General features: G+C 33.6%; 4 protein-coding genes and 1 long non-coding RNA gene across 6 annotated transcripts; 4 read left to right on the top strand and 1 right to left on the bottom strand.

Moving 5' to 3' along the window:
* Nucleotides 1–18,778: 18,778 nt before the first annotated feature.
* LOC139519452 (NFX1-type zinc finger-containing protein 1-like) lies at nucleotides 18,779–33,267 on the top strand. Its single transcript, XM_071311554.1, has 4 exons — nucleotides 18,779–18,878; nucleotides 21,876–28,308; nucleotides 29,113–29,852; nucleotides 30,547–33,267. The coding sequence occupies exons 2-3, from the start codon at nucleotides 21,903–21,905 to the stop codon at nucleotides 29,835–29,837; spliced, it is 7,131 nt and encodes a 2,376-aa protein (XP_071167655.1). The 5' UTR covers nucleotides 18,779–18,878; nucleotides 21,876–21,902; the 3' UTR covers nucleotides 29,838–29,852; nucleotides 30,547–33,267.
* A 4,770-nt stretch (nucleotides 33,268–38,037) lies between these two features.
* On the top strand, nucleotides 38,038–71,011 carry LOC139519450 (NFX1-type zinc finger-containing protein 1-like). 2 transcript variants are annotated; one of them, XM_071311552.1, is made up of 3 exons: nucleotides 38,038–38,148; nucleotides 57,277–63,798; nucleotides 68,056–71,011. In XM_071311552.1, exons 2-3 carry the CDS (start codon nucleotides 57,306–57,308, stop codon nucleotides 69,108–69,110), a joined length of 7,548 nt encoding a protein of 2,515 aa, XP_071167653.1. In that variant the 5' UTR covers nucleotides 38,038–38,148; nucleotides 57,277–57,305; the 3' UTR covers nucleotides 69,111–71,011. The 2 variants fall into 2 exon arrangements, with proteins under 2 accessions (XP_071167653.1, XP_071167654.1); XM_071311553.1 differs by having other exon boundaries at nucleotides 38,066–38,240.
* Nucleotides 71,012–80,299: 9,288 nt separating this feature from the next.
* LOC139519449 (NFX1-type zinc finger-containing protein 1-like) lies at nucleotides 80,300–96,264 on the top strand. The gene is made up of 3 exons (XM_071311551.1): nucleotides 80,300–80,478; nucleotides 87,371–93,786; nucleotides 95,181–96,264. The coding sequence occupies exons 2-3, from the start codon at nucleotides 87,396–87,398 to the stop codon at nucleotides 96,119–96,121; spliced, it is 7,332 nt and encodes a 2,443-aa protein (XP_071167652.1). The 5' UTR covers nucleotides 80,300–80,478; nucleotides 87,371–87,395; the 3' UTR covers nucleotides 96,122–96,264.
* A 14,044-nt stretch (nucleotides 96,265–110,308) lies between these two features.
* LOC139519448 (hillarin-like) lies at nucleotides 110,309–121,988 on the top strand. Its single transcript, XM_071311550.1, has 9 exons — nucleotides 110,309–110,365; nucleotides 113,780–113,842; nucleotides 114,385–114,570; nucleotides 115,360–115,595; nucleotides 117,210–118,332; nucleotides 118,790–118,967; nucleotides 119,496–119,773; nucleotides 120,003–120,182; nucleotides 121,785–121,988. The coding sequence occupies exons 2-7, from the start codon at nucleotides 113,780–113,782 to the stop codon at nucleotides 119,651–119,653; spliced, it is 1,944 nt and encodes a 647-aa protein (XP_071167651.1). The 5' UTR covers nucleotides 110,309–110,365; the 3' UTR covers nucleotides 119,654–119,773; nucleotides 120,003–120,182; nucleotides 121,785–121,988.
* A 4,304-nt stretch (nucleotides 121,989–126,292) lies between these two features.
* LOC139519447 (uncharacterized) lies at nucleotides 126,293–131,456 on the bottom strand. The gene is made up of 3 exons (XR_011663591.1): nucleotides 131,151–131,456; nucleotides 127,861–128,059; nucleotides 126,293–126,456 (listed from the first exon to the last, which is right to left on the bottom strand). It is a non-coding gene; the product is annotated as an uncharacterized lncRNA (long non-coding RNA).
* Nucleotides 131,457–131,656: the final 200 nt, after the last annotated feature.

The following is a 131,656-nucleotide window of genomic DNA, read 5'->3' as shown; positions in this document are numbered from 1 at the left end:
CGGCAGTTTTGTGCTATTTCGTAACAGTCAGTTTTTATTGGTGGAAGAAAGACAGAGAGCCTAAAGAGAACCATATACCATTGGTAAAAAACACATACAATCCCAAGTCATTTAAGATTGGAGTCGCACGGAAGCCGGTTATAGTGTCAGGGTGGAGTTTTATTTTTAAGTCGTTATAACGATTAAGCTAAGTTGTTATAACGACTTAGCTTTGTTATAAGCATATTTATCTTTTTTCATATGAAAATATATCAATTATAAACAAAGGGATACATACTTCTCGGGGTAATGAACTTCAGGTTGTATGAATATTCTTCTTTCATCAGAATACAAGGGTTGCATGACTGGAGTATATAAATACAATCACCTTCAAGAGGCGGATTACGGGGGCTATGAAGACGGGATTCGAGCTTCCCTTGAGGGGCTTCATATGTGGTTAATGCACAAACTTTCCATGTTGTACCCTTACTAAGGGACCTCCTCTTTCAAAATCCTGAGTTTGCACGTGTCTGCCTATCCGTTTTGCCTATGTTGGGGTTTGTAAACATATGTCATAAATATTAATCTGATTCCTCGTACTTGGAGCGGACATTATATTTTTTTTATGAAAAGAAAACTATCTGTTTTTGTCCTGAATTGGCATAAAATGTATTGCAATTCGACGTGGAGCAAGCAAAATAGTCAGTCAAACACACTGATTTGTACCACACCATCACATTCCAACTTCATCATGACCTGTGCTGGATGATTAGCTAGTATAGTTTGGTCCTCTTTAGTCAAAGTGCTCTTCTCGTGTGTTTTACTTATACGTCCGTGGCTTCAAAATATTTGGCTTTGAGCGTTCATGAAGGCAATCATAGAAAAGCGTTTCGGACACACAATTGGTAAAGTGTAGTCTTTATTCATTTCCAATAAATACAAATTTTTAACATACTAGTTCACAAGTTAACAATTTACATGAACGTAATGTTCTACCCGAGCACGTAGTTGCTTCGACTCCTTTTTTCAGTCGTTTACTCCTAATGCAAAATACAGCCTGCTTAGCGGAGAAGAAGACATGCTTATTTTTCTATTCTTCAAACTGAGAATTTCAATACATACATGTATATATCTATATTTCTTTCCATAAAGCAAATATAGCACAAATACCAGTTAAGGTAATGCGTTGAAATTTGGGCGAAATCTTTTCCCTATTAAAGTGCTGCGGAAGATCATGATGAACAGAAATTAACATCATTTTAAAAACGGAATTAACCGTTAAAGAAAGCAATCAAAGAGGGATAAATCTATATTTCAATGCAGATAGTTTTTGTGAACGAAAGCATGCGAGGTTAAGTAGGACTTGACAATAGTTTCAAGCAAGCGATAACACATGATTCAATAAATTTTAAACGGGGAACACATAATACGTATGGGGTACAATCATTTTACATTCTTGATAAGTTGGGCGACAGATTTTGAAAATGAATATTATGGCTTAGAAAAAAAATGCCCTGAGGTTTCTTTCCCCCCCCCCCTTTTCCATGATGTTCATAGTACAATGTACGAAGAAGTGAAAATTTGTAGTAATTCCAAAATATTAAAGCTGGTATATAGACAGGATCCAAAAGTACGATTTGAGAGTATCCACAGTTACTGACAGCTAGTTAAAAGCCAGAACAATTAATAATAAAAAAAATCATGCATCAGAAACTAAAATCAACTAAAACACATCCTAGGGATTTAGTATTTTAACGTCATGAACAGTCAAAGAAGACATGACTTGTCTTCTTTGACTGTTTGGCAGAAATTAGATGACATTGACCTCATTTTCATGGTTTATCGGTCAATTTTGAGTTTTCATGTACAAGTTTGTTTTTTGATAAATTATGTAATAAGTCACCTTATATAATCGATCGATCGATTGTTATGTGTACATGTCTGTATGGCAGGGTTCATCTGACCTTGACCTTATTTTCATGTTTCATTGATGTGTATACAGTTTCTATGGCTTGGTCTGTTCCTAGTATATTATAAGCAATTTGTCAACTGCATACAGTGTATGGAATGATTATAATGTGAACATGTATTTCTTGGTTGGTTTATCTGAACTAGACCTCATTTTCTTGGATCATGTTATTAAGTAAATGTGATACTTGTAGTAAAACTTTATATCTAGGACTATCAACATAAAATCAATGGTCAATAAAGCAAGTTAGATATTTCAGCGTGTACACTCTAGTTTTAACCTTAACTTATATTCACATTAAAGATTTATGTATGAATGGAAAATGTTTTCCAATTTATCAAATGTGCATCTTCATTGTAGCTGTTCGAATAGACGCGTTTTCGGGTTAAGTGTTCTTCAACGCACTTATTAATAATTAAAGTGTGCAATGTTTTATCTAATATTAATCATGCAACAAAACATATCAGAAAACAATGTAAATATGTTATTTATTACTTATATTCAATTTCACTATGTATGTTTTTTGTACATTAATTTTAAAAGATGTATGATGTTAAAAGTTATTTTGATCATGCAAGAACAAATTACTCAATCCAAATTCAGCTACTATTGTGACACGCGTTTTCCTAAAAAAATCTTTTCTTTTAAATTAGAGTTGTACAAATGTAGTTGTTATGCAATGGAGAGATTCGTAAATCTTCAACTGATCAGTCAATAGAAACATTATTATAGAATGGACTTTTATTTACATGTAATGAAAACTTGAGATGACAATGTCTGGCAAATTTGACCGATGCGGTGTTGGTTTTGAAAATAGAGTTCCATTTTCAAATCATATACACCAATTTGATTGAGAAAAATCACAGGAATCATTTCTGAAATTCATCAAATTAGATATTTCTCAATGTGTGTTAGAATATTATTTCATTTTGTAATCACATTTTAGATATATTTATGATTACGATTTATGATTATGAATTTAATGATATGGTAATTAGTGAAATTCGTGCGAAAAAAGAAAATGATATACATGTATGTTTTGCACATGGAGATAATAATTAATCAATTAGATGAAAAATGCATTTCAATAAACAACAACGTATAATATTTCAATACAAGTGAACACATCAATTAAATCCTCATGTATTAAAACGAAGATGCTGCAATGGTAACGTCCTCTCCACCGTTTCTATATTTGTCCGCTGACGACATTGGTAAATCGTCCGATTCTTTGTTTCTATGGCGACACTTATGTATTCCGAAAATAACAATGACAACAAACATTAGTCCTAACATAACACCGAATATAATAACTAGTTCTCTGTCGTACGACTTAGATTTACTCTTACTTCCATTTTGTGCTTCAGTAGTCCCTTTAGTAGGCATTGTCGGTTGAGGTGGCGTTACTGTGAGTGTCGACTTTTGTGTTGTTTTTGTTGTTTTGGACGTTGTTGTATTGGTACTTATAGTTGTGGTGATCACTGCCTCTGTGCTATTTGTTTTTTCTTCTGTAATGTTTCCTCCCAACATTGTACCATCTGTTGTTTGGGTATTATTTGACCGAGCGGTCGGAATTGGCCCTGGTGTTGGTGCTGGAGTTAGAGATTTTGTTGTAGCACTTGAATGACCCTATATTGAAATAAATGTTATCAGTAAACATAAACAAAATAAAGCATTGTTTCGTCATGTTTTATTTTTTTTTTAAATATTGTATATAATCATTTGATTAGGACAATTCTCCTTTTTGCGTATCATGTTTCCTTACACATAATTTCATCGAATCATACTAAATCTTAAGTAACAGTTGTCGAAAAATTGCATCAAAATGAACTGATCTTATTCAAATTTGACTTATTGATGTTGAAAGTGAATAAAAAATGTTGTTTACTGACCAGTAACAGATTCATGTCTACGTAACTGTAAAGGAATACATTTTATTATTATCTTTAAATAGTTAGACCATCTTTAGACATGCTTTTTTGTTATATCATTGCATTTACATTTTAGGATGCATCCTAACTTAAGACACCTTCTAAACATCACTTATGAGACACATTCGTAACCAGGAGCCAAGCTTTACTTTTCATTTGAAAGAATGAACAAATCATTTTTCGATATTCAAGTACACTTCAAAGGGCTCTTATTAGATGCATTCTAAATTTCATTTAAAAACAACACGAAATATCACTCAATTGTGTATACTTAGTAGTCTAGTACTTCGCTTTAACTGATTTAAACAATTAGAAGTTTTAAAAGATGATTACAAAACTGTCTTTTCATATTTGTAAAATTGAACATGTAGTACTTAGTCTATTATTGTATAACTTGAGATTTTATAAATGACACATGAAGTGACAAAACATGCATTAGTTCCGTAATTTACGATTCCAATTGGATCAAATGAGGTTAGGGTAAACCTAAATTTGTGGAACAGCAAATACACAATAGACTTCATATAGTCAACTTACGGGTATCTTCAAAAATCACCAAGTGTGGATATATTAATTTAGATAGATTGTTAATATGTAAATTTGTGGACATTCGAAAAGCAACGACAAAGACGGACAAAAGGTGATATGACGCGAGTGAATACCGAAACAATTGCTACATGCATGGAGGCTTACATGTTAAATTTAGAAAAGAAAAAATAAATAAATATCACAATTTATTTTTCAAAAACTTTCTATTTTCTGTTATCTTACAGTTGTTATAGTTTGTAGTTTGTATTTTCACAGCTAAATAGACAGTTTAAATATATAAGTATAGCTGCAGATGGATTAGTGGTGGGGTTTGAGTACTATTTTCATCTCTCGATTCTTTTTTATGCCCCGCCGTAGGCAACGGGGGCTTTAAGTGTTAGCTTTGGGCGTCCGTCCGTCCGTCTGTCTGTCCTTCTTTCCGTCCGTCCCCATTTCGTTTCCACAATCTAGCTTTATGTTGCTTCATGCAAATTTAATGAAACTCATACATAATGCTTAGATCCTCACCACGCAGACAGATTTAGGTTGTAAATCATTTTCCGTTCTAGAGTTAAGCCCCTTTTTAAATTTGAAATCGCAAAGCTTGAGTTTGGGCATTAGTGTTCTCAAACACATTATTCTTTTATTATTTTGCATGCTTCATACTTAACATAGCATTATATAAAGGTGTACATATGATAGATAAATTTTTATAATTTTTTTTTTTTTTTTTTTTTTTAACTTACAGTAGATTTTGTTTACCTACTAAACATACTGCCTGAACAGTTTCACTTTTTAATTACAACTATTTGGAAAAACACCTCAATTGTGCAGTTTACAGAATTTTGTTTTGATTTTTTCGAAAAAAATATATGTCTTGTTTATCGTAATTGGCTTAAGAGTCACCGATGATCATATGCAACTATTCCAGTCATAATTAGGTTCGATAACTCTGTATGTGACTGGTTTAATTATGGTTATGTAAAATGTACTGGTTACCCAAGTAATAATTTCAATATATATATATATAGATATTGCATCTTTGTTTCAACCCATCCGTGGTTTCCTTTCGTTGATATAAAATATTATCATAAAATGATTTCATAAACAATCGTATAATACTAATATATATATTAAGTCTTGTCAAAATTTACATCGTGATTAGGTCACGTTGCCATGTTTGTTTTGTTTGATCACGTTGATGACTTAATTAATATCTCCACAATCTGGCTTTATCCTTAATTATCATAGACAAGACAAGACAAGACAATATTTTATTTGAGTCTCACCTCTTCTAAAACATTTACATAATATTACAATTTAAATATTACAATATAAAACAAGAGCCACTCTAAAAAGAGTTATGAGAGACTATAAAAAAGGTATATACATTTACATATATATATTTACATACATAAAACATAAAACAAATTAAAAATGTTAAGAATAACATAAAACAGTTTAAAAGTAAACAAATTTTAAGAATATAATAAACATTTTCTTTTCAGTAAAATATCATAGCAGATTTTGGCAGTGTAAAAATAAACATTTTCATCACTAAATAAAAATACAAATTTATCATCATCTGACATACTATTAAAATCATGACAAAAAGAATTAGCATGACTAAACAACACAGCACGAAAATCTGCATATAGTGGACATTTCAAAATTACATGTTTCTCATCTTCTATGGTTTCATTACAACTAAAACATATTCGTTCATTAATAGTTAAGTTTTGATACCGGCCCGTTTCAATTTTTAGGGGCGCAACACCACAACGAAATTTTGCAAAAGCACTTCTATATTTCCCTGCAATAGTTTTACAAATGTAATTTTCTACCTTAAATTCTGTTTTAAATAATTTATAAGTACGAAGTTTGGCATATTCATTCGAAACCAACTTATTATGCCATTCAGTTTTATATAAATCAATAGCTAAGCATTCTATATCCTTAATTACATTTTTAGTTAACAATATATCACAGTTACAATATGGTTCAAGATTATACTCTTTAAACTTAGTCATCACTCTGAAGCACCAGTTTTTAATTGGCTTATTTCCATACTTATATGACCATATAAATACTCTTTTGTTCAATCTATCATTGTCCATTTTACAAAATCTGGACCATAATCTAAAAACAGCTGTCCATTGCTTTACATTGCATGGAATCCAGCCCATATCACCATACAGAGATAAGTTTGGTGTATACTTTCCTACACCCATAAAAAATCTCATCGCTCTGTTTTTAACAGCATTTATGCAAATGAATTCTCTTGTTCCCCATATTGAAGCACCATAATCGATCACTGACCATACAAGTGTGTCAAAAAGCTTTGTATAAGTAGAGTAACAAAAACCACCATTTGATTTACATTTTGCGATCAATAACCCAAGAGCTCTACTTGCCGACTTGGCAATAGCTTTTGCCATTAAATCATAATTTAAAAATTCTGTAAGATGTAAACCAAGGTAAGTATATTGTATTACAATTTCAATATTATCATTACCCAGCATAAATGTATAAATAGACCTTGGAAAAGAAGGTGGTCTAAAATGAATAATCTTAGATTTACTCAAATTAACACTAATATCATTTGTATGACACCACATATGTAAAACATTTAAGAGCATCTGTAAGTCTGATTCATTTTCAGCAAGTAAAACAATATCATCAGCATAGAGCAAAATACATATTTTCTCTTCCTCTATCGGAATACCAACATTTAAACTTTTAACCTCATTTACTAAATTATTAATAAAAATATTGAATAAAATGGGCGATAACACACACCCTTGTTTTAAACCACATTGAACATCAAACCATTGGGTTAAATTCCCATTAACTTTAACACATGACTGTACTTTATGATATAAAGATTTTAAAGCATTCAACATTTTACTACTAATTCCTATTGACTCAAGTTTACAAAATAATAAAAATCTGTTTACAGTATCATATGCTTTTTTGAAATCAATAAAAGCTGCAAAAGTTGACATTTTACACATTTTTCTTGTTTCAATAATAGTTGTAATTGTTGACAAATGATCAATAGTATTACGATTAGATCTAAAACCATTTTGTTCATCATGTATAAAATTTAGATCATCAAGCTTTACAGTTAATCTTGAATTCAGTACTCCGCAATACAGTTTATATGAAGTTGGCGCCAATGTTATTCCTCTGTAAGACATCGGGTCCCGAGGGTCGGAAGTCGAACTCTTCGGTATCGGGGTGATTATTCCTCTACTCCATAGCTCCGGTATCATTCCTGTATTATAACAAATGTTGAACACTTGAGTAAGGGCGTTTATAGCTGTCTGATTCTTATACATCTCCATCGGAATTTCATCACAACCAGGAGATTTTCCCGCTTTTGACAATTTTAAAATTTTGACAACTTCTTCATTGGTTATTTCACTATCAAGAATATCATCGGTTATTATGCAACTGTTAACATCTTTTTCGGTAGTTTCATATAAATTTCCAGAATTCAACATATTTGAAAAATCACATTTCCATTTATCTAAAACAATTTTCGGATCGGTACATATTGAATTATCTTCCATTTTCACTTCCATTGGAATACTTTGCCTGTTGTTTCCTACTCCAATTTTCCCGATTTTCCTCCAAAATTCTTTTGGGTTATCTTCTAAATTCTTTAATTCATCTTGCATACTATACCAGTATTGGCGTTTGGCACGTTGACACGCTTTATCGAAATGTTTCCTCTTTTGGACATAATTATGACGTAACGTACTTTTATTACAGGTTGCTTTAATCCATATTTTTTCTGCACTACAAACACAATTCCATAAAACGGTTAGTTCTTCATTCCACCATGGTTTTTTGCATCTACGGCGTTTGTTATTAAATCCATCCGTTATATATGTTTTACATGAAAGTTTACTTGACATCTCTGATTTTACCACTTTAACAAATTCACAATACATCTGGTCTAAATCGACTTGTGACTTATTTGAGTTTTCAAGGTCTAAAATACGAGTTACAATAACGTGTCATATTTAATTGCAATACAAACAGTTAAATCTTATTGAATTATTTGCATGTGTAAACTAAGTGTCGAACATCCTCTACGTTTGAAATTATTTGGTCGCCATTTTGTTATATGTAACTTCGAAATTTTATCAAAACAAATAGCATGTATCCACTTTCACAGAGGGAAATAGTGTTTAAATATATGCTGCATTAAGGTAAGACAATTATTGAAAAGACATGCATCTAACAATTTTACGATTTTCATCGTACAAATTTTCAAAAATATATATGTCCATGTCGCCCCACGCTATCAATGTTCTAAACTGCATGGTCGGTGCATGTAAATCTTTATTTTTAGGGTGAGAGACTGTTTCTAATAAATATATTGAAGAACATGTGAAAAAAGAAATTTCTTAAGTACAAAAAGACACACTTTGATAAATATTTGAAATATTACTTTTTGATTTATAACTAAATGAATACCGGCATGTCGTGTCGTTATGAACCTTCAACAGTGTCCGCCATTTTGAAAATATTGCTGAAGACTGCCAAAATATGAACTTTTCAAACAAATTTCGAAGCAAAAAGTTTAATACCTGAACTGATATTGTTTGCCATTTACTTTAAATAAATATGTTGTCGATCTTTTTAGAGGTTGGAAGGATATAAGTAACAATAAATTAATTGAGAAAATTGATTTTACAAAAAGGTCCCATTGCAATTTTGTCGAGTTTTAACGAAGATGTCAACGGAGGCTGTGTGGCTATGTCACCTCAATTTTCAAACTTATTTCGAAGCACGAAATCATATTTCTGAACTGAAACTTAAAACATATTTAATTGTAAAAATTTATAAACTGTAAAACGCGGGGTTGGAAGGAAAAATATACTTTATAACAAAAAAGTTATGACCGTTTTATCTATGTAAGTAAGTAAGTAATTTGTTTATTATAGTGACTTGTGAACATAAATATAATACAATTACAAAGTTTATAGTCAAAGTTACACCCGGCCCATTGGACCTATAAGTCACCTTTTTAAAATATCAGTAAGGTTAAACATAATCACGTTATACATGTATATATACACAATTTCTCAAATCATTTGAAATTAAAGTTCAAAAAGTTAGAATAAATATACACAAAAATTAAATGTTCATAGATTATATAGCACCTGACGTCGGATATGAAATGCACGAACGATATATTTTGCTAATTTTCTTGTGTGAAGAGACATTAAAATGTTCAGTTTTTGTTCATGATTCAGATCTAAGAAGAGTTCTGTAGTTAAAAGTTCACCAAAAATGTTATTTCGACAATTCAAATAAAGCGGACAATTAAAGATAAAGTGTAGTTCAGTTTCGGCTTCTTGAAGATTACAAAAAATACAAAGTCTTTCTTCAGGTTTTTCACTTGAATATCTGCCTGTTTCAACTCTTAATGGTAAAATTCCACATCTTAACTGTGCCAAGTACGACCGTTCAATTTTACTTAAATTTAATTCAATATAGTGTTCAGTTTCGAAAATAGTTTTGAATGTCTTATAGGTACGTAATTTTGAGACGCTTTCGATAGAATTACTCCAAATGTCTGAATAAAAACGAGAAATGTTAAGTTCCACCAATGACATATCAACCTGTAATTTCAGTTCGTAATAATGTCCTAATTCAAGCTTGTAGAAAATATCCTTTAAATCGCTACACCAATTATTTTCACATCGTTCATAATCAAAGTCGAATGCTATTCTTGTAATGCGGTTTCTGTCAAATCGAATTAGTCTATTCCAATATCTAACCATATTTTTCCAGTGTCTATATTGACTCGGGATCCAACCAATATCTCCGTGTATAGCAAGATTTGGTGCGTACCTATGAACTCCCAAATAGTACCGAATAGCTCGATTCTGAATGTTGTCTATTGATTGATATTTCCGATACCCCCATACACCAGACGAGTAATCAAGTATAGGAACAATGCAAGAATTAAACAATTTCTCATACGATTTATATCCAAAGTCTTTGAATCCGTGTATTTTACCAATTATGTGTCCAAGTCCTCGGCCAGCACTTTTAGCAAGTATTTCCGCATTTAATAAAAAACTGCCATTATAGCTAAATGTTACACCTAAGTACTTATACTGATTCACTATTTCTAAAGAATTTCTACCAACACTAAAATTATATTCTGTTCACTTTCATTGATAATCTATCGGCCATTAATGATATACAACAGAAGTGTAAAAGTCACGTGATGACGGAGATAGTTGGATATGTATCACCAGCCAAGTAGCCAGTGCTGCTGTTCTGGCATGAACATACAGATTTTGTACTTTCAAAATTTGTTGTTACAAAATTTTTAAAATAATTTCAAATTAGGGAAATATCTCCCTCGTGCAGAGCTCTGAATTCTTACCCACCTTTGACTACTAGTATATGTTTTATCTTTATCAATTTTTGAATAACATCTTTTTAATCAGCTTTGGGCTTTTAAATATTTAAGACTAGAGCATCACTGACAAGACATTTATTGTGAAATTCGCCTCTAGTGCAGAAATATTGGGACCGTATTCAGGTTATTTTACGGTAATGCAAAACGCTTTATATTAGAATCATTTTAATGTTATGATGGTAAACTATTTTGACTACTAGTATATTAGTAAATCGGATTAATTTGTTTTTAAATGAAACAAAAAGAATTAAATTTATTTTGGAAATGTTTCTTTGCTTGGTACATGTTGGTTTTATTTCTAAAAAGAATGTAGTTCAAGATGCTAAAAATAATGCCTATTTCGAAAGATTCTGCGAAATAATTATCTATTTTAATCAATTATAATTAATCATTGTACAGTAACTTACCTTTGACATATTCATTGACTGTGTTGTCTTTGATGGTATCGTTGTTGCTGTAGTATCAGTTGTAGTTAACTCAGGTGGTGTAGATGTTATAGGTGCTTTAGTTGACACCAGTGATGCATCTTTTGTTGATAATATAATTGTCGTTTGTACAGTTGTTTGTATTGGTGGTGTTGTTGGCAGTGAAGTTGTCGATTGTTTAGTAGCTGCCTTTAGTGTTGTCGGAAATGAAGTTGTCGATTGTTTTAATGTTGTTGTTGGCGTTGTTTTCGTTGTCGGCGTAGTTATTGTTGTCGGCATTGGTTTGGTTGTCGGCGTAGTTTTTGTTGTCGGCGTATTTTTTGTTGTCAGCGTAGTTTTTGTAGTTTTTGTTGTTAGCGTGGTTGTTGGCCTTGGTGTAGTTGTTGTCGGTGGTGTCGTGAATAACTTTGTTAGTGTTGTTGGATTTGCTGATAATTTTGCTGTGGTTTGTGTATCCGTCTTTGTTGTTGATGTTCTCCCAGTATTCTAAAAAAAGTATTGTATTAGGTGGAGTCTTAATATAAAAATCTTAGTCTTTCATTTCAGATGGTTTTTTTTTTTTTAAATAATTCTATTAGTGCCACATACAGAAAAGTATCTTCGTCGTCTTTATTTTTAACTTTTGTCAACACAGTACATTATCATTTTGTTTGAAACCCTAAAAATATACGATCAAGCACAACTGTTGTCTTGTAGCACATAGATGCAAACCTCTTGGGTGAATCATGTGGTTAAATGATTATGTTTAATGACAATTATTGAAACAACTCAATTTTAATCATACATTTTGTTTTATGTAGTACTTAAAAAACATTTCCAATGTTCTATATACTGATTAATTCGGGTTACAAAAGTAATGTCTATGTATTTCCCTTTGCAATCCTCAACGAGGTTTTGCTATGACAACTTATTTGATAATATATAGTAACGAAAAAATCATTAAATATTTTTTGTTACAATTTTTAATACAAAATTTAAGCAGTTCAGTTTGTGACATCAAATTTTACGACCTTTCTTTTTAACTAACAATGATATTATACCACGCGTAAATACAGCGTTCTAGGAAATGATTAAACTGAAACGCAACGCGTGTCGGTCGTGTAATAAAAAAAAACCGCTCCTTAATAGGACGAAACATACATGTATTATTATATTTAGAAAGAAAGAAAATAACATAGCATAATTTCCTAACACAATTACATGTCATTTAAAGATTAAAAACAAGAAAAATTGTTACATTGACTCGCTACACCTTAGAGATTGAGATAAAAAAAAAAAAAAAAAAAAAGTCAATTCAAGAAATTTTAATTAGGAGCAACAAAATGAAAAACATACTAAATTTCTTACACGATCTCCAATTATGAAGCAGTGCATAAAGGTCGGTTGTGCGGTGTGGGCCATTGTATTTTTGACATTGAATTATATTAATTTGGATTGAACATTTGATGTCATCTCCATGTTTGTATGCTACGTCATGGTTGCTGATTTCAAGACACAATGTGTTATAATTGACTTTTTCAAATTTGTAAGAAAATATAAACAAATACGATGACCACTTGAAGCAAAAATAAAACATGATGCCATTGTTAAAGTCGTTTAACAAAATGTGTTTTAGTCAACAGCAACTCGTTCGGGGTGGTTCAAACACTCCTTATAAATCTGGGGCCAGTTTCACGAAGCTGTCTTAGGACTAAGACATGTCTTAGGATGGTCTTACGACATACCTTAGTCCTAAGTGGGTTTCACAAAGCGGTCCCAAATTAGGACATCTCTTAAAGTTGGTCATAAAGTTAGGACAACGCGAGAGGTGTCTTATGATGGTCTTAGGATAGTTATAAGTTTATTTATATAAATTACACTCATTTTTTATATTAATTTTGAAAAAAAATATCTTATTATTATCTAATTTTCTATTCTCCTGTTCCTGCTTAAAACATATATACATTGACGGATTATCAGGATTTGTCAACAATGAAAATTCTATGTATTGATATAAAAATTGCACGATTTTATCTCTTTACCTTTTATAACCAATAAAGTCGAAATTGAATTCAACTCACTTGTACCATGGAAGTATTATATTGACATACTTCCATGCTTGTACCAAAACAATGTCATAATTTTATATTCTTTTTTCTTAATTTTGCATTGAAAATTTCATATTTATATTGATGTATGGTTTAAAGATAATTTATATATAAATTACTTTTATTTTTTTTTATTTATTTTGCAAATTATGTCATTATATTAATCAATACGTTTAGAATAATTTATGGTAAGACATACTACATTTACATGATTTTTTTCCGTAGATCATATTTATATTAGAAAATTTAAAGAACTTGCGACAGGTTTAGGATGTCTTAGCTAAGATGATCCTAAGACAGCTTCGAGACGAGGTCTGAGATATGTCCTAGGATAGTCATAAGAGGATCATAAGACATGTCCTAAGATATGTCTTATGACATGTCTTAGGATAGCTTCGTGAAACCGGCCCCTGTGTCTTACTGATTATGCACTTTAATCATGGTACAAATGTACTTGTATACATGTAAACATTCAATGAAACTTATAGAATAACACGTGGTATATGTTAATGATAATGAAATACTTTGACTTATGTTATTTTAAAACTTTACCGCAGAATGCACACTCTTCATAACAAGAAGAATCCATAATATTCGAAGAAACATTGTTTTGAAATCAGCCATTTTCCTTGTATGAATTATGACGAACACGCCATTGTTCAATATTTAGAGATTGAATATTATCAAATTTGAAGATAAACTACTACAAAGTTCACTTAAGGTACGATAACACTGTGTTCACATAAAACTTTTTCTGTAAATTGATTGATAAAGCGGTCAGAATAATCTAGTATGGAATTTTTCTACTTCCACATGTAATTAATCTTTGGGAACAAACAAAACACTAATTTAAATGCATTTGCCATTTCCATAACACGTGAATGTGTACTGGTATAAAGGAAGTATCACATAAAATGATAAACCAAATTGAATAAAAATTAAAGTTGTAGTAAAATAGAATATATCTGTTACAATTAAACAAATCATAGCTGGACCAGAAAAAGCCATGATGGCTTAAAGAAAAAATGACGACAAAACTATTATAAAAATTATAGACTTTGACGAAGCCTAATACTATGTAAATATATTATATTATATTTACACGTGTACTGGTGGTATGGTCGTAATTATCCTTAAAATTCTAAATGGAAATTTAAACAAAAGATATAAGGAAGTCTTATACAAAACAAGTATTGAACCGGCAAGGTTTTGCTAATATTATGGAAAATCCAAATAAGAATTCAAAAAAGGTTACACCTCCTTAGTACCGAATAGAATAGTATTCTAGACCCGAAAATGCATGCACTATTCATGTAGTGTGTCTCCGCTGGAGAGGACGACGTCTCTAATGTTGTTATAACTTGTGTCCAATCCCCTTTGCTACTTTTGCAAATAAAATATGTTTATTCAAACTAATCTCAACTGTCATGGAAAAAGGTATTTACTAGTATTGTATTAAGAGAGCATTTTTGAAAATGGTTTATTCCAATGAGTTACTCTCTTTAGATAAATATTAAAATTTTGATAATTATAATAAATTAAATTGTCTTTCTGCGACCAAATCAAATGATCAATAAATCTATCAAATTATGAATTAAATATATTCGCATTAAATCTATTTTCATTATCCAAAGCAGAGCTTTTGTCCAATTTCTTCATAACTCAATCTAACAATGTGGCTTTATTCTAAATTTATATTCATTATTCAAATTAATTGTGCAGTTATATTCCACAATTTCATATATAATCCAGTTAACAACTATATCACTGGTGATCCTAGCATATTGTCAACAACACTTTTCTAGGAAATGTGTTTGACAAATACTTGAAAGACTACTTAAGTTAAGGTTTGTTCCGAACGGGCGGATTTTCCACACGTCCAACGATAAATAAGTACTACGTTTGGATTTCTTAACTTAAATTAACTCATCATAGATACAGATGTACCAGGACTAAATTTAGTATATACCCCACACGCGTGTTTCATCTGCAAAAGACTCATCAGTGACGCTCAAATCCCAAAAAAAATCAAAAGGCCAAATAAAGTACGAAGTTGAAGAGCATTGAGGACCAAAATTCCTAAAATTTTGCCAAATACAGCTAAGGTAATCTATGCCTGAGGTAGAAAATCCTTAGTATTTATATAAATTTAGTATATATGCCAGACGCGCGTTTCGTCTACAAAAGACTCATCAGTGACGCTCGAATCCTAAAAAGTTAAAAATGCCAAATTAAGTACGAAGTTGAAAAGCATCGAGAACCAAAGTTCCTAAAAGTTTTGCCAAAATACAGCTAAGGTAATCTATGCCTGAGGTAGAAAAGCCTAAGTATTTAAAAAAAAAATCAAAAATTTGTAATCAGTAAATTTATAAATATAACAATATCAATGGCAATTCATGTCAGCACAAAAAGTGCCCAGTGGTTGAAAATTAACTCATCTTGGATACCAGGACTAAATTTAGTATATACGCCAGACGCGCGTTTCGTCTACAAAAGACTCATCAGTGATGCTCGAAAACAAAAAAGTTCAAAAAGCCAAATAAAGTACGACGTTGAAGAGCATTGAGGGCCAAAATTCCTAAAAATTTGCAGCTGAGGTAATCTATGCCTGAGGTAGAAAAGCCTAAGTATTTCAAAAAATTGGTTTTGTGCTTACAGAACCATGGTTCATAAACTCAAACGCAAGTTAAGAAAATTTATGAATTCAGTCGAGCAATACGCTGTTCAATCATTATGGACAAACATGAATCAAATCTTATAATTTAAAGTTTTCGAGTAGATTAAGGCTGTAAAGTCATTAAAACATATGATAAAAAAAACTACCTCCTAAGACTAGTTTTAGAGATTTAAATGTTGCTTAGCACTTGCCTGCATGACAAATATGTGATTACTCTTGCAGTCAAAACCCTCAAACAATTCGTTTATTCCATGATATCAAATACATGTACTTGATAAAAGTTAAAGGTGTTTTAGTCCACTTGGAAACCCAACTCGTACATGTACAACCATGACACTTATAAAAGAGAACAAATATAGGTCGGTCATATAAACCTTCGCAGTTTTTGTTCGTGTGTTGAAAACTATAACAGAAAAAAAAGAAGCTATAAACAGTAAAAACAACCAAAAGAGTAAAATCTACTGATGAACTGATATAGACGAATTGTCAATTGACCCCTTATAAGATTTATTGACCATGAAAGACAAATTATGTTTTTATTTTAAAGGAACTGTAAATTATTTTAATAGCAAGAAGGCGAAATGTTAACAAGAGGCTTTCAGTAAAATGAGATCTACAAATAAATCAACTTAACCGAAGATTTTTTTTTTTATCTTTATTCAATTATTTAAAATTTATCTAAGGAATGATAGTTATCTTTTTTCTGTCTATGAATAAATAACATAAAAAATGTGGTACACACTGAATAACCGGCGTAGTGGGTTTTTCTAGGTTGCATTTCTGTAAATATTGACAATTTCGAATGAAAGGTTACCACAGATTTCAATGTAAACAATATGCACATGTAAATTTACTGATAACATTCCCAAGTTATGTCTCTGTGAGATGGAACACAGAGAGCATAACTGGTAACCAGTATGTAAACCAAATTAATTTATCTGTGAAATCAATATTAAAGATCCTCCCCAAAAGAGGCGTGTTTTGAGAAACAGCTGTATTTACAAAGTGCAACCTTTATAGTGTGTAACACATTTTTTTTATGTTATTTCGAATAGACAGATAAAATATTACAGTTATTTCTTATAATTTTTAATTCTAAATTCCATTTTAAACCGAAATAAATCATGAAAAAACGTTGAAGTCACGGTCACGGTCACATGACTTAATTATGTCTATGAGCTGATAAAAAAAAACCGTCAACCAATCAGAAGACGCGTTACAACCAAAATTAAATAATATACAATTATAGATATATTATGTATTACACAAAAATATCAAAAGAAAATGTTTTAAAGTATTATACTTTAAGACATCTCGGATGAATAAAAAATGTATAACCTCAGGAAGATGTTTTTTTATCCATATTTTTTTTTGTGCAGAACTCATTACAGATAAAGCGATATTGTAACGAACAAAGACATTTAGCACAATGATATCTACAAATAAAAAACTAACTCCTTTTATGATTATTGCCATAGCTGATATTTTTCATTTTTTTGTAGATTTTGCAAAACTGTTCAGGACATTAAGATTTGCAAATCAGTCGTAATGACCTTATGGAGATTATTTCCCCTGAATGATAGTTTTCTTTCCATTGTGTCGAAAACCAGTGAATTGGAAAAAACATAATTTGTCAATTAAAACACATATTATCCTCGAAGACAAAAGGACAAAAGCTGAACGATTGCGGTTCCATATACGGCTCTTCAAAAATTAGCAATATCACTACTGTATAATACCAGTCTTTATAAAGAACACGGTCTGATATACACGGTCTGATATAATCTGATACATTTTAAAGTTGAAAACCAGCGGCCTGATTTTTACTTCAACAATGAACAAACAAATGTTAGACACATCAAGATTGTTGCAGGTTTTTCATATTTTTGCATCCCCACCCTTAAATAAGAACACATTATAAACATCAGCGGGAAAACGCTTGTCTCACCATGCAGAATAACAATAAGCACATAAACAAATAACAAAAAGACAAAAGACACAGAGCACTGAAGTACGAGTACTCGCAGTTCCTTAAGGAAAAACATAATTTCAACTCATGAATATATCATGTTCTATAAGACTATTATTCAAATTGAAGGTTAAAGTAATTCAAGATCTAGTTATAAAGTAGAAAAATTAGAACTTGGCACATTGTATAGACACCGTCCTGTCTATGGTCGAATATAAAAAAAAAAGAAGAGAATAAGACATGGTTTGAATGCTAAGGTTGAAGACTACATATTATACATATTGCACTAAAGATATATTTTTGTTTTTTTGGTTTCGTGTGGTTATTGTCTCTTTGATGTAAAGCCACATTTGTAGACCCTTTCACAAAATCAAAAAATAATTAATTAATGAATGATAGACAATTATATATACTATAAATATCAAAAAATCAAAAGATATTTTGACATATTGATTCATACAAAATAAATTAAAGTTTTGAGGACAAAAATAGGTTCTTGGTTCACAGTTCAGGAATCGTTTACAAAATTACAAAATCAAAAACATCGTCTCAACTCGATATTTTTGATATCAAAGTCTAAAAATGCACACGAACAAGCGGTGTGTTTCATGTCATGATATTATGACTCTCTTGGTTACTTTTGTATATTCAGTACATTTTGATTTCGGTGACGTTGTTTTCTAAAAATCAAAAACATCCACTTTCACTTTCTTTTTTGAGTAAAATCTCAAATATATATTCAAAGATTTCTAACAAATCGTTAAAGATTTAAATGTGGCCAGAGTGTGCACGTCCCGGATAGTTAACTAAACATAACTTATCTTGGAGTTAGAGTATTCAGTATCTATTTCAGGACCAACTGGTAAGAATATTATAGTTGTATGCACGTACTGAAGTACATTGTAGATGCATATAAAAATAAAATAAAACATTAACTATTGAATAAACATATTGTATTTCCAATTCTGAGTTCTTGTTGGCCATATAAAATATATAAATAATTGGAAAATACCACAATAGAAAACTTTGCAGAAACCAATTGCGTGCTGTTATTTTTTAGTCTAAAGCAGAAATGATCATTAGATTTTCGGAAAAGAGTGGGAGAGGTGTTAAGAAATCTTTTTAACCTGTTGCTAGGCCGGCTGTATTTATACTTTAATATTTTTTTACACACAAATATACAGGTTTTTGAGTATAATGTATATTTTCAACCCGTCTTGGGCAAACATAGTATGTTGGTTCTTATACCTGGCTATGACATTCATTTCCCAAATCCCCCTTCCCCTAAGAATATCAAATAATGGTACCGTTAATGAACAACCAATTCTAAATTTTATGTTTTTTTAAGAGATACAGGGGCGGATTCAGACATTTTCATAAGACGGACCACTATCTTGTTTTGGAAGGGTATAGGGATTTCTCCATTGTTTGCTTCAAAATACTTTTAAAAACCCAATTTGTTTCAGAAGGGAGGTTAAAATAAGTATGGGTAGGGTGTTCAAAAATGAGTGACAAAATTATTTTTTGTTGTTGCTACAATTATTGAGATTTTCTTTCTTGTTTTATCAAATTCCCTTGGGATCTATTCGTATATCTACACGAATTGTTTCCAACGTTTAATGAAGATCTTTACAAAAAAGTTTTTAACGCGATGTTGTTTATAGGGCTCGTAAACTTAGATACGCTCCATGTGCACTTGAAGGGGGTCTTTTGAATAAACTTATTTTTAATAAAGCTGGGGTCACACATTCACGATTTTGACTATCGTCCTCGACAGGACCATTCCCGATTAAAATTTATCAAAAGTCTGATCAAGATCCTGTGAATCGTGGATGGAAATTCAAACTTAAATCAAAATTTGTAAAAAAAAATAATTTGATCACGACAACAATCAGATAGTGTTCAGGAAACGACGATATTCAACCGTTTCTAAGCGAATTAGTACCGATAATCCCGTTCTGAAGCCGCTCTAACCCGATTTGTATTTTTCGCCAGGTAAAATTCGACCGAGTATGTCACGACTTCGTCCCGACTCTACCGAACGTAATCCGACAGAGATCAGACAGTGACCAGACAGTGAACCGACGCTGACGGAAGATATCCGTTAAAAACTGTCGGCATATTCGGGATGATCAGGTACTGACGGAACGTAATCCTATCACGGTCCGCTCTATCGCATTGCAAACGGCTTTGTCTGGTCTCAGTCGTATTGTATTCTGTAATTATCGGGACTCTGACGTGGGTATCATTGATTAATTTTGTATTAAAAACGGGACTGTTTCGGAACGGTTTCGGCAAAAAACGGTTCGCAATCGACAAGATCTGGATGCAATCTGGACTCAATCGGCAGAAAAACAACTATGAAAAATTACTCCAGATCATTCCCGTTCCACAAGACACCGTCCAGAATACACAAGACATTGTTCGGAATTCGATCCGATACAGCAGAATCTGTCACGACATTGCTACGATTGTAATCCGACTAGACAAAATCGGCTGAGTTGTCCCGAATGTTACGGGACGCACCTAACTGTCGGGGTACTTTGCCGAACTTTTCGGACCCTTCCCGACCCGTAAGAATCTGTTACGAACTAAAACGACTGTGTTCAGACAATGATAGGACATTCCAGTTAATTGAGGATACTAATCCGACTTTTTCACTTTTCGTGTCGTATTGCTGTCTGATCTCAAACGGGAGCAATAATCGGCAATGTGCACGTGTGAACCCCGCATTAGGGTTATAAATTTGTGTTCGGATCTTAAAATGACAGTTGATGCAAATCATTACACAAAATGTAAATGGCTAAATATACGCAATTTTAATTGTATATCATATAATATATTAGGAGATATTTTTAAAAAGACACACCGTGACTAATACTTCTATCATGTCTAGCTATTTTCAAATCAATATGTGACAATATATCACAAGTTACAAGTTTAAAAACATATGCTTTAGTGTTACTTGTCAAAAAGATCTGGAATTTTGCCACTAGATTACATTTGTACCTGTTAAATGCGTCGCGTTGGGTTTAAAACAATCAATCTGTTAAACAATCGCTTTATTGCTTAGATATTCACACAACAAATAAATGACTTCATATTAGTGTTTCAACAAATGAATTTCGCCATGTTATGTAATTTAAAGAATAACCAACTCAGTTTTAGAAAACGGGGGAAGATAATCCATCAAACAGGAAGTGACTGTTCAGCATATCTCAAAATCGTTTAATCGATTAAAATTGAAATTTGTTGGCAATAAATGGAATAATATCAATTAATTAGAAATTGAATATAACATAAAAACGGACTTCAGAACGGTTGAACAGTCGAACTTGCAAGGTCATAAGAATGTTTGTTGACAAAAGGTACTTCTAATGAGATACTAGTCTCGATAACCCAGACGCATATTTAAATATAGCGACGCTCTACTTTAAAAAATAAAGCGGCTGGATGATCGAGACTAATGAGATACGAATGCCGTTTCTCATCATTGTCAAAAAGAGAGACGAAATATACAAGAGGGCCATTCAGACTGACAACGACATGGCTAAAAAATAAAAATACCAACAGACCAATAGTACTACAAAATACAACATAGAAAAATAAAGACTGAGGAAAAACGAAACCCATCAAAACCCGGAGTGGTCTCATGCACTACGGAAGGGTAAGCAAATCATGCTTCAAATCAACCGATTTTTGCTTGAAATTTTTTATGTTGTTGATTTTTCTTATAATCTCAAAAATACAATAATTATCTTCATTGACAAAATGATCCCTTAAGGACTTTAATCAATCTCGTCTCCTTCACAGAATTATTGAAAGTCTTTTAATTAGAATGTGTTAAATATCGTTTTAGGTAATCAAACCGATAAAAACTTTGACAATGGCGTCAAAAAGTCCAGGCAATATACAACCAGAAGATCTCATAGTGAATTTATACAGATCAAATCTACAGAGTGAGGAGTTATTAGAGATATTGGTAAAGAGAATGAACGTTTTTGATAAATTGATAGATAAGAAGAATCTATCAGACGATTCTTTATCCTTGTTTGTCCATATTATTGCAAGGGCTTCTAGTTGTGATAATCCGAATAAAAAACAGGAAGTCTTTCAGTTATTGATTATGTGGTCTGATTCAACCATGATAAAGCACCGGAGCATTCCATTACTTGTAGGAGTGACATGCAATAACACACGTGATCATGATTTTCATTGTCTTCTTGACGACTATTTAATAATTCTTCAAGAACTATACCAAAGCATGCCTCATTTGTGTACAACTCCACACGTTATTGGACTTGTAGATTTCTTGAATGAACAAGTGCGCGAATGTGATGAATACAAAGATAAAGAGAAGAGGCTTTGCGTTGTTTCTGAATTGAAGAAGGATATACTGAAGGTTTGTGAAGAACGACCAAAGACAAAATATTTGACAAAACAGGACGCTGAAGACAAATTTGTTCCCCCACAGGATTTCCGAACTATGTCAGTTATTCCTGGTCATAATGACGTATCAAATGCAGCAAATTTCTTAAGACGAAACAAAGTAAACGGGAAATATTTGAGTTTAGACCATTATTTAGATGTACAGTTTAGGTTGTATAGGGAAGACTGCGTGTCACCACTCCGAGATGCTCTTATGGAGTTCAAACAAAAAGATAAAGAAAGTAGGAGTGGAATTTTTAGATTAGAAACCGGACTCGTCTATAGGGACGTGCTAGTAACGAAACAAAGCACTTCAATAGAATCTGGTGAAGTGTTTGAAATAAAAGTAGACCCAGACCATCGTAAGCGTATCAACTGGATCAAATCAAAGAGACTTATTTATGGTACATTATTGCTTGTTTCATTTGATCGGTTCAATACGAATTTTTTCGTTGTAGTAGCAGAAAGTGAACGAGAAGCTTTAAAAGACACAGGATGTTTTGCTGTACAAGTTTTTAATGTTGGAACCAACATAAAGCTGCCACGAAATACATATGGAATGATGATAGAGCCTACATCAGCATATTTTGAAGCTTACAAGCATGTACTCAAAGCATTGCAATGCATAGATGAAGACACTTTCCCTTTCCAACGATATCTTGTTGGTTGTGAAAAAGAAGTCAATATACCATCATACATATCACAAGATTGTGAGTATGATCTTAGACCTATTATTCGAAGTTGCCACATTGACATAGAAAGCACACATGGGTTAAATCGTAGAAACACTATTGCTAAACAGCCACCACAAATTAATGTTAAGATGTTTCAGGAAGACTGGCCTTCGACTAGCATATTGCAAATGGACGAATCTCAGAGAAAAGCATTTATTTCTGCACTTACAAAGGAGTTTGTGCTTATCCAAGGTCCACCCGGGACTGGTAAGACTCACCTTGGTTTGCAAATTGCTAAAGCATTACTGCATAATAGTAACAAATGGTTACAAGAGGATTCTGATATTCAGGAGGATGACGATTTACAGGAAAAATATCAAGGTCCTTCATCATTACCGAAGCCATATATGTTAGTTGTTTGTTACACAAACCATGCATTAGATCAATTTGTTGAAGGGATTGTTGATTTTTTGCCAGAAAATTTATTTGATGGTCGTTTCCCCAGAGTAGTTAGATTTGGACGCCAATGTAAAAATCCTAAGCTTGAACAGCTTTCGATACAAAACATACGGAGAAAAGTTCGATGGGACTTTGATGATCATCGAGTTGGTGTACTTGATAAAGCAGGTGCAGCTAAAAGAAAAATAAAGAAGATTAAAGACACAATCGACGTTTTAAAAAGCAAAAATATTGTTCTGTGGTTTAATGTTGTGGAATGTGTCCTTTCAGAAAATCATGCAAATCAGTTTGGAGATGACACAAGTTTTGTATGGATGCAGTGGCTACATGTGTCACCGGATTCTTGGTTTAAAGAAGTGGATAAATACTATCAAAACCAAAAAACTGACAAAGAAATCCACGATCAGCTCAATATTCTTGCGATTGAACCTAACGAAGAAAAGTTTACTAAAGTGATTTCTGATGCAGAATGTACACACAACGAGCGGTACATTGATGTTGATGATGTTGGCTTAATGTGTAACCCAGACTCAATAGGCCTCGATCTGGAAAAACAATACAAAAGTTCATTTCAGTTTAAAAAGAAAAAAAAGCTTGAAAACAAATTTAAACTTATTTTTCGTCTGGAAAAAGAGAAAGCAACAAAAGAACTGCATTATGGGGAAAACTTGTCAGAATCTCAAGTAAAGGAAATCCAAAATATCTGGACACTGTCCATGAAGGAGCGTTGGCAACTGTATAGGTATTGGTTAAGGCAATACATTATTATACTACATGAACAACTGAGGGACAGTGTTAAGGAATTTAACGAGATATTTGACAACTACAAACGTAATAGTATGGAAGTAGACGAATATATCATGCAACAGGCTTCGGTTATTGCTATGACTACAACCAATGCAGCACGATATAGTAAATCCTTAAACAAAGTTGGACCTCTAATCACAATTATCGAAGAAGCGGCAGAAGTACCGGAGGCTCACATTGTGACTGCAATCAGTCCAAGATGTAAACATTTGATTTTGATTGGTGACCATAAGCAATTGGAACCAAAACCAGCAGTGCATGAGCTTGCCATAAAATTCAATTTATCTGTGTCTTTGTTTGAAAGAATGGTGAAGAACGACCTAAGTTACCATTGTCTACAGCAACAGCATCGAATGAGACCGGAGATTTCTGAATTGGTACGCCATATATATGATGTTCTTATAGACAACAAAAATGTATACGAATATCCACCGATGAAAGGGACTCGTAAGAGCTTATTCTTCATCACACATAACAAACAAGAAGCTTTCAAAGATGAAGGCAGAAGTTATTCAAATGAACACGAAGCTGAATACCTCAAGGAACTTTGTCTTTATTTGCTAAAACAGGGATATAAACCATCTGATATAACGATAATTGCGGCATACACTGGTCAGATGTTTTGCTTAAAAGAAAAAATGCCAAGATCAAAGTTCGAAGGAGTAAACATATGTGTGCTTGACAACTATCAAGGCGAAGAAAATGAAATCATACTTTTGTCATTAGTGCGTAGCAATACGAGAGGCGATATCGGATTCTTAAATCGAGAAAACAGAATTTGCGTGGCTTTGTCTAGAGCAAAACAAGGACTTTTTATAATAGGGAACAGCTCTACATTGACAACAAGGTCTAAACACTGGCAGACTATAATTAAAAAATTACAAATCGAAGAAGACATCAATAATGAAAACGACGCTTTCCATAAATACACATCCTTTGGAAAAGCGCTACCACTGTACTGTCAAAATCATCCAGCAAACAAAGGAATTTTAGCAGAGCTACCTAGCGACTTCAAGAAAGTTAAAGACGGGGGTTGTGATCTTCCATGTGAATTTCGATTACCATGTGGACATGCTTGTCGATACGATTGTCATCCATTTGACAAGGAACATACGTCATATGTATGCTTAAAACAATGCTCGGAGACATGCAAAGAAGGGCATAAATGTCCGAAGGGATGTCATTTTGATTCTGACTGTAAATGCTGTGCGATAACAACACGGGAGCTTAAATGTCAGCACACTATCAATCTCATGTGCTATTTGGATTATTCTGAATATCCATGCCCAACTAAAGTAACCCGAACATTATTATGTGAGCATCCTGCTATAATGGAATGCTGCGTCGATCCAAGTACTGTTCTCTGTAAATCCATTGTTGATAAAGAACTACAGTGTGGACACACAGCACAAATAAAATGTCATGTTAATCCAAAACGTCACAAATGTGACACAGTCATAACAGAGACGAGACCGCACTGTATTCATGAGTTTAAACGTCAATGTCATGATACAAGTTTTGTAAGACTGAATCCTTGTAGAGTTCAGATAATCGAAAAACGATCATCATGTGACCATGTAATTGAACGGCAATGTTTTGATACAACGTATGAAATTCGCGTTAGGTGCAGCGTAATTGTAACAATGAACAGAACATCATGTGGACACGAATATCAAAAGCAGTGTCATGACCAATTGTATGAGATGGTTCATAGATGCAATGATATTGTAACTGAACAATGGTTATCGTGTGGTCATAGATACAGAAGACATTGCTACGATTCCAACTACGTCAAGAATAACACATGTCAGGTAGTTATTCCAGACAAAAGAGTTAAATGCGGTCATGAATATGAAAGGAAATGTTCTGATACGAATTATCACAATGCACACAAATGCAGTGCGAAAGTTGAAAAAGAATTCCCATTATGTGGCCATAAAATAAAACTCCTGTGCCATCAGGATGTTGAATCGGTAAAATGTAGAGAAAATGTTACAACTGTCTTTGAATGCAAACATTCCAAGACACACGAATGTTACAAAAGTAATTCAATTAAATGTACTGACTCATGCAACAAAACTTGCAAAAATGACCACCAATGTAAGAAATCATGTCATTTCCCAATTTCCTGTGATTGCGAACAGCTTATTAAAGTTGTTTTAGAAGGTTGCAAACATCAACAAAGTATCCCATGTTCAGCTGACCCTAAGTTATATCTGTGTACATCAATCGTAAAGAAAATGCTAAGTTCATGTGGCCATACTCAGAAAATGAAATGCCATATAAACCCCGAAACTATAAATTGTAAATTTGCAGTCTTAAAGTATTTGCCTGAGTGTCAGCATAGAAAAATGGTTTTATGCTCAGTCAATGTTTCAGACGTAAAATGTACCACAGAAGTTGAGATAAAATTGGAAAAATGTGGGCATTCAGCTAAAGTTAAATGCTGGCAGAAAAGAAGTATGATTCTACCAGATAATAAATGTTTAGAGCATGTTACACACACGCGTGACGACTGTGGACATACTGTATCTGTACCATGTTGGAAAATAGAAAGTACAAAATTATCTCCATGCAAGGTTGTCATAGACAAGACTCTTTTCTGTGACCATGTTATAAAAGTAGCATGCAGTAATACAAAAAAAGAAAATTGTGATCAAAAGTGTGCGAAACCTATGTTATGTGGACATGCTTGTTCGGGGCCTTGTCATGCAAGCAGAATGCATGATCATAGTGAATGTACAAGCCAATGCAGAAAAACAATGTTGTGTGGCCATACCTGTCCAAGTAAAACGTGCATGAAGTGCAGTCCGTGCCTAAAGTCTTGCTTATTTGAATGTGCCCATTCGAAATGTCGTTCTAAATGCATTGATCCATGCAAGCCATGTAAAGAAAAATGTCCATGGGCATGTAAACATTATAGATGTACCAAACTATGCTTTGAAGACTGCAATCGCCAAAGCTGCGATAAGGTTTGTGATAAGATGCTGTCTTGTGGCCATCAATGTCCTGGTTACTGTGGTGAACCATGTCCACTGAAGTGTGTTGATTGTCAACCGGAAATGTATTTTTGTAAGGATGTTACTAAAGATAGTAAAATTGTTACTTTGACACAATGTCGTCACTCTTTTGAAAGCAGTTATCTCGATGATTGTATGGATAAAATTAAGAATGACTTATTTTCCAAATGTCCATGCTGTGATGCAACTATCTATTATCATCCCAGATATGAACGGATTTTGAAAAGACAGAAAATGGCACTAGAAGATGCCAAAAAAGAGGTTCGTAACGTACGAATCAATTCTAAAACGTTGTATCCTGCATGTGATGCTGGAATGCTCACATTATTCGAAGAGTATACAACAAGCATTGCAACATATCTTCATGTCGTTCAGCGTACGCGACGAATATATGGGTTTGATCAGGAATTTCAAGATGCAGAGGAATTGACCGAATTCATTCATAACGATATTGAAACAGCACAATCATTTAAAGATTACTTGCAATTGTCTGAGAATATATTCTGTTTGCATATCCAATGGCTATTGTGCCTTTTCACGACAAACCCAAAATTATTAGGTACATTCTATAATGCTGATTGGTTTCCTGCATTCATAGAGGAGCCTGTGAGACAAAAATCAGAAGATTTTCCACCAGAACTGGTGGAGTCGATTGAAACTTTTTTTGAAGAAAATGATGGCATATTTACCGACGTTAATGGTCATTTATCAATAACAGGCCATGACATAGTTGTAGTTGTACTCTTGATGAAGAAATATATAAAAAAGGAGCAGCTTAATAAAATATTAAGACCGTTCATTGCAGACATGGAGGGCGATGGATACTTGACAAATACCAGAAGATATCCGCAATTACAGAATGTGTTTGGCATACATAAGGGCGAATGGACAATATGTCAAAATGGTAGGATTTTTTTTTATCACATCATGTTATGTAAAAGCACTCCATGTTAGCACTCAATTTGAGGGGTCATGTTACAATTATATTGTCCGAGACGGACAACACATGTTCGAAGCTCCAACAAAGTTGACATTAGACCGTTGGTTTTCTCGTTTGAATGGTTTTACACTAGTAATTTTGGGGCCCTTTATAGCTTGTTGTTCGGTGTGAGCCAAGGCTCCGTGTTGAAGGCCGTACTTTAACCTATAATGGTTTACTTTTAAAATTGTTATTTGGATGGAGATTTGTCTCATTGGCACTCACACCACATCTTCCTATGTCTATTTACAACAAAATCTTTGCAGACATGGCTTCGATTCACAATAGATTCTACTTAAGTCCTGAAAAAAAAAGCATTTTAATTTGGTATAGAATTTCACAGAAACGTAAAACAACGTTAACATTATTATTGTATTCTCTTATCAAATATGCTTTTCTTGTATTTTTTTTTTCATGTATTGAGAACTTGGGGCCAAATGTTTTGATACCCATAAAAGAAAAAATATTTGGAAAGCTATAACAAAAAGTAAATCACAAAAATATTGAACTCCGAGGAAAATTCAAAACGGAAAGTTCCTAGTCAAATGGCAAAATCAAATAATGAAATACATCAAACGAATGGAGAACAACTGTCCATATAGGAACCCGATTTTTTTTTGAATTTATGTCTTATCAGTTTTGTATTGTGAAATTCCAGTTCAGTTAAAAAAAAATATACCTGCATGTATGTATCTGTCACACAATAAATTATTCGTTTGTCGTTTTCAGGGCATGCTGTATCAACGATCATGTACAGTTCGTGTGTGATTTGTAAGGGAAACGTTAATCAACAAGCACAGTTCCAGTATGATGATGGACCACGTTTCGTCACACACGGACTTCCAACGGCAAAAAACAATAAAAAGACCAAGGTGACAACTGTTAGAGGTAAAAGAAGTACTTTTTGTAAAGACAAACAAGCTGATTTCAGTGAAGACGTTGGAGATATGAATTCGTTTAAGAAGTTAAAGAATCCTGCGAGAAACAAAAGTAATAGTGAAAACTTCCGCGGTTTCCAAGGACAATCTCGTAGTGGTCGTTACAAGGGTATGGAAAAAGCGATGCAAGTGGAAACGACAAATGAGAAAACAAGGAACCCTAATAAAAATGACAAACAACATATACCGTCATCGGCAAAGTCCCATGTAGAAAAAAGTCCGAAGAGATACCAAAATAAACATCAGGCAGAGGAAGGTTTTCAAAACAAGTCCCCGGTTAGCGGTAGAGGAAATAAATGGGATGGGAGTAATACTAATAATGGTTCGACTGGACGTGTCGATGATCAGGAAGATCACAAATATTATAATGGAAGATCTGATGGGAGAAATGGAAAATTTAATGCAGACGGGTATGGAGACGACCACCATGACAGAGGAAATCAAGGATATCGTGGTCGTGGACGAGGTCGTGGTGGAAGCAGGAGTCGTGGTAGAGGTCGAGGTGGTCGCCGATAATAACAATCGAATAAAGTATTTTTAAATTTTATAACTAGTATAGATAATCTAAATAATTTGATTGCAAGTAAATATTTGTTAAATTTGTAATTTTCTTGATTCAAAGATCCAATATATCAATGCATGGAACTTATTCCTCTGGATTCGTTATGATTCGTTAGATACTAATGTCGAATATTTTTAAATCAACAAAATCAAGTTTCGACAAAAAAAATGTTTCCTTAGTCTACAAAAAAGCAACGAATAACGAACCGGCTGCTAACTTCACATACATCAAGAAAGCAGCGATATTTTTTGGTTTAAAATCAAACTTTTCTGATTGTTTCAAACGAAAAATGTTATCAATAAATTATGCTGCTTTGTATTACAAGCAAGATCAAGTTTGTAAGCAAACATACAAGTAAGATAACTATTTATTGTTTATATTTTCGAAGCATTGACAGTAAATAATCAAAGTACTAAAATACTGAACATCGAATGACCGCAAGTTTTTGTGAATGGTCACAAACACTTGTCTTAAAATAAATCATATCTTTATAATTGCAAGTGAGGTTAATGTACAGATGTTTTTCTTTTCTTTTTCTGAGACAAGTTCTTGTGTTGAAGATAAATAAATGAAATGTATATCATTCTATTATATTAGTTATAAATAGTGCATTTGAATGTGCATGGTAGACACTCTTCTATAATGATTCGATTTTTCTTATAGATTGGATTTGAGTAGGCATTCATATTTTCCCGCAAACCAGAAAGAGCAAGGACCAATAACTCTGCATGTATCTGTATATAATTTTCACCTCCTTTATACAAATATAGGAGATAGCAATCGTTCTTGTGATATTCTTCCGCATGCGCAAACACAATTTTTCTGTACGTTTGCATATTGATAATTTTTACTTACATACATGTAAAATAATAATATATTATTCAATTATATTATAAAAAAAAATATTTGATGGGTATTCATTTGATAAATAAATTTATAGCAAGCGATAAGGGATGTTAATTTGCACTCGATTATGTCGGCGTATTTATCATGTGTATAGATGGATTAAAACCCCAAAACTAATGTACATAATGGAAATTTAGGAGATAGTAATACATCGGAATGCGCTCAACGGTCATCCGCTGTAAAAACAGTATTTTTTTTAATATAATTCAAAAACTATAACAGTAACCGATGTAAACAAGCAAAAAGATCAAAATTGTATTATAGGCTAATTGCTGGATTTAAGAAGAAATAGAGTCCCGTGTTTAAGTTTCGTTCTAATAAAAACATGTACAAATATTGACGTTGTCGGAAATGTGCATGAAATATCTACGTTTAAAAGTTAAGCAAACAATAGTCAATCATATATATTAATGAAATGTTTGAATTTCCAATCATTCATCCCTTGCCTGTAATATACCTGTATTGTCATTGATTTCCTTTTTTGTGTGTGTGGTTTTTTTTTATATAAAATTATGTGAAATTACATAATTGATTTTCATGCAATTTAAGTTTTTTCCTGTAGTATTTTGAAGATGATTTATTTTGATTTATTGTATGGTAAGTTGTATTATATTTTTTTGTCATTTTTAAATGCCATAGATACATATAGGTACAAGAACCAGCCTATAATGGCATATTTAAAAACAAATTCCCCAACAAACTAAGTATTATAGCTTGCTTTGTCGATCAAATATCATGTTAAATCATATAAACTTTGGATTTTAAAACTCAATTCAATACTAAATATATTGTATAATTGTTTTTATATCAACTTCAAATTCTTGAAATATATCATAAAACATATTGGGGAAACCAGTTAACTTCCAAAAATAATAATGTAAAAAATTAAACCACATTAATTGGTTATCCTGGTCAAGAATCAACTAAAATCTTTTAAAAGATATTTACTCAAACTCATGATCTCAGTGCTACAAAGTTGTTTTGCTTATATAACTGATAAGAGTTATTGTCCTTATTTTACAATGTATATAGAAGAACAGTATATTCTCTCTTTTTACAAAGTCAGTGAGTTTCATGATTATTTTATAACGTTATTATTAACAGAAAAACTATGGCACATGTAGTGGTGAAGTCTATAAAGTAAATACCATTAACACACTAAACAACAATTGAAAATGGTTTTTTTGGATTGCAGTATAAAGACAATAATAGTGCATTGACTTGACATATCAACGATATAAGGATTCGGCCCGAAACGGGGAAAATGCTCGGCACAGCCTCGCGTTTCCTCGTTTCTAAGCCTCATCCTTATATCGTTGATATGTCAAGTCAATGCACTATTATTGTCTATGTATATGTCTATTACAAAACTTTATATTTTCGTATATTTTATTTCATTGTATCGACATAGACAGTGTATATGAAGTCCTACGTATACCCTATTACAGTTTTTGTAGTATAGTATTGTATGAACAAAGAACATATTTAACATGCATTGGGTAATCTAAGCAAGTTTAGTCATGTAGATTAAACAAGTGATTGGTATAAAATAAAAATGAATACAATATATTTTTGTAGTATAATTAATAACGTATTTTAAATTTCAATAGACGAGTCGGCAAGATTTCCCTCAATTTTAACATGTGTCTTGACTTATTTCGAAAAGATCTGACATTCTAGTTGCATACATGTACACCTACCTACATATTAGTTTTGGACATCTGTCGAATACTAGTTATAATATTGTCCATATGTCCTGAGATTGACGCAGTTAAAATTATATGCTTTACATTTTAATATTATATATTCTTTACACAATGGAAGTTTCATGACGTCTATCCTCCTGCCTTGTTTTATTTGTTTCCTTCGACAGAAATATAGAACAGTATACTCGTCAAAGATTAAGCAAGCAATTTATCTAATGTCTCGCAATACCTCAAGTATGCTGTTTGAATCCCTATCAAAAAGACGATTTCACAAGTACATCTTTATTTCGAGACTTTTTAGTCAATGAAATTAGTCAACTTTTCATAAGCCTTGTGATAAATCAAGTTTACTTTCATCAAAATACCGGAATTCTTTGGTTAATGTCACAAGGGCTGCGTACCATACACGGCCGATTACGGTACAAGATGTAAATCACTCTTTCATAATGATAATGCAGATTTTCGAATTTGCTTTTCAAGGGTTGTGTAAATTAGATACAATTTGGTCATATGTCTAGCAAAGACTTGAGTACTAAGTTCACCTTCAGGAATCCTGTATTAATGTTTTACCATTCTTTAAAAAAAAACTGTTTTCAATATATGCACTGTGCTGACTCTATTTGTAGACGACTGTATCTTGCACTCCTTGTGTGCAGCCATTTCGAATCTTGCTGACGCACGAATACAATGTTGTAGAAATGAAATATGTATAGTAGTATACATGTTATTACTAGTTTGATAAGATGTTTTGTTGTTTGTTATTTTTGATGTTTGAAATAAACAGAAAATAATTATGAGTTAATAAGTTTAGAAAATCACTACATACAATGAGTATGATTAAACATACATACATAAATAATTAGAGATATTAGAAAGACACCCATATACAAATAAAATCGATGATAGTCCGTCGGAAAGGGATGATAAATGGCCATATTTCTTGCACGTACATTAAAAGACACCCATGTGGATTTAGAAGAGAGCAGGCTAATGCCGCTACAAGGCAGTGCTCGCACCCGCTAAGTGGAAAGGATCTAATATAAGTTGCAAAACTTGTTTCCCAATAAAATTGAGAATAAAAATTTGGAATGTGTCAAAGAGACAACAACCCGACCATAGAACTGGAAAAAACAACAACAGAAGGTCACCAACAGGTCTTCAATGCATCGAGAATTTCCCGCACCCGGAGGCGTCCTTCAGCTGGCCCCTGTAGACATATATATACTAGTGCAGTGATAATGAACGCCATACTTAACTCCAAATTCTACACAAGAAACTAAAATTAAATATAATACAAGACTTACAAAGGTCAGAGGCTCCTGACTTGGGACAGGTGCAATAATGAATGTCACGTACGTAGTCACAAGAGGAGATTGCATGACAAGTGAAAAATTAACCACATTTATCACGTACATTGTATCGGATGAATATCGGAGTTCGTAAAGTGAACATAGTGAAGTAAACAACATATGAATCTCTCTACAATTTAAAAATTGGAAATGAGGAATGTGTCAAAGAGACAACAGCCCGACCATAGAGCAGACTACAGCTGAAGGTCCCCAATGGGTCTTCAATGTAGCGAAAAACTCCCGCACCCGGAGGTGTCCCTTATCTCGCCATTAACAAATATGTATACTATTTTTAGGAATTTTGGTTCTCAATGCTCTTCAACTTCTAACTTTATTTGACCTTTTTAACTTTTTGGATTCAAGCGTCACTGACGAGTCTTTTGTAGACGAAACGCGCATCTGGCGTATATACTAAATTTAGTCCTGGTATCTATGATGAGTTTATTTAAGCATTGCATGAAACAATCATATTCAAACCTTTCTAGTTCCAAATAATTATGACGTCTGGCAAGACTATTTTGTGATAGTTGCAAGATACAGGGTGGTTTAGTCCAAATAATTATGACGTCTGGCAAGGCTATTTTATGACGTCTGGCAAGGCTTTTTTATGACGTCTGGCAAGGCTATTTTATGACGTCTGGCAAGGCTTTTTTATGACGTCATAATTATTTGGACTAACCCCCCCTGTATTATATCTTGCAACTATCACAAAAGACTTCTAATTACTGCTTGCTACAAACCAAAAACTTTTATCTTGAACTTAGTGGTTTTCGATCTTCCTACTTCCCAGAAAAGAAAAAAAAAATAGCCTTGCCAGACGTCATAATTATTTGGAAATAAGCGTCCCAGAAAAAAATAAAAATAGCCTTGCCAGACGTCACAACTATTTGGACTACGGGTGGTTCAGAAACTGTATTAATTGCCCACGGGTATGTCCAGTGCCTCGAACAGGTACCTTGTTATTGTATACTGACTTCGGTGTTTCGACGACTAGGTGTCTCAGGAACTTGATATTATTATGTAATATCGATCATGTGGAAAACGAAAGGTATTTTTTATGTACTTCAGGACGAGACACCGTTTTGTTTTTATCCTATCTCTTTTTTCCAAATTCTTTTACCATTGTTTACATCAATTTAATTGAAATTATTTTCGCGTTTTCTACTTGAAAACACAGTCGGAAAGCTGACCCCGGTTTGACCCCATTTCTTAAAGCAACAATGGACGTCATGTTGTTACCATATATGGGCATTTTTTTACCAAAAAAAGTGAAGCCGGTTTTTTTGAATTTGTAGCTGTTACAATGAATTAAAACTAATTTGCTTTAAAATGAACATTCTTGAGTATATAAGGAATATTTTCATTAACTCAATTATGGATTTAAATCATTTTTTTGTTTCAAAATATGTCTTCAAAGTGTAGGTGTTGACCAAAAAATGTGGTCAAAAGAAATTTAAATCGCAATTTTCTTTCTTAACTTCTCGGGAAGCTATGCTGAATTTAAATTATGTTATATAACATAACTTTGACTATGATATGTCAAATGTGTGCCAGTTGATATGCACAGATACGCAAATGTGCCGATATTTCTGACGAAGCCGGGGCGACGGTATTTCACGAGTTACGTCCCTTTGTTTGACACTCTCATGAACAAACTATTGTTATATTAAACACCATATATGCTGTTATTTAAATTACAAGTGGATATTATTAAAAATAATCTTCTTATGTGCCATAATAGGGTTAATAATTTAATATTAATTTAATATTCCAGGAGTTAATTTAATAATCGTGTTTTGGTAAGTATTTCTACTGCTGCAACCAAATTATTTGAACACAGAAATAAATGTCTACTCAATTTATACAAGGAGTAGTCTAAATATTCATGAATAATGGATTAAGACAGTATTAAAATGATAAAAAAAAACAAGAGATCCTTTTCATTACTGACACTTGCAAGGTGGTCCTACCTTTTTTATTTTTAAAAACTTAAAAGAGATCATAATGAAAGAATTCTGAATTTAAAATCTACATTTTTTTAAATAAAAGGAAAATTAGTTTGCAATCCTTGTATGAACAAACTAAATATAACACTGATAAATGTTGTGTCCTTGATTTCATGCAAGTTATAGTTCAAATTATAAAAATAACACACTTAACCAATAAATAAATGGTGCTAATAATGAACTTGAAAATAAAGAAGATTATAATAGACTCAGTAATATTTTTCTTTTTTTATTTGAAAAAAATAATAATAACATTAAAAAACTATGCATTTTTATATTCATATAAAAGTTTTTCAGAGCAGTTTCTGGGGGCTAAGTCAACAATTATTGGATTTTGAAAATAAATAACTCAGCCTTGATAATCACAAAAATAAATGGTTTGTTCTGTGGTAGTTTGAAAATAAATTACCTGACTTGCAAAGTATTGAAAATAAATAACTCAGCAGGTCTATAGCTTCTTGGGGGTTCAGCGGTTCCAAAACCCTTCAAAATTTTTTTTGCCTCGCTCCGCTCGGCGAAAAATGTTTAACAATACTTTTGAAAGAGGCAAGGTTAAACCAAACTAAATTAACTTTAATACTATGTATGTATGCAATACGTGTATATTGCTTGGGAATATAACTGATTCATTATGTGAAGAAAATTATAAGACACTTAATCTAATTATACCAATTGTCTTTTATACTATATTTATTACTATGTATGTGTGTTTCGTTTGACCTCCCTCGCTATGTATTATCTTAAAATGTTTGTATATATTGTCCTCTTGCAGTGATATTGTCTGCCTTAAATTAGTGGAGAATAAAGGTTTTTTCCCCTGGAGAAGAATCCCAATTTGAAATAAAAATGACTTAAAATTATTCCTAAAAACTATTTTCCAAAACAGTGCAGTCTCAGTAGTAATTGTGCAAGAACGAAACTAAAAAACACTTATCATTTTTTTTTGTCATGCCTAAAATGACTATATATGCACATTTGAGGGTATATTTATGTATCGTCACTGACAAATTGGGTCTTATTTTAAAGCAGGGTTTGAATCTTGAAATGGGTCAGTAATTTGAAGTTTCAGTCAATTCCTGGTTTATTTCAAATTTCCCAATTTGATTAAAATGACGCATATTTTCCCAATTAAAAAGGGTAGAGGCAGGTTTGAAAAAAGCCAACAATATCACTGTGGACTTGTACACAAGTATGTGTCTGAGGTTATGAATGAAATCTTGAATCTTAAAATTTCTGCAGGGGATAATGATCTATTCTGATTAGATGGTACACAATGACTTGACTATGCATGTATTATTCATAATTAACAAATATTTAAAAAATTGTATGTTTTCGAATATCATAAATATAGTTGTGAAAATGAATAATCAGTCCCTTGCTTTAATGAAAATGAAAAATCTTGCTTCAATAGTGCAGAAAATGAATAATCTGTCCTCTCAGTTTACAAAAATAAATAACCGATCAAAAACAAATCCTCCTGCCCCCCCCCCCCCCCCAGAATATCAAATGGTTGTCCCCTAAACATGACTTGTTGTGTACATTGACTGTCTTCAGATGCAAGGTGACATCGATGTGTAAGACCGAAAAACTACAATGTCAAAAAATGTCTTTCTTTTGGAATTTAGTTCAAACGGGGTTTCCCAAGGGTTGATAGAACGTTATACTGGATGTTTTTTTTTATTTTGAAATACGTATTATTAATTGTTTGAATAGTACATAACGTTATAGTCTTTGTTAATCTGTGAAAAATAGAAGAAAATAATTTTAAACGACGATCAACGGCATTACGGGATCGTTAAAAGACGGCCAATTTGACATGTTTGAGAATTTTTTTCCCTTTTGATAAAAAATCCATGCTTAACAAATCGAAATAATCTATTTCAGACCCTAATGGCAAGTAGGAAACTGAAAAAAGGATAAACTTCTAAATTGGCGCCAAAAAAAAAGTCCGCGAAATTAACGCAATTTTAGAATGGCGGGTTTTAATATCAGTTCCATTGTTGTCTTAAGAAAGTAGCAACAACGGTCGTTTCTAAGGGCTTGCTTTCCGACTGAACAGTAACTTGTACACAGCGGCTGACATTATAAAAACTAAAAACAAAAGCCATGCACCAGTTGCATGATTGTATAATATATGATGACCTAATGTTTTCTGAAAATTATGAAATCATCTACTTTCACTTTCTGTTTTGAAAGATATGTTATCTAGATTACTAGTCACACAAAGTGTATCGTGTGCAGTGTGCGTACGTGTATCAATATAAAGATTTTTAAAGTGGACAGAAAAACTACATCCTGGTAAGAAAACTACTTCCTTACAATATTTAATTTATCGTGGAATAATTGTGTTTAAACTGTTAAAGGACTAACTGGAAAGAATTCATTGTAAGGTAGGAATTAATGAATATAGATACAGGAAGATGTGGTATGAGTTCCAATGAGGCAACTCTCCGTCCAAATCACAATTTATAAATGTAAACCATTATAGTGGGTCTCATTGGGGTCTAAGCGTGACGCGGGATTGCCGATTTTTTGTAAGCGTGACACGTGAAAGTCAAATTATTGTGGCGTGAAAACGGGAAATGAGGTCTTGCGGGACCCGGGAAATGACAAAAAAATGAGAATTGCTTACGTACATAGTGTAAGCGGGATACGGGAATCTGACAAAACAGTAAGCGGGATCCGGGATCGGAACCCCCCAATGAGACCCCCATTATAGGTCAATGTACGGCCTTCAACACGGAGCCTAGTCTCACACCAAACAGCAAGCGATAAAGGGCTCCAAAATTACTAGTTTAAAACCATTCAAACGGGAAAACCAACGGTCTAATCTATATAAAAAAAAACGAGAAACAAAAAACAATTATAAACCGCATAAACAGACGACAACCACTGAACATCAGATTTCTGACTTGGGACACGTGAAAACAACTGCAGTGGGATTAAACGTTTAAATGGTACCAAACCTTCGCCCTTTTCTAAAACAGTAGTATAACATCACAACTTAGAAAAGACACAAGGTTTTTTTACAACACATGAACATTAGACAAAATATCTTTATTGGGATCTAAAATAGTTTAAGTTTAAAACTTTATTGATGATATTATACCCTGCTCATTATAAAAATTAAAGACATGTACTTTCTGTTTTGATTAACTGCTTATAACATTATCATGGTTACCTCCTAGTTAACTAATATGACTCAGCATTGGTATGACTGTTTATTTATATACTTTTACAGCCTGTCTATTTCAATACACACATAAATTTAACATAACAGTAAAGATCAGTAAATAAATGTGCATGTATTATGAAAATACTCAATTAATCGTTTGTGGAACCAGTGCACTCAAAATCTTGGGTGATGATAATGATTTAGTATAGCTTTAGTATAGCTTTACTTTGATAACGAAGTATGACAAGTAATATAATGTGACATAAAATGACACAGACATTAACAACTATATGTCACCGTACGGCCTTCAACAATGAGCAAAGCCTATGCCAATATATTCTGCAGGATCTATGACAGAGTAGGCTGATACGTATGAAACAATTCAATTTAAAAATTGTTGGATAAATATGTTACCATGTTTTGCTCAATTTAAGGGTTCATGAGCTCTTTCCATACCATATAGTATTCGTCTGTGATGTATTATATCATTGCATTTCATGTGATGTGACATCACCATGATCACACGAAATGCAATGATATAATACATCACAGACGAATACTATATATAGTATGGAAAGAGCTCATATCCCTCGAAACCACGACTTTTATACGGTTTGCCAATGGAAAGTAAAAAATGGTACCCAAATTTTATTTTAATTTTGCAAACCAAAAAAAAACCGTGCACGTACAGTAAACATGCAGTGTCATTTTAATGCTATTACTTTTTTAAAGGACAAAAAGATGTAAAATTTGTTTAATTTCTAAGAATATATCACCACAAAATAACTGTATTCCTTTGCTTTTTAATTTTGATATCATGTATTACGTTTGAGCTCCAATGACAGAAAGAAATTATAAAAAAAAAATATACACCCAATTTACAATAAACTTGACAAATCCCACTACTAGCCTTGTTAAAAGTATGTTAGACTCTTTTATTCTTGATTGTCTGCTATTGTCCATTGTATTCTAATGATGAATTAAGGTTATATGAATACAAATCATAATTTGACAACACTTTGACTAAATGGTATCATTTTGCAAACACTGTGACTCAGTTTTATCATATTGCCAACACTGACTGAGTGGTATCATATTGCCAACACTGACTGAGTGGTATCATATTGACAACTCTGACTGAGTGGTATCATATTGACAACTCTGTGACTGAGTGGTATCATATTGACAACTCTGACTGAGTGGTATCATATTGCCAACACTGTGACTGAGTGGAATATTATAAACAACACTGTGACTGACAGGTATAAGTGGTATCATATTGACAACTCTGACTGAGTGGTATCATATTGACAACTCTGACTGAGTGGTATCATATTGACAACTCTGACTGAGTGGTATCATATTGACAACTCTGTGACTGAGTGGTATCATATTGACAACTCTGTGACTGAGTGGTATCATATTGACAACTCTGACTGAGTGGTATCATATTGACAACTCTGTGACTGAGTGGTATCATATTGACAACTCTGACTGAGTGGTATCATATTGACAACTCTGACTGAGTGGTATCATATTGACAACTCTGTGACTGAGTGGTATCATATTGACAACTCTGTGACTGAGTGGTATCATATTGACAACTCTGACTGAGTGGTATCATATTGCCAACACTGTGACTGAGTGGAATATTATAAACAACACTGTGACTGACAGGTATAAGTGGTATCATATTGACAACTCTGACTGAGTGGTATCATATTGACAACTCTGACTGAGTGGTATCATATTGACAACTCTGACTGAGTGGTATCATATTGACAACTCTGACTGAGTGGTATCATATTGACAACTCTGACTGAGTGGTATCATATTGACAACTCTGACTGAGTGGTATCATATTGCCAACACTGTGACTGAGTGGAATATTATAAACAACACTGTGACTGACAGGTATAAGTGGTATCATATTGACAACTCTGACTGAGTGGTATCATATTGACAACTCTGTGACTGAGTGGTATCATATTGACAACTCTGACTGAGTGGTATCATATTGCCAACACTGTGACTGAGTGGAATATTATAAACAACACTGTGACTGACAGGTATAAGTGGTATCATATTGACAACTCTGACTGAGTGGTATCATATTGACAACTCTGACTGAGTGGTATCATATTGACAACTCTGTGACTGAGTGGTATCATATTGACAACTCTGACTGAGTGGTATCATATTGACAACTCTGTGACTGAGTGGTATCATATTGACAACTCTGACTGAGTGGTATCATATTGACAACTCTGACTGAGTGGTATCATATTGACAACTCTGTGACTGAGTGGTATCATATTGACAACTCTGTGACTGAGTGGTATCATATTGACAACTCTGTGACTGAGTGGTATCATATTGACAACTCTGTGACTGAGTGGTATCATATTGACAACACTGTGACTGACAGGTATAAGTGGTATCATATTGACAACTCTGACTGAGTGGTATCATATTGACAACTCTGTGACTGAGTGGTATCATATTGACAACTCTGTGACTGAGTGGTATCATATTGACAACTCTGACTGAGTGGTATCATATTGACAACTCTGACTGAGTGGTATCATATTGACAACTCTGACTGAGTGGTATCATATTGACAACTCTGTGACTGAGTGGTATCATATTGACAACTCTGTGACTGAGTGGTATCATATTGACAACTCTGACTGAGTGGTATCATATTGACAACTCTGTGACTGAGTGGTATCATATTGACAACTCTGTGACTGAGTGGTATCATATTGACAACTCTGACTGAGTGGTATCATATTGACAACTCTGTGACTGAGTGGTATCATATTGACAACTCTGTGACTGAGTGGTATCATATTGACAACTTTGACTGATTGGTATCATATTGCCAACACTGTGACTGAGTGGAATATTTTAAACAACACTGTGACTGACAGGTATAAGTGGTATCATATTGACAACTCTGACTGAGTGGTATCATATTGACAACACTGTGACTGAGTGGTATCATATTGACAACTCTGACTGAGTGGTATCATATTGACAACTCTGTGACTGAGTGGTATCATATTGACAACTCTGTGACTGAGTGGTATCATATTGACAACTCTGTGACTGAGTGGTATCATATTGCCAACACTGTGACTGAGTGGAATATTATAAACAACACTGTGACTGACAGGTATAAGTGGTATCATATTGACAACTCTGACTGAGTGGTATCATATTGACAACTCTGACTGAGTGGTATCATATTGACAACTCTGACTGAGTGGTATCATATTGACAACTCTGACTGAGTGGTATCGTATTGACAACTCTGTGACTGAGTGGTATCATATTGACAACTCTGACTGAGTGGTATCATATTGACAACTCTGTGACTGAGTGGTATCATATTGACAACTCTGACTGAGTGGTATCATATTGACAACTCTGACTGAGTGGTATCATATTGACAACTCTGTGACTGAGTGGTATCATATTGACAACTCTGTGACTGAGTGGTATCATATTGACAACTCTGTGACTGAGTGGTATCATATTGACAACTCTGTGACTGAGTGGTATCATATTGACAACTCTGACTGAGTGGTATCATATTGACAACTCTGACTGAGTGGTATCATATTGACAACTCTGTGACTGAGTGGTATCATATTGACAACTCTGTGACTGAGGGGTATCATATTGACATCTCTGTGACTGAGTGGTATCATATTGACAACTCTGTGACTGAGTGGTATCATATTGACAACTCTGTGACTGAGTGGTATCATATTGACAACTCTGTGACTGAGTGGTATCATATTGACAACACTGTGACTGACAGGTATAAGTGGTATCATATTGACAACTCTGACTGAGTGGTATCATATTGACAACTCTGTGACTGAGTGGTATCATATTGACAACTCTGTGACTGAGTGGTATCATATTGACAACTCTGTGACTGAGTGGTATTATATTGACAACTCTGTGACTGAGTGGTATCATATTGACAACTCTGTGACTGAGTGGTATCATATTGACAACACTGTGACTGACAGGTATAAGTGGTATCATATTGACAACTCTGACTGAGTGGTATCATATTGACAACTCTGTGACTGAGTGGTATCATATTGACAACTCTGTGACTGAGTGGTATCATATTGACAACTCTGACTGAGTGGTATCATATTGACAACTCTGACTGAGTGGTATCATATTGACAACTCTGACTGAGTGGTATCATATTGACAACTCTGTGACTGAGTGGTATCATATTGACAACTCTGTGACTGAGTGGTATCATATTGACAACTTTGACTGATTGGTATCATATTGCCAACACTGTGACTGAGTGGAATATTTTAAACAACACTTTGACTGACAGGTATAAGTGGTATCATATTGACAACTCTGACTGAGTGGTATCATATTGACAACTCTGACTGAGTGGTATCATATTGACAACTCTGACTGAGTGGTATCATATTGACAACTCTGTGACTGAGTGGTATCATATTGACAACTCTGTGACTGAGTGGTATCATATTGACAACTCTGTGACTGAGGGGTATCATATTGACAACTCTGTGACTGAGTGGTATCATATTGACAACTCTGTGACTGAGGGGTATCATATTGACAACTCTGTGACTGAGTGGTATCATATTGACAACTCTGTGACTGAGTGGTATCATATTGACAACACTGTGACTGACAGGTATAAGTGGTATCATATTGACAACTCTGACTGAGTGGTATTGTAACAAAAAATATGTTCCGGCGTGACATTTGTTCCACTGGAACTAATTTCATAGGAAATATGTTCCGCCGGAACTTATATCACAGAAAATATGTTCCAGCACTGTAAAATTTGTTCCGGAACTAATTTTTTGACCAAATATGAAATAAGTTCCGGAACAAATATCATAGCTCCATGAATTTTGTTCCAGTTAATATTAAAAGTTTTAAATAAGTTCCTGTGATATTAGTTTAAGACCAATATGTACATATTTCAAAGAAATCAATGAATAAGTTCTTCTCAAACCTATTTTCACTGAAATAAGTACCTTTGCAACATATTGCACAGCGAAACATTTTCTTGTTACACTTAAATTATAAAGCAAGCTAAACATGCTAAATGCTGTACTGAGTGTGCTGGCATGGGATACATGTGCAATTATTGTAGACATGACTGTAAAGTTCTACAGGATAAAGCGATGGTAATTTATCATAATTTGTATCTATGTTTTATGTGGTATTCCTCCTTGGTTCCTGTTAACTGTCATGGCCCTGTTTCTAGTCATACATGTACTTGTCATGGAACAGTTTCAAAAGAGTGTGTCTTTTGTTTCTTCATGTCTTTTGGAATCATTAATCAGTTATTTTGTCCTTTTCAAATTAGTTCATATGTTCATGTTCATCTTTGACTTTAATTTTTTCTGAAAGATTTTTCTTATCCTACTCTTTTCTGGCTCAAAGTGGGACTGTCATTTTGATATTTTTTACGTTTATAATTAAACATTTGCTATAGTCCACAAGATTCCTATTGGATGATTTACATTTTTCATTTCAGTATTATATTATCAATATAATATACTTATTTTTATAATGAACTTGAATGATAACTTTAAACTCATTGATGACAAATGTTCAGTATATAACATAACCTGTTTAACCAGTGGAACATATTTCACAGACTAGGAACTTATTTTACCAGGTGAGGAACAAATTTCACAAACCCAGAACTTATTTCACCAGATAAGGAACAAATCTCATAAACCTGGAACCTATTTCACTAGGCAAGGAACAAATTTCACCAACCTGGTACTTATTTCACCAGGTAAAGTGTGGAACTTATTTCATAGAGATGGAACAAATTATATTGAAATTATCTATGAAAAAAGTTCTCCCAGAACATATTTCCTGTGATAATAGTTCCACTGGAACTTTTTTCACAGGAACAAATTTTGGCTCACAGTATCATATTGACAACTCTGTGACTGAGTGGTATCATATTGACAACTCTGTGACTGAGTGGTATCATATTGACAACTCTGTGACTGAGTGGTATCATATTGACAACTCTGTGACTGAGTGGTATCATATTGACAACTCTGTGACTGAGTGGTATCATATTGACAACACTGTGACTGACAGGTATAAGTGGTATCATATTGACAACTCTGACTGAGTGGTATCATATTGACAACTCTGTGACTGAGTGGTATCATATTGACAACTCTGTGACTGAGTGGTATCATATTGACAACTCTGACTGAGTGGTATCATATTGACAACTCTGACTGAGTGGTATCATATTGACAACTCTGACTGAGTGGTATCATATTGACAATTCTGTGACTGAGTGGTATCATATTGACAACTCTGTGACTGAGTGGTATCATATTGACAACTTTTACTGATTGGTATCATATTGCCAACACTGTGACTGAGTGGAATATTTTAAACAACACTGTGACTGACAGGTATAAGTGGTATCATATTGACAACTCTGACTGAGTGGTATCATATTGACAACACTGTGACTGAGTGGTATCATATTGACAACTCTGACTGAGTGGTATCATATTGACAACTCTGTGACTGAGTGGTATCATATTGACAACTCTGTGACTGAGTGGTATCATATTGACAACTCTGTGACTGAGTGGTATCATATTGCCAACACTGTGACTGAGTGGAATATTATAAACAACACTGTGACTGACAGGTATAAGTGGTATCATATTGACGACTCTGACTGAGTGGTATCATATTGACAACTCTGACTGAGTGGTATCATATTGACAACTCTGACTGAGTGGTATCATATTGACAACTCTGACTGAGTGGTATCATATTGACAACTCTGTGACTGAGTGGTATCATATTGACAACTCTGACTGAGTGGTATCATATTGACAACTCTGTGACTGAGTGGTATCATATTGACAACTCTGACTGAGTGGTATCATATTGACAACTCTGACTGAGTGGTATCATATTGACAACTCTGTGACTGAGTGGTATCATATTGACAACTCTGTGACTGAGTGGTATCATATTGACAACTCTGTGACTGAGTGGTATCATATTGACAACTCTGTGACTGAGTGGTATCATATTGACAACTCTGTGACTGAGTGGTATCATATTGACAACTCTGACTGAGTGGTATCATATTGACAACTCTGACTGAGTGGTATCATATTGACAACTCTGTGACTGAGTGGTATCATATTGACAACTCTGTGACTGAGGGGTATCATATTGACAACTCTGTGACTGAGTGGTATCATATTGACAACTCTGTGACTGAGTGGTATCATATTGACAACTCTGTGACTGAGTGGTATCATATTGACAACTCTGTGACTGAGTGGTATCATATTGACAACACTGTGACTGACAGGTATAAGTGGTATCATATTGACAACTCTGACTGAGTGGTATCATATTGACAACTCTGTGACTGAGTGGTATCATATTGACAACTCTGTGACTGAGTGGTATCATATTGACAACTCTGTGACTGAGTGGTATCATATTGACAACTCTGTGACTGAGTGGTATCATATTGACAACTCTGTGACTGAGTGGTATCATATTGACAACACTGTGACTGACAGGTATAAGTGGTATATTGACAACTCTGACTGAGTGGTATCATATTAACAACTCTGTGACTGAGTGGTATCATATTGACAACTCTGTGACTGAGTGGTATCATATTGACAACTCTGACTGAGTGGTATCATATTGACAACTCTGACTGAGTGGTATCATATTGACAACTCTGACTGAGTGGTATCATATTGACAACTCTGTGACTGAGTGGTATCATATTGACAACTCTGTGACTGAGTGGTATCATATTGACAACTCTGACTGAGTGGTATCATATTGACAACTCTGTGACTGAGTGGTATCATATTGACAACTCTGTGACTGAGTGGTATCATATTGACAACTCTGACTGAGTGGTATCATATTGACAACTCTGTGACTGAGTGGTATCATATTGACAACTCTGTGACTGAGCGGTATCATATTGACAACTCTGACTGATTGGTATCATATTGCCAACACTGTGACTGAGATGGATTATTTTAAACAACACTGTGACTGACAGGTATAAGTGGTATCATATTGACAACTCTGACTGAGTGGTATCATATTGACAACACTGTGACTGAGTGGTATCATATTGACAACTCTGACTGAGTGGTATCATATTGACAACTCTGACTGAGTGGTATCATATTGACAACTCTGTGACTGAGTGGTATCATATTGACAACTCTGACTGAGTGGTATCATATTGACAACTCTGTGACTGAGTGGTATCATATTGACAACTCTGACTGAGTGGTATCATATTGACAACTCTGTGACTGAGTGGTATCATATTGACAACTCTGACTGAGTGGTATCATATTGACAACTCTGTGACTGAGTGGTATCATATTGACAACTCTGACTGAGTGGTATCATATTGACAACTCTGACTGAGTGGTATCAAATTGACAACTCTGTGACTGAGTGGTATCATATTGACAACTCTGTGACTGAGTGGTATCATATTGACAACTCTGTGACTGAGTGGTATCAAGCTGACAACTCTGTGACTGAGTGGTATCATATTGACAACTCTGACTGAGTGGTATCATATTGACAACTCTGACTGAGTGGTATCATATTGACAATTCTGTGACTGAGTGGTATCATATTGACAACTCTGTGACTGAGGGGTATCATATTGACAACTCTGTGACTGAGTGGTATCATATTGACAACTCTGTGACTGAGTGGTATCATATTGACAACTCTGTGACTGAGTGGTATCATATTGACAACTCTGTGACTGAGTGATATCATATTGACAACACTGTGACTGACAGGTATAAGTGGTATCATATTGACAACTCTGACTGAGTGGTATCATATTGACAACTCTGTGACTGAGTGGTATCATATTGACATGTACATTTCCTCCATTGCAACGGAGATGAGCGATTTCTTCAATAATATAGAAAATACGCACACTTTTCACCTTATTATATATTCTTATTCAAATATTATTACATTCTGAAGCGTACAAAATGTTTAAAAAACTCTTATGTTGAAGATTGACGACGAACAGGACATATGACGTCACAATGCAGTTATGTTCAAGCGACTGGGTCGACGTTTCGCGGATTTTTTTTATTAAGCACAAAAAGCATGTTTACCATAAGAGAAATAGGTTTCACAACTCGGGAGAATTAGATATCGTTTGATATCAACTCTCTTTATTTAATTTAAATAGTAATAACAAACTCGCCACAGGCTCGTTTATTATTATATTGAAATTAAATAACTCGAGTTGATATCAAGCGATATCTAATTCTCACTCGTTATGAAACCTATAACAACACTGTGACTGACAGGTATCATATTGAAAACTCTGTGACTGAGTGATACAAGATTGCCAACTCTGACTGAGTGGTATCATATTGACAACTCTGTGACTGAGTGGTATCATATTGACAACTCTGACTGAGTGGTATCATATTGACAACTCTGTGACTGAGTGGTATCATATTGACAACTCTGACTGATTGGTATCATATTGACAACTCTGACTGAGTGGTATCATATTGACAACTCTGTGACTGAGTGGTATCATATTGACAACTCTGACTGAGTGGTATCATATTGACAACTCTGTGACTGAGTGGTATCATATTGACAACTCTGACTGAGTGGTATCATATTGACAACTCTGTGACTGAGTGGTATCATATTGACAACTCTGACTGAGTGGTATCATATTGACAACTCTGACTGAGTGGTATCATATTGACAACTCTGTGACTGAGTGGTATCATATTGACAACTCTGTGACTGAGTGGTATCATATTGACAACTCTGTGACTGAGTGGTATCATATTGACAACTCTGTGACTGAGTGGTATCATATTGACAACTCTGTGACTGAGTGGTATCAAGCTGACAACTCTGTGACTGAGTGGTATCATATTGACAACTCTGACTGAGTGGTATCATATTGACAACTCTGACTGAGTGGTATCATATTGACAATTCTGTGACTGAGTGGTATCATATTGACAACTCTGTGACTGAGGGGTATCATATTGACAACTCTGTGACTGAGTGGTATCATATTGACAACTCTGTGACTGAGTGGTATCATATTGACAACTCTGTGACTGAGTGGTATCATATTGACAACTCTGTGACTGAGTGATATCATATTGACAACACTGTGACTGACAGGTATAAGTGGTATCATATTGACAGCTCTGACTGAGTGGTATCATATTGACAACTCTGTGACTGAGTGGTATCATATTGACAACTCTGTGACTGAGTGGTATCATATTGACAACTCTGTGACTGAGTGGTATCATATTGACAACTCTGTGACTGAGTGGTATCATATTGACAACTCTGACTGAGTGGTATCATATTGACAACTCTGTGACTGAGTGGTATCATATTGACAACTCTGACTGAGTGGTATCATATTGACAACTCTGTGACTGAGTGGTATCATATTGACAACTCTGACTGAGTGGTATCATATTGACAACTCTGTGACTGAGTGGTATCATATTGACAACTCTGACTGAGTGGTATCATATTGACAACTCTGTGACTGAGTGGTATCATATTGACAACTCTGACTGAGTGGTATCATATTGACAACTCTGTGACTGAGTGGTATCATATTGACAACTCTGTGACTGAGTGGTATCATATTGACAACACTGTGACTGAGTGGTATCATATTGACAACACTGACTGAGTGGTATCATATTGACAACTCTGTGACTGAGTGGTATCATATTGACAACTCTGTGACTGAGTGGTATCATATTGACAATACTGTGACTGAGTGATACAAGATTGCCAACACTGACTGAGTGGTATCATATTGCCAACACTGTGACTGAGTGGAATAAGATAAATTCTCTTATGGTTGGGGCCTGTTATCTATTTCTCGCATGAATAGATAATTCTCGTATCACACTGTCCGGAGTGTGATACGAAAAAGTGATACGAAAAATGCGTTAATTTGATTGGCCAACGAAACCTCCTGAAACGATATTGCGGCATTTTTATTGGCTATTCTTTAGGTCAGTTAAAGGTCACAATGATGTACATTTCCTCCATTGCAACGGAGATAAGCGATTTCTTCAATAATATAGAAAATACGCACACTTTTCACCTTATTATATATTCTTATTCAAATATTATTACATTCTGAAGCGTACAAAATGTTTAAAAAACTCTTATGTTGAAGATTGACGACGAACAGGACATATGACGTCACAATGCAGTTATGTTCAAGCGACTGGGTCGACGTTTCGCGGATTTTTTTTATTAAGCACAAAAAGCATGTTTACCATAAGAGAAATAGGTTTCACAACTCGGGAGAATTAGATATCGTTTGATATCAACTCTCTTTATTTAATTTAAATAGTAATAACAAACTCGCCACAGGCTCGTTTATTATTATATTGAAATTAAATAACTCGAGTTGATATCAAGCGATATCTAATTCTCACTCGTTATGAAACCTATAACAACACTGTGACTGACAGGTATCATATTGAAAACTCTGTGACTGAGTGATACAAGATTGCCAACACTGACTGAGTGGTATCATACTGACAACACTTTGACTAAGTGGAATGAGACTGACCACACTGTGACTGAATGGTATCATATTGACAACACTGTGACTGAGTGGTATCATATTGACAACACTGACTGAGTGGTATCATATTGACAACACTGACTGAGTGATACAATATTGCAAACACTGACTGAGTGGTATCATATTGACAACACTGACTGAATGGTATCATATTGCCAACTCTGACTGTATGGTTTCATATTGACAACACTGTGACTGAGTGGTATCATATTGCCAACACTGACTGAGTGGTATCATATTGACAACTCTGTGACTGAGTGGTATCATATTGACAACACTGACTGAGTGGTATCATATTGACAACTCTGTGACTGAGTGGTATCATATTGACAACAATGACTGAATGGTATAAAACTGACAACACTGTGACTGAGTGGTATACGATTGCCAACACTGTGACTGAGTGGTACAAGCTTGCCAACACTGTCACTGAATGGTATAAGATTGACAGCGCGGTGTTTGACAACAATGTGACTGAATGGTATAAGATTGATAGCGCTGTGACTGAATGGTATAAGAATTATAACACTGACTGAATGGTTTAATATTGACAGCTCTGTGACTGAATGGTAAAATATTGACAACACTGTGACTGAATGGTATAAGTTTGACACCACAGACTAAATGGTATAAGATTGACGCCTCTTTGACTGAGTGGAATAAGAATGTTGACAGCGCGGTAAGTAAATGGTATAAGATTTATAACTCTGTGACTAAATGGCATAAGATGGACAACACTGTGACTGAATGGTATTTGATTAACAACACTGTGACTGAATGGTTTGAGATTGACAACCATGTGACTAAGTTGTTTAAGATTGACAACACTGTGACTAAGTTGTTAAAGATGGACAACACTGTGACTGAATCGTTTATGATTGACAACACTGTGACTGAATGGTTTGAGATTGACAACACTGTGACTAAGTTGTTTAAGATTGACAACACTGTGACTGAATGGTATAAGATTAACAACACTGACTGAGTGGTATAAGATAAACACCTCTTTGACTAAATGGTAGGCATAATATTGCCAGCCCTGTGACTAAATGGTATAAGACTGACAACACTGTGACTGAATGATATAAGTTTTACAACACTCTGACTGAATGGTATAAAGTTGACACCACTGTGACTAAATGGTATAAGATTGAAACCACTGACTGAATGGTATATGATCGACAACTCTGTGACTGAATGGTATAAGATTGACAACACTGTGGCTATATGGTATGAGATACTCAACACTGTAACTGAATGGTAGGTATGAAATCGACAACACTGTGACTAACTGGTATAAAATAAACAACACTGTGACTGAATGGTAGGTATAATATTGACAACACTGTGACTGAATGGTATAAGATTGACAACACTGTGGCTATATGGTATGAGATACTCAACACTGTAACTGAATGGTAGGTATGAAATCGACAACACTGTGACTAACTGGTATACAATAAACAACACTGTGACTGAATGGTAGGTATAATATTGACAACACTGTGACTGAATGGTACAAAACTGACAAAACTATGACTTAGTGTATAAGATAAACCATACTGACTGAATGGTACAATATTGATAACACTGTGACTTAGTGGTATAAGATGAACAACAAAGTGACTGAATGGTATATGATTGATAAAACTGTGACTGAATGGTATAAGATTGACAACAATGTGACTGAATAGTATAAGATTGACCTCACTGTGACTGAATGGTATAAGATTGACCTCACTGTGACTGAATAGTATAAGATTGACCTCACTGTGACTGAATGGTATAAGATTGACAACACTGTGGCTGAATGGTATAAGATTGACAACACTGTGACGGAATGGTATAAGATTGACGACACTGTGACTAAGTGGTATAAAATAAACAACACTGTGACTGAATGGTAGGTATAATATTGACAACACTGTGACTGAATGGTATACGACTGACAAAACTATGACTTAGTGGTATAAGATAAACAACAAAGTGACAGAATGGTATATGATTGATAGCACTGTGACTGAATGGTATAAGATTGACAACACTGTGACTGAGTGGTATAAGATAAACAATACTGTGACTGACAGGTATAAGATGAACAACACTTTAACTAAATGGAAGGTATAAATTGACAGCACTGTGACTGAATGGTATAAGACTGACAACACTGTGACTGAATGGTATAAGACTGACAACACTGTGACTGAGTGGATAAGACTGACAGCACTGTGACTGAATGGTATAAGATAAAAAAAAACAACACTGTAACTAAATGGAAGGTATAATATTGACAGCACTGTGACTGAATGGTATAAGACTGACAAGTTGAACACATTGACTGACACAACTGTGACTTAGTGGTATAAGATAAACAACACTGTAACTGAATGGTATACGATAAACAACACTGTGACTGAATGATAGGTATGATATTGACAGCACTGTTACTGGCAGGTATAAGATAAATAACACTGTTACTAAATGGAAGGTATAAGTTTGACAACACTGTGACTGAATGGTATATTAAAGACTGACACAACTGTGACTTAGTGGTTTAAGATAAACAGACACAACTGTGACTTAGTGGTATAAGATAAACAGCACTGTGACTTAGTGGTATAAGATAAACAACACTGTGACTTAGTCGTATAAGATAAACAACAATGTGACTAAGTGGTATAAAATAAACAACACTGTGACTGAATGGTAGGTATAATATTGACAACACTGTGACTGAATGGTACAAAACTGACAAAACTATGACTTAGTGTATAAGATAAACCATACTGACTGAATGGTACAATATTGATAACACTGTGACTTAGTGGTATAAGATGAACAACAAAGTGACTGAATGGTATATGATTGATAAAACTGTGACTGAATGGTATAAGATTGACAACAATGTGACTGAATAGTATAAGATTGACCTCACTGTGACTGAATGGTATAAGATTGACCTCACTGTGACTGAATAGTATAAGATTGACCTCACTGTGACTGAATGGTATAAGATTGACAACACTGTGGCTGAATGGTATAAGATTGACAACACTGTGACGGAATGGTATAAGATTGACGACACTGTGACTAAGTGGTATAAAATAAACAACACTGTGACTGAATGGTAGGTATAATATTGACAACACTGTGACTGAATGGTATACGACTGACAAAACTATGACTTAGTGGTATAAGATAAACAACAAAGTGACAGAATGGTATATGATTGATAGCACTGTGACTGAATGGTATAAGATTGACAACACTGTGACTGAGTGGTATAAGATAAACAATACTGTGACTGACAGGTATAAGATGAACAACACTTTAACTAAATGGAAGGTATAAATTGACAGCACTGTGACTGAATGGTATAAGACTGACAACACTGTGACTGAATGGTATAAGACTGACAACACTGTGACTGAGTGGATAAGACTGACAGCACTGTGACTGAATGGTATAAGATAAAAAAAACAACACTGTAACTAAATGGAAGGTATAATATTGACAGCACTGTGACTGAATGGTATAAGACTGACAAGTTGAACACATTGACTGACACAACTGTGACTTAGTGGTATAAGATAAAAAAACACTGTAACTGAATGGTATACGATAAACAACACTGTGACTGAATGATAGGTATGATATTGACAGCACTGTTACTGGCAGGTATAAGATAAATAACACTGTTACTAAATGGAAGGTATAAGTTTGACAACACTGTGACTGAATGGTATATTAAAGACTGACACAACTGTGACTTAGTGGTTTAAGATAAACAGACACAACTGTGACTTAGTGGTATAAGATAAACAGCACTGTGACTTAGTGGTATAAGATAAACAACACTGTGACTTAGTCGTATAAGATAAACAACAATGTGACTAAGTGGTATAAAATAAACAACACTGTGACTGAATGGTAGGTATAATATTGACAACACTGTGACTGAATGGTACAAAACTGACAAAACTATGACTTAGTGTATAAGATAAACCATACTGACTGAATGGTACAATATTGATAACACTGTGACTTAGTGGTATAAGATGAACAACAAAGTGACTGAATGGTATATGATTGATAAAACTGTGACTGAATGGTATAAGATTGACAACAATGTGACTGAATAGTATAAGATTGACCTCACTGTGACTGAATGGTATAAGATTGACCTCACTGTGACTGAATAGTATAAGATTGACCTCACTGTGACTGAATGGTATAAGATTGACAACACTGTGGCTGAATGGTATAAGATTGACAACACTGTGACGGAATGGTATAAGATTGACGACACTGTGACTAAGTGGTATAAAATAAACAACACTGTGACTGAATGGTAGGTATAATATTGACAACACTGTGACTGAATGGTATACGACTGACAAAACTATGACTTAGTGGTATAAGATAAACAACAAAGTGACAGAATGGTATATGATTGATAGCACTGTGACTGAATGGTATAAGATTGACAACACTGTGACTGAGTGGTATAAGATAAACAATACTGTGACTGACAGGTATAAGATGAACAACACTTTAACTAAATGGAAGGTATAATATTGACAGCACTGTGACTGAATGGTATAAGACTGACAACACTGTGACTGAATGGTATAAGACTGACAACACTGTGACTGAGTGGATAAGACTGACAGCACTGTGACTGAATGGTATAAGATATAAAAACAACAACACTGTAACTAAATGGAAGGTATAATATTGACAGCACTGTGACTGAATGGTATAAGACTGACAAGTTGAACACATTGACTGACACAACTGTGACTTAGTGGTATAAGATAAACAACACTGTAACTGAATGGTATACGATAAACAACACTGTGACTGAATGATAGGTATGATATTGACAGCACTGTTACTGGCAGGTATAAGATAAATAACACTGTAACTAAATGGAAGGTATAAGTTTGACAACACTGTGACTGAATGGTATATTAAAGACTGACACAACTGTGACTTAGTGGTTTAAGATAAACAGACACAACTGTGACTTAGTGGTATAAGATAAACAGCACTGTGACTTAGTGGTATAAGATAAACAACACTGTGACTTAGTCGTATAAGATAAACAACAATGTGACTAAGTGGTATATAATAAACAACACTTTGACTTAGTGGTATAAGATAGACAACACTGTGACTTAGTGGTATAAGATAAACAACACTGTGACTGAGTGGTATAAGATAAACAACACTGACTGAGTGGTACAAGATTAAAAACACTGTGACTGAGTAGCAAAAGTTTACTAACACTGATTGTTATACCATTACAACACTGTGACTGATTGATATAAATAATAATGTTTATTATATTAATAGAATATTGAATCTTGAATCTATGAGATTGACAACATTGTGACTGAGTGGAACTAGATTAACAACGCTGTAAATGAAAAGTATAAGATTGATAACACTGTGACTGAATGTTATAAAATTGACAACACTGTGAATGAAAAATATAAAATTAACAGCACTGTGACTGGGTGAAATAAGATTGACAACGCTTTGACTGAATGGTATATTTTTGACAACATTGTAACTGATAAGAATGAGATTGTCAAAACCGATTGACTGGTGTTTAAATACCAACACTTTGACTGTTTGCTATAAAATTGACACAGTGTTGTAATATTGACAACCATGCTACTGAATGGTATAATATTGACTATTGACACACTGTGACTATAAGTATAAGATTGACAAAACTGTCACTGATTGGTTTTAAATGGAAATTCTCTGACTGATTGATATCATATATATAACACTGTTACTGAGCAGTATAAGATTAATAGCACTACGACTGATTGATATACTATATATAACACTGAACTTATTAGTATAAGATTAATAACACTACGACTGATTGATATAATATATATAACACAGTTACTGATTAGTATAAGATTAATAACACTACGACTGATTGATATAATATATATAACACAGTTACTGATTAGTATAAGATTAATAACACTACGACTGATTGATATAAGGTTGACAACACAGTGACTGGTTGAAATTAGATTACCAACCTGTTACTGATTGTTCTCTCTGAAGTATACATTTATCTGTACATATAGATATGATGTGTAATATCCGGATAATTTTAAACATTTTTAACATTTTATTATGTTTTTATTTTGAATTTGTTAAATAGATATATATTTGTATATATAGTGTCTCATAAGCCTTTCTAGGCTGGGTATTTGTCTTATTTTATTATTGTGCAATGTATATTATATAAACTGTATAAACAATCTGTAGACAAGTATGTGACACTTTAATAAAATAAATTATTATTATTATTATTATTATATTTTTTTCAATATCCGTATGCTGGTCCACATATTATGATTTAAAATTGTTTGAATATAGATGAAAGGGTTTTCATGAAATTTATATTTATTTTAATATGACTTTTTTAAATTTATTTAAAATCAACCATTTCGAAAAGTAACAATAAGACTTAGTAAGAATTACTTGAATTTATTTTTAGGTAATCAAACAGAAAAAAAACCATTGACAATGGCTTCAAAAAGTCCAGGAAAACTTCAACCTGCAGATTTTATAGAGAAACTATACAAATCAAACCTTCAAAATGAAGAGTTATTAGAGATATTGTTAAAGGAAATGAACGTTATTAATAGAGCGATTGATAATACGAAATTATCAGATGATCATTTATCTTTACTTGTCCATCTTATAGCAAAGGCTTCTACTTGTACGGCACATAGAAGGACACAGGAGGTCATACAGCTGTTGAATATGCTGTCGGATTCTTCACTGATTACAACCAGGAGTATTCCATTGCTGGTAGGGGTAACATGTAACAACTCTGGTGATCATGATTTTCATTGTTTATTATCCGATTATATTACAATACTTCAGGAATTATACATACGTATGCCTCATTTGTGTACAACTCCACACGTTATTGGACTGGTAGAATTTTTGAAAGGACAAGTAAACGAATGCGATGATTGCGAAGACAAACATAAGATGGTTGACTTTATTTTTGAATTGAAAAATGACATAATGAAGATCGCTGAAGAACGATCAAAGCCAAAACATGTTAAAAAGCAAGACATTGAAGACCAGTTTACCCCTCCAGAGGATTTCCGAACTATGTCAGTCGTTCCTGGACAAATCGATGTTTTATATGCTCCCAATTTTCTTAGACGGAACAAAGTTAACGGGACATATTTGAGTTTAGATCATTATTTAGATGTACAGTTTAGGTTGTACAGGGAAGACTGTGTGTCACCTCTCCGAGATGCTCTTATGGAGTTCAAACAGAAAGATAGAGAAATTCGGAGCGGAAAATTTGGATTAGAAAGTGGCCTCGTCTATCGAAACGTGTCAGTAGTGAACCAAAGTACCTCTATTGATTCCGGGGAAGTCTTTGAACTACAACTAGACCCGACACATTGTAAAAAGATAAACTGGATGAAATCAAAGAGACTTATTTATGGTGCTTTATTGCTTGTTTCTTTTGATCGGTTCAACACAATTTTCTTCGCCGTTGTAGCTGACAGTGAAAGAGAAACTTTACAAAAGAAAGGCTGCTTTACTGTACAAGTTTTTAAATCTGGAATTCACAACAAGCTTCCAAGAAATGAATGTGGCATAATGATAGAGGCGACATCTGCGTATTTTGAAGCTTACAAACATGTACTAAAAGCCTTACAGCGCATTAAGGAGGACACCTTCCCCTTCCAACGATATCTTGTTCATTGTGAAAAAGATGTTGGTATGCCATCGTACATTTTAAAAGATTGTGTATATGATTTAAGACCTTTGATTGAAAATTCCCGTATTGGCATAGAAAATGCTCAACATGGATATCGAAGAATTGGTATACCTAAACAGACACCTTCAACTGATGTAAGGTTGTTTCAGGAAGACTGGCCGTCAACTTCTGTACTTAAGATGGATGAATCGCAGAGGAAAGCGTTTATTTCAGCACTTACGAAGGAATTTGTGCTCATTCAAGGTCCACCAGGAACTGGAAAGACGTACCTTGGATTGCAAATTGCTAAAGCATTGCTGCATAATAGTAGCAAATGGATACAAATGGATTTCACTGGTGTGGATGAGGAGGATACACAACCTACTCGTAACTTTCGAAGACCTGAAGCATTACCGAAACCGTACATGTTAGTCGTTTGTTATACAAACCATGCATTAGATCAGTTTGTTGAAGGAATTGTAAATTTTATGCCGGAAAATTTATTTGATTGTCGTTTTCCCAGAGTAGTTAGATTTGGTGCCCGGTCTAAAAATCCAAAAATTGAAGAACTTTCGATCAAAAATTTTCGAAGAAAAGCTAAGCGGGAATTTGTAAATCACCGAGCAGGTGTACTTGAAAAAGCAACAGCGGCTAAAAGAAAAATTAAAGAGATCCGAGAAACAATTGAGGCATTACAAAGCAGAAACATTGTTTTATGGTTCGACATTCTAAAATTTGTCCTTTCAGAAAATCATGCAAATCAGTTTGGAGACAGTAAAAGTGATGGTTGGTTACAGTGGCTACAAGTGTTAGAACAGTCATGGAATAAAGAAGTGAATAAGCATTATCAAAACCAACAAACTGACAAAGAAATCAAAGATCAACTTATAGCAATGGAGACTGAACATAAAGAGGAAGAGTTAATTACAGTGATTTCTGAGTCGGAGCATGCTTTCAACGAGCGGTACTTAGAGGTTGATGATGTTTGTTTTTCGCTCAATGCTGATACTATCGGTCTCGATCTGGACATGCAATACGAAAATCAGCTAAAGAGAACAGATAAACTTGAGGAAAAGTGTAGATTAATTTTGCGGTTGGAAAAAGAGAAAGCAGCAAAGGAATTGCACTATGGCGAAAACATGTCAGAGGACCAAGTCATTAACGTAAAAAATATCTGGATACTTTCGATGGAAGATCGTTGGAAAATGTATAGATATTGGTTAATGCAGTACATCAAAATACTTCACGAACAGCTGCGCACCAGTGAACAGGAATTTAATGAGATATTTGACGACTACATGCGTGCCAGTAGGGAACTAGACGAATTTATCATGCAACAGACAACGGTTATCGCCATGACTACAACCAATGCAGCACGATACAGCGAATCGTTAAATAAAGTTGGACCTTTAATCACAATTATTGAAGAAGCAGCAGAAGTACCAGAAGCCCATATTATTACTGCAATTAGCCCACGATGTAAACATTTGATTTTGATAGGGGATCATAAGCAATTAGAACCAAAACCAGCCGTTTATGAACTTGCGACTAGATTTAATTTATCTGTTTCCTTGTTTGAAAGAATGGTAAAGAACGAATTGAGTTACCACTGCCTTCAAAGACAACATCGAATGAGACCAGAAATTTCTAAACTGGTACGCCACATATATGATGTTCTTTATGACAACGAAAATGTATATGAGTATCCGCCTATTAAAGGGGTTCATAAGAGTTTGTTCTTCATCACGCATAACAAACAGGAAGCTTTCAAGGACGAAGGAAGAAGTTTTTCAAACGAATATGAAGCTGAATATCTCAAAGAGCTATGTCTGTATCTGCTAAAACAAGGATATAAACCATCTGATATAACGATCATTGCAGCATACAATGGTCAGATGTTCTGCTTAAAAGAAAAAATGCCTAGATCGAAATTCGAAGGAGTAAACATTTGTGTGCTTGACAGTTATCAAGGCGAAGAAAATGAAATCATTCTGTTATCATTGGTGCGCAGCAATACCAAAGGCGACATTGGATTTTTAAATCGGGAAAACAGAATTTGTGTTGCTTTGTCTAGAGCCAAACAAGGCCTTTTCATAATAGGAAACAGCTCTACGTTAACCATGAAGTCTCAGCATTGGCAGACTATTATTAAAAAGCTACAAATTGAAGAGGAAATCAGTGATGAAAACGACACAGGTCCCAAATATCCATCGATTGGAAAAGCGTTACCTCTATACTGCCAAAATCATCCATCTCACGAAGGAATTCTAGCCGAGTCGCCTAGTGACTTCAAAAAAGTGAAAGATGGAGGTTGTGCTCTTCCATGTGAATTTCGATTATCATGTGGACATGCTTGTCGATACGATTGTCACCCATTTGACAAGGAACATGAGGCATATAAGTGCAAAAAGCAATGTTCACAGACTTGTGAAGAAGGACATAAATGTCGTAAGCGATGTCATCTTGGTGATTTATGTAATTGTAGTGTAGTAATGACACGGGAACTAAAATGTGACCACACAGCTAATCTTCAGTGTCATGTAGATTATTATAAATACCTGTGTCCATTTGAAGTAACAAGAACTTTATCATGTGGACATGCTGCAACTATGAAATGTTGCATCGATCCAGAAACTATTATCTGTAAAGTTTTTGTTGACAGAGAACTAAAATGTGGACACACAGCTAATCTACAGTGCCATGTAGATTATTCTAAATACATCTGTCTAGTTGAAGTAACAAAAACTTTATCATGTGGACATGCTGCAACTATGAAATGTCATGTTGATCCAAAACGCCACATGTGTGTCACAGTCGTAACAGGGAAACGATCAAAGTGTGGACACGAATTTGAACGTCAGTGTCATAACGTCTTTTATGAGGTAATAAGTGATTGTAAGGTTTTGATAAAAGAAAAACGATCATCCTGTGACCACGTGATTAAACGGTATTGTTTCGACACCAAAGTTGAAAAGTTGACTAAGTGCAACGTTACTGTAACAATGAACAGAACACCATGTGGACACGAATATCAAAGACAGTGTCATGACAAATTGTATGAGAACACTCATAAATGCAATGAAATTGTAACGAAACAATGGTTATCATGTAAACATGAATATGAAAGATATTGCTATGATTTTAATTATGTTGGGAGTCACACATGCGAGATTGTTATTCCTGACAAAAGAGATGATTGTGGTCATGAATATGTAAGGAAATGTTCTGATACGAATTATCAGACGGAAAACAAATGCAGTGTCTACGTAGAAAAAGATTTTCTATACTGTCACCATAAAATAATGCTCCCGTGCCATCAAGATGTCACGCTGGTTAAATGTAAAGCAAATGTTACCACTGTCTTCGAATGCAAGCATTCCAAGACACATGAATGTCACAGAAGTAATTCAATCAAATGTACCGTCAAATGCAATGAAATATGCAAAAACGATCATCAGTGTTTAAAATCCTGTCATTTCCCATTTTCCTGTGACTGCAAAGAGCTCATCGAAACAATTTTAGAACGCTGTCAACATCAACAAAGTATTCCATGCTCAGCTGACGCTAAAGTTTATCCCTGTAAAACTATGGTGAAGAAAGTTCTTATTTCATGCGGCCATACTCAGGAAATGGAATGCCATACAGACCCCGAAACTATATCCTGTAAATTGGTAGTCCTAAAATCTTTGCCTATATGTAGACATATGAAAATGGTTGTGTGTTCAGCAAATGTTTCAGACGTAAAATGTACCGTAGAGGTTAAAATTAAGTTGGAAAAATGCGGACATTCAGCTACGATAAAATGCTGGGAGAAAGTAACAAACACGCTACCAGAAATTAAATGTTCAGAGGCTGTAGCTCACATGCGTTCCGACTGTAGACATACGATAACTTTGCAATGTTGGAAAAAATCAAGTACAAAAATACCTAAATGCAAGAAACTCGTAGACAAGACACTAGGATGTGGTCATTTTATAAAAAGCGTATGCAGTGAGTCGAAAGAAAAAACATGTGATCAAAAGTGTGAAATATCATTGCCATGTGGACATCCCTGTCCGGGGTCATGTTATTCATGTCGAATAAAATCCCGTCATAGTGAATGCAAAAGCCACTGTGAAAAAGAATTGTTATGCGGTCATGCCTGTCAAAGTAAAGCTTGTATGAAGTGCAGTCCGTGTCAAACGTCTTGTGTATTTGCATGTCCACATTCAAAATGTCGTTCAAAATGCAATGATCCGTGCGAACCGTGTAAGGAAAAATGTCCATGGGAGTGTATACATTATAAGTGTACACAACTATGCTTTGAAGAATGCAACCGTCAAAGATGTTGTAATGACTGTGATAGGACTTTGTCTTGTGGCCATTTGTGTCCTGGTTACTGTGGTGAACCATGTCCACTGCAGTGTGCTGATTGTAAACCGGACATATATATTTTCAAAGATACTAGTAAAGATAACAAAATTGTTACATTGCTACAATGTGGTCATTCTTTTGAAAGCAGCTATCTTGATGCTCGCATGGAAGAAGTAACAAATGACTTACTGTCAAAATGCCCATGTTGTGGAGAAATTATTTGTTATCATCCAAGATATGAACAGATTTTGAAAAAGCAAAAACTTGCACTTGAGGATGCTAAAAAACAAATGGATAAAGTACGAATAAATTCCAAAACGCTGTACCCTGTTTGTGATGCGAGAACACTAAAATCATTTGAACGGTATACAACAAGCATTGCGACATTTCTTCTCATTGCTCAGCAAACACAATGTAAGAACGACTTTGATTTGGAATTCAAACATGCCGAGATATTGACCAAATCTATTCTCAAAGTTATTGATACAACAAATGAAACTTCATTTAAAACTTTCTTACAATTGTCTCAGAAAATATTTGATTTGCATGTCCAATGGATGCTGTGTCTTTTCACCACAAAACCAAAACTACTAGAAAAGTATTACAATGCCGATTGGTTTCCGCCATTGGTTAAGTCTATGGGAAATGCTTCAAACAATTTCCCGCCCGAACTTATAGAACCGATGGAAATTATTTTAAAAGAAAATGGTGGACGATTAACCGACACCAAAGGTCATCTCACAATAACCGGCCGTGATATAGTTGTAGTTGTAAGCGGGATGAAGAAACAAATAAAAAAGAAGCAGATTATAGAAATATTAAAACCATTTATTGCTGATATGGAGGGTGACGGATACTTGGCAACTACAAGTCGATATCCCAAATTACAGAATGTGGTTGGCATACATAGCAGCGATTGGACAATATGTCAAAAAGGTAAGCTATGTAGTATTTAGTCAGCTGTATAATTTTCAAAGCAAGCGCATATATATATATATATATATAAACTCGTCTAAACATCAACCCAACAATGTTAGATCTGTAAATTTGCTTTCGATATATGAAGATGTGGTATGAGTGCCAATGAGACAACACTCCATCCAAGTCACTATTTGTAAAAGGAAAACCATTATAGTACAAAATACGGTCTCGAACTGTAAGCTATAAAGGGCCAAAAAATTACTAGTGTAACACTATTCAAACGTGATACCAACGGTATAATCTTCATAAAAAAGAGAAACGGGAATCACTTATTAACCACATGAACAAACGACAACTACTGAACATTAGGTTCCTGACTTTCACTGGTGGTAAGCGGATGGTCGTAACTAAAAATTACGACCATCCGGAGATGGGAGACAACTCTAGGGATAAGTTTTTCATTTCCGATTTTCGTGCACTAAAAGGTTCATTTGAACCAAACCGCTTGTCTCGTACATACTATTCGGCAGTCCGGTGATGTTAAAACCAAATTTGATGCAATAAAACATTCCAGTTTTCGTAAAATAGTCATTTAAAAATTCAAGCATGATGGTCGTAACTTTAAATGTGTGATGGTCGTAACTTTGAAAGATGACCGTAACTCGAGTATTTAGACAAACTTTTATTAATGTATTTTAATTGTAAAAGCAATAATCTCAGATGTAATATATGATTTGCTACAAACAATATTATTTGTTACTCTGGTATTGATATGCAGAAATTAAGCTTAAGGGGGCTCGCGGGTCTAAATCATTTTTTTTATTTAATATAAGATTTCGCTATATTTTTCCATAAATGAACTTTATCTTATACCTAAGAGAAAAATGAAATAAAAAAATGGGGTCACCGTACATTTACGCTCATAATCTGCCTTCGAAAGAAGCATACATTTTTGTCAATGTCCTTTTTTTTCTGTTGAACTAATAGGAGAAATAGAGGTGATATCGAAATAAAAAAAGAACTAAATTACAGAAATCGCTAAAATTTTACAATTATTTAGTTTTTGTACAGCTTATTCGAAAACAACAATAAAAATTATAGGTCACCGATGAGTTAAAAAAGATATTTCAATTTTAATGCCAAAAAATGGCATTTTTGCACCAAAGGGAGATAATTTGGAGCTTTTTCAATGACATCTATATTTTAAAAGTCACCTGGGGCCAACACGCATTGATTTTTTTGAATGATTTTTGAACCATATGATAAAGTTACAATTTCTTAAGGTAATTAATAAAACTTGTAATGAAAAATAAATGTTTGATTTTTTTCTGAATTTTTTATACCCGCGAGCCTCCTTAAGTTAATTAAACATACACATTTCTTATGGATTTCAAACGCTCATCATTTAGGAGCAACAGTGAAAACTAATCAACTCGCATTAAGCCAAAAAGTATGTTAGGGTTGAGAATCAATATATTTTTTACTGTACGTTAAGGCATGAAATTATTAAATGCACGCGTATTCCCTTATATTTGTTTTGAGTGTTTTTTTATTTACGACTTTTTTCTATCTGCAATCATGTCGGCAGATAAAATTATTAAACGTACAATTCTGAACAATCATCTTTAAATCAGCTATTGCAGTTCTTATAAGTCTTTGAGTCTTTGTTTACTCCTTGGATTTAAATTGTTATTGTCTTATAAACTATTGGCCTTCAAATATTTTGTCGTTTAGTCGTTCATGAGGAAATAGAATCCACAATGCACTTCTGAGTCAGGGTTGAGTTCAATATCGTAGCTGCTATGTAGTGCTACGTAGATTTGACGATTGAACATGTAGCTATAGACTAGTTGTTACATAGATATTGATAGCGGCTACGTAGCTGCTACGATTTTGAACTCAACCCAGGATTTTATAACGTGTTGTCGTTATCTTTTATCGATTACATAACGATTATATATTGCTGTATATCATTGATATTAGTTCTAAGTATTGGTACGGAATGAAAACTGAATCCATGGTGTCGTAATGAACAATGTGTTAAGCTCGAAAGTAGGAATATTGTTGATCTATATTTTACACTGCTACATGTACATGCACTGAATTTAAGAGTAAAATAAAATGCTAGTTTGTAGCTAGGCTTAAGCTTGTAGCCAGGATAATGTTACAATTTGTGTTACAAAGTTATATGCTTACATTGTATGAATAGCTACAAGCTACTCATGGACTTCGTCATTGGACATTACTGTGCACCTGATTATCAGCTTGATTTCACCAAACAACAATATGACGTCTAAGCATTCAGGCTAAAAATAAAGCGTATGTTCTTTAACTCAGGTACAGACCTGCGAATTCGCGGGTATGCTCTAGTCTCGATAACGACCTTCATTACCTATCAACATTTTATGCTTATTTTGACTCCTTAATAATGCTCTATCGACAGTATCATTCTTAAATTGAAGATTAAAAAAGTCAACTAGTAGGTACATCCTCAAAAAGTTTATGTTTTCAATAGATGCGAATTCCAAAGAAAAAAAAATCAGGATACTGTTATTTCATGTGATGTCCAATTTGATAAAAATGCCTTTTCTTAAACTCATTTATTTTGTAATTAAAACAATTAGTTGATACATTTCGTGCTTTTTATTTCTAACTAAGAATTATCATAACCAGAGCTGTGTTTCTTGTTTTAAAATGAATTGTCAACTTTTGAGAAATTTACATTGTTAATGAATTTAACCGCTTACATTAATTCAACTATTTGCCTCTTTGTTAATTTTATACATTATATTTTCAGAATATATGACTGTTCATTTCATTTTGTATTGTTTTGTTCCATTCGTTCCAATTTTCTTCTTTACAGGTATCCCTCTCTCCATTTAGTTTTTATTATTTGGGGAAAACAACTTTACAAATATATAATGTGATATATGATATATTCATATAACAAAAGACACGTTTAGAATTCTTGACTGGTTCGGTCGAAGACATTTGAAAAATTTGGAATTTTAAATCGAACTTTAATCAAAATTCCCCAAAAACTAATATTTGAAAACTTTTAAAATTTTCGAATTAATGAGAGTTACTCGCATTGAAATTGCTTTATTTTACATTGTATGTAAAAAAATGAAAAAAAAATCTTCAGAAATACAATCATATAAAATACTAGTATGCATATAATAAAAGACACGTTTAAAACTCTTGACTTGCCTTATTAGGTATTATTTAAAACAGAGTTACGACCATCACAAATTTACGTAACGACCATCCTCAATATTTTTGTTTTTTTAGTTACGACCATCATGCATGAATTTTTGAATGACTATTTTACGAAAATTGGAATGTTTTAATGCATCAAATTTGGTTTTGATATCACCGTACTGCCGAATAGTATGTACGAGACAAGCGGTTTGGTTCAAATGAACCTTTTAGTGCACGAAAATCGGAAAAGAAAAACTTATCCCTAGAGTTGTCTCCCATCTCCGGATGATCGTAACTTTTAGTTACGACCATCCGCTTACCACCAGTGGACTTTGGACAGGTGCAAACAAATGCAACGAGTTGAATTTTTTTAATAGGTACCACTCTTCATCCCATAGTTGAAGAGAAGTCCGAGTTTGATGTCAGAAGATGTAACCAAGGAAAATAAACAAAATGACAATAATACATAAATAACATCAGAATACTAGCAGTTAACTGACATGCCAACTCCAGACTTCAATTAAACTGATTGAAAAATTATGTCTTCATCATATGAATATCAGGCACAATCTTCCCCGTGAGGGGTTTAGTATCATACCGTCATGACATATATGAGAAGAACATAATCCGTGTCATGCCAACAACTGTTTATTAAAAATAAATGTGTTTAGTTCCGATGCAAAGACCCTATAAGTTAATCAATATTAACGCCAAAATATGCAATCTTTATCGTAGTTTTCAGTGACGCAGACAAGATGACAATTATGTCTTGTTTAAAATACTGTGGATTCATTTATTTTCGTATGTACCAATATTTGTGGATTCAGGAACACTGACACTTTGCATGATGGACATTTAATTTCTTGGTTTTGCCAACGTCGTCATACAAGCCAATGTAAAATTTGCCATTCGTTGAACATTAAACTTCCTTGTTTACCAATACCCACGAATTCCACGAAAATTTGTATCCAACGAATAATAATGAATCCACAGTACAAATACTGATATGTTTATATAATTATGCCTAGTATAATTTACAATCTACTTAATTATTTATATATCATATTTTAGGGCATGCTATGTCTATGATCATGGACAGCTCGTGTCACAGGTGTGAAGGTAACGATAATCAACAAACAGAATTCGAGTACTATGATGCACTACATTTTGCCGCACATGAACTAACAAAGCTAAGCAGCCATAGAGAAAACAAGATGTCAGTTGGCGGTGACGTTAGACATACGAATTCGTCTAAAAAATTAAAGAATCCTTCGAAAAACAAACTTGATAGTGAACCTTTCCCCAATGGTCGCGGAAAAAAGCGTAGAGGCCGTGGGAAGGGAACTGAGAAAACAATGAAGATAAAAACAGATGCAACAGATGGTAATGCAAGTCGTGTTGGTACCGTTGGAAGCGTAGAATTTAAAAGAGACGGACATCGAGATAATAATCATGGCAAAGGAAGTCAGGGATATCGTGGCCGTGTTTGTCCTGATGGTAGAAGTCAAGAAATCAGTGGTGGACAAGGTCGTGGTAATAACCGAGGTCGTGGTAGGGGTCGTGGTCCTGAAGACAACAAGCTTGGGAATGAAGATCCTGTTGGTAGAAGTCAAGAAATCAATCGTGGACCAGGTCGTGGTAATAACAGAGGTCGTGGTAGGGGTCGTGGTAATGAAGGCAACAAGCTTGGAAATGAAGGTCCTGTTGGTAGAAGTCAAGAACTCAATGGTGGACAAGGTCGTGGTAGGGGTCGTGGTAATGAAGACAACAAGTATGAAGATGAAAGATCATTTGGTAGAAGTCAAGAATTTAATGGTGGACAAGGTCGTGGAAATAACAGAGGTCGTTGTAGGGGTCGTGGTCATGGAGACACCAAGTATAGAAATGAAAATCGTGGCGGTAGAAGTCTAGACTTCATTCGGGGACAAGGTCGAGGTCGGTGTGGTAGTAGAGGTCGTGGTAGGGGTCGTGGTCATGAAGACAAAAATGATGGAGATGAAATTCCTGATTTTAGAAGTCGCGAATTCAGTAGAGACAGACATCAAGATAATTCTAATGACAGAGGACGTGGACGAGGTCGTGGTGAAAACAGAGGAGGTCGTGGTAGGGGTCGTCGTGGTCGCTGATAAAAACTATTGATAATAGTGTGTTTACATATACATGTATGTACAATAGATGTATCCGATGTTATAGATTACTATGAATTCAGTTCAAAATTTGTAAATAACTTTTAGCTAGAAAGGTAAAGATACGTTATTACTCGTGGGATACACGGTTTTTGATTTTAGGGGTAAAAGTAAAACGATTTGATGTATATCATAAAAAATCCAAACTAGTTTATAAGTAGAATGATTTTAAATTCACCAATCATTTTTTTCCCCCTCAATGTGCGAAAATTGAGTTTCCCATCTCAAATGATTCAACAGTATGCTTACATACAGTAAAAGTTCAATTATACCTAACAAGATGAAATAATATAAGAATATTTTGGATATCAAGGTAGTGCATCGCTTTACATTGCATACTCTAAAAGTGTTTGCGCAGATGAATATTTCGTTTTTCCAACAGTTAAATCAACTAAGACTAAACCATAAGCCTTGGTGATCACTCTAATAATTCCTTGTTTCAATTTTCATGTTTAAAATTTGATTTTGTTGTTGTCAATATTCATAAAATCTGTACAATGTATTAGAGTGACGAAAAATATCAGATTAAATTTCACTCTATGTATGCATATGAATTCTAAAACATTTGTTTCAATTAAATACAGGTTTTTGCTTAAATATAATTCAAACATAACTTAAATAGTAGACGATGATAACATGTGTTTTATGTTGTTGGTTTTTTTTTTTGTAAAAATATATATAGAAAGAGGGCGAACAAATTATTATAGTCAATTATATGCCTTTTTTGTACTATTTATAGAATTCTTTCCTAACAATATGATTAGGTCTTGTGATTATCTTTTCCAGTAAGTTTTTGTTCTTCTAAGGTTTGAAAAAGTTATCTAAATTTAGAGACAACTAAAAGGTCATACAAGTACTTTTAGATGATTCCAGAATATCTGTTCAATCTTTGTATGTTGTTATTATTTGTATGTATCACAAATATCTTGTCTTGATTCTATAATTACATTTTTATGCTTATATGCTTTTTGTTTCTCATTTCAATTTGGATGTTTTATTTTGTAATTTCGGGGGATTTTGGTAGGTTGCCTTGTGGTATTGTTGCTCATTGTTGAAGGTCATATAAAATCTATGTCATTTGATCCCTGGTGTATAGTTATCTCATTGGCAATCATACAACATCTCATTATCTTATAAAGCAATTAAGTCGTGATTTTTTCCCCAAAAAAATATATCTTCTTAGATGTTAATTAAAATAAGTTATTTTTGTTAATCTTTTTGAAATGGGGGTGTTTTGAATGATTATTTTTTGTAACAAGTAATATTTAAAAACATTCTCGATCGTTATTGCCATTACTACTTTTATTGATGTGTGGTTGTTTTAAATAATTTGAGTTCCTGTTAAACCATGCTAGACCGTTGGTTTTCACCGTTTGAATGGTTTTACATTATTAATTTTGGGGCCCTTTATAGCTTGTTGTTCGGTGTGAGCCATGGCTCCGTGTTGAAGGCCGTACATTGACATATGGTTTACTTTTTTTTTAAATTGTTATTTGGATGGAGAGTTGATAGGCACTCACACCACATCTTCCTACATCTAATTATGAAAGCTACACAAGTTATTTAATATCTGATTTTTTACCAGACTTTTCGTATGAAGCTTTAATACAATGTACAAAAGTATCTTAACACAAAGCTAGACTAAGTGTTTATTTTTTTGTTCACCTACAGTCATCGTAATATACTATACATGTACAAAGTATCATACTTAGAATTTGGATTTTCTAATAGTCCGTTTAAATTGACTAACTTTAATGTATTTTTTTATCATTATTTTTTTATGACTTATCTCTTGCAAAGTACTTGCTATTTTAATAATTAAACGGTCAGCATATCTAGAATCTTTCTTTTCATTTATATAGGATTTCACCATTTAGGTACATCTCAGCTTTCATTGTATTTTGTATATTCGTAATTATAGTATACATGTACCTTTGTCCATCAGTTTGCTTTCTATCCGTTTGTCATACTTTTTTAATTCGTCTTGAGAATGTTGGGTATATGACAACTACTTACCTTTGCCTTTGGTATATAAATACAAAACAAACAAAGAAATGATAAAAGATCATTAAAGGTGTATGCATTGAAGAAGAGGTGAGAGATACAAAAGTGATTATCAAACTCAAAAGTCGAAAACAAATACTGACAATGCCATTGCAAAACACGAAAAAATTACCAACAGCAGTATGTAACATTAAAACATTAGATTTTATAAACCATCCTGGAATTTTACCCAATTTAAACTGAAGCTACTAATCAAAAGAGGATAATTTTGATATTTTTTCCTCATTTTTGTTGATCCTGTAAATAACAGCAAAAGTATGCGAGACTGTTTGTTCTGCAAAACCCTTACAATTTTAATAGCTTAATACATCGATATTAAACCCATCTCCAGCTAGGCGTTGAATTGAAGGTCACATGAATATGTATTCAATGAGGTCCAAATATTCACTCTCAAGTGCACAACTCAACAACCTGGTTTCTTCGCTAATTTAACAAAATGGAACCAGATTGGCTGCTAACAGTGATTTATAATTTCACTATTATATCATTTTTAACCGGATTTTTGTGACAAAAATGTCGGTTATTGATTAGGGGATGCTCGGCGGGTGGCCGGGCGGTCAGGCGGTCGGGCGGGCGGCAATCAAATGTTGTCCGTGCATTAACTCATGAACCGTTCAACCAAAGCTTTTAAAATTTTAATATGTTGTTACTGACAACTAAATGAAGGTCAAGTTCAATAATGGCGATTTTGACTTTTACCGTTCAGGAGTTATGGTTCTTGAAAGATTGAAAAATGGAGTTTCCAGTTGTGTCTGTGCATTTACGCATGAACTGTTCTACCAAAGCTTCCCAAATTTTAATATGTTGTTACTGGTGACAAAATGGAGTTCAAGTTCAATAATAACGATTTTGACTTTTACCGTTCAGGAGTTATGGTTCTTGAAAGATTGAAAAATGGTGTTTCCATGCGTGTCCGTGCATTTTCTCATGAACCATTGAACCAAAGCTTTTCAAATTCTAATATGTTGTAACTGATGACAAAATAGAGGTCAAGTTTAATAATGACGATTTTGACTTTTACCGTTCAGTAGTTATGGTTCTTGAAAGATCGTAAAATGGAGTTTCAAGTCGTGTCCGTGCATTTAAGCATGAACTGTTCTACCAAAGCTTCCCAAATTTTAATATGTTGTTACTGGTGACAAAATGGAGGTCAAGTTCAATAATAACGATTTTGACTTTTATCGTTCAGGAGTTATGGTTCTTGAAAGATTGAAAAATGGTGTTTCCATGCGTGTCCGTGCATTTTCTCATGAACCATTGAACCAAAGCTTTTCAAATTCTAATATGTTGTTACTGATGACAAAATAGAGGTCAAGTATAATAATGACGATTTTGACTTTTACCGTTCAGTAGTTATGGTTCTTGAAAGATCGTAAAATGGAGTTTCCAGTCGTGTCCGTGCATTTACGCATGGACTGTTCTACCAAAGCTTCCCAAATTTTAATATGTTGTTACTGACAACTAAATGAAGGTCAAGTTAAATAATGGTGATTTTGACTTTTACCGTTCAGGAGTAATGGTTCTTGAAAGATTGAGAAATGGAGTTTCCAGTTGTATCCGTGCATTTACGAATGAACTGTTCTACCAAAGCTTTTCAAATTCTAATATACTGTTACTGATGACAAAATAGAGGTCAAGTTCAATAATGACGATTTTGACTTTTACCGTTCAGTAGTTATGGTTCTTGAAAGATCGTAAAATGGCGTTTCCAGTCGTGTCCGTGTATTTACGCATGAAATGTTCTACCAAAGCTTCCCAAATTTTAATATGTTGTTACTGACAACTAAATGAAGGTCAAGTTAAATAATGGTGATTTTGACTTTTACCGTTCAGGAGTAATGGTTCTTGAAAGATTGAGAAATGGAGTTTCCAGTTGTATCCGTGCATTTACGAATGAACTGTTCTACCAAAGCTTCCCAAAATTTAATATGTTGTTACTGGTGACAAAATGGAGGTCAAGTTCAATAATGACGATTTTGACTTTTACCGTTCAGGAGTTATGGTTCTTGAAAGATTGAAAAAAGGTGTTTCCAGTCGTGTCCGTGCATTTTCTCACGAACCATTCAACCAAAGCTTTTCAAATTCTAATATACTGTTACTGATGACAAAATAGAGGTCAAGTTCAATAATGACGATTTTGACTTTTACCGTTCAGGAAAGATCATAAAATGGTGTTTCCATTCACGTTGTCGCATTTACTCATGAACCATTCAATCTAAGCTTTTCAAATTTTAATATGTTGATACTGATGACTAAATGGAGGTCAAATTTGATATTGACGATTTTCACTAATCATCAGTAATGGTTCTTGTATTATTGCTAGGACACAAATAAAAAAATGTTAATAAATCCGGTTTGCTGTCGTTGTGACAGCCCCTTGTTATTAATGATTTAACAAAAAAAAAGATATTATTTTTTTTTATATTTCTAAGCTAATGCACATAGCAGTTAATTATAGTTCATAACCTTCATAACGTTATCTTATCTTTATAAGGTAATAAGTCTAAATATTCTTCAAATTCAAAGTTTTCTTTAAAAAAGTTAAAACATAATCCTTTGGGAGAATTTTCCATTTCTGATTTCCATGTCTGCTGAAATTGGTCAAAAATTATCTGTATAATGCTCAAGTTTAATCATTTTGGATTAAAACTAAAGTTACTCTGATTTAACCAAATATTTGAAAGTCCATATTTATTCAAGAAATTTTTTATACAAATCAACCATTCAAAATTTTAAGAGTACTAACTGATCTTCTTGTTAGTATTACCATAACTTTTGATCATCTGACCATAATACAACATTGTTTTAGCAGTCAGTAAATAGGTGTAAAAATTCATTTTAAAATTAGTAATTACTGGTCATAACTGGGCAGTTTCAGGAATTACTGGTACTAACTAAGTGCATCGGGAATTACCTGTAATTCCTAAATTTAAGTAATTACATGTAATTCCTAATTTCACCTGTTTACTGTAACATATACATACAACTCGAACCAGAATGCATTGTGAATTTCAGGTATGTAGTTACAAGAGGAGATTGCATGATAAGTAAAAAATTACACACATCTATCACGTATAGGATCAATATCGTATATAGTGGACATGGTGAACTAATTTAAAACAACATAAATACTTCTACAATTTGTCTATTTTCGCAAATACGAAAAGTCTAACGCAACAGTCAATGTCGGATAAGCGGGCTGAAATATTTGATGAACATATTTAAAGACGTACAAGTTAAGGTCAACCCACATGCGTTGTTCCTATTCACTTAATATATATTCAAACCAATGTACTGAAGTACTGAACATCGGATGACCGAAAGTTCTTGTGGATGGCCCGACAAGCACTTGTCTCGGAAAAAAATCACATCTCTATACCTAAAAGTGAGGTTAATGTACAGATATAATGTTTTTCAGGGACAAGTTCTTGCGTGGATGCTAAATTAATCACGGGGAATTCAACTTCATCGTAATGACTATTATATTGTAGTGATACAAATCATTATAATCTGGTTTATTGTTATATATTATATTTATACTTGTATATTACAGTTACATGTATATATGATTTTCATGCATTTGTATATATTTCTAGTCTGCTATATTAATAATGGTGCATATACGTGCATGGTGGACAAACTTTTGTAATAATTCGATTTTTCTAATAGAATGAATTTGAGTAGGCATTCGTATTTTCCCGCAAAAAATGTTTAATCATCCATGCAGAGTTATCATTCCTTGAAGTCTTTTGTGATAGTTGCAAGCGACCGGCCGTGGGTCGTTCAAAAACTGTAATTGCCCACGGGAATGGTCGCAGTTCCTCGAACAGGTAGCTTGTAATTGTCCACCGACTTCAGTGTTTCAGAGACCTGGTGTCTCGAAGACTATATATGTGTCTCAGGAACTTGTTGTTTGGATATGAATCTCAGGAACTTGTTGTTTGGATATGAACTCGGGAACTAGTTATTTGGATATGAATCTCAGGAACTTATTGTTTTGATATGAATCTCAGGAACTTGTTGTTTGGATATGAATCTCAGGAACTTGTTGTTTTGATATGAATCTCAGGAACTTGTTGTTTTGATATGAATCTTAGGAACTGGTTGTTTTGATATAATCCTCAGAAACTTGTTTTTTGGATATGAATCTCGGGAACTTGTTGTTTTGATTTGAATCTCAGGAACTTGTTGTTTTGATATGAATCTCAGGAACTTGTTTTTTTTTATATGAATCTCAGGAACTTGTTGTTTTGATATAATGAATCTCAGAAACTTGTTGTTTTTAAACTAGAACACATCCACGGGTCCCTGACTGAATTAAAGTACCTACGTCTTTTTTTAAGCGAGGATTTTTAGTATTCGTACTGTCATTTGATAAATTCATGGCGATTAATAGGTTGAACAGTTCTCACTGCTCACAAAACCTTTTTGTTTGAATCCGTCTAGGTTTTCTCACTACAACCGGAAACTACTTGCACGATTCTTTTTGGTCCGTCAATGATTTATTTAGCAGTTTCAACCCTGTAGAATGACTAAGTTTAGTTGTGATGATGAACCATTTATATAGCAAATCCAAAATACACTGTCTTTAAAGTCTTTTCTTTCTTTCTTTCTTTGACGCCTCCCCACACGTAAGGCTTATAAAAAATATCCTTTCAGTAGGCGTCAAAGAAAAAATGCCTTTCAAGACGTCATTATTATTTTGACTAGTGGTGCGTTAGACAGAGCTGGACATATATTATACTGCCATAATATTTTAGCATGTTACCATTAACTGCTTTTCTTTTCTGTAAGTAAAAGTATAACAAAAAACGTTCGACTGTCACGTCGACCTTCTTGCGACATTATTATATCTTTTGATGGGTACTTTTACCTTTATTAAACTGGTATTGTGTTTTCCTTTTTTTCTATCAGTAGAAATTCTTTATTCCAACCTGCAAGCCTCTACATTACGAAAAAAAATTAAAATATCAATGATTAATAACTCTTAAAATTTTAATATTATTGGAGTCCGCGATCAATATTTAGGATATTATTCTAGTTGAACTTTACAGAGCATAATTTATGCTCAATTTCGTAAGCAAGATATTTTAAAGATACATCTGTAAATCACGTAAGAGCAATTTGCCGAAAACAGATTTCTTGTAACAATGTAAGGTGCCCTATTTCTACGAAATCCCATTTAGAACTTCACTAAAATATATATTTGAATTCGAAAACATGAATTTGACCCTGACTTTTCACAATATTACCCTGAGTTTTATTGAGGTTTCACAGCAATTATTAATATTACCCAAACAAAAAAAATTGAGGAACAAATCATGATAAACAAATCGTATGATTTTTTTATGATTTGAAAGTGATAAAATTTCACATGCAAATGAGCTAACAAATCACAATAACAAATCACAACAAATTGCTTACAAATCATAAGCAAATCGGGGTAACAAATGATGAACAAATCGTATGATTTCTTTGTGATTTGAAAGTGATAAAATTTCACATGCAAATGAGCTAACAAATCACGAACAAATTGCTTACAAATCATAAGCAAACCATAAACAAATTTCCAAGAAATTGTTTTGAAATCATTTACAAATCAGAAGCAAATTGTTTTCAAATCGTTAAGAAATTGTTATCAAATCTTTAACAAATCAGAAGTAAATCATATTCCTACCTCAAGCAAATCACAAACTAATCGTAAATAAATTGGCATCAATCATCAATTCACAGATTATATCATTAACATCCAGATCAAAAATAAGTTCTGCCCCTGAAACCCCCAAACTTTGAAGCGCAAATAGTTTTATACCTTTAATAGCTACTCCACTAATTGTAAAAAGGAGTACTATCTTTTGTTGCGATGAGGGACAAATTGTTCTTTGTGACGTTTCTCTTACTTTTCACCCGCATTTGCTAAAACGAAATTTGTAAAAAACATAGGCAACCACGTGTAACTAGTAGAATAATGTCAAATATGTGATGGGTCTTAGTCTTGGTCCGAATCTGCTACATTGTATATGGTGTAATATATATATGTATTGTCCATTTTGCCCGGGACCTGGTCAGTAAACAACAAATAAAACATGAAACTTGCCAGTGAATTTTATCTGCTGGCTCGGGAAGCTAGTCTTAAAATGTTTTGATCTGTTTACACATCTATTACACATTTTTATTTTAAAAATTAATCCTAACAGCACTAAACTATCATGATTATAATGAGATACTGAAATGCACAGTTTCTGAATTTTAAAGGTTAACATTTGAATAGTATTAGTTAAATATATGAAATTATAAGTATAAAGATACCTTACCACCGTCATCTTTCATAGACTGAATAATACTCCTCATCTTGCAATCTTCTTTGTTCAGTTAATATAGAACAGTATTTGAAATTTGAATTTGACCTCAACCGGAAGTTAGAGTGATAGATAAACAAAGAAACCTGGATATATTCATTAACATTTTATTCATTGTAGAAAATCATCAATGAATCACACCAAGATAGCTAAGAAAGTTAACAAATCATTTTCAAATCATTTCATATGATATTCACAAAGTTAACAAATCATAACGAAATCTCATCGTTTTAGCTAACAAAGTTAACAAATCTCTTTCAAATCATTTCATACGATATTCTAAGTAAACAAATCATAAAGAAATCACGCAAAAACAAACAAATGGCTTACAAATCATACAAAAGAAAGAAATCCCATAGAAATCAGATTTAGGGAATTTGGAAAATTCTGATTTGTCTATGGTTTGTTTAATGAATCGCAAGCAAATGGTACTAACAAATCGGAGAATCACGATTTGAAAGAGATTTGAATACGATTTGAAAGCAATTTGTTCATTTATTTTTCTGTTTGGGTACGTTTTAATGACTGGCAAGTACCTAATGATCATGTCAAATGTAAATTGTTTTTCCGGTGTATAAAGATCTTGAAATCCCACTCTAGTCATGAACTTTTTGAAACTGGACGTAAAGCAAAATTCAACCAATCTAATATGTTCATGCCTGGAGGATATCAACAATTAGAATGTACATGTAAATATTTACCTAACTGATAAATTCAGTGGTTACATCGTCATAAAATTATGCATACTGTAGCTGATAAAAAAAACTCGCATGCTTCATTGAAATTATTTACCAAATTTACATTCTAACCCAATGATTATAGTGTATTGTAAAAGTTTTATGTTATTGTGTTTCACTGGTGGAATTACTCCTATTAGCCAGTGTTATTATTATGAAATATGTGAAACATTCTTTACTCTAAAACATTGACATGACGAATATAAATCACTTTACGACTAAGAGGTAAATAGTTATCAAAGGTAAAATCCGTCTTATTTATAAAAATTGAGTATATTTAACTCTGGTACATAAAAAGTCGGGCTTAATAGGAAGGAGGACAATTACCCTTTATGGGATTACAGTGGCGGATTCCTTTTTTTTTTGGACGACCAGTGCCTTTTAATGGGGACATACATAGTTAGATCCTCCCTTTATCCTTGGTACGGATCCTCCTTTTAAAAATGGCTGGAACCACCCCTGGGCTACATATACATGTATATGGGTAATCCATAGGAACAGCTTCTTACCATGCTTACCTATCACACTCAGAACATTGCTAGTGCGTGCCCCTTAAATTCAGGATCCGCATCTGTAATATTTAAAAAAAAAAAGTATAAATGTGTATAATACATCACAGGTGCTTGAGGACAGGATCCTGTATGAGCCCCATATAGTCCCTCCCCCCCTTTTTTTTAAATCATAAATCTCAGATTTTTCTATCTATATCACTTATTTGTACTTATTTGTACCATATATACTAATATACCATATTTATACTCTTAATATGCATGTTTACTATCAACGTGAATCTCGACTATAGAGCGAAGCGAAAGGTTGCCAACTTCGTTTCAAGAAATTGGGGCAATGGTCAGGAAAAATTGTTTTAAAATCTAATAAAATGTCTCTTACCGGTCTAATCAACGAGTACTTGCTGTTCCCACATAATTATCCTTATCGAATATCAATATCCAGACATAATATATTACTGTTTAAACACTTTTAATTATTTTTTTCGCTGGTGGTGTTGCTGTTTTTTGGTCCATTCAACTTCGATCAACGGAAGTTACAAACAACGACATCTGTGTGGTCTTCAGCTCAAGAAGGATAACTCCATATGAAAACGCGGGAAATTAGATGAGTTCCGGGGTATATGCTGGATAAGAAAACATAAGAGAATTTCGAATGTAAACATTTCGAAAATCTCTGACTTTTTCTACCCCGGAACTCATCTAATTTCCCGCGTTTTCATGTGGAGTTATCCTTCTTGAGCTGAAGACCACACAGATGTCGTTGTTTTGTAACTTCCGTTGATCGAAGTTGAATGGACCAAAAAACAGCAACACCGCCAGCGAAAAAACTAATTAAAAGTGTTTAAACAGTAATATATTATGTCTGGATATTGATATTCGATAAGGATAATTATGTAGGAACAGCAAGTACTCGTTGATTAGACCGATAAGAGACATTTTATTAGATTTTAAAACAATTTTTCCTGACCATTGCCCCAATTTCTTGAAACGAAGTTGGCAACCTTTCGCTTCGCTCTATAGTCGAGATTCACGTTGATAGTAAACATGCATATTTAGAGTATAAATATGGTATATTAGTATATATATGGTACAAATAAGTACAAATAAGGGATATATATAGAAAAATCTGAGATTTATGATTAATAAAAAAATAAATTAAAAAAAAGGGGGAGGGACTATTTGGGGCTCATACAGGATCCTGTCCTCAAGCACCTGTGTAATACATGGGCATTTAAGGATCTTCGTGGCTGATATTTTAGTTGTAAATAATCACGACCACAAATGATCTCTTTACATCTGACTACTCCTAAGTTTTTGCTTATTTAAAAAGGTAATATTTAACACATGCACACGTAGCGTGATTCTATTAAAAGCGATGACGTAATGATTTCTGAAAATAATGGAAATCTACTTTCACATTCGATTTTAAAATATATGTTATCTGGATAATTAACCACACATTTTGTTTTGCTCAGTACACGTATCAACATCTATACATATATATTCATTGATTTCATGCACACAATACAAGATTTTTAAGTGGACCGACATTTTACATCCGGAAAGAAAATAACTTCCTTAGGTTATATAATTGTTGAGGAATCATTGTGCCGAATATCTATTGAAGGACTAACTGGTAAGAATAAATTACATTATAGCAAGGCAAAATTTATATACTAGGATAAAAAAAAATGGAGAGCAGTTTACTGTACCTTTGATTAATTGCACGGTCCCTTTTAACAAAAAAATGTCATTAAAAAAAAAATCCTATATATCTACACATTTCAGTATGAATTAAAAATACGATAAATTTTATTAGATTTTTTTTTTAAAAGAGTCCCTGATATATAACATGACACGATCCTCAACAAAGTCGGTACAGTTTATAAACCAAGAGGAGCCATATTTCAGATTTCATTACGTAATAATGATATTAGAGAGTGATTTTATTTTCATTTGAAAATTAATGACATTTACTTTCACTTTCTGTTTTATAACTATGTTATCTTTGTTACAATTGCACCTTACTGATATGACTCATCATTGTTACATATCACAGTTGATTACTTGTATATCTATATTCATCGATTGCGATGAAATCTTTATCCATTCAAAATACAAAAGCACACACTGTCAACCAGATTAAACAGGTTATATACGTCACGAAAAAAATACAGGTACATACGTTCTAACAGTTACGTTCTAAACTGGGGAAGTTGTCGTTTAGAAACTTATACAGACGTTGGTATTGGTGTCTTTTTTAGAGTTCCAATTTCAAGGAAGTCAGTGATATATATGTTCCAGACCATATGAGTATTTGGACCGTACGCGTACGGTCCGGACCGTATACGTATACTCATACGGTCCGACCATACGCGTACGGTCCAGTACGAGCTGACCATACATGTTATTTGATCATATGGGTTAAATTGAAACAATCTTTATTTTTAGTTTTACAAATTGTTATTGATAATTTATTACAATAAGATAGATAAAATGAACAAACGAACAATTGAAATTAGATATTTGTTTAATTGTATATCTGAATCCTATTTTGGTACTCTTGCCCAAGGTGACACAATTCAAGAAACTTAATATTTATAAGCATGTTCATGTATGCAGTTCATGCATGTTCTTTTGCATTTGCATTTTTTTGGTAAAGTCGGCTAAATATTCTAACACAATTGAACTCCCACATTATATTTACTTTCGATATCTTCAATTTCAGTGATTATAATTCAATTTTTGTAGTACTGATCGACATGTTTATTACAAGAGATTAACATATTTAATTAGCGTAAATTAAAAAAAAGTTAAAATAGAATCATATTCAAAACAGTGTGGTCCTGGCCATTGATTGACGACATAAATTATCCCAATGACTGGGACAGATTAGGTGAACGTTTGTCGGTAACAATCACTGCTCCCTATGTACTTGTTAAATACACTGAATCTGTGAGGTCACCAAAGGTTCTCAACACCTAAATAAAGCAATTCGAAAAACGAATCCGGAATAAGTACGATGTGTTGATTTATATCAATAATATAAATCAAAACATAAAGGTTATTCCTGAATAATTTTTCGAATTAATTTATTATTAAAGGCATTAAGAACCTTTGGTGACCCCGCAGTTTAAATTCTATAATAAGTAAGAAGTGAGCAATGGTCGTTACAGACAAACGTTCACCTAATCTGTCCCAGTCAATGGGATAATTTAGGTCGTCAATCAATGGCCAGGACCACACTGTTTTGAATATGATTCTATAAAGTTTTTGTTTCAATTACAATTGAACTTTTTTGTATTAATTTGATAGTTAAGCAATGTTGACCTGCTATATGCATTTGTATCTAATAAACTTGACCAACGTTTTAATATTAGTCAGACCGTACGCGTACGGTCCGACCGTATGAGTATTTTGAAAAAGTACGCATACGGTCCAGACCGTACGCGTACGGTCCAAATACTCATACGGTCTGGAACATATATAAATGAGTTGAACTTTATATGTTAATGTGTCATTTTCTGTTAAAAATATCTTCAATTCTTATCATCAATTCTCTGTATGCATCAACCAACAGCTGGCCACATAAAAAAAATAATGTTATAGAAAAACTACCTCTTCCATCAAAGTTAGTTGCATTATTCGTAAAAATCAGTTTAAAATCTTAATTATCCCAGTCCTTCTTGTCGGTTGCTAAGAACATCAATTTCCTTGGCAACCAAGGAAAAATTTACCTCAAAATTACCAAATTTCAATTAAGAACAGCTCATTTATTATGGCAGATAGCTTTACATAGTTTATCATAAAATGAACAACAGAATATGCAAATATAAAAATATATTGATCAAAGTTAATCATATACAATATAGAATATCAGAGCTAATAGCCATTTAAATTTTTTAATAGGTACTGTGGATCTTAAGCAAACAGAGTAAAATTCGACCAAATTTGGTCCCTAAAACATTTTTTTGCAGAAATGTAGCCAAAACATGACTCACTACTTTTAAAGATTATGTATTTAGCTAATCATTTATGAAAAATATCTCTGGGTAAACATATTTTAAATCAATGGCGGATAATTCAAAATGGGTCATATTAGGGGTGTAAATTGTTCATGTTATATTGATGTTGGTGTTTGTTGAATATGTTTGTTGAAATGACATACCTATGTTTGACAATAAAAAACCTGAATGCAAACCTTAAAAACGAGGGGGGGGGGGGGGGGGGGTACAAAAAAATAGAAATAGAAGAGGCACTAAAATCAAAGAATTTTGGTATGGTTATTTCAAATAATTTTCTTTAAATACAGAGATAAGCAAAATAGGTTCATTGCTAGCTTCTTTATATTTATGGAAAATGTGGGTTTTATGTTAAGAAATTGGGGAGTTTGAGAATCAATTTTTTTACAGGGTATACTTCAAGTAATTAAGTAAAAACTCTTTTGGATCAAAACTGAACATATAACTTGGTAATGTTCTTTCTTCAATTAAATTTAAAGTAAAGGTTAGAGGACAAAATACTACATCTTTGTTGAAAAACAGTAATTTTGGGATGAAGTGTACTTTAGACAGATGCTAATTTTAATAAGTATCAGTGTCAGTGTTACTGGTGTTCTTTCGTATTCATACTTCAATTATTTTTAAAAGAAAAAAGTTTTTGGTATTTTCTTTTAAGTGTTTTTTTTTGTTGTTGTTGTTATATATATATAGACGATTGCTTATTGCCTTTATAGATACTTATCATATTTGGCCCAACATGATTAGTTCCGCATGTATTCAAGTTATTCTTTAGTAAATGTTTAAACTTTATAAATTGCTTGAACTATAAATCATTTTGTATGAGGGGTCTTGTATTGAAGGTTTGAGTCAATACTTATTTAGTTTCACATTAATATATGTATCATACACATGATACAGATGTAAACATATGTTTAAACAATATATTTTATAAACAAGAATAAGAACTAGAGGCTCTTAAAAGTCTGCGTTGCTCACTTTGTGTACATATAAAACTAAGGACACAGATGGATTCGTGACAAAATTGTGTTTTGGTGATGGTGGGGTGTGTGTAGATCTTACTTTACTGTTATACATCTTCGGATTTCAAATGTTTGGCTTTGAGCGTTCCTGATGAAGGTAAATCCAGAAAAGCGCTTCGGACGCAAGAAATTAATAACGTGTTGTTTTCAATATTTTACTGAACATTCTTACTATTTTCTCTATCTATAATAAACTAGACCCTTTATTTACAGAAGAGGGGGCAGCAACCCAACAACCGGTTATCCAATTCGTCTGAAAATTTCAGGGCAGATACATGTAGCTCTTGATATTTCATTGTAATAAATGTCACAATTATGTCCGGAAATTTTGTTTTAAAAATGGACAGACAACATATATATTATTAGTATATCACTATCTGCCGAATACAGCTTTTTTCTATCTCTTGAACGAAGATTTTCAAAATAGGGAAATAACTCATTTTTCGAAATTACATCCATATTAGTTTGAGCATGAAAATTTTAATTGCTGGAACATGTAACACGATATAGTTACCCTCAATACATCTAAAATTAGTGGTTCTCATAAGAAAGGACTATTTTATCATGAAAATATTCATATGAAATATTTATTTACAAATATAACCTAAAAAAGAGGGAATTTCAGGGTAAACTACAATGACTAATATTCCTCTATTGGCAATTTTCTGCAATATTTCCCCAAGATTTTTTTTAGCAGCATTCTGTTGACAAAACATCCATAATTTTATATTTTAAAGTCTTTTATGTGAGGATTTCTGCGTTTTCGGTAAAATCAGATGTAAAATATGACAAAAATCAGCAAAAAGCAATTTGTCAGTAAGCAGTTTAAATGATTTAAATCTTCTCTTATACCCATGAAAATAACAAAAAATAATATGCTTTATCTCATTTTTACCATAAAATACAATGTTAGCCATTTCTCCTTGCTTAAACTAATATATACATATGATGTCACGTGGTTTCCATGGCAACCAGACTATTCACATTTTTGTTATTGATTTTTTTTTAATTTGACTGTTAGTTTGGACCATTTCAACTTTTAAAAAAAATCTGGCCAAATTTTTTCATATTTGGTCTATTATTACAGAGAATTGATGTTATACCATTGTATTATGTATGATCATATGTGGTTAAGCATGTTAAAAAAGCTAAATAAGATGTCATAGTAGCTGGGAACTGTATACATTGGTTAGGTTTTCTTATGAATGTGTAGGATTTTTTTTTATTCTTGCACGAATAAGCATATGAATTTGGACCGGGGGGGGGAGGAGGGGGGGAACCATTTCGATCTTTGCTCGACTAATGTCCGATCATCCTGAGGTCGATGCCACTGCGGGTGGAGCTTTTATCCTCTTGAGTGTATCCCAAGCCCAGTAGTCAGCACTTCTGTGTTGACATGATTTATTCTTGATATGATCATATTGATAAATGAACTGTTTCTGTTAACAAATTTTGAATTTTTGAAATACTAAGGCTTTTCTACCTCAGGAAAAAATACCCTTTGCTGTAGAAATTTTTGATCCTCAATCATCTTCAACTTCGTACTTTATTTGGCCTTTTTAACATATTTTGATTCGAGCGTCACTGATTTAGTATCTTGCAAAATGAAACGTGCGTCTGGCGCAAATATAAAATTTCAATCCTGGTATCTATGATTAGCTTATTTACAACCACTGGGTCGATGCCACTGCGGGTGGAGCTTTTATTCTCTGGGTGTATCCCAAGCCCAATAGTCAGCACTTCTGTGTTGACATGATTCATTCTTGATATGGTCATAATTATAAATTGACTGTCTCTGTTAACCGAAATTTTGTATTTTTGAAATAGTAAGGCTTTTCTACCTCACGAATATATACCCGTAGCTGTATTTGGTACAACTTTTAGGAATATTTGGTCCTCAATGCTCTTCAACTTCAAACTTTATAAGGCATTTATCATGTTTTGATTCGAGGGTCACGGATTAGTCTTTTATAGACGACATGCGCGTCTGGCGCAAATATAGAATTTCAATCCGGATGTATATGAGGAGTTTATTTACATAGCAACTAATCTGAATTACAAACTTTATAAATAGTCCTGTACTAACAGAAAAAAAATACAGTAAAAAAGTCATGACCAAACATTTTATCATCGTTCGAAAAGTATGTATATTTTATAACATATACAAAATCTAATCAATTTAACAATGCCAATGTGACTAGATTATTTATCTACATAAATAAAGATAAGTATTATCAGTTGAATCCATGCTTTATTAAAGTTGAAGGAGATGATTATCTTTAAATGTATGTATGGGTCAATTTTCAGAGTTGTGTGAGAGAGAAATTGATTCATGATAGTTTCTTTTATCGCAGAAAATATTGTGTATAACAGTATTTTTTGGTTGTTTTTCTTGAAATGTATGTATAGTATGATACTTTGATGGGGTTATAAGTTTGTATTTGACTAAATTATATAATCATTTTCTGCTCATGAAATGTACAAAACCGAAGTGTTATGGGTAGTTTTATTTTTTTCGTACATTTTTCATTAAAGAAATTGCAAATTTGAAGCTTTGAAACCATTTTGAAAAAATAATGTGAAAATTTGGTATTGTTTATATCTGTATATTATATTTTTTCAGCAACTTTCTTATCTTAAGAAACTTTAAACCACAAAAAGAAGAATACATGCTTAATTATTTTTATTAAATTTGAGATTCTTTACATTGACATGTTGAAAAATTCAATAAATGGTCAACTAATAAATTACGAAATCTAGATTATAAGTTGATAAAATAAATGAAAACACCTTTAGAGTTGTTTGCTATACTCTAAAGACCGCTTAAAAATCAAGAATCAATACATTCTGATGAATAGAAGCGGTAAAGTTATAATTTTGTATCAATTTTTATTGATATTTCTGCCTTTTTTGCAAGAGTTATTTCCCCTCTCAATGCAAATCTCCATAGGAACTTTAAATGGTGATTTTTTTTAGTTTTCCTCAAGTAAGATTTTATGGGACTTTTTTCTGTGTATGTTTGGGGTATAATGTTAAAGATTAAAACTTAAAAATCTTCTGTTGCATTTACTTTCAGGTAAGGGTCAAATTTATGCTAGATTGACTGTACTAAAAGTATCGTTCTGACTAAATTTCATTGTTAATCTATTTTCGTTATTAAAACTGTAATAAGATTGGTATACATGAAGTTTTAAATAGTTTAAGTTTTTCTTACAAAAGTTTTCCACTCTCTAAATATAAACTACTTTTTAAGGAACAGTCTAATTTTGCCACTTGATTTTTATGCCTCCACAGTAGCAGAGGGGGCATTAAGTTTTACCCATGTCTATGTGTACGTTCGTACGTGTACGTTCGTACATGTACGTCCGTCCGTACATGTACGTCCGTCCGTACGTACGTCCCAAAGTTGGTTTCCATTCTCTAACTTTAGTTTGTCTCAACAAAGTTGTAATCTGCGTTGATTATAATAACTTGAATGTCTTTTTAGGTACTCAAAAGGAAACACATTAACAATGGCTTCAAAAAGTCCAGGCAAACTTCAACCTGCAGATTTTATAGAGAAACTATACAAATCAAACCTTCAAAATGAAGAGTTATTAGAGATATTGGTAAAGACAATGAAAGTAATTAATAGAGGCATTGACAACACGAAACTATCAGATGATTATTTATCTTTGCTCGTCCATCTTATAGCAAAGGCTTCTACATGCACGGCACATAGAAGGACACAGGAGGTCTTACAGCTGTTGAATATGCTGTCAGATTCTTCACTGATTACAACCAGGAGTATTCCATTGCTTGTAGGGGTAACATGTAACAACTCCCGTGATCATGATTTTCATTGTTTATTATCCGATTACTTAACAATACTTCAGGAATTATACATACGCATGCCCCATTTGTGTACAACTCCACATGTTATTGGACTTGTAGAATTTTTGAAAGGACAAGTAAGTGAATGTGATGATTGCGAAGACAAAAATAAGATGGTTGACTTTGTATTTGAATTGAAGAATGACATAATGAGGATCGCCGAAGAGCGATCAAAGCCAAAACATGTTAAAAAGCAAGACATTGAAGACCAGTTTGCCCCTCCAGAGGATTTCCGAACTATGTCAGTCGTTCCTGGACAAATCGATGTTTTATACGCTCCCAATTTTCTAAGACGGAACAAAGTTTTCGGGAAGTATTTGGATTTAGATCATTATTTAGATGTACAGTTTAGGTTGTACAGAGAAGACTGCGTGTCACCTCTTCGGGATGCTCTCCTGGAATTCAAACAGAAAGATAGAGAAATTCGGAGCGGAAAATTTAGATTAGAAAGTGGTCTTGTCTATAGAAATGTGTTAGTATTGAACCAAAGCACTTCGATAGATAATGGGGAAGTGTTTGAACTACAACTAGACTCAGACCATTCCAAAAGGATCAACTGGATAAAATCAAAGAGACTAATTTATGGGTCTTTATTGCTTGTTTCTTTTGATCGGTTCAAAACAATTTTCTTCGCCGTTGTAGCTGAATGTGAGAGAGACACTTTACAAAAGACAGGCTGTTTTGCTGTACAAGTGTTTAAATCGGGCAGCAACGTCAAACTTCCAAGAAATGAATATGGTATAATGATAGAGGCGACATCAGCATATTTTGAGGCTTACAAACATGTACTGAAAGCTTTACAACGCATTAAGGAGGAAACATTCCCCTTCCAACGATATCTCGTTCTTTGTGAAAAAGATGTTAGTATGCCATCGTACATATTAAAAGATTGTGTGTATGATCTAAGACCTTTAATTAAAAATTCCCGTATTGGCATCAAAAATACTCAACGTGGAAATCGACGAATTGGTATGTCTAGACAAACACTAACAAATGAGATAAGGTTGTTTCAGGAAGACTGGCCGTCAACTGCTGTTTTAAGGATGGACGAATCGCAGAGGAACGCGTTTATTTCAGCACTTACAAAGGAATTTGTGCTCATTCAAGGTCCACCAGGAACCGGAAAGACGTACCTTGGATTGCAAATCGCAAAAGCATTACTGCATAATAGTGGCAGATGGCAACAGATGGATTCCATTGGTGAGGATGAAGAGGATAAAAAGCCTGAAACATTACCGAAACCGTACATGTTAGTTGTTTGTTATACAAACCATGCATTGGATCAGTTTGTTGAAGGAATTGTTAATTTTATGCCAGAAAATTTATATGATGGTCGTTTTCCCAAAGTAGTTAGGTTTGGAAGCCGTTGTAAAAATCCAAAAGTAGAAGAACTTTCGATAAAAAATTTACGAAGAAAAGCTCGATATGAATTTAATAATCCACGAGCTGGTGTAATCGAAAAAGCAACAGCAGCTAAAAGGAAAATAAAAGAGATTCGAGAAACAATCGAGGCATTACAAAGCAGAAATATTGTTTTATGGTTCAATATTTTGAAATCTGTGCTTTCAGAAAATCATGTAAATCAGTTTGGAGACAATAAAAGTATTGTTTGGTTGCAGTGGCTACACGTGTTAGAACAATCATGGTATAAAGAAGTGAACAAGCATTATCAAAACCAACAGTCTGACAAAGAAATCAAAGATCAACTTATAGCAATGGAGACTGAACATAAAGAGGAAGAGTTAATTACAGTGATTTCTGAGTCGGAACATGCATTCAACGACCGATACTTGGAGGTTGATGATGTTGATTTTTCGCTTAATACTGATACTATCGGTCTCGATCTTGACATGCAATGTGAAAGTCAGCTACAAAAAACAAAACATCTTGAAGAAAAATGTCGATTAATTTTGCGTTTGGAAAAAGAGAAAGGAGCAAAAGAATTGCATTATGGCGAAAACATGTCAGAGGACCAAGTCATTGACGTAAAAAATATCTGGATACTTTCGATGGAAGATCGTTGGAAAATGTATAGATATTGGTTAATGCAGTACACCAAAATACTTCACGAACAGCTGCGCACCAGTGAACAGGAATTTAATGAGATATTTGACGACTATATGCGTGCCAGTAAGGAATTAGACGAATATATCATGCAACAGACAACGGTTATCGCCATGACTACAACAAATGCAGCACGATACAGCGAATCCTTACACAAAGTTGGACCTCTAATCACCATAATTGAAGAAGCAGCAGAAGTACCAGAAGCCCATATTATTACTGCAATTAGCCCAAGATGTAAACATTTGATTTTGATAGGGGACCACAAGCAATTAGAACCAAAACCAGCCGTTTATGAACTTGCGACTAGATTTAATTTATCTGTTTCCCTGTTTGAAAGAATGGTAAAGAATGAGTTGAGTTACCACTGCCTTCAACGACAACATCGAATGAGACCAGAAATTTCTGAACTGGTACGCCACATATATGATGTTCTTTATGACAACGAAAATGTATATGAATATCCACCAATTAAAGGAGTTCGTAAGAGTTTGTTCTTCATCACACATAACAAACAGGAAGCTTTCAAAGATGAAGGAAGAAGTTTTTCTAACGAATATGAAGCTGAATATCTCCGAGAGCTTTGTCTTTATCTGCTAAAGCAGGGATATAAACCATCTGATATAACGATCATTGCAGCATACACTGGTCAAATGTTCTGTATAAAAGAAAAAATGCCTAGATCGAAATTCGAAGGAGTGAACATTTGTGTGCTTGACAATTATCAAGGCGAAGAAAATGAAATCATTCTGTTATCATTAGTGCGCAGCAATGCCAAAGGCGATATTGGATTCTTAAATCGGGAAAACAGAATTTGCGTTGCTTTGTCAAGAGCTAAACAAGGTCTTTTCATAATAGGAAACAGCTCTACATTGACCATGAAGTCTCAGCATTGGCAGACTATTATCAAAAAGCTTCAAATTGAAGAGGAAAACATCGATGAAAACGAAACAGTTTCCAAATATCCCTCGCTTGGAAAGGCGTTACCTCTGTACTGCCAAAATCATCCATCTCACGAAGGAATTCTAGCCGAGTCACCAAGTGACTTCAAAAAAGTGAAAGATGGAGGTTGTAATCTTCCATGTGAATTTCGATTATCATGTGGTCATGCTTGTCGATACGATTGTCACCCATTTGACAGGGAACATGAGGCATATAAGTGCAAAAAGCAATGTTCACAGACTTGTGAAGATGGACATAAATGTCGTAAGAGATGTCATTTTGGTGTTTTATGTTATTGTAATGTAGTAATGCCACGGGAACTAAAATGTGGACACACAGCTAATCTTCAGTGCCATGTGGATTATTCGAAATACTTGTGTCCAGTTGAAGTAACAAGAACTTTATCATGTGGACATCCTGCAACTATGAAATGCTGCATCGATCAAGACGATATTCTCTGTAAAGTTATTGTTGACAGAGAACTTCAGTGTGGTCATACAACACAGTTAAAATGTCATGTTGATCCAAAACGCCATATGTGTGTCACAGTCGTAACAGGGACACGATCAAAGTGTGGACACGAATTTGAACGTCAGTGTCATAACGTCTTTTATGATGCAATAAGTGATTGTAGAGTTTTGATAAAAGAAAAACGATCAACCTGTGACCACGTGATTGAACGGTTTTGTTATAACACCGAATTCGAAAAGCTTGTTAAGTGCAGCGTTATTGTAAAAATGAACAGAACATCATGTGGACACGAATATCAAAGACAGTGTCATGACCAATTGTATGAGAACACTCATAATTGCATTGAAATTGTAACGGAACAATGGTTATCATGTGAACATGAATATGAAAGATATTGCTATGATTCTAACTATGTTCAGAGTCACACATGCGAGATTGTAATTCCTGACAAAAGAGATGATTGTGGTCATGAATATGTAAGGAAATGTTCCGATACGAATTATCAGACGGAAAACAAATGCAGTGTTAACGTAGAAAAAGATTTTCTATACTGTGACCATAAAATATTGCTCCCATGTCATCAAGATGTCACTTCAATTAAATGTAAAGCAAATATTACCACTGTCTTCAAATGCAAACATTCCAAGACACACGAATGTCACAGAAGTGATTCAATCAAATGTACCGACAAATGCAATAAAATATGCAAAAACAGTCATCAGTGTTTAACATCCTGTCATTTCCCGTTTTCTTGTGACTGCCAAGAACTTATCGAAACAATTTTAGAACGCTGTCAACATCAACAAAGTATTCCATGCTCGTCCGACCCTAATATTTATCCATGTAAAGCAATGGTGAAGAAAGTTATAGTGTCATGTGGCCATTCTCAGGAAATGGAATGCCATATAGACCCCGAAACTGTATCCTGTAAATTTGTGGTCCTAAAATCTTTGCCTTTATGTGGACATAGGAAAATGGTTTTGTGTTCAGCCAATGTTTCAGACGTAAAATGTACCGTAGAGGTTAAAATTAAGTTGGGAAAATGCGGACATTCGGCTTCAATAAAATGCTGGGAGAAAGTAACAAATAAGTTGCCAGAAATTAAATGTTCAGAGACTATAACGCACGTGCGTTCCAACTGTGGGCATACGATAACTTTACAATGTTGGAAAGTATCAAGTAAAAAAATACCGAAATGCAAAGAATTCATAAGCACGACACTAGCATGTGGTCATTTAATAAAATGCGTATGCAGTGAGTCGAAAGGAAAAACATGTGACCAAACGTGTAAACAGCCATTGCCATGTGGACATCTCTGTCCAGGATCGTGTTATGAATGTCAAACAAATTCCCGCCATAGTGTATGCAGTAGCCACTGTGAAAAAGAATTGCTATGTGGTCATGTCTGTCAAAGTAAAGCTTGTATGAAGTGCAGTCCGTGTCAAAAGTCTTGTGCATTTGCATGTTCACACTCGAAATGTCGTACTAAATGCACTGATCCATGCAACCCTTGTAAAGAAAACTGTTCATGGGAGTGTAAACATTATAAGTGTACACAATTATGCTTTGAAGAATGCAATCGTCAAAGATGTAATCATGACTGTGATATGACTTTGTCTTGTGGTCATCTGTGTCCTGGTTACTGCGGTGAACCGTGTCCACTGCAGTGTGCTGATTGTAAACCGGACATTTATATTTTCAAAGATAATAGTAAAGATAACAAAATTGTTACATTGCTACAATGCGGTCATTCTTTTGAAAGCTGCTATCTTGATGCTCGCATGGAAGAAGTAACAAATGACTTACTGTCAAAATGCCCATGTTGTGAAGACATTATTTGTTATCATCCAAGATATGAACGGATTTTGAAAAAGCAAAAACTTGCACTTGAAGATGCTAAAAAACAAATTGGTAAAGTACGAATGAATTCCAAAACGCTGTACCCTGTTTGTGATGCGAGAATGTTGAAAACTTTTGAACAGTATACAACAAGCATTGCGACATATCTTCTCATTGCTCAGCAAACACAATGTAAGAACGACTTTGATTTGGAATTCAAACATGCCGAGATATTGACCAAATCTATTCTCAAAGTTATTGATACAACAAATGAAACTTCATTTAAAACTTGCTTACAATTGTCTGAGAAAATATTTGATTTGCATGTCCAATGGATGCTGTGTCTTTTCACCACGAAACCAAAACTACTAGAAAAGTATTACATTGCCGATTGGTTTCCGCCATTGGTTAAGTCTATGGGAAATGCTTCAAACAATTTTCCGCCCGAACTTATAGAACCGATGGAAATTATTTTAAAAGAAAATGGTGGAAGATTAACCGACACCAAAGGTCATCTCACAATAACTGGTCGTGATATAGTTGTAGTTGTAAGCGGGATGAAGAAACAAATAAAAAGGAAACAGATAATAGAAATATTAAAACCTTTTATTGCTGATATGGAAGGTGACGGATATTTGGCAACTACAAGTCGATATCCCAAATTACAGAATGTGGTTGGCATACATAGCATCGATTGGACAATATGTCAAAAAGGTAAGCTATGTAGTATTTAGTCAGCTGAATAATTATCAAAGCAAGCGCATATATATATATATATATACATAGATATAAGAAGATCGGGTATGAGTGCCAATGATACAACACTCCATCCAAGTCACAATTTGTAAAAGGAAAACCATTATAGTTCAGAATACGGTTTCGAACAGTAAGCTATAAAGGGCTCAACAATGACTAGTGTAACACCATTCAAACGTGATACCTACAGTCTAACCTATATAAAAAAGAGAAACGGGAATCACTTATAAACCACATGAAAACCGACAACTACTTAACATCAGGTTCCTGACTTTGGACAGGTGCAAACAAATGCAACGGGTTTAAATTGTTTAATAGGTACCACTCTTCATCCTTACCGAAACAATAATGTAACATCACAACATAAAAAGACACACTATGAAATAACAATTGAAATGGCTAAACTCCATTAAAAGACTTGGGAGATCTCAACCCTCCCCTATATCTCTAGACAATGCAGAAAAGTAAACGTATAACAATTCGAGCATTAAAATTCAATTAAAGAGAAGTCCGAGTCTGATGTCAGAAGATGTAACCAAGGAAAATAAACAAATTGACAATATACATAAATAACATCAGAATACTAGCAGTTAACTGACATGCCAGCTCCAGACTTCAATTAAACTGATTTAAAAATTATGTCTTCATCATATGAATATCAGGCACAATCCTCCCCGTGAGGGGTTTAGTATCATACCGTCATGACATATATGAGAAGAACATAACCCTTGTCATGCCAACAATTTTTTTTAAAATAAATGTGTTTAGTTCCGATGCAAAGACCCTCTAAGTGAATCAATATTAACGCCAAAATATGCAATCTTTAATCACCTCACAACAGTATCGTAACTATATCCCTTCTTATTAGGTCTATATATGTAAACGTTTTACAAATGTTTCTACAATATATAATTTTAACAAAAACCCTATACACTTTATACGTTTTACAAAAATACCTACAATATATACGTGTTCATTGTCCGGTTTTTGTTCGATCGGCTTCAGTATTAACGTAGTTTTCAGTGACGCAGACAAGATGAGCATCATGTCTTGTTTTAAATACTGTGGATTCGTTTATTTTCGTATGTACCAATATTTGTTGATTCAGGAACACTGACTCATTGCATGATGGACATTTAATTTCGTGGTTTTGCCAACGTCTTCATACAAGCCAATATAAAATTTGTCATTCATTGAACACTAAATTTCCTTGTTCATCAATAGCCACGAATTCCACGAAAATTTGTATCCAACTAATAATAATGAATCCACAGGACAAATACTGATATGTTTATATAATTATGCCTTGTAGAATTTACAATCTACTTAATTATTTATATTTCATACTTTAGGGCATGCTATGTCTACGATCATGTACAGCTCGTGTCACAGGTGTGAAGGTTACGATAATCAACAAACAGAATTCGAGTATTATGATGGACTGCATTTTGCCGCACATGAACTAACAAAACAAAGCAGCAATAGAGAAAACAAGATGCCAGTTGGCGGTGACGTTAGACATACGAATTCGCCTAAAAAATTAAAGAATCCTCCAAAAAACAAACTTGATAGTGAACATTGCCACGATGGTCGCGGACAAAAGCGTAGAGGCCGTGGGAAGGGAACTGAGAAAACAATGCAGGTGAAAAAAGATACAACAGATGGTAATGCAAGTCGTGTTGGTACCGTTGGAAGCGTAGAATTTAAAAGAGATGGACATCGAGATAATAATCATGACAAAGGAAGTGGGGGATATCGTGGCCGTGGTCGTCCTGATGGTAGAAGTCAAGAAATCAATGGTGGACAAGGTCGTGGTAATAACCGAGGTCGTGGTAGAGGTCGTGGTCCTGAAGACAACAAGCTTTGGAATGATGGTCCTGTTGGTAGAAGTCAAGAAATCAATCGTGGACCAGGTCGTGGTAATAACAGAGGTCGTGGTAGGGGTCGTGGTCATGAAGACAACAAGCTTGGGAATGAAGGTCCTGATGGTAGAAGTCAAGAACTGAACGGTGGACAAGGTCGTGGAAATAACAGAGGTCGTGGTAGGGGTCGAAGTCATGAAGACACCAAGTATAATAATGAAAATCGTGGCGGTAGGAGTGGACAAGGTCGAGGTCGTGGTGGTAGTAGGGGTCGTGGTCATGAAGACAAAAATGGTGGAGATGAAATTCCTGATTTTAGAAGTCGCGAATTCAGTAGAGACAGACATCAAGATGATTATAATGCCAGAGGACGTGGACGAGGTCGTGGTGGAAACAGAGGAGGTCGTGGTAGGGGTCGTCGTGGTCGCTGATAAAAACTATTGATGATAGTGTGTTTACAAATATTTACAATAGATGTATCCGATGTAATCGATTACTATTAATTCGGTTCAAAATTTGTAAATAACTTCTAGCTAGAAAGGTAAAGATACGTTATTATTCGTTGGATACACGGTTTTTGAATTTTGGGGTAAAAGTAAAACGATTTGATGTATATCATTAAAAAATCCAAATTAGTTTATAAGTAGGATGATTTTAAATTCACACTATCAAGTATCGACAAAATTTATTTTGTTTCCTCAATGTGCGAAATTTGCATTTCCCATCTTAAATGATTCATCAGTATGTATGGAACGCCAAAACTGTCTTGTTATGATCATTTTCATTGTATGATGTGCATTTACCTTTATATGATGTGCACTTGTCATTATATGATGTGCATTTACCTTTACATGATGTGCACTTGTCATTATAGTATGTACAAACACCTTTATATGACGTGCAAATATGCTTGTATTATGTGCAAGTATCTATATATGATGTCCAAACATCTTTATATGATGTGCAAATATACTTATATGATGTGCATAAATACTTATATGATGTGCAAATGTTCTTATATGATGTGCAAATATACTTATATGATGTGCAAACATTCTTATATGATGTGCAAATATCCTTATATGATGTGCACATATACTTATATTATGTGCAAATGTACTTATATGATGTGCAAATATACTTATATGATGTGCAAACATCCTTATATGATGTGCAAACATCCTTATATGATGTGCATTTTCCCTAATATTATGTGCAAACATCTTTATATAATGTGGTTGTGTCATTATATTATGTGCTTGTAATCTTATATCATATGGTTCGGTTAAATTCATTATATGATGTCGAAACGTCATTCTATGGTGTGCTTTCATCGTCGTTATGGTCAATGAACATGATTACGATTAGAATGATTATTGCTACGTCATAACTGATTCCGATCTGCTTCTGCACAATATATAAACCCGGATCAAATCTGTAGCTATCGTTTGGAAAATGGTTGAGATGTAAAAAGAAAAAAACCTTGACATGTTTGTTTCTCGATTTAAGATGAAAAATATCACACCAGATATTATTGGAAAATTGTCAAATTGTGAATTGCAAAGTTTAGTTTTAATCAATGGGTCTACATTAATGAACATACGAGGACTGCAATAATGGGCATACAGTTAAAGTTATTAAATTAAAGAAATGATTCTTTTATGCCATGCTCTATGCTCATTGTACTAGGCTTATATTTGACAATACATTTATATCTTGCGTTAGCGGCTTTTTTTTTAAAGAAGTAAGTACATGAATTTCCAGTATGTTCATTGTTTCGTAAAGTTTGCTTTGCTGATCATTTTAGCTGTGAAAGTTTGTCTTTATATATCACTTTTCTGAAGAAAGACACGAAACTGGGTAATGACCTATATAATGGATCGGTCATTTGCAACCCCATAAAGAGGGGATAGGAAGAAATTAAGGGAGCCTTTGATTTTGATTTTTTTTTAAAATAAAATGGTGGTATTCAATAGATTTGACGCAGTACAATGTTTTTGCGATGTGTTCATTGTCCGTTAATACTTTGTTGCCAGAGAAAACTTTTTAGAAATAAGGGGCCAAAAACGGCACTTAAAACAAGCAATTCTTAGGGTTCTTTGATATGTTGAATCTAGCAATATATTAAGATTTCGGATATTGGACAATATAATAGGTGATGTGTCACAAACCTATGATGTGTCAGATATTGAATAATGAATTAATTCAAATTCAGACCTGTATAAAGCTGGAATGGTTATGTCCATACTTGCCATAACTGTTTAGGGTTCGACCCTCATCGTACTCCCCCCCCCCCCCAGTAAAAACTAATAGTTTTGACTCGAAAGACGTCAATTTTAGCCTCATCTGTTAAAATCTAAATCCTTATTTTTTTAACAAAATAATTTCTTCTAGCAGAGTATGTTTAATCTGAAGCTAGTAATATTGAATGAAGGTGTGATAAGTACCAATGAGACCATAAACGGCATATCCAAATTAAATTCCAAGTCGCAAACAACTTCCACACTTAAAGTTCTAGATCCACTATTGACGTGCTATTTTAAATTTAAATAATGCAAAAGTAATTCAATGCGGTTTTTTTGTTGTTGTTATTACGAACAATCGTATTGAGAAAGGTGTGTGTAATTGGTGGGTTTTTTAGGGGGGGGGGGGTGTAAAGTTTAAGTCTTTGGAATGATTTTTCCCCCTATTTCACGGTAAAAAATTAGAGGAATTCCCATCTTTCCTACCCCGCCCCCACCACCAATGATGAAAATTGAAAATGACAATAATTATAATTTACTTATTTTTAAATTTGTTCTTATAATATAAAAAAAGAAGATGTGGTATGATTGCAAATGAGACAACTCTCCACAAGAGACCAAAATGACACAGAAATTAACAACTATAGGTAACCGTAAGTCCTTCAACAATGAGCAAAGCCCATACTGCATATTCAGTATAAAAGGCCCCATGATGACAATGTAAAACAATTCAAACGAGAAAACTATTTTACTAAGAAAAGGTTTCTCTATAAACAAGTATCAAGATAATAGGCAATAAAACAACAAAACTCATAAGAGCCAAAATTGCCCAAAATGGGACCTTAAAATTTACCATAGAATATATTCAGACACATTGCACTATTATTTTTTTTTAATCTATTGTAGTTTTATAGATAAACGCTAAATATTAAAAGTCACCGCCGTAAATCTTCACTTAGAAAAATTGAAAACACAACTCTCCATCTGTCAGAGACCACCAGGTCTCAGTAAACAAAAAATAAATACAGTGTTTTATGTTCATTCAGACACAAATCTAATTAAAATACAGATATTGGGTACATATATGTCCATGCTATGCTTACGCGGATCTGAAAACGCTCCATTCTATTTTCTTTTTAAAGACCATTGGGATTCTCGGTTTTGTCGGATTTATCTACACCTTCAAAAATGTGAAGGCTGAATTTCATTGGCTGATGTAATATTTACTAGAACAAACAGTATCAAAGGACTGAAGTACTGAATATCGGATGACCGCAAATTCTCGTGGATGGTCACACGCACTTGTCTAAAAGAAAATCACATCTCAATACCTGAAAGTGAGGTTAACTTACAGAGATATATTTTTTTCTGAGACAAGTTCGTGCTTGGATGATGAATAAATGACAGGGAATTCAACCTCACCGTAATCACAATTATATTGTAGTGAGACAAATCAGTATACTCTGGTTTGTTGTTCTATATTAAATTTATATTTGTATATAACAGTTACATGTATACATTATTTTGATCCTAATGCTATAGCATTCTCATCTACTATTCTAATAATAGTGCAGTGCAAGTGCATGGTGAAAACTCTTCTGTAACAATTCGGATTTTCTAATAGTTTGGATTTATGTAGGCATTCATTTTCCCCTCATAAACGTACTTGAGATATTATTTCTGCATGCGTTAACACAATTATTCTGTACGTGTGCATATATATTACTTACAAATGTATAAATATATTTTTAACGACGCAACATTTGCACTCGATTATGTCTGCGTTTTAATACGATCGGTTACATGTACCAGTCAAAATCGAAAGTCAAATCTCTGTTGCGATAATACATCGGAATGCCCTCACGGTCATCGTGATGTAAACATGAAGTGTGGGCATGAGGACGTGTCCTTCCTTGTTCTAGGACAAACATATTTTTCGACTTTAAGAAAAAACTCTTTTTTAAAAATAATATAGTCTTTTTTTAATTTCATTATTGTTATAAAATATCTTTCAAGAAACTTGGAATCAAACATTTACAAAAAAACATGCCCCATTTCACTCGCAAATCATCCTAAAAAAAAATCAATGGTCAGTATGTTAGCCCTGTTTACGGAGTTGTATATCTGAACGGCTTTCCTTTTATATTACGAGTAACTGTCTAGTGGCGGTGCTTTCATGGTAGCATGTTAGCCTCTAGTGTTGCTGGTCGTAGGTTCGAATTCCGGCCGGTTCAAAACCAAAGAATTTAAAATTGATATTTGCTGCTTCCCTGCTAAATTAAGGAGTAAAATCAAAGACTTGTTCGGCTCGGAATTAGAATAATCTGTCCAGGTAACACCGTAAGGTGAAATGGATTTCTGCGAAGTAGCATATTAAAAATCCGACTCAGGGTGTCGGTCTATTACAAAACAGGGTTAATATTCATTTCACATTAATATTTTCCTGTACGTATATGCACCTGTCCTAAGTCAGGAGCCTGTAATTCAGTGGTTGTCGTCTGTTGATGTGTTACATACCGGTATTTGATCTTCGTTCATTTTTTGTACATAAATTATGCCGTTAGTTTTCTCGTTTGAATTGTTTAACATTTGTCATTTCGGGCCTTTTATAGCAGATTATGCGGTATGGACTTTGCTCATTGTTGAAGGCTGTACGGTGACCTATAGTTGTTGTTAATTTCTGTGTCATTTGGTGCCTCTGGAGAGTTATCTCATTGACAATCATACCACATAGTCTTTTATACATCAATTTTCCGCTAGACGTCAAACATACATTCATAATCATGTAAGTGTGCAATAAATGCATGAAAACATATTAATAAAAAGATGCAAGCAAATGTCATGCACCGAGTTGAAGGTAATCCCATATCTCTTTTCATTCCTTTTTTGGGGGTGAAAAGGGGGGGGGGGGGGTGGCTCGGTGGCCGAGTGGTCCAAGTATATAGCCTGTCAACACTTACATGTAGGTTGTGAGTTCGAATCCCACACTTGGCAGGTAAGCTCGACTCCAATCTCAATTGAATAGAATTATTAGTTTTTCCTACCGAAAGTCGGTGTTTCTTTCCTGGGACTTCGGCTTCCTCCATCAATATAAACTCACCTCCACGAATTAGCATGATAGTGTTGAAAGTGGCGTTAAAAAGCATCAATCAACAAATTAATCAACCAATCATCCATACCGGTATAATTATATATGCAAGAGAGGATAATATTATAGCTATCGTTATAAAATATTTTTAAAATTGACTTTGAGTTCATTGGTGTCTTCTGCAATGAATAGAAATAGGAAGATATGATATGAGTGCCAATGAGACAACTCTACATCTAAGTCATAATGTGTAAAAAGTAAACAATTATAGGTTTAATTACGGCCTTCAACACGGAGCTTTTACTCAAACCGAACACCAAGCTATAAATAAGAGCTACACAATTGGTTTTATCTTATTTTCGCCGCTGCCGGGAAATTCTTCAACTAGTTCCTGCATTAATTGATCTTTATCTTTCGCCGAAATGTTTGAAACGTTAATTTTTGTTAAAATGCACTTTCTCACTTTATCTTAAAAATGCACTTTCGCTTAAAAGATTAAAGATGTTTTTCTAAAACGTAATAAGTGAACTGTACGCTCATTATTGTAGATCCCGTATATTCATTATTGTAGACCCATCGATTAAAATTCATAATTTGACAATTTTCCATCAATATTTGGTGTTATTTTTTTCATCTTAAATCGAGGAACAAACATGTCAAGGTTTTTCTTTTTTTAAATAACTCAAGACTTGATCCGGATTTATATCAATTCTGCAGAAGCAGATCGGAATCAGTTAAGACGTAGACAGTAATCATTCTAATCGTAATCATGTTCATTGACCATAACGACGATGAAAGCACATCATATAATGACGTTTCGACATCATATAATGAAGTGAACCGAACCACATGATATAAGATTACAAGCACATAATATAATGACACAACCACATCATATAAAGATGTTTGCACATAATATAAGGGAAAATGCACATCATATAAGGATATTTGCACATCCTATAAGTATATTTGCACATTATATAAGTACATTTGCACATTATATAAGTACATTTGTACATCATATAAGTACATTTGCACATCATATAAGTACATTTGCACATCGTATAAGTACATTTGCACATCATATAAGTATGTATGCACATCATATAAGTATGTATGCACATCATATAAGTATGTATGCACATCATATAAGTATGTATGCACATCATATAAGTGTAGTTGCACATCATATAAAGATGTTTGGACATCATATAAAGATGTTAAGACATAATATAAAGATGTTTGGACATCATATAAAGATACTTGCACATAATCTAAGCATATTTGGACGTCATATAAGGGTGTTTGCACATCATATAAAGGTAAGTGCACATCATATAATGAAAAATGGTCATAACAAGACAGTTTTGGCGTTCCATAAGTATGCTTTAATACAGTAAAAGTCCAATTATTCCTATCAAGATGAAATGATATAAGAATATTTGGGATATCAAGGTAGTGTATCCCTTTACATAGCATACTCTAAAAGTGTTTGCCCAGATGAATATTTCGTCTTTCCAACAGTTAAATCAGACTATACCATAAGCCTTGGTGATCACTCTAATAATTCCTCGTTTCAATTTTCATGTTTAAAATTTCATTTTTGTTGTCAATATTCATAAAATATGTTCAATGCGCTAGAGTGACGAAAAAAAATCAGATTAAATTCCACTCTGTGTAGTTAGGAAGAAAAAAAGCATATGAATGCTGAAACATTTGATTCAATTAAATACAGTTTTTTTTTTTAATGTAATTCAAAACAAAATTTAAATAGTACTGTAGACGATAGTTACATGTAATAAAAAATGTATTGTGTCTTATGTGTTTTATTTTTGTAAAAGTTACAGAAAGAGAGCGAACAAATTATTATAGTCAATTATATGCCTTTTTTGTTCTATAATTTATAGAATTCTTTGCTAACAATATGATTAGGCCTTGTGATTATCTATTCCAGTAATCTTTTCTTCTTCTAAGGTTTAAAATAGTAATCTAAATTTAGAGACAACTAAAAGGTCATACAAGTAAATGTACTTTTAGATGATCCCAGCATATCTGTTCAATCTTTATATGTTGTTATTATTTGTATGTATCACAAATATCTTGTCTTGATTGTATCACAGTAAAAAAAATATATAATTATATAATTACATTTTCATGCTCATATGCTTTTTGTTTCTCATTTGAATTTGGGTTTTTTATTTTGTATTTTCGGGGGGTTTGGTAGGTTGACTTGCGATATTGTTGCTCATTGTTGAAGGTCATATAAAATCTATGTCATTTGGTCCTTGGTGTATAGTTGTCTCATTGGCAATCATACCACATCTCATTATCTTTTAAAGCAGTTTTAAAAGTCGTGATTTTTTCCCTAAAATTATATTTTTTTATATAAGTTTGTTTTGTTATTCTTTTTGAAATGGGGGTGCTTTGAATGATTATTTTTTTTGTAACAAGTAACATCTAAAAATATTCACAGTCTTTTATGCTATTACTACTTTTATTGATGTGTTATTTATTAAATAATTTTAGTTCCTGTTAAACCATGCAAATTATGAAAGCTATACAAGTTATTTAATATCTGATTTTTTACCAGACTTTTCGTATGAAGCATTGATACAATATAGAAAAGTATCTCAACACAAAGCTAGTGTTTATTTTTTGTTCACCTTTGTTGTGGTTATTTTAAATAATTTGAGTTCCAGTTAAACCATGCTAATTATGAAAGTTACAAAAAATATTTATCATCTGATTTTTACCAGACTTTTCGTGTGAAGCTTTGGTATAATGTACAAATAATACTTACCTAAATGCTAGTGGTTTTTTTTTTGTTCACTTACAGTCATCGTATTAAAATATACATGTACAATGTATGATACTTAAAATTTCGATTTTCTAATATGCTAGTTTAAATTGAATAACGAGCTATACTTTAATGTATTTTTTTATCATTATGTTTTTATGACTTACCACTAGCAAAGTAATTGCAATTTTAACAATTAAACAGTCAGTATTTCTATAATCTTTTTTTATTTATCTAGGATTTCACCATTGAGTTACATATTTCAACTTTCATTGTATTTTGAATATCCGTAATTATGGTATACGTGTACCTTTGTCCATCAGTTTGCTTTCTATCCGTTTGTTATCCATTTTTAATTATACCCCCGCTTTGAAAAAGGGGGGGTATACTGTTTTACCTCTGTCTGTCCGTCCGTCCATCAGTCCGTCCATCAGTCCGTCCGTCAGTCAGTCAGTCCGTCCCATGAAACTTTCGTCGCATTTTTCTCAGGAACTACAATACAGGGATTTCTGAAATTTGGTTTCAGGGTTTATCTAAGTCAGCTATACTGTGTGATGCGTTTTCAGATTGATCACTTGACAACTTCCTGTTTACCGAACACTTGTATGATTTTACACATGATAGCCAAGTTGAAAATTTTCGTCACATTTTTCTCAGGAACTACAATACAGGGATTTCTGAAATTTGGTTTCAGGGTTTATCTAAGTCAGCTATACCGTGTGATGCGTTTTCAGATTGATCACTTGACAACTTCCTGTTTACCGAACACTTGTATGATTTTACACATGATAGCCGAGTTGAAAATTTTTGTCACATTTTTCTCAGGAACTACAATACAGGGATTTCTGAAATTTGGTTTCAGGGTTTATCTAAGTCAGCTATACCGTGTGATGCGTTTTCAGATTGATCACTTGACAACTTCCTGTTTACCGAACACTTGTATGATTTTACACATGATAGCCAAGTTGAAAATTTTCGTCACATTTTTCTCAGGAACTACAATACAAGGATTTCTGAAATTTGGTTTCAGGATTTATATAAGTCAGCTATACGGTGTGATGCGTTCTCAGATTCATCACTCGACAACTTCCTGTTTACCGAACACTTGCATATTTTTACACTATTAATATTATCCACTTGCGGCGGGGGTATCATCAGTGAGCAGTAGCTCGCAGTTTCACTTGTTCGTCTTGAGAATGTTGGGTAGATGACAACAACTTGCCTTTGGTATATAAATACAGAACAAACACAGAAATGATAAAAGATCATAAAAGGTGTATGCATTGAAGAAGAGGTGAGAGATACAAAAGGGATTATCAAACTAAAAAGTCGAAAACAAATACTGACAATGCCGTTGTAAAACACGAACAAATTACCAACAATAGTATGTATATACAAAACATATAAACAAAACACTAAATACTGGGCACAGGGACCTAATTAAAAGCTGGCTGATCTCAATGTGCTTCCGAAGGATAAGCAGATCATGTTCCAAATACAGCTCCTGTTGTCTTTGTTGTTCATGTCAGTACAATCCCGAAATTTGATAAGTCTAGTTTAGTATGTTACATTTTAAGGAAAAGAGGACGGAATTGTGTTCACAACAGTTGGAAAATATTCGTTGGCGTCTGTGAAAAAGATATTCCATAGCGGTTTCCCAAATTTTCGAAGGGATTATTTCAACTTCACAACTTGGGCATTTTGGATTAAAAGCTACATTGGGAATTTCATATAAGTCTCAATTCTTTATCTAGGAAATTATAATAGGAAATACAAGCTCTTGATATCAAATTAGTAATACATACTTCATATGCAGCCTCTGCTGGAATTTTGCCACATGGAAGTGGAAAGTTCACAATATCTGAAACTGAAATAATTTCTTTTGTCGTTAAGTTTTGTGTTCAACCAAGCCACGGTATCAGTTTCTATCCAGTCCTGTGAACTCGAAAGACAAAGATTTGAACCATAGCGCAAGTAATTGCATGAACATCAACATACTCATTTACCAACACCTTAAGAAGCACAACCATCCTTTTAAATATTTAGCAGTTCAACCTTTAGAGGTAGTAAATAAGCAGCCTGGTGAATCGCATTCAAAGTTTGTACGATCACGGAAAATAATTGAATTAAATTGGATTAAAAAATTACAGACAGTTTACCCTCTCGGTCTTAATGATAATATCATGGGAATTGGTAATATATCTAGAACCAATTCCGTTAACATTTTAGATAAAGTTTCTAAAACTGTTCGTAAAAACCGTTCTTACGGTCGTAGAACAAATCGCAATCAAAGAAAATTTCGGGCCAATCATACCAATATTTCGGACCTAATTTCTATTTCAAAAAACAACGGCAGACATTATCTGTTAACAAAACTCTGTTCGTTACCAGTTTTATATAAAATAAGTTAAATAAAATTTTGGAGGATTGCAACACAATTTCATATAGCAGTCCTAAGTATGAAATTGTTCAAATTATTATGGCATATTGTTATTCTAAATTATTTCCCAAAATTGATCGCCCTGAAGATCATAAAAAACATTTTATTAAAATTAAGTATGTCAATAAAGCCTTTGATTTTGTAAATATTGCCGGTATATTTAACAACCATTCTGTTAAAGAACAAATTCCTGGATATTTTGACAATACTGAGCTACCTCTTATTTGTTATATTTACAAGAAATCTACCCGAAAATTTGTGTTTAATTATAGTCAATTGTGTAAAGATAATAATATCAGTGAAAATACACCTACTTCATGTAATTGCAGTAATTCCGTATATATTTATGGACCCATTTCCCATGTTATAACAGGAGATCTTAACATCGTTCAAGACCGAGAGTTAAAATCATTCCTCAGTAAAGGACCTAAATTTCGTCCCCCGTTAATTATTAATTGGAATGAGTGTCGTAATATCATCCACGACTCACTCCATACTTACTGTATGAAATGGATAAAACGGGAAAAAGCTGACAAAAAATCTTTGGACTCATTTTTTTTAATTCAGTAATGAATATAGTTTATATACGTATTCAACATTTCAAAGAACATTTTACTTTAACAATAACCACAATAAACCTATTTCTCGTATCAAACATAAACTAAAAGAACTAGCCAAGGAATTTGTTTTTGTCCCGGCCGATAAAGCTGCTAATAATATTATTATTGTTTGACGTCAATTTTACATTGAGGTTCTGAAAAAGGAAATCACCAATTCACCAACATTCTAACTGACTCCATTTTCAGAAAACGAAATATGTAACAAACATAAACTTTTAGCCACCGCTTTACAAACAGAGCCAAATACAATGAAAGTCCCAACTATGTATTGGCTTCCGAAGCTACACAAAAACCCTTACAAATAAAGATTTATTTCGTCTTCAAGCCATTGTTCAACTACTAAATTGTCTATTCTTCTTACCAGCACACTTGGTACAATTAAAAACCTTATAATAAATTGTTCAAATAAGGCCTTCGAAAATAATGGAATAAATTACTTTTGGAGTGTAAAACTCGTTGGAAGTACTTGATAAATTGCATGTTTATATTGGTGATTTTGAATCTGTTCAAAGTTTTGATTTTTCTACCCTATATACCACATTGCCTCACATCCACATTAAGAAAAAAATTCACACACCTAATTAAATGGGCATTCAAAAAATCAGAATGTGAATATATATTTTTAAACTCTTTTAGGTCATTTTTTAGTAGCAATAAACAAAAAAACTATGTTAATTGGACATGCTTTGATACTATATATGCCCTTGAATTTTTACTAGATAACATTTTTGTTCGCTTTGGGATTCCGTATATCGTCAGATTATCGGAATTCCAATGGGGACTAACTGTGCACCACTTATCGCGGACCTCTTTTTGTATTGTTATGAGTTACAATTTATGACAAAAATAAGCAAAGACCCATCAAAACAACATCTGATAAACACATTTAATAATACTTTTAGATATTTGGATGATATTTTGGCTCTCAATAATGACGACTTCAGTATGTATATTAATGAAATTTATCCTGGTGAACTCTCTTTAAATAAAGCTAATACTAACAATGAACACTGCTCTTTCCTCGATCTTGATATCTATATCACTAACGGAAAGCTGAATACTAAAATTTATGATAAAAGGGATGATTTTTCATTTCCTATCGTTAATTATCCGTTTTTAGATGGTGACGTTCCCTTGTCACCATCTTACGGTGTTTATATATCTCAACTTGTACGATTCGCTCGTGTATGTAACAATGTTTTAGAATTTAACGAGAGAAATTTATGTATTACTGAAAAATTATTACACCAGGGTTTTCGATATCACAAACTAGTCAAAACATTTACTAAATTTTATCATCGGTATAAAGACATCATTCGTAAATATAGCTCAACATGCAGACTTCTTATACGTTCAGGTATTTCACATCCAATTTTTTATGAAAATATTCTTTATAAAGCACAAAGGTGTCAGTATTCACCTCATAAACTTACAAAACCTTTGAATAGACTTATTAAGAAGGGATATAATTACGATACTGTTGTCAAGTCATTAAATATTGCATATTTTGGCGTTAATATTGAGTCACTGATAAGGTCTTTGCGTCGGAACTAAACACATTTATTCTAAAAACAGTTGTTGGCATGACACGGGTTATGTTCTTCTCATATATGTTATGATGGTATAATACTAAACCCATAACGGGGAGGATGGTGCCTGATGTTCATATGATGAAATCATAATCTTTCAGTCAGTTTAATTGAAGTCTGGAGCTGGCATGTCAGTTAACTGCTAGTAGTCTGTTGTTATTTATGTATTATTGTCATTTTGTTTATTTTCTTTGGTTACATCTTCTGACATCAGAATTGGACTTCTCTTGAACTGAATTTTAATGTGCGTATTGTTATGCGTTTACTTTTCTACATTGGTTAGAGGTATAGTGGGAGGGTTGAGATCTCACAAACATGTTTAACCCCGCCGCATTTTTTGCGCCTGTCCCAAGTCAGGAGCCTCTGGCCTTTGTTAGTGTTGTATTATTTTAATTTTAGTTTCTTGTGTACAATTTGGAAATTAGTATGGCGTTCATTATCACTGAACTAGTATATTTTTGTTTAGGGGCCAGCTGAAGGACGCCACCGGGTGCGGGAATTTCTCGCTATATTGAAGACCTGTTGGTGACCTTCTGCTGTTGTTTTTTTATTTGGTCGGGTTGTTGTCTCTTTGACACATTCCCCATTTCCATTCTCAATTTTATTAAACATACTGTAAAGTGAGCAAAATGTGCGACAAGAAAAGTGAAAAGCAACGGACTACACCCGGTCTCGCTCCTATGGGAGTTTGTGTGATTCAATCATTTTTTTTTACTCTTCTCCAAGATTTCAATGCTAGTCAACTTTGTAACTTTAAAATGTTTTTGACATTTTATTTTTTTTTGGTTCCTGTACCATTTTTTAACAGTTTTTTTTTTAAAATAAAATCAGAAGTTTAAGAAGACATCTACGGAAGCCGATAAGGGCCATTCAAAAAAAAAAATTATGTCGTAATTACGACATAGCATGTCGTAATTTCGACATAACATGTCGTTAAAACGACATCGTTATGTCGTAATTTCGACATAACATGTCGTTATAACGACATCGCTTTGTCGTAATTTCGACATAACATGTCGTTATAACGAAATCACTATGTCGTTATAACGACATATCTATACTAAAAGAATATGTATTATGATTGACAAGATACTAACAAATGACACAGAAATTAACAACTATAGGTCATCATAATGCCCCCAATAATTAGAAAAAGGCCCCATATATATAAAAGAGGGAAAAAAGATACCATACGGAGAGTCCCCGAAATGCTGTGTTGCAGACAGTGTTATTATTTAATTATTAGCTCTCTGGTATCTTTCCTCCCTCTTTTATAGCTGACAAATCGGGGGCTTTTTTAATTATTGGGGGTATTATGATGACCTATGCTATAGTTGTTAATTTCTGTGTCATTTAGTCTCTTGCAAATCATAATACATATTCTTATATATATATAGCGATGTCGTTAATACGACATAAAATATTTTTTTTGAATGGCCCTTATCGGCTTCCGTAGACATCAACTAACTCCAACAAATGATTTTTTTTTCATAACTTGATCTAGGAAGATTTGCTCTCCTATTTTCGTTTTTATATTTTTTTTAATACTTCTAAAATGATATAGAAAATGCATGGTAAATAAAAAAAAAAAGAAAATATGCAAACTATGATCGTACAACTGGTTTAAATATCAATATTCAACAAGTACAATGATAATTAATCAGTGCTAACTATATCGTTTACAGTGACAGAGAAATAAGAGATCTTTTAATTTGAAAAGAAGAACTAAAGCGATGCACGCGCCAGTTATAATCTGGATATCAAATAACCCTTATAATAATTCATAAAAAAAATTATTGTTACCAAATCAGGTGAACAATTGTTTTAAATAATCGTTCATTCATATCTGCTAGGGTCACCTGATACTTCCTTCATGGAACTTTCACACAAGTCTTACGGTTTGTATTATTAAGTTATAAATATAAGGTTGTTTTATTACGCGATTGCAAAATATGTTTGCCCTTTTTTCAAATATTGTATGCATGTAATTTAAACAACTCTCTTTTGTTATTTTCGTTGTCAGTATGCTACTTTTAAACATCACACATAATTTTTTTTAAACATCTATGTACATGAAACATTTGCACTGGACGTAAAGGAAAAACAATAAATCAATCACCATATTTTCAAGCGACATAACTCCTTTAGTAATAGTTTATTCAACAAGTAAAAAGTGAATTTTGTAAATACGAATAAGAAAGGTATTCTCAGTTGTTAATGTCAGGATTATATACAACTTGACAAGCTGATATTAAATCATGGAATCTTTTACATTCTTATATCGTATGATGTAGGCATTATCATAAAATTGAGAGTGGAAATGGGGAATGTGTCTAAGAGACAACAACCTGACCAAAGATAAAAACAACAGCAGAAAGTCACCAACAGGTCTTCAATGTAGCGAGAAATTCCCGCACCCGGAGTCGTCCTTCAGCTGGCCCCTAAACAAATATATACTAGTTCAGTGACTATGAACAAATATCAGTAAATATGTCATGATGATCTCTAGACTGTTATATCCTATTAAAGTTTGATTCTAGTCGTAATCACGAGACCACATACTATGTAGATGTTCCGGACCATATGAGTATTTGGACCATACGCGTATGGTCATGACCATATGGGTATATACTCATATGGTCCGACCATACGCGTATGGTCCGACCGTACGCGTATGGTCGGGGTAACTAACACTCTGTTACAGTTTACTTGAAATACGTCTCAACTTTTCATATGGTATGACTGTTCATTAAAAAGACGCTATCATATAGGTAATTTTATATTAATTTATATAATCGTAACAAAAAGATTAGCTAAAGAAAAATTAGAAGTTTCAAATAGTTAATTTTATTTACTTGTCAAAACTATAATAAACACATTTTATACTGCCCGCGTCACACTGTCCCGATTTTTACGGCGATGGCAACACGATTATGGAAATTTTCAAAATCGGGACTGACCGTATCCACATCGGACTATTCGTAGTGCCATCTTCGACCATCGTAGAAGCATCGGCAACTTTTTCTAGCCTTTGGGAACAACTTCGGGAAGGGTTCTAAATTTTTTAACATGTTAAAAAAAACCCGAAGGTTCGCCCGATGTTGAGGGTTCGTATTGAGTTCGTATCACCATCCTCACCATCGTTATGTCACCGGGAATGCATCTTTGAACATCATATTGCATTTGTGTTTCCATCGGGCAGTTTTGACATTACGATGTCCACACGAATGAATCGCGAAGCTACCCGATGGTCTTGCGGTGGCAACACGACTTCGTGAAGACCTCGTAATCCCGTCGTGTTGCCATCGAATAAAAGTACGAAGGCGACAAGATGGAACTACGACGGCAATAAATCCAGATAAATGTAAGTTAATTTTCGCGCTTAAATGCATTTAAAGTGCCATGCGCAGTAAGCACTGGTCAGTCTAATACGACAGTTAAGAAAGACGTTCACAAAACATGTGGCTCATATCATATGATTCTATGTGAACAAGAAAGGCGACAGCGTCGTCTCTATTAATTCAAATGGAACAAGAAGAGCAGCTATAACAGGCTCAGGATTTACTTTTACAAGTAAAATATTATTTTTTGTCAATTTTTTATATCAAGTAACATAATGAAAATCATAAACGCGCCTCGTACACGAACACTGCAGGTACACGTATATAGGTTAACCAACGTTTTCTTCATTATTCTGATTTTTTATGTATTGTCTGAGTTGTTGTCACACGAATGTTTACTCCATAACCATTTTTTTTGTCTATATGTCATATTTTGCCGCATTTGTTGCTTTCCCCATGCCACATCCTTCCTTTTGTCTATATTATTATGATATTCTCCTGGAAAGAGCTCTTTTTGAATAAAAGGGATCAACGAACCCATCACCTTACCTTTAAGATAAATCAGTAATAAATATGGGCATAATTATGGGTGATTATTCAGACTAGAGTAGTACATTTACAGTTCAAACAAGGCAAAGCCGAGCGTGGCATCCCCTCGTATGTAACATATTGGGGACAAATGTGGACACTATATTTGTATATGCGTCTATGACACATGCAGAAAATTGTAAATTGAATATGCATATTTGATACATGCTATCGTATATAATTTCAGCACCATCGTATAGACTTCGTTATTCATCGTACTTGCTTCGGTCACTTTTTGGAATTTTAACGAGATCGGTACGAACTTACAATTTTCGCATTCGGGTGTCCATCGTATATAAAAATCGGGACAGTGTGACGCGGGCATACCAATGGTCATTGCCGATGGTCATTACCGATGGTTATTACCGATTTGTTATAACGAGTGAATGGCATTATGTCGACTTAAAAAAATATTTCAAAAAATTTCTTAATGAACTGTTACACAAGAATTTAAGTCAATTGAAAGTAACACATTTTATTTAAGTTGTCTTGTGAATATGGTGTATTGCAGTCGTGTTACGATATTTGAGATCTAGTGCTTCTTAAAACATAGAAGATATATCGGAATGACCCAAGACCTCGGTATGACTGTACGCAGCTGCAAAAATGCTAACTTTTCATTCGCAAACAAAAGATGTAAATGAAAAAGGATCCAGCACAACAAGGACTAGTAAATGCAAAAAAGCTATCATACCGTGTGAAAGTAACTGTCACCTCAAGCCTACATGCAAGAATATAATTAGCGATGAAAACTAACTAGGGCATCAATATTTAATTTTCACGTAGTCTTTGAATTTTAAAATTAATACATTTCATGTTACCATCATTGCTTTTTAGATAGTTTTTGTATTGATACGTTTATAATGTAATTTGAAAAAAAATACCTATATGGTCCAAATACTCATATGGTCCGGCCCGTTGATAACCAAACGAGTATTATACTCATATGGTCCGACCATACGCGTACGGTCGGACCATACGCGTATGGTCGGACCATATGAGTATACGCATATGGTCATGACCATACGCGTATGGTCCAAATACTCATATGGTCCGGAACATAGATAAAACAGTTTTTCATACAATACAGTGAAATGAACGGCATCAGTAGATTACCTGTCTTTAAAGTACTAGTATGTAAAACATATCATGATCACGGAACGGTCGTAGCCAAATCTCGTTCTCTCTACCACGGAATGGAACTTTTCAATAACTTGTAATTTGTAATTAGCCATACGACGGGTGCCACTAGTAAAGCATGATATGCCTACCCATCTGCAGAATCTTTGGTTAAAGAAGTTCGTGTTGCTCAGGTTTTTTTTGGTTTTTTTATTATAAAAATATGAATCTTCTTACTCTTTTTCATTACTAACTTTTTTCCAGATGGGAAGTGCGTGTACAAAGCCAAATTCAAAATTCATACCTTTTGAGAATGATTCTGACGAGGTAATTATTTCTACTCGTAAAACTTCTTGGAATGTTTGGTGCTGGTTATCTTCGCACATGTACCTAAAAATATTGCATAATGTTGATAAAATAAGATTTCTGTTTGCCCTTTTCACACTTATTTTAATTTTTGGCTATTTCAGATTTTACCGAAATTTTCATTTAGGGGGTAAAGCTAAATATTATGTTCTGAATGTGTATGACAAAAGTCGGCACTTACTTTGAATTCGAAGATAAGAATAAAGTATTCAAATATCAGCAAATGCATTCAAATTCTTTAGTAGACTATGCTTAAGTTAAAAGTTTTAAGTTCTGATATCCATTTTGAATATTTGGGTAAAATAGGATCTTTTGAAAGTAATAAAGATTTTAAAAAATCGCACATTTGCCTGAAAATCAAAGGTTAGATAAGAAAATAACATTCTGTTGTACAGTATATCCAATTTCATCATACATATATAAAATATTTCCTTGTATCGTTTGTTTTGTTGACTAGTATAGTCGACATTAAATGAGATACTATTACCAATGTTAAATCCTAGGTAAGGATTCCACCTGAAGAAGATGGCTACCCTGACCCTAGAGTTGTTTATAATATAACAGACAAGAGTTTAAAAAGAGGGGCCACACTTTTTGCTGATCCGAATCCTAACACAGGAAGTGAATCTGCAGGCAGGAGTCACACGTTGCCGATGACTAAAGCCGAACTTGACAAACATGCTAAAAAGGTAATAATCATATCTTTGTATGCCCCATTTATGGGCTTTATGTTTTTTGGTCTGTGTGTCCGTTCGTCAGTACGTCCGTTCGTTCGCCCGTCTGTCCCTCCTCAGGTTAAAGTTGACGATCAAGATAGTTCTTGATGAAGTTGAATTCCAATCAACTTGAAACTTAGTACACCATGTTCTCTATGATATGGTCGTTCTAATTTTAATGCCAAATAAGAGTTTTGACCCCTATTTCACGGTCCACTGAAGATCACTGAACATAGAAAATGCGAGTTGGGCATCCGTGTACTACGGACACATTCTTATTTTTAACTATTTCAACCTTGAGGTACTTCCATTATATTCTATATTACATGCTATTTGACTCGTGTATTTTATTTGGTACAGTAAAGATCAAACTGTAATCCACACAATAAAATAAATCATGTCAACGTTTGAGATAATCATCACAAATGGAACCTTAGAAATATCAGAAATAAACGTCAGATTTGAAATAATTACCTTTAACTGAATCCTATAGGTACATGTAGCAGACACAATCGTTTGAGTATCAACAACTTTTCAGAACGTGAAATATATTGATAACCTACGGAACCTAAAGAGGCTAAAGATGCAAACGTAACAGACATAACCGTCCGGGTTGATTAAATGTTTGAGATAATCTCAACAAACGAAATTTAAAAATAGCAAATACAACCGTCTGGTTTTGAATTTATTCTGGGTGGATGCAACCCTAGATGAAGAGTTGTTTTTATAATCATGAAATTTCGTCATTATAATATTTTGTAGACTCCGAAATCAGCACTTAACAGCTTCGATGACTTAATTGCATACTTAGAAAAGCCGTTATACGGCAAAGCATCCCGAGATGAAGTGATGGTTAGAGCTCTTCTTGTTTGGCTAAGTAATCAGAAGATCGAGAATTTCAAATCAAAGAGAGGTAGAACAGATACTCCTAGAGGATTCCTCAGTCTTCTAGGGCAGGACCGTACTACATATTCTACAGTTTTTACAGTACTTTGCAGGTAAATAAACTCATCATAGATACCAGGATTAAGTTTTGTAATTACGCCAGACGCGTGTTTCGTCTACAAAAGACTCATCAGTGACGCTCGAATCCAAAAGGTTTAAAAGGCAAAATAAAGTACGAAGTTAAGATTCATTGTTTCACACTTTAATTCAAATCATAGTCAACATAACACTTTATAAATATAGAACTTTTGTTGGTTTTGTGAACACGAAAGATCACAAAATTCGAAAGTATATTTTTTTTTACTAAAGAGGACTTTAGTTGGCAGCCCAAACAGTTCTAAGGGTAACTATGCCTCATATTTATAATCATATAATTTATAATAACTAGCCATATTTGACAATGATCTGACCAACAAGACTTGAAAGTAATTGTTCCAGTTTGAGTAATATAAAATGTTGAACTATTTATCCCTTTAATTACCAGTTAAAACAAGTATAAATGAAAGAAACACATCTTACTTCTTTTTTTATCGCATTTAAGTCACATATCAAATGTAGATTAACCAGGAACCTGATGTTTAGTAGTTGTCGTTTGTTGATTTGGTTCATATGCGTTTCTCGTTCTTTGTTTATATATATATATATATATATAGAGATTTAATTTAGACTGTTGGTTTTCCTGTTTGAATGGTTTTTACACGTCTAGTAATTTTGGGGCCCTTTATAGCTTGCTGTTCGGTGTGAGCCAAGGCTCCGTCACGAAGGCCGTGATTTGACTTATAACTGTTTACTTTATTTACAAATTGTGACTTGGATGGAGAGTTGTTTCATTGGTACTCATACCACATCTTCTTATATCTATTTACCAGGATTAACGTTGTCGATTTGAATACAAATGCGTTATCCATTGAAACGACCACATCCGCTAAACATCTTCCAATGTATCAAAATATCTTTTTTAAACAAGCTTCTTTGTCACATAAGATATCTGCTCGTGTCAATATTGGTTTCTTCCAAAATTATTTCATAGTTATTGGTTATTGCTTATTATTCAGAGTACGAATGCCAATACGTTAGATTCTAAATGACTTGGATTTTAATAACTACTAGTACTAGTATAGGGAATAGAACCACTTAAAACGATTAGCAAAACACGTAACCGTATATATTGTCAGTAATAAAGAGCCGAGACATGAGAAAATATGAAACAATTTAACCGAAAAACCAACGGCCTTAATAGTTATGACCAAAACATTAAAAACAAAAAAAATATGACCGATTCCAACCCACAATTTAAACAGGCCTATATAGAATGTGGCGGGGTTACAAATATACATGAGGGGTCAACCCTTCCGTAAACTGGAACAATGGTGTAACAGCACAACATAAGCATAACATGTTAACACAGTTGGAAATGGCTTGATTAGTACAATTGGCAAGAAGATAAACATTAACGAAATGACATAGTACGTACAGAGTACCCGCAGTTTCATGTACTGAAAAACTAGTCCCAAGACAATTACAACTAAAAATTAAATCCTTGTCCACCAAACTAAATGCCTAAATCATAATTTTACCTCGAAACTACTTTAATTCACAGAATATTTGTTCTTTACGTTTGTAAATATTTGTCAACATGTAAGTTTTAACATTACTTTGATTCGTAGGAAATCGAATATCAAGTGTGCACAAATACACGGTGTGTGTAAGGCTGGAAATTACCAACCCGGAGACAGAGACAACAGACGCAGTCAATGGACCGCAGTTTATTTAAACGACTCGTGGCATATCATTCATCCATATTGGGTTTGTCGGGCAGTGGTTGGGTTAAAAGCAGGAGGCTGGATTAAATTGGAAAAAGGTGGAAAATCAGTCGTAAAACGACAAAAAGCAGATTCTGGGGTGGTGCAGAATGCTTTTCAAGAACAATATATCATGCCAGACCCTATCCATTTTCTTTATGAATGCCACCCGGATGATAAAAAGTGGCAGCTAGTACAAAAGCCAATTACAAGAGAACAATTTTTTGACCAAGCTTATTTACGCCCTGCTTTCTGGGAATTAGGTATGAAACTATTAAGTGTAAATGCATGCGCCCTGAAAACTACAGGAAATGCAACAGCTATAACTTTTCAAGCCCCAAAAGTCACAGCAAACGAATTGAATATGGATTATGAGTTTTTGATTAAAGAGGGGAGTTCTGATGTGGATGAAGAAAACAAAATGCTGAAAGCAGAAAACATGCCACGGTTGGTTGCGAAAATAAGAAACGGTTCCGAATGGAATTTCCATATTCAATTTCCAATAGAAGGAATCTATAAAATCATTATTAACGGTGCTCCTGAATATCAACACTTGACCTTATTATGTGAATTTCAAATAACTTGCACCGAAAAATCAAAGGACTGCCGATTAACACCATTTGATCCTGGTCTATTAGGATTTGGTCCAGGTCAGACATGTGAAAAAGCAGGACTGCTCCTACCATCTCACCAAAATGGTCTTGTTACAACAGAAAAAAGCAAACCTATTAGAATGAGTTTCCTCCTAGATAGTGAAGTTTCTAAATCTCTGAAGGTAAAGACGGAATTAGTTAATGCAGATTCGGAAGGATTACTCTTACAACAAAGTGACGTTACAACTATAATTGAAAAAACAGAACTTAAAATAATTACAAAAGTTGTCAGAGAAGGAGATTATGGACTGAAGATTTTTACCGGAAGTAATACTAGTAGCATGAGTGTTGTTTGTAACTACTTTATCACTACATCTTATAAATTCACTTATGAGGTTAGTATCTCTAATTAGCTATCATAGGTACCAGGATTATAACTTAGTACGCCAGACGCGCGTTTCGTCTACATAAGACTCATCAGTGACGCTCATATCAAAATATTTATAAAGCCAAACAAGTACAAAGTTGAAGAGCATTGAGGATTAAAAATTCGAAAAAGTTGTGCCAAATTTTTTTATCGATTTTTATTGTACATCATCAACGTCATCGTCGACACAATCATTATCATCATTGTCATCACCATCGTCGTCGTCGTCGGTATCGAGGTCGTCATTAGTTCATTATCATCCATTATCATCCGGGTTGGTCTAACCAATAATCTTATAATTTTTGGTCAACTTGGAACTTCAACAATTTTTTAACATTTTATTGAGATTGATCGTTGAAGTGCTATATAAATTTTGTCGGAAAAGCAAATAAAATATACAAAATACTATCCATTTTATTTTATAGAAAACTAACAAGCGTCTGGCCAGACAAAATCTGTTGTCATGTATTGAGAATAGTAAATTCTCGGAAATAGAGAAAATAGAGCAAGGAATTAGCAGATGTATAAAAGAGAAAATTCCAGAAACAGACTCTGACATTGAAAACGCTCATAGGAAAGTCGAAGTTTTAAAGATCAAAAAAGGTAACTTTGAATTCCAGAAAACGCAGGACAACCCTATTAGGTTTTTGTTAATCGTATTGTCATTAAAAACTTACAAAAAGGCAAATGGACTTTTTTTTATCTCTAGATAATAATATAGTATACTAGTTATAGCAGGCTACTGGCACCGCCCAAAGATATTCTCATACACCCGAAGCATCAATCAATGGCCTTACATGTGGTCGACAGGAGTCATTAACAAGGCCTGATAAAAATCCGATCTTTTTTCACGATTTGAACTTAAATCAATTTTAAAATAACTGTTCACTCGATTATAAAAAATATTTTTGAAATCTCTGAAACAGTTCTCTAATTCTGACTACAATGCAAAAGTAACATTCATTTTAAATATTTTTTTCTGAAATAGTTTGACATGTTACGTAATCAAAGCCACGCCAATATTTCAATTGGTTAATTAAAAGAAAATATATATGATCATTTCAAGCTTTATGCAAAATGCAGCGATCCTAGTTATGTGAATAATGTATGGTATCTTTATTGGTATTACAGATATCCATGATGCTTATATGAGGAGACATTTATTAACAACTGAAACGACTATTCTCAAAATACAACAGTCACAATATATCAGAATATTTACAGAAAGTGTTCAACATTTGGAAGAATATGCTTTTCAATTAAGAAATCTTGAAGGATTTACACAATAGTTACCGGATATCCTTGCAGCTGTTGGGGAATTTAATCATGCGCATGTCACAAATGAAACGGTGGTTAACACATTGGTTGCTTTATCGGTTTTGTTTGGGAACAAACCAAAACCAATCGAGGTAAAACATACTGATTCATTATTGTCCAAATGTTTTTTTTTTCTTTCAAAGAAAACGTAAACTTCTTCTAATCTGTTGACGAATTTACAATAATTTACGATGAACTTATTAATTATATACATAAAATAAACACAGATATCTATTTGATTCTTTATTAAAGAGCTGCCAACATGAGATTATCTTTCTATATTAATTCATTTTTTATTCTAATTTTCATTTAATCTGACAGAACAAAGATGATCTACCAACCCTCGCACGTGATACAAAGCACAAAATACAATTGAAAAAAGATAACATTGCGTCATCGTTGTCAATAGAAGATGTCAGGCATGCGCAAGTCGTCATTGAGAGGTACACCTACAAACAAACAAGGAATGTTAACGTGGCAGCAGCGTCCATTCATAGATGGGTAAGTCAAAAATAAAATGAAACAATCAGAAATTAAATCAATATTCAATATCGTTCAAATCAAATATGGTTTTAAAATGTCATTTTCAGTGTACGCTGATTCTTAAAAATAATGCTTTCTTTACACTTTTGTTTGAAATAAGGGAGATAATTTCTTACTTCCGGTTTGAAAAATGGCATTTCCGTTTTTATTTGATATTTCGCTTGACACTGATTCCTAAAATATATGATTCTATATACTTTTAAATTGAATAAACAAATGAAAAGAAATTCATTCTTCCTGTTTACACAAGGTCACTTCCGTTTGGATTTTTCAAGATCATGTGACTTTTAACCTAATCAAACCAAATCAAACAACCCTAGATCTTAAATTATCACATATGGTTAATGAGTCAAATCATCACGCAAGTAATATTAAAAATAACAGGGGAAAAATTCACGTTAAATGAAAACGTATATCCTTTCAACCAAAATGTATGCGTTACGACATGTCACAACTCACAATCAACTAAAAAAATGTTGTCAATATCTTGTAGGGTTTTTGAAATAAGTGAAAATAAGCCAAAATCAAAATTTAGAATATGACTTTGACTAATGTGTTTATTATGTTTTGAACCAATGACCTTAAATCCGAAGACCCTAGTTCTCTATCACTAATTGTTTACTAGTAACAAATGCATATCACTTTAAAAAAAATACGTAAGAGGATTGACTGTCGTGTATATTCCCCCGACCGCTTCGGTCAAAACCAAACTCATCTTTCTGATAACGTAGTGAAATTTTTTGTATACAAAATTTGCCAGTTTCAAATACAAATCCACATGTTGTGAAACAATAATCAGAACGAAAGCGATAGTTTTTTGTTTTTTTTATCTTTTTTCCACGGTAAAGTGTAAAGACTAAATCTGAAAATTCTCACACACACATATATATATTGTGATCAATTTATTTGGCAATCGCCAATGACAGTCAGCAGGGTTTAAGAATATCAGTTGTTCGACCTGTTAGTCAAATGCGTTTTGTTAAAAAATATATTTTTCACTCTTTTGGTCTTTTAGGAAATGTTGTTTGTGCTGTATTTAGACCCTTCTACAACGAAATTTGTTACTTGCACAGGTATAAAAATTGCGGTTTTTATCCAACGCAGTCATAGATTTGAACGTTGTTTTCAATTTAGTCTTGTTTATATTTATTTCATTTGGGCTTGTATTATATATTTCCTCTGGTTAATATAATCCGTTCATCATATTTGGACTCTTTAAAATTCAAGTCTAACCTAAATTGAACTCAATTAAATGGCCTTCCAGATACTTTTCGATCCCTAACATCACTAAAGAAACATTAATTGTCATAATCCGGATATGATGTAAAATATTTAGCACCTCATGTAGTGGTTTACCATCTGTGCCGCAAGTTTATTGTTTTCTACTTGGTTAATATAGGGATCCATTTTGTTACACCATGCGATCAATTTATTTGGCAATCGCTTATGGCAGTCAGAAGGGTTAAAGAACATCAGTTGTTCGACCTGCTAGTCAAAAATATAATCGGAAAATCACAACTTTACTAACTTTTCAACATTATCGTTATCATCTCTTTTCAGGTAACTGATGTCGCATCCACGTTGATTAGTGGGAGATCGGAAGGAGATGTATAGTGGTTCCAAAACACAAATGCCTTAATGGTTAATAAATACGATTTACGTCACATACTTTTGATTCAGTGTTGTTTCAGTAAAGATACATGGCTATTTTTATCCAGTTGATTTTTCACTCAAACCGGTAGATAATAAAGTCTGTTATATTAACACATTGAGTTTTAAATATTATACATTGACATCAAATATACCGTTTTGTATAAGATGTTCATCTGCAAAGTTAGCTTGAAAGGAGAAGGTCCAGTAGGCCCTTTTTGGCCCCAAAATATAGCAGTTTCACAAAATTGATAAAATGTAAACTTTTAGTTATTTATTAAACAGAAGAGTGCTTCTGCTACATAAATATGGGCTATTTTTGACTATACAATGAACATATATTGGGTACTGGCACCTTAAGGTCATGCTAAATTACTGAATTCTTCAAAATTCTAGCATTTTAGTTAAATTTTAGACGGTTTTCGTGTAAAACGAAAGTGGCCGCATTCGTGTTCATCCCTGATATTGAAATGGAAGTTGTATTTTATGATAATACATAACATATATAAAGGTTGAGGATGAACACGGATGCGGCCACTTTCTTTTTTTTGACAAAAACCATCCGAAAAGTGACATTTTTTGGCATATTTGGTTGATTTTTCATATTTGAGCTTGAATCGGATCGTTTATAATGACTAAATCAATTCAAATCTTTCAAATAAACTAATTGATTCAAATAAAATAGACACTTATTGCGTATAGTGGGTAAGATTTCGTACAATGGCATGAAGTAAAATAACAGACGTCTTGCTAGTTTGATAATGTAATGAAAGCTAAAGGAAGTACGTCAACTATAGTGACGTTTCAATCGAGCGGCGCGCTTTACTATACATCTAGTAAGCAGACTTTACAACAACACTTATGTGTTTAAATAGTAAACAAAAGTACCATAATTATAATTTTATACGCTGACGCGCGTTTCGTCTACATAAGACTCATCAGTAACGCTCAAATCAAAATAGTTAAAAAGACAAATAAATACAAAGTTGAAGAGCTTTGAGGATCCAAAATTCCAAAAAGTTGTGCCAAATACGGCTTAGGTAATCTACTCCTGGGTTGAGAAAATCCTTAGTATTTCGAAAAATTCAAAGTTTTGTAAACAGAAAATTTATGAAAATGACCATATAATTGATATTCATGTCAACACCGTTAAAAAGTGGTCAAAATCTTTTGTCAGATGAACCTGAAATTTGAGGCCAAAATCGGTCCTTTCCGGACCTACCCCTTTAAAGATGTATTTTTTTTAATTAGAATTTGTTATCATTTATTTGGTCATAATCATGTATACATGTATTATTATAAAATTTTGAATCTTTTGAAATATTAAGGATCTTCTAACCCAGGTATAGATTACCTTGGCTGTATTTTGCATATCCTTTCAGGAGTTTGTTTTCTCAATGATCTTCAACTTCATTCTTTATTGTGCAAGGGTTTTTATCCAGCGTTTGGCGTACACAACTGTTATCCTGGTATGTCGGATGAGTAAAGTTGTCACACTATTCAACTAATAATGTTATAACTTTAACTATAGAAGCATGCAAAATAGTATTTACATGTATAATTGTTATTACAAGTAAAAGTGCAAAATTGTATTTTTTTCGCTTTTTCTTTTCTTTTTTGTTTGTTTGTTCGTTTGTTTGTTGTTGTTTGGTGAGAGAGAAAATGGGAAGGATTAGTTTTTTGAGACCTGAGACAGTGGTGTAGCAGTATAACATCAAAAGAAACTAAAAAAAATAAGTTAAAAATGGCTCAACTCAATAGATTAGTCCGAAGCACCAATAACAATTAACATAAAACAATAGACACCAAACACATATATATTCACAACCAATGGAAGCTTATTCATTCTTGGCATTTGCTCTTGATGTATAACACAAATTATTTGTGCTGTCTTATATTTATGGCAGGGCAGTCTTGTTTTGTATTTTTGCACTCGCATGGGGGACACAAATTTCTGAAATTTGAGTCTTTAATATTCTGTATGATTTACTGAAAAGATTTGTTGAAAATTTTATATATTTCCATAATGCCAAAATATATGATTCATTACTTATTTAATATTGCTGTTGAGAATATTTTTTGGCAAATTGGGATTGTTTTTTGTTAAATTTTCTATTAAAGAATATTTTAAAGCAGTATGGGTAGAAGCCATGTTTGAATATCAGCATAACATTTATGTGTATGAGCTAAAGAAACAGAAAGACAAGCTTTTCTACAGCTTCGTATCCGATACAAAAAGTGTGTGTTTTTTCATTTCCAAAAACATTATCGTTAACTGCCTTGATCTGCACGCGTATAAATTAATTTCATTTTAATTTTCAGTATTGCTTTTTCATGTTTTTATCATTTACTGAAATCGACAAATATCTCAAACGTCGATCTAGAAGATAACTGTGACGTCAACAATAATTTTGATATAACCGGTTCCTCTCTACTACAAACGGGATCCCAAGACAATCAATTGTATATTAAACATATTTAGCAAAATACGTATTTATGGTTGATTGCTACATGAACCTTTTTTCTTTCAATACAGTTTTTGTTACTCTTAGTCACTCTTACAATAGTTATTTTTTAATAAAAATTAGAATTAGTCAATCTATCAAAATTGCATTTCCAGTCATCTTTAGAACATCGGAACGAAATGGTTTAAAGCAAGACTTTTAAATGATGGTAACATCTTTTGCTTTTAACCAAGATCTTCCTGAATTTTTAAATCTGATAACCTTTTAAGGTGGTGGACCTTCTATTTTGCAAATGTTGAAAACTTCTGTCTTATATGCACATTGTGTATTTTCATATATTCAAATGTTCGGTATCATTCTTCATTATCCTTTTTAATGTCTGATCCATTTTTTTCTACGATGAAAAATAATCTGTCTATTTCAGTTATAATTACTGCTGAAACGTTCAGCATATGTAATAATGTTAGGAAGGTCCTCACATTAAAGCTTTCTATGCAAAATAAATATTTGCCTTCTATTTCTAAAGTTTATTTAGCTCTTCGTAATTTACTCAAGGTACCATTAGTATAAATTAAATCTGCTATTCTGAGTGAAAAAAATGTCTATTCGTGATATAGCTTTATCGATAAAATCATCAATTATTGATATAGGAAAGATAATGGACTTTTTTTTTCATTTATTACAAAATTCTAAAATATATTTAAATTGTTTACAAAACTTAGTGTTATCGCACGTCAAAATAATTGTCTCATGATGAATTCTTCTCACAACATTTCGGATAATTGCAGAGTAACTCGTCATCTTCCAGATAATTGGATAGTTTTTGCTGGTTTTACCATAACGATATATGTCACTGTTGTCAATGTTCTGCTTGTTTTCATATTTTTGAAGAAAAAGAATTTGTCATCAGTATCAATTCTTCTAGCAGCACTAGCACTGACCGATGCCTTAACTTCTCTCGGAATATTTATTCCTGATTTTGCTGTTTACACTTTTGCTGAAGTGACATTCACAGAAGGAAATATGAAATACCCGTTCTGTTTAGTTTACTTAGTGAGTCTATATTCATCAAACATCTTCCATTTAATGTCAGTTGTCATAACAACAATTCTGTGTACACAAAAAGCATGTGTAATTTCGTTTCCTATATGGAGTAGACAGCATAGAACACTGGACACTTTTAATTTGCAAAACACTCATTTGCAAATCCGCCGCCGCCTCAAACAAGAGCTACAATATCATGTATATAACCAAAATGTGCAGAATTACATGGGATTCAATAATTTCATTGGTTTTCTACAGTTACTTTCATATTTATTTTGCAATTTGAATTATAAAAACATGGGATTTTCAATATCCCATGGGACAGGGCAAAATCCCATGGGATTTACCATTATCCCATGGGATTTTGGTTAAATCCCATGGGATTATTGTAGTCCCATGGGATATTTGTTGTCCCATGGGACAAAATAAATCCCATGGGATTTTTATTATCCCATGGGATTTTTAATATCCCATGGGACAAATTAAAATCCTATGGGATTCTAATTGTAAATATATAGATATAAATAAACAGTAATGTGTATGTTACAATGTATTCTATTTGGTAGTAAATTATTATAAGATGAATCTTTTTAATTGAATATCTTTTTTTCTTGGGAAATGTTAATTTAGCATATTGATCTTTAACTGTTCAAAACTAAACTTTTAAACAACAAAGCAGATAATGTAAGTATCAATATATGTTTATTCATGAATTATAGAATACTTTCTTGAAACACAATTATTTGCCATTTGAAATCAATAAAAACTCTATTGTTATTCTTAACATACTAGTAGCTATTTAAGTAAATCTATTTTTTTCACAATATCCCTCAACACAAAACATTAATAGTTTCTTATCATCCAGCATTGTTTGATGGTATAGTCCACTTTTTGGACATTCAGCACAGAACTTTGACATTATTGTGGTTTCAATATTTTTTTGAATTTAAAAGAACTTCAAATCATTGACTGAGTGATGAAAATAATAACTGATCCAACTTTTTTCTTTGAATTTATTCTGGTCTTGTTTCTATGTTTTCTCCATTTATTTTAGGTGGTGAATATCAATCCTTCTGAAAAAGAACCAATAAAATCTAAAGTAATGGATTATACAAAATTGTTTTCATACATGTAGCAATAATATGATTTTCAATAAAAATAGCTATGCGGTATGGATTTTACTGATTGTTAAAGGTTGTCCAGTGTCATCAGTTGCTAACGGCCTACATCCTTTGGTCTCTGATGGAGGGTTGTCAAATTAGCAATATACCACATCTTCCTATTCTAATACCATATAACAATCAATTAATTTATTCTTCTTTATAAAATTTGGGTATTTTCCCAAGTTATATACATAATATATATATATACTGTAAATTCGGAATTAATGCAAGTTTTTTTTTATTGCGAAAAATGCAACGGAGTTGTAAACGCAATAATTTAAACTCGTATTATGAAATATTTTATATGGATTAAACAGGATTTTTCAAAATCGTAAAATTTAAAATCGCATTTAAGTCTAAAATGACAGAATCGCAATAATAAATGCACGCAATAATTTATGAAATTTTACAGTATAAAGATCAATGTTAAAAGTTAAAACTTTAGACAACTATAATTCCATTATTCACAAGAATTTGCAATATATTATACAAAATGCAGACAACAGAAACAATATTTCTTTAAGCTTTTGAAGTTCAGACAGATTTCAATTTGTGTTTTATTTCAATGAAAAAATACCTTGAACATATTGGAAATTATAACATTGATACAAACAAAATATGTATGTTTTATCCTTTTTTTTTGTGTTGTTGGCTTGCTGTCTCATTTTAATATACATTTAAACATACATCAATAATCTTCTTCTTTATTAAAAGTAAAAATGGGATATTTTTGATTTTGATATCCCAAAACATTATAGTTCTATCACATAACTTATTACCAAGTTCAAAAACACCAATGTGTTTGATATTAATTTTAAGACATGTATAAATGTTCCAGACCATATCAGTATTCGGATCTTACTTTTATGGTCCAGAACTTACAGTCCCACCATATGTGTACAGTCAGACCATTTAAGTATACTTGTACTGTCTGGTACCAGCTCAACCAAACCTGTGTTTTTATTTTAACTGCAATTAAACTTTTTGTATTAATCTATTAAAGATTTCCGTTATGTTGATCTGTACTGTACATTTGTTTGTAATAAACTTGACCAACTTCTTAAAATTGGGCAGACTGTATGCGTACAGTCCAAATACTTGTTTGTTCTGGAACATAAACATGATTAACAAGCATTTGGCAGGATGTCATGCTAAAATCCCATTAATATTAGTACTAAATTTTGTGTATATACATGTAAATCCACAAGTTACTTACTGAAATTCATGGTGAACACTCACCAAAAACTTACAATTTAGAGGAAAGACTGGAAAGATGAATGCACTAACACTATCAAAACAGAGCATAAAACTTACCGAAAAACAAGATGTTTTACATTTATCCAGGAGCAGGATAATTGAAAAGTTGTTTTTTTCTTTCTCTGCTGTCCATCATATAACCTTTGAATTCATTCATGCAAAATATGAAAATCTGCAAAGGTAAGACCTAGAACCTCAACTTATCCACATTTTGAATTTTGAACTGCATACTTGTCCTTTTCATCTTGCTGACAACCTAAACATAAAACAAGAGTGCACACGCTGAAATGTCTCGCCTTCTTTACTAATCATTGATATTATGTTGATATTCCTAACCATTAAGTTAAGTCACATAAACTTAACATTAACCAAGATAACTAAACAAAGACCAATGAACCTTGAAAATGAGGTCAAGGTCAGATGAACCATGCCAGGCAGACATGTACAGCTAACAATGCTTCTATACAACATATATAGTTGACCTATTATATTAATTACTACCAGTAATAGTGAAAAATAGACCAAAACACAAAAACTTAACACTGTGCAATGAACCGTGAAAATGAGGTCACAGTCAAATAAAACCTGCGCGACTGACATAAAGATCATAAAATATTTCCATACACCAAATATAGTTGACCTATAGCATAGAGTATTAGATAAAAAGACCAAAACTCAAAAACTTAACACTGACCACTGAACCATGAAAATGAGGTCAATGTCACATGACATCTGCCCGCTAGACATGTACACCTTACAATCATTCCATACAACAAATATAGTAGACCTATTGCATATAGTATGAGAAAAACAGACCAAAACACAAAAATTTAACTATAACCACTGAACCATGAAAATGAGGTCAAGGTCAGATGACACCTGCCAGTTGGACATGTACACCTTACAGTCTTTCCATACACCGAATATACTAGCCCAATTGCTTATAGTATCTGAGATATGGACTTGACCACCAAAACTTAACCTTGTTCACTGATCCATGAAATGAGGTCGAGGTCAAGTGAAAACTGTCTGACAGACATGACGACCTTGTAAGGTACGCACATATGAAATATAGTTATCCTATTACTTATAATAAGAGAGAATTCAACATTACAAAAAATTTGAACTTTTTTTTCAAGTGGTCACTGAACCATGAAAATGAGGTCAAGGACATTGGACATGTGACTGACGGAAACTTCGTAACATGAGGCATCTATATACAAAGTATGAAGCATCCAGGTCTTCCACCTTCTAAAATATAAAGCTTTTAAGAAGTTAGCTAACACCGCCGCCGCCGCCGCCGGATCACTATCCCTATGTCGAGCTTTCTGCAACAAAAGTTGCAGGCTCGACAAAAATGATAAAAACATAATTCTAGATTGAATTTGTGTTTTTATTTTTGTTGGTACATGTACAAACAATTTTCCAAACTTTAAAACGAAAACATCATCACCAAAGAGGAGGTCATACTAACCTCCGAAATATTTAAACAAACCGAAATTATTACTTGATTAAGATCTTGTCGTAAATTAATGGCATAGATACTCTTATTTTTGAAAACTTGATGTCTATTGCATACTTATATTCCTTTGTACGAGAGTATGCATATTAAGATGGACTCCATGGACTTTAATGTAAGCATGATTAATTTTACAGTCACTGACAGTTTTTCAGCTCTATGTGTACATTTTGAGAGAATCTTGCAATACTGTATATTCTGATATTCAGAACTTATTGTGAGGTTTTTATTAATACAACTGAAAGCTGTATCTCGTTTTCATTTCTGATACATATTTATGAGCTGAAGACCAGTGCCGAATTTTTCTCACTGCATTGAAGACCCATAGGTGACCTTCGGCCGTTGTCTGCTCTTTGATTGGGTTGTTGTCTCTTTGTCAAATTCCCAGTTTCCACTTCCCATTTTATATCATGTATGCTGATTTTTCTTAAATTACAATATTCAATCATGCAATTTTGTCTATTATTGAAAATACGATAAGCAAAAATAAATGCACAAAAAATTTAACATTGTTATATATATGTAAAAGACTTTTTTTTTAAATTCAAAACAGTTGCCTACACTGTTAATTTCCTTGTTTGATTTCATATTTTTAAAGCCTTTATAGCTAGCTAGATGGTATGCCGGGGCGGATCCAGCCATTTTAAAAAGGGGGGTTCCCAACCCAAGACAAAGGGGATGATCCTATATTCATTTGATTTGTTTTATTGTCTCATACAAGAATATATATGGTTTGACGGTGGGGATCTGGGATCCTGAAATTTTTTCACCTAACCACTGGATGACAGGGGATCTCAACCATTTAAAAGTTTCTCAAACATGTGGGGGTGGGGGTGAACCCCATGGACTCTCCCTATATTTCCTTTGATTTGTTTTATTGTTCTATACAAGAATATATAAATATGGTTTAGGGGTGGGGATCTTGACCGTTTACAAGTTTTCAAACTAGAGGGGGTGGGACTTCACTTTTATTTTATTTCATTATTAATTTTATTGTCCCCGACAAGAATATATATGGTTTAGGGGTGGGGATCTGGATCGTTCACAAGATAATAGCACATTCTCAAATTGAACAGAGTGGGGTAACCCCCAAAGACCTCCTTTTAATTTCATTTGATTTGTTTTATCGTCCCATTCAAGAATATATATGGTTTAGGGATGGGGATCTGGACCGTTTACAAGATAATAGCATATATATTCTCAAATTGAAAGGGGTGGGGATTACCTCCCATGGACTCACCCTCCCTTCTTTCTTCCCCCCGAAATACCTTTTAATAAGCCCCAATGCACAGATAGTTCACAGTATTTTCCCTTGATTTACACTAAAGAATATACACTATACAGGTGTAATTTTTTTTTTTTAAGATAATACAACTGAAGACCACCATGACCACAGTGGTGGATCCAGAATTTTTCATAAGTGGGGCCCACCGACTGCCTAAGAGGGGCCTGCTCCTGCCATGACTCAGTGATTCCATATATAATCAACCAATTCTTTTCCCAAACAGGGGGCCCTGAACTCCTGATTCCCCCTTTTTTTTCCTCATTTCAATCACCCTGATATACAATGATATAAATTTAGTTTTATCACTTACAATAGGAATGGTTTGAATTCCCCAATAATTCTTATATACCATTAATATCAACATATTTCATTTTTGATAAATGAAAGGCAAAAGTTTTCTATGGGTAGAAATGGGAAGCTTTCAGATTCACACCATGCCGGTGGCTGTGTTCAAAGTGCTGGGTTTTTATGACCCTCGTTGTTTGCGGACTAACTATTTAGGCCAGTGGTGGATAATAGTGTGCGTGCATTAATCTTCTATACCTTCTTAATCAATATATTCAAATACTGACGGCAAGTGTTGTAATGATGTATCAATGTCTTTTTGAAATCACCGTGTTATTTACATGTGGGATCGAGAATGCAGGGGAAGGAAACTTGTCAATTATGTTTATTTCTAAGCCAAAATAAAATGAGCCGCCGTAAAATTAACCTTGGGTAATAACAGTGCATGTAAGGCTCGTCTCGGAGGGGTGTCTTTTTTTCTGTCTTCTTTTTATGCCCCACCTACGATAGTAGAGGGGCATTATGTTTTCTGGTCTGTGCCTCCGTTCGTTCGTCCGTTCGTTCGTCCTGTTTCAGGCGAGGTTTCAGGTTAAAGTTTTTGGTCGAGGTAGTTTTTGATGAAGTTAAAGTCCAATCAACCTGAAACTTAGTATATATGTTCCTTATGGTATGATCTTTCTAATTTTAATGTCAAATTAGAGTTCTTACCCCAATTTCACGGTCCACTGAACATAGAAAATGATAGTGCGAGTGGGGCATCCGTG

This window comes from Mytilus edulis, chromosome 4, assembly GCF_963676685.1.
Source record: "Mytilus edulis chromosome 4, xbMytEdul2.2, whole genome shotgun sequence".
NCBI lineage: Eukaryota > Metazoa > Mollusca > Bivalvia > Mytilida > Mytilidae > Mytilus > Mytilus edulis.
The sequence above is the reverse complement of the archived record's forward strand: the minus strand, read 5'-3'. Positions and strand labels throughout refer to the sequence as shown.

Excerpts from the sequence above, each read along its gene's own strand:
- LOC139519450 (XM_071311552.1), top strand. The coding sequence starts at position 57,306 with ATGGCTTCAAAAAGTCCAGGAAAACTTCAACCTGCAGATTTTATAGAG. Across the intron at positions 63,799-68,055 it reads TTGGACAATATGTCAAAAAG|GGCATGCTATGTCTATGATC; the intron begins GTAAGCTATGTA and ends ATCATATTTTAG.
- LOC139519448 (XM_071311550.1), top strand. The coding sequence starts at position 113,780 with ATGGGAAGTGCGTGTACAAAGCCAAATTCAAAATTCATACCTTTTGAG. Across the intron at positions 113,843-114,384 it reads TTGAGAATGATTCTGACGAG|GTAAGGATTCCACCTGAAGA; the intron begins GTAATTATTTCT and ends GTTAAATCCTAG. Across the intron at positions 114,571-115,359 it reads TTGACAAACATGCTAAAAAG|ACTCCGAAATCAGCACTTAA; the intron begins GTAATAATCATA and ends AATATTTTGTAG.
- LOC139519449 (XM_071311551.1), top strand. The coding sequence starts at position 87,396 with ATGGCTTCAAAAAGTCCAGGCAAACTTCAACCTGCAGATTTTATAGAG. Across the intron at positions 93,787-95,180 it reads TTGGACAATATGTCAAAAAG|GGCATGCTATGTCTACGATC; the intron begins GTAAGCTATGTA and ends TTCATACTTTAG.
- LOC139519452 (XM_071311554.1), top strand. The coding sequence starts at position 21,903 with ATGGCGTCAAAAAGTCCAGGCAATATACAACCAGAAGATCTCATAGTG. Across the intron at positions 28,309-29,112 it reads ATGGACAATATGTCAAAATG|GGCATGCTGTATCAACGATC; the intron begins GTAGGATTTTTT and ends TGTCGTTTTCAG.